The sequence below is a fragment of the Hypanus sabinus genome, chromosome 1 (genome assembly GCF_030144855.1).
Source record: "Hypanus sabinus isolate sHypSab1 chromosome 1, sHypSab1.hap1, whole genome shotgun sequence".
Taxonomy (NCBI): domain Eukaryota; kingdom Metazoa; phylum Chordata; class Chondrichthyes; order Myliobatiformes; family Dasyatidae; genus Hypanus; species Hypanus sabinus.
This window is the reverse complement of record NC_082706.1, coordinates 24048689-24181307: the sequence shown is the minus strand read 5'-3', so window position 1 is coordinate 24181307 and position 132619 is coordinate 24048689. Positions and strand designations below refer to the sequence as shown.

The 132619-nt window shown below is 44.3% G+C and overlaps 2 protein-coding genes and 2 long non-coding RNA genes across 4 annotated transcripts; 3 read left to right on the top strand and 1 right to left on the bottom strand.

The window, feature by feature from the left end:
- Positions 1 to 1332: 1332 nt before the first annotated feature.
- LOC132391964 (neurofilament light polypeptide-like) lies at positions 1333 to 5136 on the top strand. Its single transcript, XM_059965793.1, has 4 exons — positions 1333 to 2449; positions 2878 to 3002; positions 3887 to 4146; positions 4480 to 5136. Exons 1-4 carry the CDS (start codon positions 1361 to 1363, stop codon positions 4731 to 4733), a joined length of 1728 nt encoding a protein of 575 aa, XP_059821776.1. The 5' UTR covers positions 1333 to 1360; the 3' UTR covers positions 4734 to 5136.
- Positions 5137 to 26351: 21215 nt separating this feature from the next.
- On the bottom strand, positions 26352 to 32603 carry LOC132391953 (neurofilament medium polypeptide-like). Its single transcript, XM_059965772.1, has 3 exons — positions 31429 to 32603; positions 30856 to 30980; positions 26352 to 29817 (listed from the first exon to the last, which is right to left on the bottom strand). Exons 1-3 carry the CDS (start codon positions 32479 to 32481, stop codon positions 28482 to 28484), a joined length of 2514 nt encoding a protein of 837 aa, XP_059821755.1. The 5' UTR covers positions 32482 to 32603; the 3' UTR covers positions 26352 to 28481.
- A 98-nt stretch (positions 32604 to 32701) lies between these two features.
- LOC132391961 (uncharacterized) lies at positions 32702 to 82167 on the top strand. The gene is made up of 3 exons (XR_009511395.1): positions 32702 to 32829; positions 78679 to 78803; positions 81757 to 82167. It is a non-coding gene; the product is annotated as an uncharacterized LOC132391961 (long non-coding RNA).
- A 21812-nt stretch (positions 82168 to 103979) lies between these two features.
- Positions 103980 to 113915, top strand: LOC132392088 (uncharacterized). Its single transcript, XR_009511441.1, has 3 exons — positions 103980 to 104204; positions 112251 to 112395; positions 113351 to 113915. It is a non-coding gene; the product is annotated as an uncharacterized LOC132392088 (long non-coding RNA).
- The last annotated feature ends 18704 nt before the right edge of the window (positions 113916 to 132619 follow it).

Sequence of the window (132619 nt, the reverse complement as noted above, 5' to 3'; positions counted from 1 at the left end):
ATTCATATCTGCACGAACAACCTTACTACTTTAAACCAATGCAATTCAGCTTGTGGCGTGCGGTTCTCACAAATGCTTTGGACGAGGGAATAATGTTAATTAGCTTGGCAATAGAGAGCTGCCCGAACTCTGGCGTCTCGGCTGCCACATCAGAGATGTAGCAGTATATGATACCGAGAGCGTTACCGCTTTATGGGTCTCTCTCAGGTACAGGGTATCACGTGTGTAATAACTGGGTCAGAGGTCCCCCACCCACCTCCTCCAGACAACCACCCGTCTGCGCTACTCGGAAAGGGCGTCGGTCCCCAGACTGCCACTCGTTCAATCAGATCTTAGCCCCTCTGTATATCCATCACTGATCGATATTCATACCGAGTAAAAATCACTTTGACAGCTCCAATCGTTTTTTGCCCTTTATCTGAAGAGAGGGATTTCCACAACCCACGCACCATTATATGAAAAAATGATTGCTCCTTAAAATCCTCACTGTAAGATTAACTTCAGTCCCACTTGTTCTAAATTTTACTGACCAAACTTTTTTCGGAAACAGTTAAATTGGATCACCCCTTTTATATACCAAGTCACCCAATGGTTTCGAACTGATCCCCCAGGGAGTTTTAGTGTCAAGAAGGGAGAGGACAAAGGAAGGTGGAACGGGGGCACTGGCAGTTACTGGAAGGGTCCCCAGCGTTCGCAGGGTGTCCCACGAAAAGGCACCGGTCTCCGTAGGGTGTCGCGGTAAAGGCAACCGTATCTAAAGGGTATCCTGGGACTGGCACCAATGTCTTACAGAGTGCTTCGTGCTGATACTTGTCGTGTGTTTTGGGAAAGGCACCAGTATCCAAAGAGTATCCCGGGGCAGGAACCGATAACTATAGAGCTTCTAGGGAAAGGCATGATATGTACAGAATATCCCGGAAGAGAAAATATAAATCTGTTCGGAGGCAGACGAGGTCCTATACAGAGATGAAAGGAGAAGGAGGAATTGGGGATTAAGGACAGGTGCCAAAGTCTGGGGTACGGAATAGGTTGGGGTAGAATTTAAGCTCCTCTGGACTGCAGTAGTCAGATCCTATATATAATAATAGGGAACGTAAATGCGAGCAGAAACACGGGAGCTGCCCCGTCTGTCCAGGAAAGAGATATTGCTGAACGCACATTCTGAGTGGGATTTTGGCTGAGCTAAGGCTGAAGTTGCATTGTGCCGGTCGCCAGCTCTGTTCGCTCTGCGCCGGTTAGCTGTCTGCCAGTGGGGGTGGCCAGAGGAAGGCCGTATCGATTTTGCTGGGGACAGAGGCTGCGTCAGTTCTGTGAGCGCTATAAAAGCAGGGCGCGGAGCAGGTCCAGCACACACGCCACCATGAGCACCGCCAGCTACGAGTCCTATTTCCACGCTCACCGACGGCGCTATGGGGACAGCTCCGTGCCCCGGTCCTACGGAACTGTCCAGCATTTCAGGAGCGGCTACGGCGGGAGCCCCTACGGCGGGAGCCCCTACGGCGGGAGCAGCTACGGCGGGAGCATGAAACCTTCCTACACAACTTACTCAGTGCCGGCTTTTGCCATCAGGAAAGCCCATAGCGCCACTTCGACCTTAATGTCCTCGATGGATAACTTCGATCTTAGCCAGGCGACCGTGGTGAGCAGCGAGTTCAAGGCACTGAGGACCCAGGAGAAAGCTCAGCTCCAGGATCTGAACGACCGTTTCGCCAGCTTCATCGAGAAGGTGCATGAGTTGGAACAGCAAAACAAGGTGCTGGAAGCCGAGCTCTCTCTCCTGCGCCAGAAACAGGGCGGGCCCTCCAGACTGAAAGGCATCTACGAGCAGGAGCTGAGGGACCTGCGCATGGCTCTGGATGATGCCAAGCATGAGAGGCAGGCAGCTCAGAACGAGAGGGACCACTTGGAAGACGCCCTGAAGAACCTGCAAAACCGCTACGAGGAGGAGGTGCTGAACCGGGAGGATGCCGAGGGCAGGCTGATGGAAGCGAGGAAAGGCTCGGACGATGCAGCTTTGGCGAGGGCCGAGGTGGAGAAGAAGATCGACAGCCTGATGGACGAGATCGCCTTCCTGAAAAAGCTCCACGAAGAGGAGATTGCCGAGCTGCAGGCTCAGATTCAGTACGCTCAGGTGACGGTGGAGGTGGACATGGCCAAGCCCGACCTGTCCTCTGCCCTGAGGGAGATCCGGAGCCAGTACGAGAAGGTGGCTGCGAAGAACATGCAATCAGCCGAAGACTGGTACAAGAGCCGCTTCGCCATGCTCAGCGAAAGCGTCTCCAAAGACAACGACGCCACTAAGCAGGCCAAGGACGAGGTTGCGGAATATCGGCGCCTTGTCAAAGCCAAGACCCTGGAAATCGACGGCGTGAGGGGGATGAACGAGGCGCTGGAGAGGCAGCTGCAGGAACTGGACGAGAAGCAGGGCGGGGAGATCAGCGCACTGCAGGTGAGGCCATTGCGGAGGATGGGGGGGCTAGAATGGGAAAAGGGTCAATCGCAAGTGGGGGGAGGGGGAATAACGGAGCAGAGTGAGGGAGGGAGGGGTGGGGGGAAGAAAGCCAGATAGAGATTGAGAGAGAGTTTGATAGAGATTAAGAAAGAGAGACAGACAGACAGATAAACGGGGGGGGGGGGGGGTGGAACGGAAGAAAATAAGGTTCTGGAAAACAGTGGGAGGGAAGGGGAATCATGGAAAAAGGCCAAAGGCCAGGGAGGATCGAGTTAAGAAAGGCACACGGACCCACAGATTTACAATTGAACGGATTAGTTGTTTGATAGCGAGGTTAGCTGTAATTGGGGAATGCAAGTGCCTGTGCATTGGTGTGTGTTGTGCTGGGTGGCTTTCACTTAACAAGCTGCCATCTCTCCGCTCAGGACGCTATCAGCCAGCTAGAAAACGAACTCAGGACCACCAAGAACGAGATGGGACGCTACCTGAAGGAGTACCAGGACCTTCTAAACGTGAAAATGGCCTTGGACATCGAGATCGCAGCCTACAGGTAAACGCGGGCTCTCCGACACAAAGGAGTTCCTAGAGCAGGGAGATTTAAGATTTCAACCTCTCACTACTCTGGGAACCAGGGCAATGAGTCGGGAGCCGGGGAGACACGGCAACCCAATTAGTCTTCAGTTAGCACATCATTCTGCTCCTCGACGCAGTCAGATGTCAGCCGGTCTCTTCCTCGGACTTACAGCACACCGCTGCCCTTGGCGGATACTCCCAGACTGGGCGGGGTTGCCGCCTAGGGGGTCTGCAATGCACCACTTGTGTGGCGGCCATTCTGTGCCGTTTGCGGCCTCTTGCTGTGCGCTCTGAGACTCAAAAGGACCGTAGTCTTCGGTCTGTAGAGGGTTGGACGGCGGAGCAGATGCAAGGATTTCTGCGTACTGGGCTTTCAAGCTAAATTGGTCCATTGGTCCTTTATGGACGGCATTATCCCGAGCACAGAGCTTCGGTCTATCCGGGAACTCCCAATGCAACCCTCCATTATTTGACAACTTGCTGAGCCAGAGTTCAACATTCTCACCACCAAATGGTGGATAAGGCCTCACGGTCTCCACTGCAGGACAAAACAATCACCGCAAGCTTACTATAGCTCCAAAGAAGAGAAAGAAAACGTGCCCTGAAATGCTGCGGTGGGATTGTTGTAACCTGCAGCAGGACACTGACAGGCGGTATCTTTAAAGAAAATAGATGAGTACGGAAAGGGGACATCGTATGGGAGAACAGGGATCAGAATGGGAAATTGGCACATGAAAATAGTTTCCAAGGGCTTGAGGTTCTTACTGATGGGCGTTAATAGTGAAGTGAGCATGGATAATATTCTTATGAAATATTGAAATATTTGGAATAATCTCACCCTAATTTCCGTTCTGTGTCCAGGAAGCTGCTGGAAGGCGAGGAGACACGGATCAACTATGCCAACGTTGGGAGTGTGATCAGCAGCTACACCCACACCCAGAGCGCGCCTATCTTTAGCAGACCCAGCTACTCCCTGCAAAGCAGCTCCTACATGTTGTCCAGCAGACCCACAATCTTCAGTGCTTATTCCAGCAGTCAGGCTGAGGAAGAAATCATACAGCAAGCCCAGGCATTCTCAGAGCAAATGGAACCTCCCGCAGATGAGGCTGAAGAAGCGGAAGGTAAGAGTTAGAAGCAGTGGGCATTCAAAGTCAAGAGGTCCTCCATCTCCTGTAATTAGCTGTCATTGGGACTCAATTGGCAGCACTCTCCCCTTTCCAGGTGAATGGTTCAAGTCCCACTCCCCATTACAATACAGGGGCCCACGTCAGCTCAGTCAGTCCATGCTGAGGGTGGGTTCTCTTTCAGAATTTCAGCTGTGGGGATGCGAACACGTTTCCCCTCTCAGCTGGAGATATTTTTCTTCTGTATTCCAATAAAATTTCTCACCAATTTTTGCTTCTCTGTCCATTGTAAAGTGAAATGTGTGTTAACGGTGATTTCTGATTTTGAAGGTGAAGGTGAGGAAGAGGGAGGAGAAGAGGAAGGAGGAGAAGAAAATGGTGAAGAGGCAGAAGAAAAAGAGGAAGAAGGTGGTGATGAAGAAGAAGACAAGAAGGAGGATGAGGCCGAAGGTGAGAGTGAAGAGAAGGAGGAGAAGGAAGAGGAGGAAGAGGAGAAAGGAGAGAGTGAAGAGCAGGAAGAAAGTAAAGAGAATGGAGATGCAGATGATGAGAAGAGTTCAACAAAGGATGAAGAAAAGAAGTAGGAGCTGAATAAAGAGAAGTTATAGGGTGTTGATTTGCAAAATGGGAACCTACCCCAGCCATTCAATCAAATGAACCAAAGATATAATGCAAAATGATCCAATGAAAGTTTAATGCTTTATGTATTAAGATTGACTCAGCACAAAATGTAAGAAAAATAATGAAATGCGTGTGCAGATTGTAAACATAATGATGTGTAAGCATGGTTAATGAGGAATGCAAGCCATGCAGTGAATACAATTGACATACATGCCAGAAATACTAGAACAATATAGTATTGTCATTATGCAGTAACTATAAAAGCAGGGATAAATGTGCAATTATTTAGAAAAGTTACACAGGACAATATGATATGTTTGCGATAGGTTGAGTCACAATGGATGGTGCAATCAACAATAAATACAACTCTCAACAAATATAGAAAAGTCTAATTTGTTGTACAACCTGAGACACACATTGGCTGTATAGAGTAATATCCTCATGACACACTGAACCAATTTAAGATACTCACTCATCCTGAAGCATTTTATCAGGTAAAGGCTGAACAATCAAAAGAAAAAGGTGTGGCAAGAACACAAACCTAGTGACTGAAGCAGAGACCCTGACAACCTATTGGATATGGTTAATGCATTGCATTTCAAAAGCCTAAGTATGTGCCAAATATTTTGCATTTCAGAGGCCTACAAGTGCAAATATCACCAAGACACCAGGGGAATTTAAATTAGGAAAAAAAGTTACCATGGCTTTGCCATTTTGGAAACACAGACAGTACTCCAGTGTAGCTTTACTGATGACCTTTGGGTAAGGATGCCTGCTGTCAGAAATTAACACCCTGTTCACGGATGGGCAACAAATGCATTCATCCCTATTGAATAGATAAGATCACTGAAAATCTTCCCTAGTTTGATTGAGGCTGAAGTGAACTGTTAGTGGCTTTCCCTGGTAGGTATCTTTCCCTACAGCTTCCCATCCTAAGGACACGGCCAAAACAAATTTTTGTGTGACTCAGGAGCAGGAGTTCAGAGAGAAAAGTCCAATTGGAGCAGTCTTTTTAGGCGGGGTGCCCTGCAACTATCTTGAGCATCTCATTTATACAATGTCTTTAACATACTAGGCTATTTCAGATGAGAGACCTTGACACTGATAATTATGATGAGATTTTAGCTAGTAGATGCACTTTTAAAGGAAGAGAGAGAGAGAGCTGGGGAGACAAACCCAGAGTGCAGGTACTTGACAGTCAAGGTGGCAGCCATCAATGGTAATGGTCAAAATTCCAAGGCCAATATTAGCAAGCCAACTTCTCTACACTGCATTGAATTACAATGGATGCTAATTTTTATCTTGTCTTTGATTCATGGAGATGAAAAAGCAGCAAGAGCAAGGACAAATAGTCAAGCCATCAAGGTGGTCCATTTTTGCTGTGCTGCAACTAAGCCAAATGACCCCAAGTAACCACTGCTTCCTAAAACCCCTGCAACAAGAACCAGAAAAAAGAGTCCTGTGAAGTCATTCATCAACTTCCCTTGTACCTCACATGCTGACTCACAGCAGCCTTGCCAGTTCCATTTTCCTCATTTGCAGCCAATCACTGTCTGGTATTGGATAATAATCCTCAGGGAAGCAGACAAGCAGGTTCTTGGTTAATGAATATGAAACACATCCTGACTGTTGCTAAGCTAAATTATTTGCTCATATACACAGAGACATAGAAAACTAAGCAGATGTAGGCTATTAGATTCTGCAATTTTGTTTCATCACTCTGTACAATGTTTGATAACCATCTACCTGAATACACCATTCATCATCTCTCTCCAACCACTCAATGCCTTTTGTGCCTAGAAATTCATTCATCTCTTTCTTAAATATATTCACTGACCTGGCATTTAGAGCTGACCGTGGTGCTAAATTTCACAGGTTCATCATCTTCTGAATGAAAAAATTTACAAAGATAAAGATAAATATTGGCTTTGTCAGGTGTACATCAAAACACATGGTGAAATAAGTTGTTCTGCGTCATTAACCAACACGGTCTGAGTTTAGTGTTGGGGGCAGCCTGCAAGTGTTGCCATGCTTTTGACACCAACAAAGCATGCCCACAATTCACTCACCCTAACCCTAACTAGATGCAATGGGGAGAATGTATTAACTCCTACAGGCAGTGGTGGGACTCGAACCCTGATCGGTGATCGCTGGTACTGTAGAGTGATTGCCATAACCATTACTGTGTTACCAAGTCTGATCCTAAACATTTTACCCCATATTCTGATACTGTGGCTATTTATTCTATCCAGAGGAAACGTCTTTCCTGCATCCAAAATATCCAGCCCTGTGATAACTTTGTAGGTGTCAATTAGATCTGCACTCATTCTTGTGAACTCTAGTGAAACATGTGACCAAAATTGTCCTTGTTTGTCTGTTTGTTTGTTTGTCTGTCTATCTATCTATCTATCTATCTATCTATCTATCTATCTATCTATCTATCTATCTATCTATCTATCTATCTATCTATCTAATCCACCCATTTATTTATTTATATATATATAGCAGCCTGTCCAACCCAGACATCCATCTGGTCAACCTCTGCTACCCTCCTTCTGGGGCAAGTCTACCCTTTTTCACAAAGACAGTTTGAAAGTGCAGACAGTACTCCTGTTTGGTCTTTTCAAGGCCCTTTAGCAAGACATCTGTGCTCCTGTACACAAATCCTCTTGATATGAAGTGTAACATGGGTGTCAAAGGTTATAGGGACGAGGCAGGAGAATGGGTTTGGGAAGGAAAACAAATCAGCCATGATCAAAAGGCAGAGTAGACTCAATGTGCGAAATTGTTTAATTTTGTTTCTATCTCTTTTGCTCTATGGTCCAATATGCCACTTGCTTTCTTAACCATTGCTGGTGAGAGAGTAGTCTTAGGTCACAAAATGACATTGACAGTCTGGTAAATTGGGGATAGCAGGTAAAAACTAATCCTGCTAAGTGCATGGTGAAGTGCTGTGGGTGGTTTAAAATGTGACTGGGAGAGGAGATACACTAGGGTGCTGTCTGGGATGGAACATGTCAATTATAAGGTGAGACTGATAGGCTGACTTTGTTTCTCTCAATGCAGTAGAGGCAGAAGGGTGATTTGATAGATATACAGAAATTACTGAGGGGTGCAGATAAGGAGATACTTTTCCTATGGTTGAAGTGTCTAAGACTAGATGGTACAGGTTTAAGGTGAGAGATAAAATATTTAGAGGAGATCTGTGAAATAACTTTTTCATGTAGGGTATGTTTGCAGTCTGGAACACATTGCTTGAGAGTTGGTGTAGGGAGGTACGCTTACACAGTTGCAAAATATCTGGATGAAAATATGAATTGCCAAGGCTTTGTAACTTATGGCCATGTACCGGAAAATGTGATTATTGTTATTTGATGGTGAGTATAGATTTAGTGAGATAAAGTGCCTGTTTTTGTGGCTTATGACTCTATGGCTCCTTGACTCTATGACTGATGTGTAAAATCAGCCAAGTCTCTTTGTACAGCAACACTTCTCAATTTAACCATTTAACCATTCTGATTTCCCAAGATTTAAACTTTATCTATTTGCCATGTACATTTACATGTATTAGAAGCTTGCTGTGGTGTGTTGGCCCAATATGCAAAAAATATTGTATCTGCCAGGTTTTCCCTGTGTAAAAAAACAACTTTTAGACCATGCGACAGGTTTTAATTTTACACAGACATCTTTTATGTAGAAGTTTATCAAAGCTTTTCTTGACATCTCTATATATCACAACCATAAGTTTTCCTTTATATACTCTACCAGTTACAACCTCAGACTATACCAGAAGTTTTGGAAAAAGTAATTTCACTTTGTGCAATCCTGTTAATTTCCAAACGCTTTGTTATGTCATCCCTGAATCATTGTCTCTCACATTTTCCTACCTACTTACAGACTATATTCTTTTCCGTTTCTTATTTTTAAAGGTTGGATTACATTTGTAACCATACAATTTATAGAAACTGTTCCAGGTTTCCAGAAATTAATAACGAATGCATCAGCAATTTCTACTGCTATCTTTGGAACTCTGGAAGCGGAATACTAGGATTTGAGGATTTAATAGCTTTAAGTGCTATTAATTTCTTCAGCCTTATTTCCTTTCTAATTCTACATTAATTAAGTCCATCACTTTTATTATATTCTAAGGTTTCTTAAATTTCTAGGAAGTTACTTATATCCCTTTTTGTAATGCCAGAACCAAAGAGTTTGTTCAACTGTCATGCCCCAGTGAAGAAAACTAAACTCATGCTGATCAATTTAAATTTGTTTACACATTTCTATCCATATTTAGTCTCCTTGCACATAATCAATCACCTACTCTGTTTCACTAGGCGATCAAATTTAACTTCCAAGTCAGGAATAGTTTTGTTTTAAATTGAAGCATTTTGGAGCATATTCTGATCAGGTTAGTCATCCCCAACATAAATGGCTGTAATACTGATTCTATTCCCTCATTCTCTTGAGATACTGTGCTTACATTGAACGCTTGAACAGTTTTGAATGAGTAATCAAGGATGTACACATCAGCCAGACTTTTAAACAATCCAATAGTATATTGTAAAGAAAATAATCATTTGAATACAAATCAAATTTTGAGGGAGCACTTTAGGTCTCTGCTCACTGCTCCAACTCAGTGCCTCTTCACAATCAATAAAATAATTCGGGAGCATTCTCATTGAGAGTTTGTTTACTTCTCTTTAGGCCTGTTTACTGTTATCAGATAATTATATTTGTCTCATGTTTCCTTATGACAAAGGAGGAAGTTATTCAGGCTGTGATCCACATTAATTCCCACAGCAAAGTCATTGTTCCGTCCTTCTATTTTTGCAAGCTACTTTCTCTCATCTGCTCATCAACTCTGTCCTCAATAGTATGATTTCCCACATATTTAGCAAGTGGGATAAAGCCTGAGCACCTAGAGGGAATCCATATGGTCAAAAGGGTAACTTGCAAAGTCCACTCAAAGTAGGAATTGATACTGTGTTGTACTGTCATGAGGAATTTTACTTTGGAGTTCACAACATTGACTGGATTCAGCATGAATCCTCATGCGTACGCATCAAGAAACTGTTAATGCTTCAGGTCTGAGATCTTCCATCAGAACTAGCATTAAGGCAACTTAGAGCATCAGTAAAAATGAGAGTGGGAATCAAAGGGAAAACATTCCAATGCTTTGCACAAAAGATGGCTGTAGCTTTGGACCTCAGAAGTGGAGGTGTCTGCTAATGATTAGAAACTTGTCAGAAAAGGAAATAGTTCACGCTTGTACTCAGAGAAACTTATGCAATATTTGAGTATGCAACAAAGGAATATTCACACTACCCATGTTTTGACCAATGAAAGGGAGAGTCTGACTACCACCACAACACATTCAATGGTTCTGACATTGCTGACTCCTCTTGCCACTCAGCAGAACTTATGTTGGCTACATGACAAAGCCCTACTTGTCATAGGGTGTCCTGCAGTAGGTAGCTTTCTTCCTAACATCTCATAAACTCGTGTCTCATCAACAAGGCACATCCAGAGTGTGATAAAATGTGCTTGCTTGGATGTGCACTGTTCAAATAACACAGATGAAGCATGACCTCATCCAAGACAAAGAACTTTGCTTGACTGGAAATATATTCACCTGTCTAAGTATTGAAGACTCAAGATTGTTTAATGTTATTTCCAGTACACAAGTGTAAAAGAGAACAGAGTAATTGTTATACTGCATCTGAATCAGTACAGAAAAAAGCACAATAACAATGAATACTTAAGATAACTTACAGTATATACATAGACGGATTGTCACTTGGCTCAGGAGTTGCTGCACATAAGGTGTACAATAGAAAATGATGAAGTAGTGGTGATTGGGGAGTGGAGGTGTTGGTCAGCCTTACTGCTAAGGGAGAGTAATTGTCTTTGAGTCTGGTAGTCCTGGTGTGGATGCTACATAGCCTCCTCCCTGATGGGATTGGACCAAATTGTCCATGAGCAAGGTATGGGGAATCCTTTTGATGCTATTGGCCCTTTTCCTGCACCTTTATGTATATAAACCATAAGACTATAAGATACGGAGCAGAACTTGGCCATTTGGCCCATTGAGTCTGCTCTGCCATTTCATTATGGCTGATCTACTTTCCCTTTCAGCACCATTCTTTTGGCTTATCCTCATATCCCTTCATGCCCTAACCAATCAAGAATCTATCAAACTCTGCCTTACATATACATAAAGACTTGGCCTCCACAGCTGCCTGTGGCAAAGGATTCCATAGATTTATCACTCACTGGCTAAAGAAATTCCTCCTCATCTTTGATTTAAAAGGACACCCTTCTATTCTGAGGCGGCGTCCTCTGATCTTAGATTTTCAGGAAGTCCCACAGGAGACATCCACATTCACTCTATCAAGGTCTTTCACCATTCAATAGGTTTCAATTAGGTCACCCCTCATTCTTCTGAATTCTAGTAAATACAGGCCCAGAGTCATCAAACATTCTTGATATGATAAGCCGGTCAATCCTGGAATAATTTTCGTGAAACTACTTTGAACCCTCTCCAGTTTCAGAGTGTCCTTTCTAAAGAAAGGGCTCACAATACTCTAAGTGAGAATTGGTTCCAAAACAGAACCCTGTTGAACACCACTAGTCACCAGCAGCTAACCAGAAAAACCTCCCTTTATTTCTACTCTTTGTCTCCTGCCAACCAGCTACTGCTTTATCCATCATAGAATCTTCCCTGTAATACTATAGGCTTGTAACTTGTTAAGCAACCTCATGTGTGGCACCTTGTCAAAGACCTTCTGAAAATCCAAGTACACAACATCAACTGATTCTCCTTTGTATATTCTGCTTGATGTTTCTTCAAAGAATTCCAGCAGATTTATCAGGCAAGATTTTCTCTTGAAAAACCTTGCTGGCTTTGGCCTACTTTCTCATGTGCCTCCAAGTACTCCAAAACCACACCTTTAATAATTGACTGCAACATCTTCCCAACCACTGAGAACAGATTAACTGAACTATAATTTCCTCTCGTCTGCCTCTCCCCCTTCTTGGAGAGACATTTGCAACTCTCCAGTCTTCTGGAACCATTCCAGAATCTAGTGATTCTTGAAAGATCATTACTAATGCCTCCACAACCTCTTCAGCCACCTCTTTCAGAACCCTGGGGTGTACACCATCTGGTGCAGGTGACTTATCTTCCTTAAGATATTTCAGTTTCCCAAGACCCTTCTCCCTAGCAATGGTACCTTCACACACTTCATAATCCCTGACACATGGAACATCACACTGCTAGTGTCTTCCAAAGTGATGCAAAATACTTACTCAGTTCATCCTCTATTTCCTTATTGTCTCCTATTAGTGCCTCTCCAGCATCATTGTCCAGCTGTCCAATATCCACTCTCGCCTCTCTTTTACACTTTATCTATCTGAAGAAACTTTTGGTATCCTCTTTATATGTCCTTCATGGCCACCACTACACTTTAGCAGGGGTGTGGAATCTAAACAATACACTGTAGTTATTCACCAAAACCTCAAGTGTAGTACCTACCAAACCTACGATCTCTGTCATCAAAGGCAAGGACAGAAAGCTCTTGGGAGCATAAACCTGCAGTTACCTCATGTACCACTTTCACTTGGAATTCGTCACTGAGTCTAAATTGTTGCAATACATGCTCCAGAAGGATTGTTGCCATTCAAGAAGTTGGCTCATCTTCACCTTCTCAAGGGTACTTAGTGATGGAAATTAATTTGACCCTCCCAGCAATGTCCTCATCCCGTGAATGGATTTAAACAGAACTGTCAGAACAAGCATCAATATTTGACTGTTGAAGGGTGAAATTGTGTCTGGTGCCCTCTCGATGACACTTGCATGTTGATTTAAAATGAAGAGAGTGTAGGTCATATGTATGACAGTATCCAATATCCCCTTTGCATTGGAACTTAGGCCCAAGATTGACACAGACCCTGTTACAACTTTGAGCTGCATCCTGAAGGCGATGGCCTTCAGTTACACATGGTGCCGAAATTTATGTAGGCACCCCTTGCTGAATGAATGAGGGATTTGAGATCATCTCATTTTATAGAATCAGACCAGAATTTCAAAGAAGACTGGACTTGATTAAAAACATTGCTGAATCACCTGCTTCTCCCTCAGTTAATCAACCAATAGAAATCAGGCTAAAATCACCCCATTTCAAAGTTCAATGTCAATTTATTTTCAAAGTACATATATGTCACTATATACCACCTTGAGATTCTTTTTCTGGCAGGCATTCATAGTAGGATGAAGAAATGCAATAGAATCAATGAAAATGGCACACAAAGATTGACAAACAACCAAAGTGCAAAAGAAGACTAGCTATGCAAATGCAATAAATAAATAAATAAACACACAGACAGCATCAGTTGCAGAGTCCTTGAAAGTGAATGTATAGGTTGTATTCATTGATCAGTTCAGTATTGTGGTGAGTGTAGTTATCCATGCTAGTATACAAGCTTCATCTTTGAAGGGTAATAACTGTTCCTGAACTCGGTGGGACTGAAGGCTCCTGTACTCATTTCCTGATGGCACTTGAATCATAAACTGCCTTCACACCCCTGAAGGCCATTTGCAGTCAAAACATGAACCTCAATTAGGAGCCTTAGGCTTTACTGCAAGGAGGAAGAATATAGAGTAGATGTAAAGCACTTGGAGCATCAAGAACATATCACAGTGCAACTGCACACAGGCACTCCAGCCCAGAGTCACATACTCCACCTCCGCCCAATTAAAAGACAAATATTGACAATGTGAAGTAATCCTCAATGCACTAATAATGCTAGGTATTTTTAACATTGTTGGTCTGTTGTCTTTATTCATTTTTGGCATAATTGCTGGTAATTCTGAATTGCCCTTGAGAAGGCGGTGACCACCCACCCTTCTTAAGCTGCTGCAGGCAGGCCTGGTGCTTTTGGAACAGAAGTTCTGGCATTTAGATACAGGCACAATGAAGACCAAGTGATATGCTTCCAAGTCAATGTGGTGTGCATCTTGGAAAAGAATCTGCCCTGTTGGCTTTTCATTAAGGCCATTGGTGCTATCAGAGAGTTCCTAGGTTTTGGATGGAAAACAGGTGCCACTGTGCACTGATGATAAAGAAAAAAATACTATAAAGTGTCCATAAAATTGGCTGTTTTGTCGGGGATGGTGTTGAGATACAGTACTTGAGTATTGTTGGTGCTGCACTCAACCAGGGAATTAGAGAGATTTCCACCATGTCCCTGACTTGTAGATGAGGTGATGAGGAATGGAGTCACAACACAGAAATTGCACATGAGGGAAGGAATCTCTGAAGATGGTTGGGATAGAGCACTGTCCTGAAGCTCACTGGCAGTGATATCCTATGGATGTTGTCTGAGCCAATTAGTTTTTGCTATATCCAGTCTTCCCAGCCATTACTTGATGCCATGTGAAGTGATTCCTAGTGGCTGAGACCAGCTTCTGTGATCTTGGAAGCCCAGATGAATCATCTCTTTGACAGTTCTGGCTGAACATGGTTGTGAATAATTCAGCAGTTTTGAAAAACGTTCACACACTGAGCCTTGTCATGGCTGAGATGTTCTCGGAGTCTCCTCCTCCTCCCATTAGCAGTTTAATTGGTATCATGTTACCGCACCATCCCCATTCATGACCAGATGTAGTAACACCTGCAGAGATTCAGTCTGACCTGCTCACTGTGACAAGGCTCATCTCGGTTTTTGTGTGATGTTTTTGTTGTTTACCCTACACTCCAGTTTCACTAGGCTGGCATCTCATCATTTATTATCTGATACTATTCCTGGCAGGTGCTTCTGCTCTACCTATTCAACTAGCACTTATCCCCTGGCAAGATAGCAACAGCAAAGTGAAAACCTGCCAGACCTCGAGGTGACATACTCTGTTAATGTGTCTATCTGCTGCTACAGGAGGATTGCAGTGCCTCATGGATACTGTTCTAAATCTACTTCATTTCCCATGATTATAGTGACAGGGCTGTCCACAGCTTTCACAAGGATTGTGTAGTCATCACCCCAACCAATCATTTTTCACAGCACAGAAACAGGCCTTCTAGCCCATCTAGTCCATGTCAAACTATTATTCTGCTAGCCCCATGATCCTGCTCCCAGATTTTAGCCTTCCAAATCCTTTCCATCCTTGTACTTACCCAAATTTCTCTTATATATTGCAATTAAACCCCTACCCACCACTTCTGCTGGCAGCTCATTCCACATTCTCAGCAGCCCCTGAATGAAGATCCCCTTCATGTTTCCCTTAAGCATTTAATCTTTAAACCAATGACTTCTAGTTCTTGCCTCACCCAAAGTCAATGGAAAAAGCTTTTTGCATTTATACTATCTTTACCACTCATGATTTTGTATACCACTGTCAAATCTCCCCTAATTCTCCTATGCTCCAGGAAATGAGGTCCTAACCTATCAAACCTTTCCTTATAACTCTGATTAGTGGTGATGGACGTTGAAGTCTGTCACCCAGAGTACATATTATGTCTTACCGTCAAAGTAAGTAGGATAAGTTTAATTAATTTTCATATTGCAGATTGCTTAACAATATGAGAGACATTTCTACCATGTATATTACATGTAGTCCTCTGCATAACTGATAAGCATTTAATTCTAACGGTGCAATTTTACACCTCGTGCCACCTCCTCTTCCCTGGTGGTTGGCGACCTTGTTATACATTAATCAGCTGTGGGCAACTTTGTGGTGAATCTCCATCTGTAGCGTTTGTACCTCAGCCTTGTTCAACCATCTGCTCCATTCTGGTGGAAGGAACCCCACCATCTGCTCTTGAATCTGTATTCCTTGCATGAAGGTGGCACCAGTCATTAAATCAAATGCACATCATGGAAAAGGGCAACTTGGCTCATCTAGCTGTGTCGGTGTTGAATCTGCACCTTCACCTTAACTTATTTCACCTTGGCAGCTGTGTTCTCATTAGCCACCAAAATTCCTGTAAGTCCATCTCTGCTATCTGCCTCGAATAGTTTCTGTGAAACCATTCTCCCCATTCTCCAGGAAAAACTGTTTCTCCTAAATTCCAGACTGGATTAAGGCCTTCCATTGCCTGGAGTTCACCATGGATGTTGCATCCCAGCTAACTGCATGAAATGCAAGCCAAGTAAGCTGTTGCCCACGTAGCAGGCTTTCCCTTTCTACACAGCTGATGAATCAAAAGGAACGGCAGAGACAGATATATTTTGACACCAGCGACGTTGCAGGAGTTACCAGTCAGTGTTGAATTCAATGTAGGGCTGCCTTAGGGAACTCCAGCTCCAGAATTTTTCAAAGGGTTTACTCCTGAAGCCTTCTCCATAAGTGAGTATAGATGCAAAGTAGCGAGGTTGAAGTCAGAGATTTTCTTCTCCTAGATGAGCAAGGGTGATGAGGCTGATCTGCACAAAGCAGATGGTTTTATGGTGCAAGTAACCTACCTTTTTCCCTTCTGTTAGCAGAAATGGTTCTGCTGGGTTTAGTAGCTAAGTGAATGGCAGGAGCTGGACTTTGTTGCCAGAGGCTATTTGAGCGGCATGCTCAAATGGCTATTTCATACTTCTGATCCCTGTTTTATTCAGAAACGTCTTCTTTTATGTCTATCATATTAAATCTTACATTTAGTACTTCCGTCTGCAGTTGGCTAGAATTATTGAAACCTTGAAATCTCAGTCAATCCATATTCAGTTTTGAAGTCTTAATGGGTAATCCATTTGACTGATTTATGTAATACTCTGAACTCATGCATATCTCTCTCTTGCAGAATCACTTGAAATTGGCATTTTTGTCATCCAACAATGTCAAAATGATTTTTCTCATGATTGTTAGTAGTTGATTAATTCAATGTTTAATTTTGTTGCAAACACTTTTATCCTCTTGGAATTAATTAGTCAGATGGAGAATGGAAGGAAATCCTGATGAGCAAACATTAATTACTAGCTACCAAACTTCTTCAATAGCTATCAGGTTATATTCAATAAACTTAACAGAGATATTCAATTTCACTTTCTCTAGTATTGTATATTGCCAAAGACATTCATAATATAAACTCCTCTACAACGGTGAAACCAAATACAAATCTGTAAATGCTTTGTAGAACAGCTCTGTTCTATCCACGTGGGTGGCCTTGCCTGTCCCTTCATTCTTCTTTTCACTCCCACTCTGACCTCTCTAATCTGTGTTCCAATGAAGCCAAGGAAAGTTTCAGATATAGGACTGAATCTTCTGAGTACATCACATCCTTTGGGATTAAATATCAAACTTAACAATCATAGATTATGCTCATTTTCTATTTGTACAATGTAACTGGCCATATCTGCTGTAGTATGTTTTATCTCTAAGATTAACTTATTTCCCTCTCAAAAGCCAAGGCTTTACAGCATTCTATGTTTTGTTTTAGGCTTCAGTAAAAGCTCTGGCCATCATTTCATAGTTTTTCCATTTACTTTTGGTAGTTTTTGTTCAATAGGTGCATTTAATGTCAGAGAAATATATATAATATACATCCTGAAATTCTTTTTCTTCACAGCCATCCATAAAAACAGAGGAGTGCCCCAAAGAATGAATCACAGTTAAATGTTAGAAACCCAAAGCACGCCCAGCTCTCCTTCCCATACACAAGCAGCAGCAAGGGACGACCCCTCTCCCCCTCCAGCAAAAAAAGCATTGATGCCCCCCACCAAGCACTCAAATGTGCAGCAAAGCATCAATAATGACATCGACTTGCAGTTACCCAAAGTCTACTTGTTCAGCCGGTATTCAACATACCATAGGCTCTAACTGCCATTAACCTATTAGCTAGTCTATAAACCAGAGGATCACTCAATAAACCTAATCTTACCCTATCAGAGACACTCTGTCCTTCCTTGCCCCACAGAATGCATTAACTTTTCCAATGGAATTTAAAAAATGTATATATCAGATGCATTTATCTGAAGGTTTGGCTTTAAGTTCCTATTTCTGTTGAAATGAATGGAAGTGTGCTGCATAAAGTGAGGATATTCTCTGAATTGTTCAGGAAGGAGCTGAAAATGCTGATTTCTTCCAGCATGCAGTACTAAAGTGATTACATTGCAAGAAAGTTAGTTGTGATTTGTTTTTAGTAAACCAACATGGGACTAGGACTATCTTAGGCAGAAAGTTTTCAAGAAATATTCTTTGTTTATCTCTCTGATTACACCATTTGTTTTCATATGTATTAGAGCTGGGAGTACTTGCAGACCATCCACAGGTTATAATTCATCAGCAGACAAGAGTGAGATAGGGGACCTGATTGAATGGAGGAGTGACGACAAACTCATGCTCAAAGTCAGCAAAACTAAAGAGTTCGTTGACTTCATGAAGAAGGAGAGTGCATGTGTCAGTTTTCATGGGGGGGGGGTAGTCAGAGGTGGAGAGAGTCAACAGTTTTAAATTCCTGGGTGTTAACATATATTTGATGACATATATTGAATCCAGCACTTAGATGCAACCATAGGGAAAGCATGGCAGTCTTTTTATTTCCTTAAGGGGTTAAAAAAGTTTATTTTCTCATCAAATATTCTGTTAAACTTCTATAGATGAACTGTTGGGAATATCCTTATTTCTGGTATGGTAACTTGAATACACAGGAATGTAAAATGGTACAGAGCATAGTGGGCACATTCCCACCCACCAATGGCAATATCTACAGGAGGTATTACCGCAGGAAGGCCACACATTCTCCATAACTTCTGCAATCTCCAGTGGAATCCCACCACCAAGCACGTCTTTCCCTCTCCCTACTTTCTGCTTTCTGCAGGGATTGCACCCTACACGACTTCCTTGTACATTCATCCCTCCCCATTGATCTCCCTCCTGGCACTTAGTCTTGCAAGCAGAACAAGTGCTACACCTGCCCGTACACTTCCTCCTTCACTACCATTCTGACAATCCTTTCAGGTGAGGCAACTCTTCACCTGTGAGTCTGTAGGGATCATGTACTGTATCTGGTGCTCCTGATGTGGCTTCCTGTATATTGGTGAGATCCATTGCTGATTGGGCGTCCGCTTCCCCAAGCACTTCCACTCTACCACCAGAAAAAGTGGGCTCTCCCAGTGGCCACCAATTTTAATTCCATCTCCTATTCCAATTCCGACATGTCAATCCATGGCCTCCTAGACTGTTGCGATGTGGCCACACTCAGGTTGGAGGAGCAACTCTTTATATTCTGTTTGGTTAGCCTCCAACCTGATGGCATGAACATCAATTTCTTGAACTTCTGGTAATGCCCTCCCCCACCCCCCTTCACCATTCCCCATTTCCTTTTCCCTCTCTCACCTTATCTTCTTCCCTGCCCATCACCTCCCTCTGGTGCTCCTCTCCCTTTTCTTTCTTCTATGGCCTTCTGTCCTCTCCTATCTGACTCCTCCTTCTCCACCCCTGTATATCTTTCATCAATCAACTTCTTAGCTCTTTACTTCACCCTTCCACACCCTCCCGGTTTCCCCTATCACCTTGTGTTTCTTCCTCCACTCTGCCCGACTTCTAACTCTGACTCCTCATCTTTTTTTCTCCTGTCCTGATGAAGGATCACAGCCCGAAACATTGACTGTACTCTTTTCCATAGATGCTGCCTGGCCTGCTGAGTTCCTCCAACATTTTGTGTGTGTTGTTTAGATTTCCAACATCTGCAGATTTCCTCTTGCTTGTGATCCATCATCAAGAGTTCTCACCATGTGGGCCATGCCATCTTCACGCAGTTACCATCGGGCAGGAAGCACTGAGTCTCACACTACCAAGTTCAAGAACACCTACACCATTCAGCTGGCAAAACTTAAATCACTACCATTTAGCAACAATAACTCGTTTGATCACTTTGGTCCTAATTGTGTTCTTTCTTGTAAAATTATGCGTAATTTATGTTTCTGTTTTGTTTTTTCTGTTGAATGTTGATTTTATAATGCTATCTGCCTGTGACGCAGCTGCAAAAAAAATTCTTAGCAGCTATACTTGTACAAATGACTATGAACTCGACTTTGAATTTGAAATAAACTAGTTTGCTTACAGTTCCCAGTTCTGATGATGGAATGTGACATGAAATGCTAACTCTCCTTCTGTTTCCATAGATACTGATTGGCTTCCTGAACATCTGCAGCATTTTGCGTTTTTAATACTCTAACAAGCTTTACCTTTTTGTTGCTTTACCTCAATGAGTTTAACTCAATAAAACATGAAGCAACCTTAGCACCTGAATTTGCTGGAGATTTAAATATTTTACATGAAAGTAGCTACTTCTGTATCTAGTGTTGCTTTATGTACATACAATCAGTTGATGTTCATACGTTATTTTATGTAGTTATATTTATTGTTATTTATCTTATTGTATTTTTTGGTGCTGCATTGGATCCGGAGCAACAATGGTTTCGTTCTCCTTTACGTTTGTATATTGGAAATGATATTAAACAATGTTGAATCTCCTCTCCTTTGCACATTGACATAACAGGCAACAATGGCTTTCCCTCAACATATTTTCTGCAATATGGCGCACGTGACATTGCAGCACTCCTTCAGTGGTATTTTAAGTGACCATAGCATAGATTTAAACACTCCATTGATTGCTAAGGAAATGATGATAACCCAGAACATAAATTATACAAAGGGGCACATTTTGACATCAATGCAGCTTTCTATGAAAACATCCACTCTGAGACTCTCAGCTCAGGAGAAACACTGCAGATACAGCACTCAGAGAAAGGCAGGAATATCAGATAACCCAATGAGTGTTATGAAATGGAGAAAATCATCTGTGCTTTCACTGTAAGGCAGGGATCCCTGTGCCTTTCATATTGTTGTGAGTGCAATGATCCAATCCATGGATTGATTTTCTCTTTTTGTTTATTGCTTTGGTTGTCAGGGACTGCAAACATCGCCAAAGTCAGTCAATCAATGACCCAGCTGCTGCTGTTTTTGCCCTGAAATTTGCCTCTTTTTGCCGTTATTGCACGTTTTCCAAATAAATGTTTTAAACAATTGCATTTAAACGTTGCTCAGAAGAACTAGAATGATTATCGCATTAATTCTTAATCATTAAAATCCATCATATTTTAATTGAAGTTATAGATATATTGTGATCCCAAAAACGATTGTTTGAGGTGGAGCGGACACGACATGTCAATAAAATTGACTAAAAACAACCCGTAGGCAAAATAAATTAAAAAACGAATTAAAATGTCTACATGCTTGGACACAGTTTACACATGGATTTAGTAATTCTATCTGTAGTGTGTGATCTCTTGAAAATATTTTAATTCGATTAATCAATAAAAGACGGATATCTTCAGGCCTTTCCTTTCTTTTATTAGATCACGCATGAAATCAGACCTTCCCGGAGTTCTTTTGCTTTGTCTTTTCAATGGCTTTCAGCCCTGACTTCTCAGCTTTGCCCGAGAGTCTGCATCCGCCCCCGCTAACCGGAGGTCTTAACTCGCGCGGTTCGCCCCGTACCTCAGCATTAAAAAAATCCCCATCCTGCTGTTTGGACATCTCCAGGCCCCCACCCCTCCGTATCCCCGGGCAATAATTGCTGACCACATCCGCCTCTACTTGCTCAGTGTCGCCATCGACGTGTCTTCTTCGATTTACGGAGCACTAATCTCTGAAACTTTCTCTCTAACCTCCCTACATCACTCGCCTCCTCAAAAATTCTTCAAATGCTTGTTCAATCCAACAAGAATTTGATCGTTTCTTTCTGTATCTTGTTAAGCTTCAAACCAACAGCTGTCTGATTCTACCTTTGTATGGAGCCTTAGAAATTTATTTCCCCGAACTAGAAGTCGCTATATAAATAAAAGGTTGTTATGCTACTGCAACTGAGTTTATATCCTTTTTATTTTAATACTTGTGCTCGCCGTTGCTTAATTTTGTGTTCGACTCTCTCTGCCCTTTACTCTCCTGAATTGCCTTAATCGCTAAAAGTATAGGCGACTACTTCTGAGATCCTGAAAGTGAAAATAATGTCCTTATACACACTCTGAAATAATTAAAGGAAGCAGGAGCGGAGCGAATAAGTTACTGCATTAACTGTATTACTAAAAATGTGATCACGGCACGGCCAGGCTGTTCATGCGCGGCTCCTTTAAATACCACGGATCCCGGGGAAGCCCGTGACGTCACAGACCATGACTGCAACACTTCTGCACCAGTTCTGGAAGGACTATGGCTTTATTCACCGCTGTAGACGCCCATTTCCACCGGCATGGCGAGCTGGGTCCTCTCCCGCATCTAGCATCTAGATACCTCGCTTCTTGGTGCAGGGGTTGGCGGGGAGTACGGTGCGGTTAATTCTTCAGACACCCTAATCTCACTATTGAATTATCGTTCCCTAAATACATTGACATATGAGAAATTCGCGCAATACTTCGTTAAAATTAACATAGCAAAAATTAAGAAGATTGTAAACATCTGATGAACGCTTTTATTTGATATTTGTTTGAATTTCATTTTAAGTTCTAAGAGGGACGGGGATTGTTGGAAAGAAGAGCGAGACGGTGTTTCTCCATGATCAGTTAACATAGTGAGTATTTTAGGACTGTCGATATATGCTGGGTCGCAGAGGGGAGCCAAGTGTTTGCAGGACCAACTGGTTAGTATTTCAAGGAAGAGAGAGAGAGAGAGAGAGAGCGAGAGAGAGAGAGAGAGAGAGAGAGAGAGAGAGAGAGAGAGAGAGAGAGAGAGAGAGAGAGAGAGAGAGGAGAGAGAGAGAGAGAGAGAGAGAGAGAGAGAGAGAGAGAGAGAGAGAGAGAGAGAGAGAGAGAGAGAGAATGAATGAATGAATGTGTTTGTGTGTGTGTGTGAGTGTGTGGGGGGGGGGGGTGTGGGAAAGCAAATGTATGTTGCTTCCGCAGCTGCTCTTTTCCCGGCTTCATATGGCCTGTCAGTTTCACGCCAGTTTCCCTCGACTCTGAGAGCCAATGGGCGATCTTCCAGTACGCGTGGTGCGATCAAAAGATATAGTGCACCAGCCGCTTAGAAAGAAGTAAGAACTTGCTAGCAAATTGAGTTTTGTTTCCACACACACACACACACACACACACGACTAAGTAGAGATACTGTGTCTATTTACTTACAAACTAAGGGGAAGGCGAGGATGTTGTGTAGAAGGGGAGCAAACTTTCAGCAGTGGGCATTGTGGCTGTTTAATTATTAAAACCCCGCAATGCTGTAAAAAAAATGGCTATTAATGTCGTAACCCGGAGCAAACCCCTCTGCAGATGACAGGCGGGGGATGGGAGATGACGATGGTGTTCACTGCAGATAAAAATCGACGACTCCCTGGGAAGCAGATATGTAAAACTGCATTTATTACAAGAGAAAGTCCAAATGCGTCAATTAAACCAACCCAGGCTCTGCAAACTACCAATAAGCGGATATCCATCTGAAGGAAAGATTGCATATCCCTCTAGAAATGGATATGAGTCTCTTTGCGGTTTAAGGGCGGTGGTTGGTGGAGGTAGGGGTCGGGGTGGTTGTAGAAGCAAAGATTATTCTCGTTTTGAGCAATTCATTGCGATTTAGGTTTAACACAGAGTAACGATTCAGTTATGATGTGCATTTTATCAGAAGTTGGGAAGCGGCCGGCCTGAGAGGACAGCCGTTTCAAGGACTTTGCGCAACTCTGACAAAAAACAATGAGTCATCTTTTGACGGATGTTTGAAGGACGCGGGGGCGTTTGGGAGGGGGATTCGGGAGAGCGAAGGAGGTGGTAGGTAACTTTGAGACACAACTTACAGTAACAATAATTCACATTTGAAATAACAACATTTTACCCACTCCTTTAGCACATGTAATGGCCTTGTTAATACTTCTATAGCGCTAGGTCATTGCCTCCATTGCCCACAGTTGAATATCAAATCGCTTTTATGTCTAACTTTATTAGATAAAGATGTGTGTGGTTTCGGTCAGAGAACTTGCCCTGCCTTCTCCGGGCAATCTTCAGGTCTAGGAGTTCCTCAATAAATTAGCTGCATTTACTAGAGTTACTTGAATTTATTCGCACTTCACTTTAAGCTAGACAATGCGCAGACGCCGCAGTCCCCGGATTTGGACGCATTGCACAGTGGATTTGTACGTGGTTGCAACGAGCATTGGGAACAGCAAACCGCTCCACCTCCGCCAGGGGAGCTGTCCACACGGATGCGGTGCTGAAATGTGAGTCGCATTTCCATGCAGTGCAGAGCATGCTGAAACAAATACAGAAAATCCCTGGGAGCATTCAGTCAGACAAAATCTGTGGACACAGGAACAGACTAAACGTCTTTTGTTTAACGCAGTCATAACCCACCATCGGATAAAATGCTATAGTCCTGAAACTTTATCTCCGATCTACCTACATAAATGATGCCTGAACTTCTGACGATCTCTAATTTTTTTTTTGTATTTATCGAAGGCTGGTAGAATGCTGGACATAGAAGGACACGACACGGTCAATTTCCCTCTAATGGAGCAGTCCGCAAAAGTGCGCTGCTGAAATGTGTGCCGTCCAACACAGAAAGTGCTGAAAAATATACTGTGGCCACTGGAAGAGGAAACAGTTTTGTTTAAACTCGTGGAATGTGATGCTGGTAGGGTCCGGGGGTGGGGGGAGAGTGGTATCCTACACCTAAATGAATCGTTTAATATTTAGTCTACAAACTAGCTTCCTGCAGTTGTAGAACGAGCCCCAGGCACCTTCTGCCGAATTTCAGTCACCACCTTTGGCTGCATATGTTAACGAGGATAACAAGCTATTGATAAATAGAAAAAGGTTTCTTGGCAGTAATTGTGACTTAAGAGGTGGCTCTCTAATATTCACTCTATTGTCATCTCATTAAAATATATATTTCTCTTGGGATGCTTATGACTTTCCGACGCAGTTCCCTTTTAATCCCACAGCACTAATGCACTGCGGCTAATGTAACAAAACACCCCGCACTCCAGAAGGGGCAGACTTTTCGAAATATCTAATCCATCTACAAATAGGGCAAGACTTCAGTATTTCCAATTCAGCCCGCTGTCTATCAGAAAAATGCGGCAAGATTTATTTTCATGTATGAGAGGTAAAATATCACAAACGGAGCTTTGAATTCAGAGCTGTTATTGGTGTTATTGGAAGTACATTCCTGCAAATATAATGATTGAATTAGCACATTAAACTTTGGGTTGGATCCAATTAGTTGACGATCCAGTGATAAATATAGTTTTAGGCAGAAATGACATATGTTGCAAACAAGAGAAAATCTGCGGATGCTGGAAATCCAAGCAACACACAGAAACTGCTTGAGGAAATCGGCAGGCCAAGCAGCACCTATGGAAAAGAGTAAACAGTCAACTTTTCCAGCCGAAATCCTTCAACAATACTCTTTTCCGTAGATGCTGCCTGGCCTGCTGAGTTCCTCCCGCTGTTTGTGTGTGCTGCTGTAATATATGTTAGCAATATTCCTTTGTATTTCTCTTTATTACTTGCATTGAAGTGAAAGGAATCCGTGTCCTTGCTAAAACACAAAAGCATATGGGACCAGAGTGGGTTGCAGATGAAGGAACTCGACCAAATATCAATGAACGTCAATTTACATTCTCAACGAGGGGTGAGTTCTTTATTGTGTAAGAAGGAAATAGTGACCTTCAGCTAATCGATGACATCATCCTAGATGCAGTGGTAGAAAGCATAAACTGACAAAGCTGTGGTCTGGGCCTCTGAGACGGGGCAGGGATGGCACGAAAACAAAGTGACATACAATCTGCTGGAGGAACTCAGCAGGTCGAGCAGCATCAGTATGAGGAAAGGAATTGTTCTGATGGGGGGGGGGGGGGAATCGACCCAAAATATCGACTTTCCTCCCAACGTTGCTGCTTGACTCTCTGAGTTCCTCTACCAGATTATAGCACTGGATTTCAGCATCTGTGCTCGCTTGTGTTTGCATGGTAAGAAAAGGGGGTGGCTGTGGGAGCTGACAATATGAGCGATTTGGCTATCTTTCAAACATAATCAGTGCTCACTCTGATATGTAATTTGACTTGGAAAAAATGGGTGATAACCTAGATCTTATTCTTTCCACTGAATGGTTATACTGAGCAGAGTTTGAGTCCCTATTTTAACCTACTAAGCATAAGTTGTGAATTTCAAAGTAGTTGCTAAAATATTCAGCAAGAATCAAAGTGAAAACCTTTGATCGTAATCATGTATTAAAATAGAAATTCTGACCTTTTAATCAGCTGATTTCAAGCATTTTTACTACTATTGAACAACAGTTTGGTTATGAAACACTCTACACTTGTTGCACATTGGATTTCCCTCAATGATGTAAATCAATTTCCTATTCCAGGTTTGAAAAGGTACCAACCCCATCCTACAAACAGATACCTAACCTGCTATTACTTCCTATAATTCAGGAAAGTTATCTATTTCGAGCGTATCTTCACAATTTACCATCCTGGGTTTGCTGATTATTTCCCAGGTCCGGCTGTGGGACGTCTTCCAATAATATCACATCATGCCAATGCCCAGCACCAATCTCCCCACTCCTATCCCACCTCATAGCCTCCTTAGACTCATAAACCAGACATAGATTTTTGTAATATGTATTTTATTCAGCAAATATTGCAGTGGTGTCACATGGGGTGATAAACTGTGGCATATTGGTGAATGATCACTAGACCCTCCCTCCCACCAGTAGAGTCCATTTTAATAGCACTCGTGAGGTAACCATATATTAACCATAATGAGCTGTTTAAGGCTAAGGATTTTTTTTTAAATTTTGGCTCAGTTTATTCTTTGCATAATACAGTGCCTTGAAAAAGTATTCAACCCCCACCATAACTAGTTTCACATCTTAATTTCTCATTTTCTAAAATTTATAAAATATTGAAATAGGTTTTTTAATCTAATCTGCAAAACATTCTGCAACGTCAAATCAAAAGAAAAAATCCAAAATCTGTCAACAATTTACTAAAAATTAAAAAAAATTGTAAGGCTGAAAAAGTATTCATTCCCTTTATAATTACTACACTAACATTTTTCAGGTGCAAAACTGTGTATTACCTTACCAACTCACCCAATTTTTTGATGTAGAAAATTGATGGATCACCTGAACAAATACTCCCCTCTCTCTGTAAGGTCCAACTGGATAGTAGATTTTCAACGGACCAAACCAAAATGAAGCTGAAAGAGCATTCAATGCCAGTCAGGGAAAGGATAATAGAGAAGTACATATCTGGGGAAGGACACAGGGCTATCTCAAAAGTATTGAACATATCTTGGAGCTCATTGCAATCCATTGTAAAACAGTGGAAACAAAGAAACCACAGCCACGTTGCCTAAGTCAAGCCACCCCTCTAAACTCAGTCGTCAGAGAAGACTTGTACTTCTATGAGAGTTTACTGCGGTGCCAACAGTAACTCTGCATGAACTGCTGAAATCAGTGGCTGCAACTGGAGATAAAGTTCATTGCTCCACAGTCTCTAAGGAGTTGTACAAAAAGATATTTATGGAAGAGTGGCAAGGAAGAAGCCTTGGCTAAAAATGCATATCCTTGTCTATCAAGAGATTGCAAAGCAACTCTTAGAAGATACTGTAAAGATGTGGAAAAAGATCCCATGGTTGGATGAGATGAGAGTGGAACTTTTGGCCCCAACAATAGACAGTACACGTAGTGTGCATCTAATACTGCACATTAGCCAGGTAACACCATCCCTACTGCAAAGTATGGCAGAGGTGACATCATACTATGGGGATGCAGGGACTGGAAATCTGGATGGGATTGATGGCAAGGTGGATGCTGCTAAATATAGAGGGATCCTGTATAAAAACTGCTAGTCTCTGCCAGAAACCTTAAACTGGGGAGGAAGCTCATCTTTTAGCAGGACAACAACCAAAAGCACGCTGCTAAAGCAACCAGGGAGTGGCTTCAAATGAAGCAAATTGATGTCCTTGAGTGGCCCAGTCAGTGTCCCGACCTTAACCCGATCAAATATCTCTGGCAAGGCCACAGGATTGCTTTCCATCACTGCTCCCCAACTAACCTGGCACAGTTTGAGCAATTTTGTAAGGAGGAATGGGCGAATCTTGCTTCATCTCGTTGTGCAAACTGAATAGGGACTTATCCAAAATGACCACTGACTGTAATAGCTGCAAGAGATGATTCAACTAAGTACTGAATAAAGGGGAATGAATACTTTTGAACTGCTGACATTTCACACTTTGAATTTTTAGTTTTTCATGCTTTTCAATTTCCCCTATTTTTGTGGAGGGAGGCCCTACAGTAAAAAAAAACATTTGAATCGCAAATTCTCGGTTAAATTGATCATTATCCCTGGTTGTAAAACTCATTTATGTGAACAAAGTGTTGGAGACTGAATACTTTTACAAGGCACTGTACATCTTTAGACTTTCTCAAAAGCGCCCCTCCAACAGATCGAGATAACCTCTCTTGGTCACGTGTGGTGAATCACAATTCAGTGAAGTCTTCTTCCATGCATCTTGCTTCGCAGTTGTGTCGTGATTGTTCTTCCGGTGTTCCTTAGTTTCCCGCACTGTGGAGGCACATTGTTAACTTGCATGCAGTTTCTTCTATTGCACAAAGGAAAAGACGGGAAGTCTGGAGTCTCTCACGGGAAAACCCATTCTGCCTGAAGCCATTTAAGCTATCACACCCATGCATCTTTAGCTGTCGGGCATCCCTCCGCCTCATGAGGCCTCGTTCATTCGCTCTCTTGTTCCTTCTTTAGCACCGAGTGTGAGGTCTTCTCGACCGTCTTGGTGGACACTATCGTCTCCTGGACGACCTCTTCCACCTCCTCAACCGTCTGGGTCACCGTCACAGATTTCGTTATTTCTTTGATGTGTTTCGTAGACCCGTCGCTTTCATCCATGATTTTATGGATAGTCTTTGTTCCTGTCTTCATCTGGAGAATTTCCGTGTCAAAAGCGTCACCCTTAGCAGGGCTTTTGTCAACACCATTGGAAATGATGTGTGTTTCTTCCTCCTTGACATCTGAATCTCCTGCTTTCTCCTCCGGTTCACCATTGACAACGGTGGCCTCATCCTTGACCTTCACTTCCTCTTTCTTCTCTTCCACTTCTACTTTTTCATCTTCCTTCTGTGGCTTCTCCTCCTTCGGCGATAGCTTCTCTTCCTTTGGCGATAATTTGTCTTCCTTCGGCGATAGCTTCTCTTCCTTTGGCGATAATTTCTCTTCCTTCGGCGATAGCTTCTCTTCCTTTGGCGATAGTTTCTCTTCCTTCGGTGAAAGTTTCTCTTCCTTCGGAGATAGTTTTTCTTCCTTCGGGGATAGCTTTTCTTCTGCAGCCTTTTTGGTCTTCTCGATAGCTACCTCGTCTTCTGCTTTTTCCTCCTCTTTCTTTGAGTCATCCCGACTTCCGTTAACAACATCTGCGGTGCTTTCTTTGTCGGACTCACCGCTGGCCTCTCCTTCCTTCTTTTCTTCCTCTTTATCCTCCTCCTTATCTTCCTCCTTAGCCTCATCCTTTGCTGGAAGAGCCTTTGATTCCTCCAGCTTCACACTTTCCACCTTTTCCTCCACAGCCTCACTCTCTTCTGTTTCAGCTTCACCCTCTGCCTCGCCCTCTTCTGCTTCCTCTTCTCCCTTCTCTTCAGCCTTTTCCTTCTTTTCTTCTTCTTCCTCTTCCTCGCCTTCTTCTTTTTCCACCACTTCTGCCTCCTTCTCCTCGCCCTCTCCCTCCGGCTCTGCCTGAACCTCAGCCTTTACCGTGGCAACAACGACCTCTTCTACCACCTCCTCGGCTTCTCCCTCTTTCTCTGGAGTCTTTTGAGCTGCAGCTTCTTCCACTGCCTCGGCCAAGTCAAGGTCCTCCATCTCCATTTTCTCGTCCTCCACTTTCGTCTCTTCGATGATCTCTTCCACGAATTTATGCTGGACTTTCAGTTTCGGAGTTTCTTTCGCCTTCTGCACTTTCATCGGGGGTGTGGGTGTGGACGGGGATCTGTAGGGGATGGATGGGCCAGTAACACTTCCAGAGAACGTGTACCTCGATTCCTCGCCTTCCAGAAGCTTTCTGCAGAGAGAAACGAGAGAGAGAGAGAGAGAGAGAGAGAGAGAGAGAGAGAGAGAGAGAGAGAGAGAGAGAGAGGTTGAATGCGGGTAGATGGGAGTGGGATCACATCCGGGATGACGAGGCATCTTCCCCAGTGAGCATCAAAAACTATCCTATCTCAAGCGCGCCGCCTGTAGTACTAACCTGTTCAGTGTGAAATTCGACGAAAGCCGAAGGATTTAGTACAGACATTTCGGCAGAGCCCTGCATGTTTGCTACGGTGACAGCAATGTTGGCATTTTAAAAAGGTCCGGGTTTGAGACCGGAACGAGTGAAGTAATCCGGGACAAAGATGGGAATGAGGAGACATAGAGATCGCGCAGGAGAAATAGGAAATATATTATTAAGGTAGCATTTGCTGAGTTAAACCTTCGATTTGGCGAATGCTTTTTTGGACCTGTCGTTGGCCTTCCCGATCACTTGTACGATTTGAAATATGTCCGTGTTTAGTTTTTTTTTATATGTTCCACACCTTCCCACGACAATCTCGCCACAACCCAGATCTCAAAAGATCATAAATGTAAAAAGATATATTTTGCCACACTCGTACTGAGGCGGAAGTTCTAAAAGGGAGTCAAATCAGACCGCGCTGGAATTTCATTGGATCATTTTCGATGTAAAGGGGTGGGGTTTGATCCAAATGACGCATCCAGGAGATTTTCACGCGGGTGGGGAAATGGTAGGAGGGGGAAGTTTGAGAATATTACCCTCACATCAGGAAATAAACTGTTGCCCCTCTCTTGCGATGTGCGCAAGGGTGACATTAACTCGGCCCTTTTCTTATTAGCTTCGGCTTTGCTCGGCCGACACACCCGCCCTTTGTGTTGAAAAGACTAACGGCTCTTGCACTGTGAACGAGGGCGCCCTCCGCAACTGCAACTAAAGGAATGATACCTTAAAGATTCAGGTCTTATTCCTTATTAAATTACACGTCTTTTAACCCCTTCCCACCCCGGGACCTCTTTAGCGTCTGCAAACGCCCCTTTGTGACTTCCGTACCTGTAGGCAGCGATCTCAATGTCGAGAGCCATTTTAACATTCAACAGATCCTGATATTCCCTCAAGTGACGCGCCATTTCCCATTTCGTACCTCGGAGCTCGTTCTCTAGTTGCTGGACAGTTTCCTGGATGTGACAGACAACAACACAAGCACACACAAGGGTCAAGTCAATGGTCTGAAAGCGAATGGAGATAGGACCTTCGAGCAGCATTGGCTCGCGGCAAACTGACGGAGGAGTTGTAAAAAGTTCGTCAATATAAAGGGGTATGTTAAACGTGGGAGAGGACAGGAAGACTTTTAACCCTCCGTAAAAGTGGGACCGCGGAGAAGAATGGCTGCCCAGGGTTTGGACATTTAAATATCATCCCCCCCCCCACCCAAACACAGGCAAAAGAGAGTAGTTAATTCAAATACGAATTATCCCGAGAAGAGAAAATAAATGAAGATAATATTCATTGACATACATATCCAATGACTGTTGAAGGACAGTTGCTGCCTGGCTGGATTGGATATCGAACAGGTCACTGGAATTCCGGTTTCTTACAATGTTCCGCACTGGTGCGGTTTCCTACCTGGTAGTTTGACACGTCTGCGTTGTGGCGGTCCTCGATGTCACTGAGTTGTCTCTCCAGGGACTCCTTGGTACTCCTCACCGACTCCAACTCGATGCTCTTGGACTGAAGTTGGCGTCGGTACTCGCCGATCTCTTCCCGGGCCGCTCGGATGGCGTCCTTGTTCATTTCGGCTGCCTCGTTGAGCTTAACGTAGCGGCACTTGAACCATTCCTCGGCCTGCTGCATGTTCTTGGCCGAGTGGCCCTCGAGCTGTGAGCGGATCTCCTTCAGAGCCGAGGTGATGTCGGTCTTGAGGAAGTCCTTCTTCTCCACTGTGACCTGGGAGGCTTGGATCTGGGCGAAGAGATCAGCCACCTCTTCCTCGTGGTTACTGCGGAGGAAAGCCACCTCGTCCTGGAGAGACTGCGCCTTCTTCTCCATCTCCACTTTCATCAGCCCTGCGTCGTCCGTCTCCTTCTTCAGCGCACGGATGGCGGCTTCGGTCTCATCCCTCAGGCGCGCCTCTTCGTCAAAGCGGTCTTTGAGGCGTTGCAAGTCATCGTCCAAGTGCGCGGCGTCTAGTTGGATCTGGGCTTTTTCATGGTTCATCTGCTCGATGAGGGACCTCAGTTCCCTGATCTCCTGGTCGTACACATCGCCCAGCTGCCCGTGGGACACCTGCTTCTGGCGGTGAGCTTGAATCTCGGATTCCAGCTCCTTGTTCTGCTGCTCCAAGTAATGCACCTTTTCGATGTAGCCGGCGAACCGGTCGTTGAGACCTTGAAGCAGTTCCTTCTCATTGCTGCGAATGGCTTTGTAATCTCCGTTCAGGGCGCTGCTCTGGCTGAAGTCAATGCTGTCGGAAGAGCTGTAAGCACGGGGAGCGTGGACGCTGGCGATACGCCGGTAAGAGGAGGCGGAGGAAGACGCCGCCGGGTTCGGGCTCAGCCGCGACCAAGACTGCGATCGGAAGCCGCTTGACGGGGAGGCACTGGCTCGGCTGCTGAAGCTCCTGGTTTCCACTCTCCGATAGGAGGAAGGGTTACCGACCGTCTCCAGGATGTAGCTCATCTTGAGAAGAGGCTGCGAGAGATGTTCACAGTGAGGACTTGGTGTGGTGATGCTTCCCTTTATATACCCGCGGCATAATCGCTAACGAGGCAAGAATGGTCCGCCTTGGCTCGCCATTGATCGGGGGGAGTGTACAGCCGTCTTTACCTCCCCTGATGAACCGTCCACGTGTTTTGGGCGGGTGCCAAATGAAACCGGCAGCTCTCTGCCGTTCGCCCCGCCCGGCTGTAAAATCTCCAATAAGCTCGAATTAATCAGGGTGTAAAATTAATTTTAAAACATCCCCAGTCACCCGGACCGACCTCCCGCAGCTGGAGACGGGGCTGTCGATATTTTATTCTATTTAAGGTAAGCAATATAAATGAAACCCCCAGATCATTAAAAACCTTACAGTGTGCACAGGTTGGACCCTGTAAAAAACCCCTAATGTAGCTAAGAGAGACTAAACGTACCGGACAGTGCAAAGGATTTTATATCATTTATAATATTTGATGTGCTACCGGGGTGATGAAGAAGTTGGGCCTTATTCTGCGCCGTCTGTTCTGATTTAAAAGATACACGAACCGACTCGGACTGTTTGGAGTAAATATTATACACTTATGATATAAAAGGGACTGGAAGTTGAGATGTCCGCAATTGTTTGTTAGACAGTGTTAGACAATTGTTTGTTAGGCTTCCAGCGTTTTATTACTGGGTGACAGGGCATCTTTGCCTGTGGCATATGAAGGGTGGGGTCAAGGGACGAGTTTTATTGAAAAGTCAGGGGACAACAGTCTCCCGACTGGGATTTACTCCCCACTCGTGTTTTATACTTCCCCTCCTCCAAAAGTTGCAAGCATTCGTGGCGAGCCAGGCACAGGCTCTTCATGTCTCCTGGTGAGAGCGCAGAGTCCGGGTGTGAGATGGGAGATGAGCAGGCAGGCTCGGGCTGCGAAGTGTGTGTGTGTGTGTGTGTGTGTGTGTGTGTGTGTGTGTGTGTGTGTGTGTGTGTGTGTGTGTGTGTGTGTGTGTGTGTGTGTGTTTGTGTGTGAGAGTGTGTGTGTGAGTGTGTGTGTGTGTGTGTGTGTTGTGTGTGTGTGTGTGTGTGTGAGTGTGTGTGTGTGTGAGTGTGAGTGTGTGTGTGTGTGTGTGTGAGTGCGTATGTGTGTGAGTGTGAGTGAGTGTGAGTGTGTGTGTGTGTGTGTGTGTGCCTGGAATGGGTATCCATTGTCAGGCGGCGGGAGGCTTCAGACCTCAGTAGCAAGGGTGGGCACTATTGTGATCACATCTCACCCCTGTACTCAACCCCCACACCCCGCCTCCACATCTCTTTCTTTATGGGTTAGTGTGGTAACCGCACTTTTCTCTTTCATCAGATTCAGTGATTCAGACATATTAGGTTCGGACTGAAGGGGAAACAGCCTGATTTAGGGCCATTGCCACCTCTCCCAATGTCACTCTCTGTGTTTCTTCTTCATCCGCCCTTGTCTGCGACATGTACGAGATGGAGATAACTCACCAAAGATTCTGTTGTCCTTTCCTGCCTTGTCTCTCGGGTCGCTTGACTGCATATGGCTGGGTGTGGTGACGGGGAAGATAGCATGTTGCAATGCAGGGGGGAAGGGAGGGCACAACACGCCTCACCGCAAATGCACACAATATACGCACATCCACCTACCCCCCCACACACATACAGCCACCCCACACCCACCCACCCACTCTTCTACACACATCCGCATGCAACCCCCTCACACACAGCGCCTCCGCTTACACCGACCCACTGTTATATGCAAATCCACACATCCCCATATACGCAGCCACCCCACACGCAAACTCCTAACACCCACTGACACTTAACACACATCTGCACCCACTACACACAGCCCTCTCCCCACACCCACTCTCGCAAACACGAACTTTGCCATACGGATAAACTCTCTCGCACACATACACAGTCACACAGTACTCTCTCCCTCTCTCTCTCTCTCTCTCTCTCTCTCTCTCTCTCCCTCTCTCTCTCTCTCTCTCTCTCTCTCTCTCTCTCTCTCTCTCTCTCTCTCTCTCTCTCTCTCTCTCTCTCTCTCTCTCTCTCTCTCTCTCTCTCTCTCTCTCTCTCTCTCTCTCTCTCTCTCTCTCTCTCTCTCTCTCACACAGATTGCAGTCAAACTCCCTTGTCTTTTGCAACCTAGAACAGTGGGACAGAGAGGCAGAAAGCACTCCCCATCGACAAAAGAACTGAATGCAGTGCACCTCCGGCTGCTTACAAGAAAAGTCTGCAGGTCCATGCAGGGCACAGGAGACAGACAGACTCGATGGGAAGAGTCCGCGCAGTGCGCTTGATTCCCAGGATAGGGGGATGGTAACGTGAAGGGGGACCGAGTCCGGCTGAGTTTGAACAGAATGTCGGGTGACTTTTGGAAAGGTGGATGGATTCAGAATCTGTATCTATTGATGCCAGAGGACAGGAACTGGATCTATGGCAGAGGCATCGGGAAGAGTTCCTCCATTCAGAAGGGCACGAATAGTTGTGATTTCTTAACTCAGAGAGTTGGGATGCTTGAGACATTGACCTTAATGAAAGGCAGAGCGGACTGGAAGGGTTATTTGAACAATTCCTGCTTCTTCTTCTTCCCATGATAAGAACTGATAAGCCCTGGCTTGTCCTGTTGTTATTTTTGCTGCTGCAGCATTTCACTTTCCTCGCACTTCAGGCATTTGCATGGTAGCTAGCAGGGATCTGATCATAAAATGCTCATTGGAGGGATCGTTTCTTCAACAGGAGAAAGACTGGCTAAATCGTAAAATCTACAGTGAAAAGAATGTCTTTCCTCCTTTATAGTAAACTCCTATCAAAGGGTGCAGAGATGCTTATCAGAAAAAAAAAAACACAATCCAATCTAGTTTCCAGACTGGGATATAAACAAGCTTTAATCTCACCTTGAAGTCACAAAATGTTGTCCGCCCATTACACCTGGGTCAGATTGAAAGCTTTTCTGACTGTGAGGTTGTATGAATTTTGTTGAAGGTTGAGTTACATGAAAAGAAGGACGGTTCTGATCTGCAGGAATCTCACCCGGTTTCAGCAACCCATCCTCTCAGGGCTACCGTCTGTTCTTTCTTTCCCTCATATTTATCCAGCACCGCTTGAAAGCGTTGCAGAGATGTATATTGCAGGAATGTAATGATATATGTTGCAAAGTTGCAAGAATGTACAGTCAAGAGATGCAGGAATGCAGTAATGAGTGTTATAAGGTTGTAGGATGTACAGTATAGGTATTCAGGGACATATGGTGCAGGGATATATTATGTAGGGATCAGGGATGAATTGTGTCAGGGTGCTGGGGTGGTATAAGGGTGCCGAGATGTGTGTTGCAGGGCTGCAGTGATGAACATTGCAATAATGCAATTATGCATGTTGTACAGTTGCAGGGATGTACGGTACAAGGGTGCAGGAATGCAGCGCTGTATATTACAGGGCTGTATGGCTGCATGGCAGGATGCGGAGAGATGGGTGAGGCAGGGATGCAGGGATTCTGGTGCATACATGTAAAAATATACAGTGAAACTTACTGGAATTTTGAAATTTTGATTGACAATGCTTTGATCCCTCTTTGCCTAAATGAAGAACATTTTACGATTACAGCAGCAACTTACTGCTCTCCCTCCCCCAAAGTCGAACTCCACAATCTCAACAAAAGCTATTATACTTCAACAAAGCATGCAAATAAAGAGGAAGAATAGAAAACAGAAACAACAAATGTAGCTGTAATTGGGGATAGTATAGTCAGGGGAATAGACGCTACTCTCAGTGGCAAGGATTAAGATGCCAAAGATTATGTTGCCTGGCTTCTGGCCATCTCATCTGAGATGCAGAGGAACTTGGAGCGGGAGGGGAAAGATCCAGTTGTCATGGTCAATGTGGGTACCAACGACATAAGGAGGAAGTAAATGGTTCTGCTGAGGGAATTTGAGCACCGCGAGACTAAATTAAAATGCAAAAACAAAAAATGAATAATCTCTGGATTGTTACTTAAGCCGCAAGGAAATTGGCAGAGGATTAATTAGATCAGAGAGTTAGATGTGTGGCTCAAAGATTGGTCATAGCAGTATTGTGAGCAGTTTTTTCGGCCCCATTTCTAATAAAGAAATTGCAAGCATTGCAGAGGGTCCAGAAGAGGTACATGAGAATGATTCTTGGAATGAGGAGCTTTTGATGGCTTTGGGCCTGTTATCACTGGATTTTAGGATAAGGGGAGCTTTCATTGAAACATACTGAATATCAAAAGGTCTGGATAGAGTAGACATGGACAGGATATTTCCAAAAGTGGAAGAGTCTAGGGGTAGAGAGCATAGCCTCAATGCTCTTTTAGAACAGAGATGGGGAGGAATTTCTTTAGCTAGTGATTATGAATCTGTTGAATGCTTTGGCACTGTCAGCTGTGAGAGTCAAGTCAATCAGTATATTTAAGGAGGACATTGATGGGTTTTTGATTAGTAAGGACATCAAAGATTATGAGGAGAAGGCAGGAGAATGGGGTTGAGATGGAGAATAAATCAGTCAGGATCGAATAGTGCAGCAAGCTCAATGGACCAAATGCCCTAATACCGCTCAATTTCTTACTGTCTTGTGAACTGTTCTGACTGATGAACCTTTCCTCTGGCAATCCATTGTGATTGGATTTCTTCGTTGCCTTCAGTGGTGCAAGAGTATTCATTATCTGTGCATGACTTGTGCAGATGAACACAAGCTGTGTTGTGTTCAACTGCAGACTGTTGCAACATTCATGGACTTGGGGACTTGGACTGTATATATATTTTCTTTGTGTGACCATATTTTACTGCTATCTTATATGCGCAATATGTCCCATGTGCTGTGTATGGCTGTTGGTACTGTGTTTTTCACTTTGGCCCTGGAGTAACGCTGTTTCATTTGGCTGCACTCATGGGTATTCATGTATGTGTGAATGACAATTAAACGAATGTAATCCTGAATTTGAATTTGATGTGGCAATGCATTATGCCATTTGCCATCAGAGGAATGCTCTGTTCAGTTCATTCTATCCAGGACTGCCAAGAATGGATAATTCCACTTAATCCCTTTTCCCAGTTCTTAGTTGTCTTGCGTGCTGAGGGGTTTTGCCTGTGCTAGCTTTCAAATCTATCCACTGAAAATAAATCCCTCAATTTCCCTTTAACCTTCTGCTCAATTAATTTAAATCTTCCTGTTTTCATACACAGTCTATTCTGTTCTTCCTCTCTTCACCTTATACATCACATAAGCATATCTCCAGTTTCCTTTATCTCTGAAAAAGAGAAAACAATGGTTTAGCCAATCTCTTCAGAGTTCAGGCTAATGCTTTTGGTATCCACTGGGTGGTGAGCTATATCAAACTTTAACTCTTGTGTGACCATTAGACACCTCCAGTTGTGTGGTTTTTGAAGGGTAGGTCAATTACTACTGGCAGAAAAATATAATAGTCAATTTACTCGTGGACCAGTCAACAGTCAATGGAATTAGTGACATTTTGAGGGGTTAATATTGGCCCAGGTCGACTGGGAGCCCCTCCTATGTTCCTTTAAATGGTGCCAAGAGATCTAAAGCAGCAGGCAGGGTCTCAGCTGAAAGACAGTACATCTGACATTGGATAATTTCCTCAGTAATGCAGTGGAAACATCAACAAGATTGTCCCCTGAGACATTAAACTGTAGCCCCACCTGCCCTCACAGACTGGTGTAAGAGATCCAATGCTTCTGTTTCAAAAGAGGGCAAAGGAGTTCTTCCCGAAAGCAAGTCTCCCAGACAAGATAATTAAAACTGATTATCTGACCATTTTCATATTACTATGCTAGCTCCTGGTGTCCTAGTTACAGAACAAAGCATTTCATCCACTAATTTTCATTGTAACCTATTCTAATTTTATTCTCATCACCTCCTCCCAAGTTCGGCTACCTGCCTACACACTAGGGGCAATTTAGAGTGGGTAGATGGCTAATTAACCGACCTCACCGGGTAACTTTGGGATGTGGGAAGAAAGAAGTGGATCAAATGGAATCCCAGGCGGTACACATACTGCATAAGGGATCAGAATGGCATTGTTCTTCCCTGTCGGGCACCGGGCGACATTGTTTTCTGCCGTTTCCCGATTCTGTTCCCTTTACGAGGCCAAGTTGCGACCGGACGGAAAGCCGGTGCTGATGCCACTGCACCAGCGGCCGGCAGAATGGAAATGGTTTTCCGCTGTCACATGTACCGAGGAGCAGAATGGAAAGCTTGCTTTGCGTATAGTTCGTTCAGGTCAATTCATTACGCAGTGCACCGAGGCGGCCCAAGGTAAAATAAAGCAGGATAAAATGCGAAAGCTACAAAGTGCAGACTGTAAGGCGCAATATCATAATGAGGCCGTGCTAGGGAATCATTCAATAGTCTTATTACAAGGGGCTAGAATCTGTCCCGAACCACGAGCTCAGACCGCTGGCATTGTGTGCCAGCAACTCTCTCAGCTTGTTATTGTGATGCAGCCAATTTGACATATCACGGAAACAGCTACCGAAGTTTAAGTCCATTATTCTGTCTTGTGGTCAGATTCGGAAATCATGAAGCTATGGTTTCTAATCGAGTAGGAGAGATAGCTAGGAGCCTTAGCTGGCAGGTGTGTCCTTGCATACTAATGCCTGGCTGACAAGCAGCAAGGTGAAAAATGGATGAGAATATGACACTGTGAGTAATTTTTCAGCGAGCTACCCGTCCAAGTACTGGATACAACTGCGGAAAGGGAGAATACTGTCATCAAACCATTCTATAGACCCAAATCATTGACATTAGCTTCAACGTATTCTAGCTTGTATTTGCTATTAACTATAATCTTAATTTTAAGTTAACTATAACTGCACTTTTAAATTACAGGTACAGATGTGACAATGGTCTTGGACCTGCGATCATACACAACACATCAGGTTAAATTAATATAATGTGTTTGTTGGTTTAATTTACAACTAAATGACAATCTTTTCAATGGACAGGAAGATATTCACATTAATATGTTATTGTATATGTAGAACAGTGACATTGCACCAACTGTTCTCTATTGCAGTAGCCTGTTTGCTTTGCATGTAACCTGGCAGATTGTGTGGATCTTTTGATAATAAATAAGTCTATAAAATTCTAATATGCTTATACTGCAATAAAATACCTTGCATTTAATATTCTTTTTATGAGCTAAAGATCTTGGCAACAAATAAAGTAGATTTTGAGCTATTGGAATGTGGGGAGGGGCAGCTGACAATTCATGCAAGATCCACTGAGACACAATTTGTGTTAGTGACACTGGGGAAAAGGGGCAAATCTGAGTGCAAATACTGGGAAGTCTGCTCTTCACAACATGTGAAGGGACCTTTCACACACAATTAGAGGGGAAGCAGGAGCTCTGCTTAATAGCAGCACCCAGAATCATAAAGACATACAGCATGGAAACAGGTCCTTTGACCCAACTCATCCATAGAGCATCTAAGCCAGACCCATTTCTCTTATCATTGCAGGAAAGTCTGAGATTAGTTCTACTTTCACTGGCCAATTTATTAGGTACCTCCTTTACCTAATGAAGTGTCCACTGAGTGTATGTTCATGGGCTTCTGCTGCTGTAGCCCATCCACTTCAGGGTTTGATGTACTGTGCATTTGGAGATGCTCTTCTGCATACCACCGTTGAAATACATAGTCATTTGAGGTACTGTCACCTTCCTGTCAGCTTGAACCAAATTGGCCAATCTCTTCTGACCCCTGCAGAACTGCCATTCACTGACTGTTATTTTTTCTTGCACAATTCTCTATAAACTCTACATACTGTGCATGAAAATCCCAGGAGAAGAGCAATTTCTGAGATACTCAAACCACCTCGTCTGGCACCATCAGTTATTACACTGTCAAAGTCACTTAAGTCGTATTTTTTCCCCGTCTGATGTTTGGTCTAAACAACAACTGAACATTTTGACAATGTCTGCATGCTTTTATGCATTGAGTTGCTGCCACCTGATTGGCTGATTAGATACTTGCATTCATTAGCAGGTGTACAGGTGTATCTAAGAGGAGGCCACTGAGTTTTTAACTACCATGGGTAGGTTTTAAACCCATACCATTTTGATCGGCTGAGGTGCATGTCTCTGAGCCAAAGTGGGCATCTTTTCCAAATCTGTGTACAGTTCTCAGTAGTACCACTATTCTCTTGTCATCAAATCCAACTCTTTCACTGGTCCGACATCTGGGTTGTTTATGTCCCTGCTGTCATATTTTATCCCAAGATGAGTTTTGGGACTCTTTTATTTTCTCTAACAAGACCAATTACCATGACTCACCACCCTCCATCATATTGCCCAGCTCCAACCCTAGCTCTCTGCGTTCAGCTGAAGCTCTCATCTTTGCATTTTCTATTTGCAGCTAGTTAATGCTCTTCCGTCTGGATTCTCACCTTTCAAGGTCCATTAGCCTCAGCTCAGACAAAGCTCAGCAGCTGAGATTCTAAGATGCATTAACACTCAGCAAACTTATAGCTGCTTTGGATCCCTGTCCAACAACTCCTTTTCCTGTACTCTAATGCCTGGTCTTACCCCTCCCTCACAATGGGAGCTCCTCTTCACTGTCAACCAATGGAGGACTCTGTGCTCCTTTACATCCAGCTTCTGTGTGTTCCTCATTTCCTTCACCCCATCACTCTCACCACTTCATTTCTCTCAGCCTGTGGTTTTAGAATTCAGTGCCTACATTTTCCATTTTCCTACCCATCTTCCCCCCCCCCTTTAAGAAACTTATTAGGAATTTTGAGCAACTTTTTGATCTTTCCAATCCTAATATAATCTTTATCCCAGTATCAATAATTGTTAATGTCTTTGAGACACTTTAACATATTTGAGTCATAGGATTGTAGAATAGCTGACTGCTGGGGTTATACACTAAGGAAGCAGACCACTGAGTCCATATTGACCTTCAAATATCCATTTCTGTTGATCTTGCTTCATTCGCTCACTTCTCCATCAGCTATCCCCAGATTCTGCCACTCACCTACACATTAGAGGCAATTTAGAGTGGCTAATTACCCTATCAAACTGCATGTCTCTGAGATATGGGAGGAAAGGTAGAGCAATAGACAATGGGTGCAGGAGTAGGCCATTCAACCCTTTGAGCTGGCACTGTCATTCACTGTGATCATGGCTGATCATCCACAATCAGTACCCCGTTCCTGCCTTTTCCCCATATCCCTTGACTCTGCTATCTTTAAGAGCTCTATCTAACTCTTTCTTGAAAGCATCCAGAGAATTGGCCTCCACTGCCTTCTGAGGCAGAGCATTCCACAGATCCACAACTCTCTGGGTGAAAAGTTTTTCCTTAACTCCATTCTAAATGGCCTACCCCTTACTCTTAAACTGTGGCCTCTGGTTCTAGACTCCCCCCAACATCGAGAACATGTTTCCTGCCTCTAGCATGTCCAATTCCTTAATAATCTTATATGCTTCAATCAGATCCCCTCTCATCCTGCAGTGGATGCAGTGTGTATGGATTTCAGTAAGGCATTTGATAAGGCTCCCCTTGCAAGGCTCCTTCAGAAACTAAGGAGGCATGGGATCCAAGGAGACCTTGCTTTGTGGATCCAGAATGGGCTTGCCCACTGAAGGTGAAGGGTAGGTGTAGATGGTTTGTATTCTGCATGGAGGTCGGTAACCAATAGTGTTCTGCAGGGATCTGTTCTGGGATCCCTCCTCTTTGTGATTTTTATAAATTACCTGGATGAAGAAGTAGAAGAGTAGGTTAGTAAGTTTGCTGATGGCACAAGGGTTGTGGGTGTCATGGATAGTCTGGAGGGTTGTCAAAGGTTACAGCAGGACATTGATAGGTTGTAGAACTAGGTTGAGAAGTGGCAGAGTTCAACCCAGATAAGTGTGAAGTTCATGGTGGGTCAAATTTGAAGACAGAATATAGTATTAAAGGTACAACTCTTAGCAGTGTGGAGGGTCAGAGAGATATTGGGGTCCGTATCCATAGGGCAGTCAAAGCTGCTGCACAGGTTGACAGTGTTGTTAAGAAGATATATGGGGCTGAATTCAATAGCCTTGAGCTACATAAGACCTTGTTCAGACCCCAGTGTGTTCATTTCTGGTTATCTCACTACAGGAAGGATGTGGATACTATAGAGAGAGTGCAGAGGAGATTTACAAGGATGTTGCATGGATTGGAGAGCATGCCTTAGGAGAATAGATTGAATGAATTTGGCCTTTTCTCCTTGGAGCGATGGAGGACGAAAGGTGACCAGATGGAAGTGCATAAGACGATGAGAGTCATTACTTGTGTGGATAGCCAGAGGCGTTTTCCCAGGGCTGAGGCTAATACGAGGGGCATAGTTTTAAGGTCCTTGGAAGTAGATTCAGAGGGGATGTCAGGGGTAGGTTTTTCACACAGACAGTGGTGAGTGTGTGGAATGGGCTGCTGGTGACAGTGGTGGAGGCAGATACGATAGAGCCTTTTAAGAGGCTCGTAGGGACATGGAGCTTAGAAAAATAGAGGGCTATGTGGTGGGGTAATTTTAGACAGTTTCTAGAGTAGGTTACATGATGGCAACATTGTGAGCCGAAGGGCCTGTAATGTGCTGTAGAAATCAGAGCACCCAGATGGAAGCCAGCAAGGTTTCAGGGAGAATGTGGAAACTCTGCACAGACAACACTGGAGGGCTGGATTAAACCCATGAGGCTGGAGCTGTGAGGCACAGGTTCTATTGGCTGTGCCACAATGCTGCCTTGGGCATTTTATATGAGCAAGCTGCTGTAATACGATTTGAATATTCCTTTATTAGTCTGATATTAAGCAGGGCAATGCCTAATTTGTGAGCTGTGGTGAAAGATATCATCTGCCTTTGCTTGATCTTGTAACAAGGCTTCTACACCCCAGGTCAAAGATCTATGATGAAATCAGATGAATAGTTTTGCTTTATTCTAGTGTACAGACATAGGAAAGATCAACTTGTTCTAATCTCTGTTATTAAATACTCCCATCAGAGAGAGCAATTGGGAAAATATATTAGGAGTAAAGAGATTTTATTAACTCTTAATGATGCCTGGGAAATGGTGTTTCTTTCTGTTATTTTTCTACTGTGCTTGATGGGGACATAGTACAGCACAGAGACAGGCCTATCAACCATGCTTACTGTAGTTGGCTATATGTTTATCCCATGTGGGCACAATAGGCCTGTGTCCCCCTATACCTTTCCTGTCCAAGTACATATTCAACCACCTTTTAAGCTTTGTGCTAATATATATTTGCCTCCAACACCTCCTCTAGCAGCTCATTCCAGAATTTCATCACTTGCCCCTCAGCTCCCCTTCTTACCTTCTTACTTTATGCATGTGCCTTCTATTCTAGGCTCCCTGTTCCTGGGGAAATGACTTTGACAATTTATTTACATGTGCCCTACATAGTTTTATACACCTATGGAGTCATCTCTCAGCCTTCTACATTGCAGGGAAAATAAACCCAGCCTATCCAATCTCTCCTTTTAACTACAGCCTTTCATCCCAGTAAATTATTCTTCATCCTCTCTATTGCTACCACCACCGCCATCATCATCAATACATGCCGTGTGTTAAGACGTGGGCGATCATGGTCTCATGACCATGTTTGTTCTTGGCAACTTTTACTACAGAAGTGGTTTGCCATTATCACCTCCTGGGCAGTGTCTTTACCAGACGGGTGACCCCAGGCATTTTCAGTACTCTTCAGAGATTGTCTGCCTGGCATCAGTGGTCGCATGATCAGGACTTGTGATATGCACCAGCTGCTCATATGACCATCCACTACCTGCCCCCATGGCTTCATGTGACCCTGATTGGGGTTCGAAGCAGGTGCTCCACCTTGCTCAAAGGTGACCTGCAGGCTAGCGGAGGGAAGGCGTGCCTTACACCTCCCTGGGTAGAGATGTAACTTTACCCCTCCACCCTGCCGGCCATTGCTACCGCATTGTTCATTTAGCTTGATGACTAGACTGCAGTATGATTGATCCATCTATCAAGTGTTCCTGAAGAGCTTGGAGGCATTGGGATGCTTCAAAACAGATTAACAAATGAGTAGGCCACCAAATAATTCACTAGCATTTTTAACTCAGTACCTCTGAGCTCAAGACATATTTCCTAACTTATGAAGCATTCATTGACTGTGCGTATGGAAGGAAAAGACCGTCCATTTAAGTAGCACCTTTCATGACTCTTGGATGCCCTAAAGCAATTTGCTGCTAATTACCTATGAAACGTATTCGCTAATGCAGGAAATGTGGCAGACAATTTACACTGAGTAAGGTCCCACGAGATACTGATTGCCAATATCAATCTGTTGCCATAAGTAGCAGCCAGACCACCAGGGAAACCTCCCTTCATCTTCCCCTCCAGTAGTATTAGGTTCACCGAGGGAGGCAGACAAGGCTTTGGTTTAACACTTCATCAGATAGATTGCATACTAAACAGTGGCACTGCAGTCGCTCGACTTGAGTATGATGTTCTCCCAAGGGTTTGTTCTCCTAATGGAGATCGTCTGCGCATGACTTTGCTTAATGTGGAGCGTCTGATGCATGGGCAGCCATTACATGGTCAAAGGACCAAAGGACAAGAGGGCACAGCCTCAGGATAGAGGGGTGCCCTTTCAAAACAGAGATGTGGAGAAATTTCTTTAGCCAAAGGGTGGTGAATTTATGGAATTTGTTGCCACATGGAGCTGTGGATGTATTTAAGGCAGAACTTGAGCTGTGGATGTATTTAAGGCAGAACTTGATAGGTTCTTGATAGGTTATGGGGAGAAGGCTGGGAACTGGGGTTGAGGAGGAGATTTAAAAAAAAATCAGCCATGATTGAATGGCGGAGCAGAGCCGATGGACCAGATGGTCTGATTCTGCTCCTGTGTATTAGGGTCTTATGGTGAACAGGTTCATTTTATTGTCAAAGTATGCATGTACAACACAACTCTGATAATTGTCTTCTCCAGATAGCCACAAAATACAGAAAGACCAGGGAAGCTGATGAAAGAAAAGACATCAATTACCACTGTGTGCCCCCCCCCCCCCCCGCGGCATGAAAAAGAAAAGAAGCAAAAGTCACAGATCCCAAAAACCTCACCCCTCCCCCACAGCAAAAACAGCAATAGCAACAATCCCCAACCTCATCACTCACAGCAAAGAACAGCGACAGCAGCATCAAACCTGGTCCTTGACAGATTAGGGTCAGGATCCAGTGGCGTGGATTGCTAGACGGTTGGGGACACTTCACTGCTGACCCATCCTTCCCCTTCACTGTCGTGACGTGTCATCATCTTCCGCCAGCTCCATCACTGAGGTCCTGGTTGGATCACTCTTTCTCTGGAACGTCCCCCTTGGCCTTACCACCATGGTTGACCCTACCAGGAGCTGAGCTCCAATAGGCTTTGCTCTCGAGATCGCAGCAACTGACAGACCCCTCCACCTCAGCATAGTGATGATCCTCAGAGAAGGTGCAACATTCTCTCTGTACTGCACTGGAGAGTCATCTTGGTTTATACGATCGGGTGTCAGGTAGGGCATTTGTACCCAGAACCTTCTGCAAGCAGTCGCAGATAAAACCTTGCAGAACACAGAAAAAGATTTAGCACAAAGATCAGGGTTTACAGGGGTGAGTAGACTGGATAGATTGCTCTAATGGGAACAGTATTCTCAATCTGTTACATGAACATTACTGTCAATTAGCTGAGACTATTCAGTACCCATGTGCCTCTGTTAGGAGTAAGGGTGGCACAGCAGCATAGTGGTTGGCACAACTCATTACAATACCAGCGGCCCAGGTTCAATTCCCACCGTTATCTGTGAGGAGTCTATATGTTCTCCCCATGATCAGATGGGTTTCCTCCTGGTGCTCTGGTAGATGGGTTTATTAGTCATTGTAACTTGTCCTGTGATTAGGCGAGGATTAAAATCGGGGGGTTGCTGGCTGGTTCGGCTTGAGGGGCTGGGAGGGCCTACATGGCATGGTATCTCAATAAATAGATCAATCATAAATAACGTACTTTCAAAGAGAACTAATTGGTCTCATTGCTTTCCCACCAAGCCCCTCACACAGATGTGATTGTTAACCTAAACTGTTGCTGGGAGTGAAATATGAAAACAACCTATAGATGATACTTTGCAAATGTTACAACAGGGTGGAGGAGATAGGCCAACTTCTTGGAAAGAACTTCAAGAGGCAGTCTGTTTTTACCCCTTCCCACTGGTCTCATTCCAAACTGCAAAGTTCAAAGTTTGCGGTAAATGTATTACCAAATACCACCCCTGAGATTCATTTTCTTGCAGGCACTCACAGCAGAACAAAGAAGTACAATAGATTCAATGAAAATCTACACACAATGACTGACAAATTCTGCAAATAGAGAAAGAAACAAGTAATAACAATAATAATAATAATAATAATAATAATAATAATAATAGTAAATAAACAATACTGAGAACTTGAGTTGTAGAGTCCTTGAAAGTGAGTCCATAGGTTGTGTTTGAAGATCGGTTCAGTGTTGTGGTCAAGTCAAGTCATTGCTTATTGTCATTTTGACCATAACTGCTGGTAGAGTACATAGTAAAAATCAGACAATGTTTTTCAGGACCATGGTGTTACATGACACAGTACAAAAACTAGACTGAACTATGTAAAAAAACACAGAGAAAGCCACACTAGACTACAGACCTACACAGACTTAGAAATCTCAAATCTCACCTGGTCCCTCAACACCAGCTCCATAGCAAAGAAAGTCCAGCAGTGGCTCTACTTTCTGCGAAGGCTGAGGAAAATCCATTTCCCACCCCCCCCCATCACATTCTACAGGGGTTGTATTGAGGGCATCCATATTGAGTGAAGATGTCCACAAGACCCAATGGCACTGCACCTCTGACAATGCTTCTGTTCTCTGCAAGAGAGGAAGGCTCTGGGTTGGCAAATGGACCGTCAGATCTTCCACTAGCCAACCCCAGTGTCCCACTTTGAAAAGGTTGCATTTTCTCCAAAGAACAGTTGGGGTAAAATTAACATCCTCATTGCCCAATCCCTTGGACCTCAGCCCACTGAAATCTGTGTGCTCAGTGAATTCTGGCACCTCATGGATCCCTCAGTGGGCTCAGCTACCAAAGCCACCAAGGTCTGCAATTCCCTCCTTAATATCTACTCCATCTCTTAGGTACACCCTCTTTGAGTGTTTGATTAAACTGTGGCTTACCCTTCCTTAGCATCTCCTAATAGTGCCAGAACCAGTTCTATATTAGTTCTGCGCTGAATTTTCCTACAGATGCCAGGCCAAGCTTGTACTGTTGAATCATACTCTTCCATCTATTATGGTGCTGGGAACAAGCTCCTGATGGTATCTGATTGGTGGGACCCTGTGATGTATAGAACCTCTTCAACGGTACAGCTAGCTTTGCCCCAGACTTGCCGGCTGTCAAAACTGTCCCAAGTATTGGCAACTGGAATCTCTTCATTATACTGTAGTGAATTTTGATTGGTCACCATATCGATCATTGACTTTTAGTAATGAATAAATTTTATTTCAAATCAGTTAGGGCTTTTATTGATTCATCATTTACAAGCTCTGACCTTGAAGCAAGCTGTTCACAAGCTGTGGTCAGGTAAACTGGGATGGCAAAGAATTCCCAAACTGTAGATTAGAATCAGAATCAGGTTTGTTATCACTGACGTATGTCATGAAGTTTGTTGCTTTACAGCAGCAGTGCAAAAAGAGAACAAGAAGTGAGCTCGTGTTCACTGGTTCATGGACCGCTCAGAAATCTGGTGGTGGAGGTGAAGAATCTGTTCCTAAAATGCTGAGTGTGCGTTGTCAGGCTCCCATACCTCCTCCCTGATGGTAGCAATGAGACGAGGGCATGCCCTGAGTGGTGAGGGTCCTTAATGATGGATGCCGCCTTCTTGAGGCATCGCTTATTGAAGATGTCCTTGATGGTGGGAAGGCTAGTGCCCATGATGGAGCTGGCAGAGTTTACGACCCTTCTTGACCTTTGCCCCTTCCTTTGTACAGACTGCATGGGTTCGGCGAGAGAAACTGGAACCCTTGTTAGAGAGTTTGCTACAGCTAAAAGCTTCTTAAAGTTAAAGACACTGTACAATCAGGGGAAAAAATTAATTGGCACTTGGATACGTTTTAGGCCGTTAAAGAGCCTCTGACAGGGATTTGCAAATCAAATCCTGTTGACTGGGCTAATTGAACTTTTGGATGTAATTACAGCGAAGATTAGTGAAGGGAATGCATTGGATGCCATCAAAATGTGAGTTTTCGACAGTGTGGTTCAGGAATTTGAGCTTCATGACTGTCAGCTTGGATAAAAGCACAACCTGTGGTTAGAAACCAGTGAGTTGGTGTTTCAGAACGGAGGACGGTAGACAATGGTGCCAGGGGTCACATCAGTGGCACATCTGGCAGCGCTGTTGATACAAGATACACCTGACTGTGCCAGTCTCCAGGATTTAGACATTCCAATTCTTTGGAATTTGGACAGCTGATATGGTCCCTTTAAAGATACTGGCCCGCTCCGCTAATTGGCAGCCACGTTTTGGCATCAAGATTTGGATATTTAAGGAATTCCAATCCATCTGGGTTTAGGATTTCTGTCCCGTTTAGATTCTCATCTAGTCTCGTCTAGTTTCTAGCCGCAGACACTCCAGCACTTGAGTTCTTACCATGCTCACCTGCAGCCTCAGAAATCCTGTCTCCTGATCTCGATCCCCACCTCGGATGCTGTCTGTGTGGGGTTTGCACGTTCTCCTGTTGACCGCCGGTTTTCCGCTGGGCACTCTGATTTCCTTCTACTTCAAAGATGTGCAGGGTGGTAGATTAACTGGTGACTGTAAACTGCCTCTAGTGTAGATGAGGGGCAGAATCTGGGGGGCACTCGTTGGTAATGGGCAGAGAGTGAAAAGGGGAGGGTAAGATTAGTGTAAATGAATAGTTGACTATCAAACATGAGGAAATCTGCAGGTGCTGGAAATTCAATCAACACACACAAAATGCTGGTGGAACACAGCAGGTCAGGCAGCATCTATAGGGAGAAGCACTGTCGACGTTTGGGGCCGAGACCCTTCGTCATGACTAACCGAAAGGAAAGATACTAAGAGATTTGAAAGTAGGAGGGGGAGGGGAAAATGTGAAAAGATAGGAGAAGACCGGACGGGGTGGGGTGAAGCTGAGAGCTGGAAAGGTGATTGGTGAAAGGGATACAGAGCTGGAGAAGGGAAAGGATCATGGGACGGGAGGCCTCAGGAGAAAGAAAGGGGGAGGGGAGCATAGAGGGAGATGGAGAACAGGCAGAGTGATGGGCAGAGAGGGAAAAAAAGGGAGAGAAAAAACTAAATATATCAGGGATGGGGTAAGAAGGAGAGGGGCATTAATGGACGTTAGAGAAGTCAATGTTCATGCCATCAGGTTGGAGGCTACCCAGCCGGTATATAAGGTGTTGTTCCTCCAACCTGAGTGTGGCTTCATCTTGATAGTAGAGGAGGCCATGGATAGACATATCAGAATGGGAATGGGATGTGGAATTAAAATGTGTGGCCACTGGGAGATCCTGCTTTCTCTGGTGGACACAGCATAGGTGTTCAGCGAAATGGTCTCCCAGTCTGTGTCGGGTCTCACCAATATATAAAAGGCCACACGCAGTATACCACACCAGCTGACTCACAGGTGAAGTGTCGCCTCACCCGGAAGGACTGTCTGGGGCCCTGAATGGTGGTGAGGGAGGAAGTGTAAGGGTAGGTGTAGCACTTGTTCCGCTTACAAGGATAAGTTCCAGGAGGGAGATCGGTGGGAAGGGATGGGGGGGGGGACGAGTGGACAAGGGAGTCGCGTAGGGAGCGATCCCTGCAGAAAGCAGAAAGGGGGGGGGGGAGATGTGCTTGGTAGTGGGATCCTGTTGGAGGTGGCAGAAGTTATGGAGAATTATACATTGGATCCGGAGGCTGGTGGGGTGGTAGGTGAGGACTAGAGGAACCCAATCCTGAGTGCGGGTGGTGGGCGTATGGCGTGAGGGCAGATGTGCGGGAAATGGGAGAGATGCATTTGAGAGCAAAGTTGATGGTGGAAGAAGGGAAGCCCCTGTGTTTAAAAAAGGAAGACATCTCCTTCATCCTGGAATGAAAAGCCTCATCCTGAGAGCAGATGCGGCGGAGACAGAGGAATTGTGAGAAGGGGATAGACTTTTTGCAAGAGACAGGGTGGAAAGAAGAATAGTCCAGGTAGCTGTGAGAGTCTGTAGGCTTATAGTAGATATCAGTAGATAGGCCATCTCCAGAGATGGAGACAGAAAGATCAAGAAAGGAGAGGGAGGTGTCAGAAAGAGATCAGGTAAATTTGAGGGCAGGGTGAAAGTTGGAGGCAAAGTTAATGAAGTCAACAAGCTCAGCATGCATGCAGGAGGCAGCGCCGATGCAGTGGTCAAAATAGTTGAATATCAGCATGGATTTAATGGGCCAAAAAGGCCTGATTAAGTACTCTGTGTCTCTATAACTATAAGTGCTGGGACCACTGCCTTCAGTGATGTTACTGGGCTTTTGGAGAGCAGGATTAAATTTCAAAATTTGCCAATGATAAGCAACCTGGCAGTGCCAGTGCAGGGGTTGGCAAGTTACCAGTGGAATTTAATGGAGAGAATTGTGAGCTTAGGGAGTATGGGAGAATGTAGGGCAAGAGATAATATTGACGTAACAACATTGATCCAAATGATGCACAGAGTCTGGTGAACATGAGGTTTACATGTGGTGGCACCTATTAGCGTGGGTGGAATGGTAGACTAGTGGTTCGAGCAGTACTTTACAGCATGCCAGCTGTAAGGCTGGGACTCGATTTCCTTCACTGTCTGTAAGGAGCATGCATTTTCTCCCTGTAACCAGGTGGGTTTCCTCCAGGTGCTCCGGTTTCCTCCCACATTCCAAAGACATATGAGTTAGGGTTGGTGACAATTGCGGGCTCCCTCCAGCTCTTCTTTGGACTCTGTCGGTCATTGGTGCGGACTACCCATTTTCATGTTTCCATGTTTCACTGAACGTGGGACAAATAAAGCTAATCTTTACATCCTTATCTTTAAAGTCTGAGGGCATACATTTGAGGAGAGTGGTGGAAAGTTTAATGGAGATGTGTAGGGAAAGAATTGTACACAGGGAGTGGTGGATGCAGACATGGTAGTGGCATTTAAGAAGCTGTTAGACTCATGAATATGCAGGGAGTGGAGGGGTTGTATTCAGGCAGAAAAGATTTTGCTCAACACAGACACTGTGGGCGGAAGGGCTATTACCTGTGTTGCACTGTTCTACGTTCTATGGGTCATAGTCATAGAGTTTTACAAAATGGAAACAGGCACAAATTGTCTCTGCGACCAAGCTGGTCTCATTTGAATGCTTTTTGCCCATATCCCCCGAATGCTCCCTGTTGATGAGCCTATCGAAACATCTTCACACATTATAGTTGCACCAATCTCAATCTCTTCCTCTGGTAGCTCATTCCACTCATTGTGTGTCAAAAATATCCCCTTCAGGCCCCCTTTAAAATGTTCCCTTCTCACTTTAAGCCTCTGTCTCTAATTTTGGACTCCTGTATCTCGGGAAAAAGTACATGAAATAATTGAGAAAGCCCAACGGAAGAGCCTAATTGAAACAGAAAGCATGTTCTGCTTGCTCAAATTAATGTATTTAAATGTAAACCATTCCGTGCTATCATAAACCCTAATTTATAGGCTGTTATAAGAAGCAAGCCAGGAGATGGCAGAAGTTGACAACTTGGCTCGTGAGTAGTGCTGGTGGGCTGCCAATGGTGCACCATCATTTTTAAAGTCAAACAAGTATGGGCTAGTTTAAATTCACTGGTGGAAAAATGATTGAAATCCATTCTAAGGAATGTTTAAACCATTAGGAAAGGCACTGATTAGAATCACATATTTTTCAGAAGGGAGGATTGTGCCTTGGCTAATATAATGGGATATAAGAGGATCGATGAGGGCAACATAAATGATGTAATGTATGCAGATTTTAGCAAAGCTTGCTGCTCTACACAATTCAGTGAAGATGTGACTGCACTGGAGAGGGTGTGGAGCAGACTCAGGAAAATGCTAGCAAAATGTAGAAAGATTAGATGAGTTAAGGATGTTTCCTTGGGGAAACATGAGGCAAAGGGTGGACTTAATTAAGGTCAAAAAATTCTGAAGGCTCTAAATAGGTAAAATTTTTCCCTTAGCAGAGAGATCAGAAACTAGGAGCACGGACTTTAAGAGGGGAGCAGGTGCAAGACAAAGGAAAATGTCTTCACCCATGGGATGGTGGGGTCTTAAACCCACGGTCTGAAAGAATGGTAGAGGCAGAAGCCCTCTTCATATTTTAACGCTGGTTGCTGTGACCAGCAAGGCTGTGGAGGAAGAATTGGAAGGTGGGTCCAAGCTAGGAAACTAAGCAACACGACAGGCTGAGCAGTCATTTTCAGTGTCGTAGGTTAGGGTTAGCGTAGGGTTAAATAGCTGGGTTATTGGGTGGCGCAGTTTGAAGGGCTGGAAGGACCTACCCCATGCTGTGTCTCAATAAGAAACATTCTCCGTGAGTTGATGATTAGACCTCCATGACACCTCTCTTCTCTTCCCCCAATCAGTTTGTACTTTGGCTCCTTTCGAACATCTGGACTTGTATTCCTGCCTGGGCTCCTGCATGGTCTTATCCAGAATTACTCTCCCCATCATAATCTGCAGCACCTTGTTCAGACATTTCGCTGCTTCCCTCCCTTAATCTATCTACATCAGACCTCCCTCCTCCCTAGTCTCATTCACCAAACTTTTTATTACCGACAATTGGAGACACAGGAATATTGAAATAGACACTTTAGCCCATCTAGGCCGTACTGACCATCAGAAACCTTTTCTTACATTAGTCCTACATTAATCCCATTTTGCATTCTCACGTTCCAACCAATTCACTCCAGAATCACACTAGAGGCAACTTACGGTGGCCAATTACTCTCACAATATGCACATGGCAGGAAACAAAGAGCATCCACGATGAAGCCCTTGTATTCACACAGGGAGCATGCAAACTCCACACACAGCACCCTAGGTCAGAACTGAACTTGCCTCTCTGATTCTGCGAGGCAGTGGCCTTTGCCATCTGTGCCACTGTGGCTTATTGTCAAATTATGTTTGGTAAAGTTACTTTGAAAGTTTTGTAAGATGGCAGGATAAAATAAAGCTCAGGGACAAACAGCTCAGGAACAAGTTGTACTTAAATTTGCAAGCAGTAACGCTGTATCAGCTTGCTATCAAATCCCACTCTTGCCATTTTCTACTTCTCACCCTCCCCCTGTTGCCCATTAGTATTTTAATGCACTGTATAAAATTCACAAGTTCCTGCAGGTTGTATGCAATGCAGTGCAGAGAGCTACTGCAATGCAGATTAAATAATACTAGTCGATAAGCATCATTGTGAGTCCTGACACTCCTTGCATCAGGAAACACACCAAGCAGATGCTGGTTAGATCCAGGGAACACTCACCTCTTCTCTGACTCCTCACCTCACACCCATTTTGTGCTATACAAAAGAATATTTAGGAACTTCTTTGATTATTGATGAACCCAGATTATTTGGAATTTTAATTGGATTGTCATCACTTGGCATGAGAAAGCACCCAGCGAACAAGAGAAGAAAAAAAATATTGCAAGGCTTCACTGAAGGGATGGGTAGGGACGGAGAAATGTCGAACCCGTGACCTTGATCTGATGGTGGGCTGGCACAGATATGATGGGCTGAGTGGCTTCCTTCTGTGCTGTAATCATTCTGTGATCCCTTATTGTCTCAGTGACCCTCACTCATTTTGTAGAGGCACCGTAGAAAGCATCGTATCTGATGCTTCTGAGCTTGATGTGGTAGCTACTATGCCTGATATGCCAAGGACCTGCAGAGTTGAGGGCATCAGCGTCTCTCATGGTAATCCTTTCATGGAGCCTCTCTACACTTCTCAGTGCCTCGCTAACGCAGCCAACGTAATCAAATACCCCTTCCATCCCGACTTTCTGCCCTCTTCTACGCTCTCCTGTTGTTCAAAGTAAAGGCACATACCTCAAAGTAAATTTATTATCAGAGTACATACATGTCACCACATACAACCCTGGGATTCTTTTTCTGCTGGTATACAGTAAATCCATAGGGCAATACCCGTAAACTGTAAACATCAGGAAGTGTTAATGAATTGTGCAAATGCAGATATAAATAAAAGCAATAAATCACGAGCATGAAATAGCAATGTAACAGAATCTGTAAATGACTGTAGTTATCTCCTTTCATTCAGGAACCTGATGGTTGAGGGTAGTAATTGTTCTTGAACATAGTGATGTGAATCCTGAGGCACCTGTACCTTCTACCTGATGGCAGCAGTGAGAAAAGAGCCTGGCCTGGGTGGTGGGGATCTTTGATGATGGATGCTGCTTTTCTAAGGCAACGTTTCATGTAGATGTCTCAATGGTTGGGAGGGCTTCGCCTGAGATGTGCTGGGCCGAATCCGCTACGTTGTGTAGGATTTTCTGCTCAAAGGTCCTCGTGTTCCCATAGTAGTAGTAGGCCTCCGTTAGTCTCGAAAGACCATGGATTTGCGCCTTGTAAAGTTTCCAGGTGGCAAGCCTGGGCAAGGTTTTTTTTTAAATGGAAGACGGGCAGTTACCCAAGCTGCAAGTCTCCCCTTTCCACACACTGATGTTGTCCAAGGGAAGGGCATTAGCGTGTTCCCATACCACTAGGCCATAATGCAGCCAGTCAGCACACTTTCTACCACATATCTAGAGAAATTTGCCAAGTTTTTTGACGACATGCCAAACCTCTGCAGATTCCAGAGAAAGTAGAGGTGCTCTCATGTTTTCTTTGCAATAATATTTACATGATGAGTCTAGGACAGGTCCTCTGAGATAGTGACACCCAGGAAATTAAAGTTACTGACCCTCTCCTTCTCTGACCCTTCGATGATTACTGGCTTATGGACCTCTGGTTTCCCTCTCATAAGGTCTGCAATCAGTTTCTTGGTCTTATTGACAATGAGTGAGAGGTTGTTGTTATTACACCAGTCAGCCAAGCTCTCAATCTCCCTCCTGTATGCTGATTCATCACCTCCTTTGATACAGCCCATAACAGTGGTGTCATCGGCAAACCTGTATCTGGTGTTGGAGCTGTACTTAGCCACACAGTCACAGGAGTAAAGCGAGTAGAATAGGGGGCTATGTTCACATCCTTGCCTGCTCTTGTGCTGATGGAGATTGTGGAGATGTTTTTGCCAGTCTGAAGTGACTGGGGTCTACAAGTGAGGAAATCCAAGATCCAATTACACAAGGGGGTATTGAGGCCCAGGTCTTGGAGTTTACTGATTAGTTTTGAGGGGATGATGGTGTTAAATGCTGAGCTGTAACCAATAAAGAGCATTGGACAGAAAATACAAAATTCTGAAAGCACATACCATCAGGCTCAATGATAACTTCTACCCCACTATTACAAGACTACTAAACAGTTCCCTAGTACAATAAGATGGACTCTTGATCTCACAGTCTATCTCATCATGGCCTTGCACCTTTTTGTCTGCCTGTATTGCACTTCCCCTATAACCATAACACTATATTCCGCATTCTGATAATGCTTCTCCCTGGCACTATCTCAATGTACTGATATCATGACCTGATTTGTATGCACGGCATGCCAAACCAAGTACTTTCACTGTACCTCAATAGATGTGATAACAATAAACCTATTAGCTAATCCTGTAAGAAAGACTCACAGAATAATAAAGAGCTACATCACTGAAACAGGCTGTTCGGCCCATCAAATCCATGCTCACCATCAAGCATTCACTTATACTAATCCTTAATTACTCCCATTTTCAATTCACCTCACACTCTCATGACCTCTCACTGGGTTGTACCTCTCACCTACAAACTAGGGGGATTTTCAGTGGACAATTAACTTTCCAACCAGCATTTATTTTCTTATTGACAAACAGTGTGTAACAGGCCCTTCTGGCCCTTTGAACCCCGCTGCCCAGCAATCCCCCGATTTAATCCTAGCCTAATCATGGGACAATTTACAATGACCAATTAACCTACCAACTGGTGGGTCACAGGCAAGATGTACAAATTTCTTACAGACAGTGTCAGGAATTGAACCCCGGATGCCTGTACTGTAAAGCACTGGTGCTAACTCCTACACTACCATGCTACTGCCCCCCCCCCACCCCCATGTCATTGGGGATGTGGGAGGCAACTTATGTAGTCAAAGGGAGAATGTATAAACTCCGCACAGACAAGGTCCAAGGTCAGAATTGAACCCTGGTTACTGGGACTTTAGGCAGCAGCCCCTCAGGCTGTGTTACTGCGCCACACATAAAGAGCAGAGCATAGAGCTGGTATCAAAGGGCTGCAAATAAACCTGAAACTTTGCAGCACAGGAGAAAGCCATAAAAATACTGTGCTTTCCTCTTCCCATTCTCACACCATGACCTTGCTAATGATTCACTGTTAAAGCATAAATTCTTTTGGAAGATATTACTGAATCTATTTCCACTGCCCCTGCAGAAATCACGATGCCAGCTTTGCTGCATTAAACCTGACTTATTTCCCCATTCACCATTTCCTAATTATTTTCAATCTGTGACTTACGATTCCATTCCTTCCTCCAAAACCCTTGAAGGTTTCAAACAATTCTAATCCGCACCTCAATATCCCAACTCCGAACCAAATAGAACATAGAACATAGAATCGTACAGCACATTACAGGCCCTTTGGCCCACAATGTTGTGCCGACCCTCAATCCTTGCCTCTCATGTAACCCCCCACCTTAAATTCCTCCACATACCTGTCTAGTAGTCTCTTAGCTCAATAGCTCAAATAGCTCAAAGGAAAGATAAAATATTTATTTTATGCCAGAGGAAATGTAGATTAAGCTGCAGAAAGTCATGAAATTAGTCATTGCCTCAAAATGGCCCATTATTGAGGACCCCCATCCACTAAGACAATTCCTCTTCTCATTGTTCTCATCAGGAAGGAGAGACAGAAGCCTGATAGAATACACGGAATGATCCAGAAACAACTTCTTCCCATCTGATTTCTGAATGGACATTGAACCCATGAACGCTATGTCACTACTTTTTTTCTCTTCTTGCTTTGCGCTACTTATTCAATTTAACTACTCAATATAAATACATTCACACCGTCACTCACAGTTTTTTCCTCTGTTACTATGTATTGCATTGTACTGCAGCTGCAAAGTTAACAAATTACCCAACATATGCCGGTGATATTAAATCTGATCCTGATTCCGATTCTGATTAAGATAACGCAATATAATTCATTCCTCAGAGAAGATTTCAACAATAAGTGGAAGAGCAACTATCATTACAAGCTAAATAAGATGGCAATTATAAAATTGGTTCAATGGTTCTTTAAGATGAATAATCTACTCTGAGCTCACTTTGTATGGTATGAAGTTTATTGATTCCGCTAGTTTTAAAGCTTTTGTTATATTATCTCCTTATTCCATTCATCCAACTTACTGTTAAACGCCTCTTTGCTATTCACCTCAACCGTCCCCTCAGGATGTTTCCCATTCTCACTGCTCTTTGGTACTTCATGCATCCCATAATACATTTGTTAGTGAAATTCTTACATATTTATGAATTACTATTAAACATTTATTGCCCCCCAGGATTGGTCCTGGCTGCAGTAGGAAGCATCCTCTCTCCATTTATCTTTTCAAACCCCATCACAATTTTCAGAACGTCTATGGAATCACCCTCAGTTTCATTGTCCCAGCGGAAAAGAATCTATTCAATTTCGCTTTTTAGGCTTAAGCTCTCTGCTCTGTTTCATTTGACTAAGTTTTTTTTAACTGCCTCTGTATTCTTTTCATTATAAAAAGACTTCACATTAATGTCACTCAACCAGGATTCAATATAAGTTGTAGGCCTATAGCATTTCAATGACTTGTATGCTTATGCTGTGACTTCTCTCTGTGGCTGTTGGATACTTTTCCAAGGACACCGTGGCTTTCTTAGTCTCCTTATTATCTTGCTTACGTCTACCTTAAAGCTGCAGTACTGTTTGCCCAGCACCTTGTAACGAAAATGCAGAGGCTGGATTCAGGCCAACGGGTCCAATACCACTATTCACAACTTGCTTTTATTACTCTTTGCTGCATTCCCTGAGAACAATGAAACCTCATTTAATTGTTTTTTGGCATAGTAAATGGTTCTTGAGGGTTATTGTGGTTTTGGCAAAGAGGAACTTAATTAAAAAAAAGTGTTTGTGTATACTACATCAACACACTTCTGGCATGTCTTGTAAAAGATTAAAGTCTCCAACACCTGCCGGGATACCACATCCACACCCACACAAACACAGACACACAATTAATGCACACACAGATACACACACGGAAACCAAAACTGACGCACATCTTTCAAGCTAATACTTGCACCGATCTATAAACTCACCACTTCCACTCTCTCCCATTCATATACACCTTTCATAATCTGACCACAACTAGTGAAAAATGGCCCTCCCTGAAAAGCACAGCACTGCAGATGCTGAAAATCTGAAACAGAGCCATTAAGAGAGGCATAAACAGACAGAATCCTTTTTCCAGGGTAGAAATATTGAGTTCCCAGGGACACACATTTAATGTGAGACAGTAAAAGTTTATGGGAGCTGTATTTTTCACAGAATGTGTGGAATAGGCTGTCAGCGATAGTGGGGGAAGCAGATATGAGAGTGGTATTATGGAGGTTTTTAAATAGACATATTAACATGCAGGGAATGGAAGAATACAGATCACACTTAGGCAAAATAGGTTTAGTTTAATTTGGCATTTTGCTTGGCACAAGCATGGTGGGCCAAAAAGCCCGCTCCTGTGCTAAGCTCTATGTACAGAAGACCTCCTTACTATATTTTATATGTTTTATTTTATTTAGAGATGCAGCGTGGTAAGAGGCCATTCCCACCCAGCAAACCCACTCTGCCCAATGATGCTCATGTGACCTACTAACCCGTCCGTCTTTGGAATGTGCGAGGAAACCGGAGCACCCAGAGGAAAGCCAAGCAGCCATGGGGAAACATACAAACTCCTTACTGGCAGAGGCGGGAATTGAACCCAGGTCACATGGGCACTGCAATAGTGTTATGCTACCAAAGCGCCTCGCGTATTCCTGTTTGCACACACCTTCCGGTTTTCCACCTGGGTTATCCACCCCCTCCTTCTCTTCTTGGCCCGGACATCGAAATCCCTACTCACCCTTGGGAATTGCCGATGGATTTCAATCCGTGAGCGCCAGCCCTGCTTGCTTTACATATCCTCTTGGAATATAAATCACGGCACAGACAATTTCAACCAGCACCTTCTTGGCAGAAAGCGTTGGGAACAGCAGGTCAGGCAGCATCTGCAGAAAGTGCAACAGAGTTAACGTTTTAGGTTGATAACTCTTCATTGGAACCTTCCACAGATGTTGCCTTACCTGCTGAGCTTCTCCAGCCTTTTCTGTTTTATTTGTTCTATTACCGGGCAGGAGCATCGTGCACAATACAAAAAAAATGTGCTGGACAATACAGTATAAAGCTCATTGTGCGGAGTGTGGTGAAAGTGTAATATTTCTGTTGTGCTTCTTTCACGAAAAGTATAATTTCAATCATGGTGGCATCCGTCGGTCTTGAGATACCATGGATCTGCGCCTGGAGTTTTCCAGGACGCAGGACTGGGCAGGGAGTATGGGAGTTGCATGGGAGACCGGCAGTTGCCCAAGCTGCAGGCCTTCCCCTCTCCATGCCACTGATGTTGTCCAAGGGAAGGGCACTAGGACTCATGCAGCTTGGCACCGGTGACGTCGCAGAGCAAAGTGTTGTTAAGTGCCTTGCTCAAGGACACAAACACGCTGCCTCAGCTGAGGCTCGAACCAGTGACCTTCAGGTTACTAGTCTGATGCCTTGCCCACTATGCCACGCGCCAACACACAATTTCAATAATGCATATAAATCTCTCCACCTCTAGATATCAGGCCATTGGAAATTATAAGACCAAAAGACTACAAAATACAGGAGCAGAGTTAGTCCATTTGGTCTGAGTCTGTAAATTAAATGTTACCATTCTAAGTTTCTAAATTCAGAATCAGGGTCGAGTTGTGTGAATATAATCATTGATGCCAATATTTATCCCTCATTCTCTTTATAATCTCTTTAACTGATTAATACACTGTCATATGTGGGAGTTAACTTTGCACAGTCTGACTGATAACTTTCTCACATTATTAAAGCTCCCACACTTTGAAAGTGCTTGAGGCTGCAGAGTACTCCAGGATGAGAAATACATTGCAGAAATCCGAGATTTCCTTTGTTCTCGAGCTTTAAGTTAACGGCTCAAGGAAACAGGTAGAGCAGGCTGTATTTCACAGTGGCTTCCCACAGGCCCAGTGAGTGAGGCGCTAGGAAAATGAGTCGCAGTTATAGTCTTGCCAATGATTTTTGTCAGGTTTTCAGCTAGGAAATTCATTTGTACAACTTCACAATAAAACAGTGTTGTGCTGTTGAAAATTGGTGTGATGCAGAGTGCAGCAAAGTTTGTGCTGATTCCTGAGTGTCAGTGACTCGGCTTTTTGTTGGGGTTTTACTTTAACCTGGCATTTTTTCCATTGAACAGTTACAATTGATCTGTAATATTTAAAGGGACAACATTTGAACAGCATTATGTGCCCTGAGATCAATGACCTGCCACTTTAAATAATATGCCTCGGCAGCTTTGTCCATACAGCTTAGAGTCAAGGTCACTCCATTTCCTAGCCTCTGGAACACTGCAAGCCCCTGCAGCTGATCTCTGCCACCTCTCACTGCTTGCTGCTCACTGATGTACGAGGCATGTCATCCAGCTCCAAGCTCACGGAGAAGAGGCTTCACCAACTTTTTCTTTAGCCGACGTGAACAAGCATGAGCTGTCGCAGAATGCTGACCTTCACACACTGCGCATGACTTTGTAGGGATCTCTTTGGCAAGGGCAGGACAAGTATCGCCCTTCGGACATTTACATTTCCCCCCGGGAATATTCCCCCCCCCCCACCCCATCCCCAGCAAATACCTCCCATGTCCCATCATTGATTCAGTTGCAATGCTCCCCAGTAGATGGAAGAGTGTTGCTTACATTGCGGTGTATCACCTTCAGAGATTGGAGCTGCTGGACCACTGCAGACAGCTGCAAGAACTTGACTCATCTTGATCTGGAATGCCATGCTCGTACTGGCAATGTGTACCTTGCCGCAGATGTTTGCAGTGTGCGTGCACGATTTACAAACTGGGTTAGGTCATAAAAACGCAAGACCTTAGGATGCTAAAAGCAGGATTAGGACATTCAGGTCTGTTGTGACACCTGATCATGGCTGGTTTACTCTTCTCAACCCCATTCTCCTGCCTTCTCCTTGTAACCTTTAATACCCTTACTAATCAAAAACCTACCAACTTCTGCTTTAAACATACCCAATGATTTTGCCTCCACATCCGGATTCACCACCCCATGGCCAAAGGAAGTCTTCCTCATCTCTATTCTAAAGGGATGTCCTTGTATTCTGATGCCGTGCCCCCTAGTCCTAGACTCCCCGGCTATTAGAAACATACTTCCCATCTCATTCTACTCAGGCATTTCAATATTCGATGCTTCAATGAAATCACTCCACCTCATTCTTCTAAACTCCAGCAAGTACAGGGCAGAGCCATCAAACATTGCCCGTATGTTAACTCTTTCATTCCAAGGGTCATTCTCATGAATCTCTTCTGTTGCTAGAATTCAGAGCAACAAGTGGAAATCAGTGGGTTGAACAGGATCTGTGGGGGGGGGGGGGCGCGAAGGAAATGCTGTTGTTTCGGGGTTAAACCTGATGCAGTGCTTTGGCCCGCCGATGCTCCTGGACCCATGGAGTTCCTCCGGCAGTCTCTTCACCCTCCTTCAGCAACACACACAAAATGCTGGAGGAACTCTACGAGTCAGGTAGCCTCTGCAGGAAAGAGTAAACAGTTGACGTTTCAGGCCAAGAACCTTCTTCAGGACTCCTGTCTTTTTTTTGTCCAGATTTAGCACCTTTAACAATTCCAGCAGCTAAAGGGAGTTTCCTGAGCTATCCTACGTGAGCCATACCTTGTAAGTAAGAATCCAACAAAGATTGGCAATACTGGTCTTCAACCTGATGCTCTGTTGTCACTCGGTACCATGTAAACCTCTGATCCCTCCAGTTTATCAAGGTGGGTATTGCTGATTTCCAAATGTCACCACTGTGGAATAATGCAGCAGAAAATAACAAATACTGCTTGCAGAATCCACGTGATGGGGGGGGGGGGAAGGTGTGCTGTCCACAAGGGTCACTCCCTACACGACTCCCTTGTCCATTCATCCCTCCCCACTGATCTCCCTTCTGGCACTTATCCTTGCAACTGGAACAAGTGTTAGACCTGCCTTCTCTCCCATTCAGGGCCCCAGACAGCCCTTCCAGCCGAGGCAACACTTCACTTGTGAGTCTGTTGAGGTCACTTCCTGTGTCCGGTGCTCCTGTATATTGCTGAGACCTGACATAGATTGGGAGACCGCCTCGCTGAGCACCTGCACTCTGTCCGTCAGATAAGGCAGGATCTCCCAGTGGCCACTCATTTTAATTCCACTTCCCATTCCCATTCTGACATGTCCTCCTCTACTGGTCTGCAATGAGGCCACAGTCAGGTTGCAGAAACAACATCTTATATTCCATCTTTGTAGCCAACCTGATGGGAAGAACTTTGATTTCTTGAATCTCCAGTAATGTCAACCCCCCACCCCTTCACCATTCCCCATTCCCATTTCCCTATCTCTCCTTATCTCTTTACCTGCCTATCACCTCCCTCGGTTCTCCTCCACCTTTCCTTTCTTCCATGGCTTTCTATCCTCTCCTATCAGATACCCCTTCTCCAGTCCTGTACCCCTTTCACCAATTGACTTCCCAGCTCTTTACTTCACCCCCTCCCCGTTTCACTTATCACCTATACCTTGTACCTTCCTTTTCTCCCCTCCACCTTCTCACTCTGACTTTTCATCTTTTTTCTCCACTCCTGATGAAGGGTCTTGGCTTGAAACGTCAACCGTTTATGCTTTTCCATAAATGTTGCCTGCCCTGTTGAATTCCTCCAGCATTTTGTCTGTGTTGCTTAGATTTCCAGCAACTGCAGATTTTCTCTTGCCAGTGTTTTATCTCCGGATGTATTTATTTATTTGTATATTAATTCCCAGCTCAACTAGTGGGATTCAGACTTGCTTGTCTGATCAATAATCCAAGCCACTAGATAATCATCTGTTAATTTAACCACAGCTGTACTTCTGTCCACTATCCATCTGTCAGAGGGCATAGGATGAATTTTTGATCTTGCTGCCTATTCCTTGGAGTTTATTTTTCTGAGGGTGTGGTGCTGATGAAAGGATACAATTTGTCAATATTGTGCTTTAATCCAAGGCTCTGGCAATTAAGGCAGCCGAGAAGATGATGCAGTGTGTATTCATGATTGTGCAGGCTGTTGCCTCTCCCTGACTTCCAAGGTGCCCCTTAAACAGTCCGGCACAATTAGTTTGAGGTCAGCATTTGCCAAAACAGAAGACATCAAGCAGAATGACTGGTGGAGATTGGTCAGGGATGGCATTTGCAACAGCCTCATAAGCACACATGAGCACAATTTAATGGGGGCAATAGTCGGCTACCAGCCCCTGCAGGCCTGCCCTGCTAATCAACACCATCATGGCTGATGTAGCCTGGCTCTCAAGCCATCACTGGTACCAGCAGCCCAGTGCCCTGAGTTCCATTATCTTTCAGAAAAATGCCTTCCTCTATCTTGTGCATAGAACATAGGACAGTACAGCACAGTGCAGACCCTTTGGCCCATGATGTTATGCTGACCCTTTAAGATTTATTGACCTAGGCTCCAAAACCCACTTAGCCAGATAGTCCAGAGACACACAAAAAGAAATTTCCATGCACTTCCCTTTTAAATGACTGGCCCTTTACCTTGCACACCCCAGGATTCAGGAGTATGTGCTGAAGGATTCACTGAAGCTTGCTGCAGCCAAAGCAAAGGCTTTGCAGGGAAAGACTGCATTCTAAGGTCCCTTTGCCGTTGGAAACTGGGGAACTGGGTCCTGTGTAACAGCTGCACAAACACTTCATGATTGTGTTGTTCAAAGAAGTCATGTGCAAGGTAATAGTGCTTTGTACATGGGATAGGTTTCTTAACTTCATCATACTAGGAAAGTATGGAGTTGACAACACTATGAACTACTGGATGCAAAAAAAAAAGCCATGCACAATTTTGTGTTTTTGATCAGTACTTTCAATGAATAAAGTTTATTTTAAAATAAAAATCACCTCATAAAATTATGGGAAGTAGAGGGGAAATAAAGGTCATGGAATATTTCTTTTGAAAATTGTGATTAGGATTAACCAATTATTCAACACCTCAGTTACAAGTCGGCAGCATTCCCTTGTGGATGACTCCTTGTACTGGAAGACCAACAAGTTCCTTGTCATGAAGCAAGGTTTTGAATTATTTGCTTACCTTACACCATTCACCGAAGAACTTTCCAATGATTTTGATCTCTTTATCTCTTCCTCGACATTTCCGAAGAGTGACCAATAAATTGAACATTGATCTGAAAAGGGTAATTTTGTGCAACACATAATATGCTGGGGGATTTCAGCAGGTCAGGCAGCATCAATGGAGGGGAATAAACAGTCGATGTTTCCGGTCGAGCCCCGAAATGTCTACTGATTATTCCCCTCCATAGATGATGCCTGAACTGCTGGGTTCCTCCAGCATTTTGTTCATTGCTTTCGATTTCCAGTACCTGCACAATCTCTTGTGTTTAGGAGAACTTTGTGAAGTTCTTACCACTTGCCACTCACTTCAAACGAGCGTGGGAAAACCCTTGTTTAATGTTGTACAGAAATCAGCATATTTACTATGTACCTTTCTCAAATTTAGTGCGTCCCAAAGTGCCTTGTGTTCTCTTCAAGTGAGTCATTGTGGTTATGTTGGAAGTGCTGAGGAACATCAACTCACAGAAAACATCCTACACATTTCCACGTAGGAAATTCAGCAGATTGGGCGGCATCTGTAGGATGAGAAACATCCCATGTTTTGGGTTTGAACCATTCTGAATACTTCTCTTCCCAGGGTTGCTCCCTGACCTGCTGAGTCTTTACTGCATTTTCTGCTTTTATTTCAGACTTACATCTTCTAAAGCTTTTTGAGTTCTATATTTCCATATGATGTACAAGGAAAACATTCAGCCCGTTCAGTTTATGCTGTCTGCTGAATCATTTCCATTTCCCCATGGACTTCCCGACATTTCTATCAATTCCCTCCTTCTTCTCCCCCCACTCACCTACACATGAAGGGTGGTTTATTGCAGCCAATTACCCTACCAATTCCCACCTCATTGGGACATGAGGGGAAACTAATGCTGACTGAAGAAAACTCATGTTGTCACAGAGTGGCCATAGACGTCAACCAAGTTTGGGACTGAACCTGGGTAGCTGGGGCAGCGAGTCAGTGATTTGCCTTGCTATTAGAAATTCTGCAGATGCAGGAAATCCGGAGTAACCCATACACAAAATGCTGGCGTAACTCAGCATGTCAAGCAGCATCTATGGAGGGGAATCAATGGGCGACATTTCGACCCAAGACTATTTATCATGTCCTGATGAAGGGTCTGAGCCTGAAATGTCGACTGTTTCTTCTAGTCCACAGATGCTAGCTGACTTGCTGAGTTCCTCTAGCATTTTGCATGCGCTTCTCCTGGTTGCACCAGCCTGGGACAGGTCTTCACCCCAACCCTTACACTTTAGAATGTGAAACTGCTACCTACCCAGTCAAGACTCATTTTGTAAACACAAAGTACACTGCAGATGCTGTGGTCAAAGCAACACGCTGGAGGAATTCAGCAGGTCGGGCAAAATCCGTGGAAATGAGCAGTGAACGTTTCGGGTCGAGACCTTTCGTCAGGACTGAAGAGGGAGGGGGCAGGGGCCCTATAAAGAAGGTGGGTCCCAACCTACTCCCACCTTCTTTATAGGGCCCCTGCCACCTCCCTCTTTGGTCCTGATGGAGGGTCTCAGCCTGAAACGTTGACTGTTCATTTCCACGGAATCTGCCCGACCTGCTGAGTTCCTCCAGCTTGTTGTACGTGTTGCCAAGACTCACTTTGGCTTGCAGCGCCTTGCTCTTTCTGACATACAGTTGCACCATTGTTCAGGTTTAAATGATTTAGCAGTTTTTCTTCTTTTAATCTCTTTATTGATCAAATCTGGGATAAAACTTGCCTTATCATCAATCGTTGCCTTGAGATTCTTGGCTTCTCATTACAAACTCCTGCGTTAATTTTTGCAACGTTTTGTGACCCACACTTCCATAGCTCAATGTGTATTGCATAGCAGTCGAAGGTTTTGATTCCATGGTCAATTGTGCCAGCTCAGGTTTTGACTGAAAACCTGCAGATGATGAGGCAGTTGGATTGTTTCCTCATGATGTATGGCTCAGTAGCATAGTGGTTAATATGAAGTTTTACAGTACAGGCAACCGGGGTTCAATTCCCGTCACTTTCTGTAAGGAGCTTGTACCTTCTCCCCGTGACTGCATGGGGGCCCCTCGGGGGCTCCGGTTTCCCCCACAGCCTGAAGACACACTGGCTAGTAGGTTACACTCACAAAATGCTGGGGGAACTCAGCAGGCCAGGCAGCATCTATGGAAAAGGGTACAGTTGGCGTTTCAGGCCGAGGTGCTTCATTGGGACTGATGGAGGGTCTCAGCCGGAAACGTCAACTGCACTCTTTTCCATGGGTGCTGCCTGGCCTGCTGAGTTCCTCCAGCACTTTGTGAGTGCTCTTTGGAATTCCAGCATCTGCAGTTTTTCTGTTTTTTTCTGGTTAGTAGGCTAATTGGTCATTGTAAATTGTCCGGTGATTAGGCTAGAGTTATATTGGGGGTTGATGGGTGGCACGGCACGAAGGACTGGAAGAGCCTATTCCATGCTGCCACTCAATAAATAAATAAATAAGATGTTGAGAGCTTCTCTTTGCCCTAAAAGAAAGAACCTGCTTATCATTAGGCCATTCAATCCATTCTGTCCGTGCTGGTTCTTTGACTTCAGCCCAACTCACCATCTGACCATTAGACCATAAGACATAGGAGCAGAATTAGCCCATTTGGCCTCTCGCCTGCTCAGCTATTTCATCATGGCTGATCCATTTCCTCCTCAATCCCATTCTCCGAAAAGACACATAAGCCTGAAAATGTTCCTTTTCAAATGAATGTCTGAGAACATATTGTGTCTGCTTCCATCACCTTTGATCGTAACAAGTCACCGCATTGCTCTCCCGGGTGTGCAGTCATTTCAATAGTCTACATTGAACCATCTCTCAAGACATTCTGAAGTTTTTTATTCATTTATATTTTATTTAGAGATGCAGCACAGTTACAGGCCGTTCCAGCCCAGGGACCTGCACCGCCCAACTTCAACCATGTGAGCAATTAATATACTAAGCAACATGTCTTTGGAATGTGGGTAGAAACTGGAGCACCTGCAGGAAATCCATGTGGTCATGGGGAGAGTGTACAAATTCCTTACAAACACTGATGGGCATTGAAGCAACTTTGCAGGCACTGCAAATGCATTGTGCTAACTGTTACACTACCGTGTTGAACTGAGTATTGTAACATTTTGATGTGCTGTTCATGTTTCAGTACAGCAAAGTAGTGCTCATCACTACTCTGTGGATTGCATTGGGCTAAACCGTTGTTGGTAGTTTTACTTCTACGATCTATGCTATCAAGGACATTGGTGGGACTATCAAACACAAGAAAATATGCAGATGCTGGAAATTCAAGACAAGACACACAAAATGCTGGAGGAACTCAGCAGGTCAGGCAGCATCTATGGAAATGAATAAACAGTCGATGTTTTGGGCTCAGACCTTACCCTGATGGACGGTCTTGGCCCGAAATGTTGACTGCATATTCATTTCCATAGATACTGCCTGGCCCACTGAGTTCCTCCAGCAGTTTGTGTGCTTTGCAATGACGGGACTTTATTGCTTTTCCTCCATGGCATCTTTCCTGCAGTTCTGAGTTATGGAGAGAGGTTGAGCAGGTTAGATCTTTTTCCACTGGTGCGTTGGAGAACGAGGGGTGATATTGCAGAGGTGTATAAAATTATGGGGAATACAGATAGGGTGAATAGGCACAATATTTTTCCTTGGGCTGGGGAATAATCCTGAGATTTAAGGTGAGAGGGGAGAGATTTAAAAGGAATTTTTTCCACCCAGAAGTTGTCAGTATATGGAATGAGCTGCTAGAGGAGGTGGTTGAGGCAAGGACATTAACAGGCATTTGGAAAGGCAAGTAACTTCTTCCTTAATGTCAAAGGAGATAGTTATTGACTCCAGCAGAATTCTCACCGCTCACACACCCTCCCCACTTTACATCAGCGGCACAGCAGCGTAAACCAGAAGCAGTTTCAATCTCCTGGGAGTGCACTCAGGCCCCAGAACCCATCCTACATGGTCAGGAAACCTCAACAATGGCTGTACTTCCTGAGGAGGCGCAGAGAGCTGGTCTGTGCACGTCCATACTCACGTCATTCTACAGAAGCACAGAGGAGAGCATCCTAACAAGATGCATCACAGCTTGGTACAGAAACTGCACTGTAGCAGACAGGAAAGTTCCACAACGGGCAGTCAAAACTGCCCAACCCACCGTCAAGGACATACATACAGAAAGGTGTCGGAAAAGAGCCAGTAGTATCATGAAGGATCCCAGCCTCCTTGCTCATGAACTGCTTGTCCTACTCCCATTAGGGAGGAGGCAATGTAGTGTCCATGCCAGGACCACTGAAACAGTTACTCTTCCCCAAGTACAAAGGCTGATCAACATCTCAACCACTAACCTCCCTTCCATAACCCCAACCACCAGTACTTTATCATTTCCTGTCAGAATCATCTTATGTACAGACACTTCTGTGATTAATGCCACTTTATGGACAAACATTCAATCTATGTATATAAGCTATCGTACGTGAGTATACAGTATTTATTGTGTTTTTAATTATTAATGTGTTATTTTTCATTTGTGTTTTTTTGTGCTGCACAATATCTGACAATGATTTCGTTCTCCTTTACACTTGTCTACAGAAATGGCACAGGTGCCGTGATACACCCTAGGATGCGCTGGGAAACGTCATCAAGGACGTAACCTGGGGTCATCGGGTGTTTCGAGCCTTTCAATATCAGGCTCCCTTGCCCAGGCCCTGGCTTGTGTCCCAGCTGCACTGGTCCCAGGGTCACACCTCTGGATCCAGAGCTTGCTCAACAGGCTCTGTGATTGTCCTGTTGGCTCTTCTCTTTGTAGCCCTTGTTATGTCAAGGAGAGAGTGGGTTCTGCAAAGTGATCAGGCAGCAAGAGCTCGGCTCCACACCTCTATAGGCTTTTGCAATGTGCCCTCCATCCTGCTCCACCAGCTCCTGGTATTTGGCTTCTCACACTCAACTGCCTCCTCAATCCGGTTTTTCCAGTTCTACCATGGTGACATGAAAAGATCTTGAATCTTGAACAAGAAAAGTTTACGAGGATTTGGGCCAAACCAGGGCAAATGGGATTAGCTTAGATGGGAAGCTTGGACAGCATAGACCAGTCGGGCTGAAGGGCCAGTTCCCTTGCTATGACTCTGACTCTTGCTCAGAGTGATGCAGCCTTGATTTAGAGATGCCCTTCTCTCCCATAATCTGCTGCATTTCCCTGCCATGTAATGTGACACCAAGTAAGTCCGGAACAAACACCAACTGCAATGGACATTGCTCGGAAACCTGGGAATCACTGCACTGGGAGGTGTCCAATGGGGAAATGAGCAACAGTGTTATTTCACTTCCTCTTCTGTGCCGGTTCAGACTGGGTTAGGATTGGCAATTGTTTAAACGCAGGAACATATCTCAGAGTTCAGATCAATGAATCAGGAGGCTGGAATCATACATGAGTCTATTGGCAGTCATTGGGTAAATTTAAGGTGGAGGTTGATAGGTTCTTGATTAGTCAGAAGTTACGGGGAGAAGGGGAGAATGGGATGGAGAGGGATAATAAATCAGCCATGGTCAAATGATGGTGCAAACTTGATGGGCCAAATGGTATAGTTCTGCTCCTATAACTTCTGGTTTTATGGTCTTATGGCAGTCAACTGCAGGGTGAATTGTTGCAAACACAAGGAAATCTGCAGATGCTGGAAATTCAAACAACACACACAAAATGCTGGTGGAACACAGCAGGCCAGGCAGCATCTATAGGAAGAAGCACTGTCGACATTTCAGGCCAAGACCCTTCGTCAGAAATTGTTGCTTTGGTTTGTAATATCACAAAACAGGCCATTTAGCCCATTGTCCATGTTCTAGCCCTCTGAAAGAGTCCTCTACTCCCTTGCTCATTCCACACAGTTTTCGAACTGTTTCTGTTACCCATAATTTTCAGTTGCTTGTTGGAAGTTCCTGCTGCCTCTGTTTCCCCTAGGTGGATTGAGAAAAATGCATGACTATTTCGCTTTTTCTGCCCTTATGTCTGGCTCTTCTCCTCTTCATCTCAAAGGCTTTGCAGAGTCAGGGGATGAATCACTTGCCACTGAATGCCCAAGCCCTGACCTGCTCTTGCTGACACTGCATTTACACGGCCAGGATAGCAGAGCTTCTAGTGACCTTGGGATGCTGAACCACAGGAGGGTCATAAACTCTCAAGGAAGAGAGAATGTTGGCCACAAGACTAATCTTTTCTGAAATCAGCCACTGCATAACAGAGAGATGAATTTTTCAAGACGAATGTGTGTGTTCCAAAAAAGCTTTTAAAAGGTGTTCAGAGCAACTGTACAAATTAGGCAGTTATTTTACTGTTCAAAGTCAAGAGCCTAGAAAGATGGAGCACAGGGAAGCTAAAAGCATTGCTAGCTGCTTTTGTGATTGATCACGGGCCAAGTTGCCTAGATATGTTGGCTAAATCTTGGCAGAGAATATGCAAGCTTGTGTGCTCTGAAATCTTCCGATGAGGGCGATGTTTCAGACTAATTTCGCAGCCAATAAACTGCAGCCAGACTAGAGCTTTTGAAAGTGACGTCCTTGCCAGCTTGCCTCTGAAATTGACAAAGTGTTGGTGGTGGGGGTGAGGAGGGGGGGGGGGGGACTGCGTGAGATGTAGAGGTAATGGAAACTTCACTTTGAAATATCTTCATAGCCCAACAAAACAAGGATGCGTTAAATCACGAAATATTGATTGGTCCTTTGTCTACAGTGATGAGTGTGAGGCTGGGCTGCATGATGTAGAATGCTGACTGATCATTCTCACCAAATGGACCTGCAAAACCCATTAGTGACACTGAGAGCGGCCACAGCCCCAGCCCCTGCCTCGCTCTGATTCACTGAGGTACCAGCTCGACCTGTTACCTTTGCTTCGACTGGTTACTCCTAATGGCACCTAGTTAATTAAATGTATTTATTTATTTCAAGATGCATCACGGTAACAGGCCCTTCCAGCCCAATGAGCCCAAGCTGCCCAATTACTCCCATGTGACAAATTGACCTAAGCCACACGTCTTTAGGATGTGGGAGGAAACCGGGACACCTGGAGGAAACCCATGCAGTCACAGGGAGAACGTGTAAACTCCTTATTGGCAGCAGTGGGAATTGAACCCGGGTCACAGGCACCGTAGTAGTGTTGTACTAACCGCTATGCTGCTGTGCCTTCAGTTGTAAGAGGTTTCATTCTCACCTCAAAACCTCCCATTCCTTTGAGACTGTGACTGCCATTCCCTACTCTTCAAATTGTTTCTTATCCTGATGGATTCAAGTGTTGACTCAAGGTGGCCCCCCAGATATCGCTCCTGGTATTAAGCCCGAGGCAAATCACAGGATAAATAAATCTGTCTGGTAGAGTTTATGGCTAAGAATTTAGAGACACAGGCTCATTGCCTTTGTCTCCAGCCCCCTGCCAGCAGACCTGGAAGGCATCTGAAGCCCTTAACCTGAATAAAACACCACATTGCAAGAAAGTTCATGCCTGCAATCCCAGTTAAAGAGTAAAGATGAAGATTAAAAGATTAGCTTTATTTGTTACATATATATTGTACATTTAGGACATGGAAACCATAGAAAGGGTGCAGAGGAGATTTACAAGGATGTTGCCTGGATTGGGAACACGCCTTATGAGAATAGGCTGAGCGAACTCAGCGTTTACTCCTTGGAGTGACGGAAGATGAGATGCGACCTGATAGAGGTATATAACATGATGAGAGGCATTGATCATGTGGATAGTCAGAGGCTTTTCCCCAGGGCTGAAATGGCTAGCATGAGAGGTGCTTGGAGGTAGGTACAGAGGAGATGTCAGGGGTAAGTTTTTTATGTAGAGAGTGGTGAGTGCGTGGAATGGGCTGCCGGTGGTGGCAGTGGAGGCGGATACGATAGAGTCTTGTAAGAGACTTTTGAATGGCTTACATGGACCTTAGAAAAATAGAGAGCTATTGGTAAAGCCTAGGTAGTTCTAAGGAGGGACATTTTTGGTACAGCTTTGTGGGCCGAAGGGCCAGTATTGTGCTGTAGGTTTTCTATGTTTCTATATAATGCCAACTCAATGTGGAGAGAGAGATTCTTGCTTTCTTAGGTGGACACAAGGCTCTCCCCCGGACATCATCACAGGCTGACAACTTTAGTATGACATTGAGGACAACTTTAGTGTGACATTGAGAGAGAGCCATAATGTTGAAGGTCCTGTCTCTCAGCCAAGATGCCTTCTATCTGCTAAGATGTCTGTAGAACATCATACGTGACCATTTTGAAGAAGAGTGGTGGAGTTTTCTCCAGTGTTTGTGCCCGTATCCCTTAGCCAACATCTTTAAAGCCGCACTTGGCACAGTTATGAGAACCACTGCATGAGAGCACCAGACACCCAGGTTCAATCCCTGACTCTGCTTCTCCCTGTGCTCCATGTTCCTCTTGCATCCCAAAGACATACAAGTCAGTAGGTTTACTGGCCCCTGTAAATTGGGTGAGGGTGAGTGGAGGTGATCATAATGTGAAGAGGATAGAAAGGGAGACTAATCTTGCACCCTTGATTGATGGTAAGTGCAGACTCAAGGGCTTATTTCAACATTATATTGCTCTACGTGGACTATCCTTCATGAGGATTGCTTCTTGTGCAACAAACAGTCTACTGGAGGACACAAGAGATTCTGCGGATGCAGGAAATCTTGAACAACACACAAAATGTCAGGTGGGGCTCAGCAAGCAGGCAGTTTCTATGGAGAGGAGTAAACAGTCAACATTTTTGGGCCCAGACCCTTCATCAGGTCTGAAAAGAAGGTGGGGGGGGGGAAGGAGTCCAAGCGGGCAGGTGATAGGTGGGACCGGTTCAGGGGGGAGGTGGGATGATGTGAGAACCATGGTGGTGATTGGTGGTAAAGAGCTGAAGAGGAGGGTATCTGACAGGAGAAAGCAGTGGATCATGGGAGGAAGGGAAGGAGGTACGGAACCAGAGGGAGAGGATGAGCAGGTCATGAGGGTCGGGGAATGGAAGGGAGAGCATGAGAGCACAACCAGAATGAGGGAAAAACACTAAAAGTGAGTTGGGGAGGGGGAGAAAATGCAGATTGTTGCTCCAGACTCCACATCCACAATCTCTTGTGTCTATATTATTTACCTCCTTGTGCTCACTGTCTATTGAGACTAATTTCTGTCCAGTGTGACTGACATTTCACAGGTGAACACCTGAAAACCTCTTCAAGGTTTGAGAACTAAGTAAAGCCCTTCATTCTCTGGCTGCCAAGATACAGGATGCCCTTCTGTTCCTATGATGTCCTTGACATCCTGAATGAATACAAGTAAAATCTCACAGGCAGCAACCTTGTCACTTCTGTAGCATTTTATTTTACGAGGCTCAGTGACTAGCTCGATGCTCAAACCAGCACAGCTGGAAAGCTTGCAAGGAGCCGGCCGGATTCAAACTCGGACTACTCACCTTGAAGTCCGGTGTGGATACCGCTACGCCAACGGCTGGCGAATGCTGATGCTAACAAAGGTTTAATCCAACCAGAGAGACAAAGGTAACTGGCTCAAGTCTCCCAGCCTGGACTCTCATACTCTCCGGTGAACTCTCTGGCAAGAGGAGTCTCTCTTGCACTCCTCTCTTAAGCAAACTCTGAAGTATTGGTCTCTGGATAGCCATGCACCTTGGAAAATTTAAAGACAGGAACAAGAATATATTTTCCAGCTTCTTGAATCTGTTTGTGTACCCAATGATAGATTAAATGATCTATAGGCTCCTGGTATTTATAGCCGACGATGAGGCCATTTGGCTCAGGCATGGGTTTTCCAATCTAATCCATCTAAACTTGCATTATTTTCACTTTGGGGAAAATCTAGGTAACCCTTAAATGTAACACAACAGTCACCCACCACCTGCAGAACTGCCTCCCACAACCTTACCACCCACTGGGTGCAGACGTCTCCCCTGCGTTCGTCAGCAAAAGTTGGGAGCTGTGTCAAGCAGAAGGAGCAAGTGTCCTATCAAATGAACATGAGGGTCAGACAGAAGTCAGCACCACCCACTTTGGTAACTACTAAAGGCAAGAGCCTTAAACCACTGAGAAGCAGCAACACCCACTTACATAAACTTCAGCAAAGATCTTCGATTGTCAAGAGCTGTAGCATTGCTGATATTGAAAGAAAAAGGAATGAGCATTATACATGTCGCTTGCAGTAAATAGAAATGGTGTAGCTTCGAATTTCAATATGTATATTGATTAGAATGATAGGTTGTTAGGAATTTTATTTTGACTGCTCCCTACTCAATCTCCATTTGCAGTACAAAAATCTGGTATTACACTTGACACAGGGTATATGACTGTGCAGTTGCTAGGGCAACTGCCTTGCACCTCCCAATGATCAGGGTTCAGCTGTGACTTTTTGTTCTGCCTAAATGGAGTCTGCATGTCTTCCACTCATCGTGTGCTTTGTTCCAGTTCCCTCCCTCATCCAAAACAAGTAGGTTAATTGTCCGCTATAAATCGCTCCTGGTGTGTAAGTGAACGGTAGAATCTGGGGGGAGATGATGGGAATGGAGGGGAAGTAGGTTACAGAGAAAATTAATGAGAACTTTCTGTCAGTCAGTGCAAACCTGATAGGCTTATGTGTTGTAAGAATATATTGTAACTGAGATTCCACAAGAATATGTCAAGTTTGTCATATGCCCACATATTTCTATGTACAAACACTTGCAGAAGCATCAGAAGCACATAGCCATAGTATCAGGTAAGAAAAAAAACCACATAAATTAAACGTGATTTATACACAACTTTTACGAGAAGGAACACGATTTGAAATCAGATTGTAAGTCCGTTTTAGTACAATGCAATCAAGGTAGTCACAGTTGCTATCCTGGGGTTGTGCTGGATGCTTCAAGAATTGAAAATTGTTGAAGAGAAGCAGCTGTTCTTGAACCTGCTAGTGCGGGATTTCAGGCCTCTGTACCTCATGCCCAGTGGTAGCTGCGAGAAGATAGCATGGTTCAGATGGTGGGGATCATTGTTGATGGATCTACCTTCTTGAGGCAACATCTCCTGTAGATATTGCCAGTAGTGGGAAGGAAAGTGCCTGTCATGAATTGGGTTGAGTCCATTACACTCTGCAGCATGTTTTGAGTAGTACCATCCACAGAGACTATTGTAGATATTTAAAGAGGAGCTGGGTTAAGTTTTGAGGGTTTGGGGGAAGCAGCATCGAAGGAGAGATGAGGCCTGAGGCAGATCAGCCATTGAATAGCGGGGTAGGCTTCAGGGACCAAATGGTCCTGTTTCCTCACATTCTGATATTTCCATCTTTTTTTTTCCCCAGTTCTGGTGAAGAGTCCTCATCATTCTTTCTCTCTTCACAGATACTGCCTGATCCCCTGAGTGTTTCCAACATTTTCTGCTCTGTTTCAAATTGCTAAGTTGGTTCTGGATTCTCTCAGCCAAAGGAAGTACGATATAAATCAGATTTATGCATGGGCTGAGAAATGGCAGATGGAGTTTAACCCAGATAAAGATGAGGCGTTGCACTTTGGTAGTGCAAAGACAAGGAGACATTACACTGTTAAGGTCAAGGTCCTTAGTGTTGCTGAGCAGAGAGATCTTGGGATCCATGTTCATACATCCTTGAAAGCGGCAACATAGGTCAATAAAGTGATTAAGAAGGCTTATGGAATGCTTGCTTTTATTAGTCAAGGCAATGAGTTCAAAAGTCAGGAGGTTATGTGCAAATTTATGAAACCCTACTTAGGCTACATTTGGAGTATTGTGTACATTTCTGGTCACTGCACTATAGGAAGGATGATGAGGCTTTGGAGAGGGTGGAGAAGAGGTTTACCAGGACACTGCCTGGATTAGAAGGCATGTGCTACCATGAGAGGCGGGAGAGACTTGTGTTGTTTTCTCTGGGCCATCGCAGCTGAGCGGAAATCCCATAGAGGTTTACAAGTTTATAGAGCGGACAGAGAGTATCTGTTTCCCAGGGCTGAAGTGCCTGGTACCAGCGGGCATTAATTGAAGGTGACGGGGGGGGGGGGGTGGTAGTTTCAAGGGGGATTTGAAGGGGAAGTTTGGAGAGTGGTGGATGGCTGGTATGGTGGTAGAGGCAAATACATTAGAGGCTGTTGGATGGGCACATGGATGTGAGGAAGATGGAGGGATATGGGCATGGTGCAGGTAGGAGGAATTTGGCTGTTTTCTATGTTCTATGTTCTATGGTTTATATTCTAAGAAATCTCTCTTGCTTCATCCCATTGAATCCTTTACTAGGTGTTGGTTAGCTCACCATTCAGTATTCCATAGAAAGAACCTGAATCACTGCCAGTTGTCGTTAAACTATATCCCATAAAGCCTTAGGTCTATGAGACCCTAAGGCCACAAGGCATTGGAGGAAAATGATACAGTAATTTGTGAAAGGGAATTTGTGTTCGGACGGCTGCTTTTTATGATGTATGTTGATGATTTGGGCTATGGGATTAATAGATTTGTGGCTAAATTTGCCAATGATACAAAGACAGGTGGAGGGGAGGGTGTTGAGGAAACAGAGAGCCTGTAGAAAGACTTAGATAGTTTAGGGGAATGGGCAAAGAAGTGGCAAATGAAATACAATATTGGTAAGTGTATGGTCATGCACTTTGGTGGAAGAAACAAACAGGCAGACTATTATTTAGATGGGGAGAGAATTCAAAATGCAGAGATGCAAAGTAACTTGGGAGACCTTGTGCAGGATACCCTGAAGGTTAACCTCCAGGTTGAGTCGTTGGTGAAGAAAGCGAATGCAATGTTGGCATTCATTTCTAGAGGTATGGAATATAAGAGCAGGGATGTGATGTTAAGGTTCTATAAGGCAGTCGTGAGCCCACATTTAGATTATTGTGTGCAGTTTTGGGCTCCTTATTTTAGAAAGGATATACTGACATTGGAAAGGGTTCAGAGAAGATTCATGAAAATGATTCCAACAATGAAAGGGCTACCGTATGAGGAATGTCTGGCAGCTCTTGGACTGTATTCCCTGGAGTTCAGGAGAATGAGGGAAGATCTCACCGAAACATTCCAAATGTTAAAAGGCTTAGATATGGAAAAGTTATTTCCCATGGTACAGGAGTCTACAACAAGAGGGCATGACTTCAAGATAGAAGGATGTCCATTTAGAACAGAGATGTGGAGAAATTACTTTAGTCAGAGGGTGTAAATCTGTGCAATTTGTTGCCACGAGCAGCTGTGGAGGCCATTTCAATGGGTGCATTTAAGGCACAGGTAGAAAGGTTCTTGATTAGCCAGCACATCAAAGGGTATGGGGAGAAAGCAGGGGAGTGGGGATGACTAGAAGAATTGGATCAGCCCATGATTGAATGGCAGAGCAGACTCGATGGGCTGAATGGCCTACTTCTGCTCAAATATATCTGATGGTCTTATAGAATTGATAGTGTCTGGAGGGAAAGGATATGGAACCAAAGAGTGAGACCTAGAAGAGGATCTCTGGCTTTGAACCACTCCTTTGTTTGCTGGTTCTCAATCTAATGTGGAACTCCACTCCTCTTTGTTGATTCAGGTGGCAGTGCCTGGGCTTGCCTCACACGTTCATCAGGGGGTCAGTGACGCAGCCCAGCTACAGTGCAGAGGGCAGAGACGTGGAGCTGGCTGGGACTGACAGGAAAGCCATCCAGCAGCTGTACGGTAAGCAATCTCGTTCTTTAATGGGAATCATGCATTGAATGTTTGCTTCCAAGTTAGACCATAAGACCATCACATAAAGGAGCAGAATTAAGCCATTAGGCCAACTGTTCTGCCTTTCAATTAAGGCTGATTTATTATCCCTCTCAACCTGATTTTTCTGCCTTCTCTCTGTAACCTTTGACACCTTTACTAATCAGGAAACTATCAATCTCTGCTTTAAGTATACTTAATGAACTGGTGTCCACAGCCGTGTGTGGCAATGAATTCCACAGATTCACTACCCTCTGGGTAAAGAAATTGCTTCCTAACTCTGTTCAAAAGGAACATTGCATTCTGAGACTGTTTCCTCCTCCACTATTGGGAACATCTTTTCCACGTCCACTCTATCTTGGCCTTTCAATATTCAGTACGTTTCAATAAGATCTCCCTCAATCCTTTTAAACTCCCGAGAGAACAGGCCCAGGGCTACTTTCATTCCTGGATAATTCTCGAGAACCTCCGTTGGACTGTCCCCAATGCCAGCACATCCTTTCTTAGATAGAGTGCTCAAATTTCTCACAATACTTCATGTGGTCTGACAAATGCCTTATAAAGCCTCAGACACTCAAAGAAAATGACTTCAGTAGCATGCAGCTACAACCCAAAGAATGATACACAATAAGCATTGTGTCTGTTACGCGCTCTTCCCTGTTTCAATGGATGCAAGGAAGTCTGCTTGCAGAGAGGGAGAAGTGCTTTGTGCTCAGTCAGGGTCTTTACTCCTTACGTGGGGATGGGCATAGTGACCTTGATGAGCATCTGATATTGATTTCAGATGGGTGAGAAACAAATGGAACAGCTGTGGGATTATTTGCTCCATTCCCCCACAGCACATTTAGAGCCTTAGAGCACTATAAAGTTCAAAGTTCAAAACACATAAATAGAACCCCAAGATTAAGTTTCTTGCAGGCATTCACAAATGAAAGACAATGGAATCAATGAAAAGACTGCATCCAGCAGGATGGAGAAAAAAATGTGCAAAAGAGAACAAGTTATGCATACATAAAGAAACAAAAAAAAACAATAAATACAGTGAACATGAGGTGAAGAGTCCTTAAAAGTGAGTTCATAGCACAGAGAAGGCCCTTCAGCTCATCTAGTTTATGCCAATCTATTATTCTTCCTAGTCCAATTGACTTGCACCTGGACTATGGCCCTCTATAACCCTCCCATCTATGTACTTATCCAAATGTCTCTTAAATTTTGAAATTGAACCTGTACCTAACAATTCCATTGGGAATTCAGTCTACTCTTTCACCACCCTCTGAGTTTCCCCTTAAGTATTCCTCTTTCACACTTAACCTATAACCTTAGTTCCAGTATCACTAACCCCAGTGGTGAAAAGGTTGCTTGCATTTACCTTATCTATACCCCTCATAATATTGTACATCTCTGTCAAATCTCCTCTGCTCCAGGGAATACAGTCCAAACTTATTCAGCCTTTCCCAATAATTCAGTCCTTAAGTCCTAGCAACATTGTTGGAAAATTTCTCTGTACTCTTTTAATCTTATTGATATCTTTCCTGTAGGTTGGTGAACAGAACTGTACACTGTATTCCAAATTAGGTCTCATGGATGTCTGATACAACTTGGTCATAATGTTCCATCTCATGTACATTGATTTATGAAGGCCAGTGTGCCACGAGCTCTCTTTATGACCCTATCTATCTGTTGCACCACTTTGAAGAAATTATGGATCTGTATTCCCAGTCCCCCCCTGGTCTACCACATTCCCCAGTGCCCTCCCATTTAAGATTCAAGATTATTTAATTTCATATCTGGTATACAAGTGTAAAGGAGAATAAAATAATTGTTAATGCAGATTGAATGCAGCACAAGTAAAAATGCAATAATAAATTACACAATAAATACTGTATACATACATAACAACACACACAAAATACTGGAGAAACTCAGCAGCATCTATGGACAAGAGTACAGTCGATGTTTTGGGCAAAGACACTTTATCAGGACTGGGGAAAAAAAAGGATGCGCAGTCAGAGTAAGAAAGTAGGCGGAGGGGAGGAAGAAAGACCAGGTGATAGGTGAAACTGGGAGGGGGAGGGCTGAAGTAAAGAGCTGGGAGGTTGATTGGTGAGAGATACGGGGCTGGAGAAGGGGGAATCTGACAGGAGAGGACAGAAGGCCGTGGAAGAAAGGAAAGGGGGGGCAGCACCAGAGGGAGGTGAAACTGATTCTTTAAGCTACAGACCCACTTACAAGGACTTTGCAACTCTTCTTCTTCTTCTAAGTATTACTATTATTATTATCATCTTATTCAATTTCTTTTGCACGTTGGTGTTTTTCCATAAGACCTTAAGAGATAGGAGCAGAACTAAGCCACTCGCCTCATCAAATCTGCTTTGCCATTCCATCGTGGCTGATTTGTCCATCTTTGTTTATGTACGGTTTCTGTTATATTTCTTTATTTTCTGTAAATGCCTGCAAGAAAATCAATGTCAGGGTAGTATATGGTAACATACAGTATATATGTCAATAAATTTGACTTTGACATGACTTTACAGATGTTAATTCACATGGATAATCTGTGAGCCTTTGCTTCCCTTTCTGGATCTCTCTGACTCCATTTCAGGAGAGATAAACGTTTGTTTTCATGGAAGCTCAGTGGTTGGCTTTGACTGTGCTCTGGCTCTGATCAAGCGTTCATGTAATCCTGCCACTCAGGTCTGTGAAATCAGAAATCTGAAATACATTTTAAGTGGAGGTAGAATAAGATATTGAGAAATTGTTTACCGTGATGGTCAGCTGCTACTTAACCAGGGCATCATTGTGAGCAATCCCACAGTGTGTTACTCTGCTGCTTAACATGATTAAGGACAAAGTTGAACAGCTGTCAGTCATGTGGTGAAGTGCTTTTGGCGATAACCTTATAAACGGTTGCATTCATTTGCAGGAGTTGAGAAAAGAAGACTGCAGCTGCTGGAAATCTGAACTAAAGAAGAAAAGTGGACTCACCCAGCATCCAGGCAGAGCGAATATTTCAGGTCAAAGAGTCTTTCCCACCTTCCTGCTGATGAAGGGGCTTGAACTTGAAATGTCCTTTGTCTCTTTGAGCATTTCCAGCATTTTGGATTTCCATCTCACTTATCTCCAGCTCTGTGGGTGACATGAAACAAATGTGAGATTATGAACACAAGGGATTCTGAGCAACACACACAAAATGCTGGAGAAACTCAGCAAGTCAGGCAGCATCTACGGAGAGGGATAAACAGTTGACATTTCTGACCAAGACCGGAAAGAAAGGGGGCAGAAGCCAGAAGAAAAAGCTGAGAGGAAAGAGTAAAAGCTTGCAGGTGATAGGTGAAGCCAGGTGAGGGAGGGTAGGGAAGTGGGGACTAGGTAATAAGCTGGCAGGTGATAGGTTCAAGAGGTAAAGAGATGAAGAAGAAGATATCTGATAGGATAGTAGACCATGGGAGAGAGAGAAGGAGGAGGGAAACCAAAGGGAGGTGATGGGCAGGCGAAAGGAAGGGGTGAGAGGGGAACCAGAATGAGAAATAGAAAAAAGTGTCAAGAGGGATATTGAGTATGTCACTTCAACATCTCGATACTTTGTGGCCTCCGGTGTACTTTCACTGATGGCTTAAATGTTCCAGTTGCAAAGATCAGGAACTATACATCGGATGGATTCAGCCAATGTGAATCAAATTAAATGCAGAATAATAACAAAACAAATAAAACAAGTATTGGAATTGTGATCTTCTTGTGTCTGTTAACTGATATAATAGACCTACTAAACACGAGTCAAGTACGTAACATCTCAGTACAATTCTCCCTGCAGAAATAGTTGATGGGACATGGTAGAATGTGTTAACTCTATTTTATGCCACTAATACTTGAGAAAAATTTGACCTTTTAATGGGAGACATGAGATACTACAGATGCTGGAATCTGAGGCAATAAACTATCTGCTGGAGGAGCTCTGCAGCATTGAAACGAGAAGAGGGACAATCCTGATGCAGGGTGTCAACTTGAAATGTTGACAGCTCCTTTCTGCCCACCCTTTGCTGATGGAGCCACTAGGTTCCTCAAGGAGATTGTCTGTTGCTTTTAACAGGAGACCACTTACTTATTCCAAAACAGAAGGAGGTCCTTTTGGTCCATTTAATCCATGTGGTTTCCAGCGTAGTAAGCTCATCAATCTCATTCCCTCTTACCTCCACAGAACCGGCAACTTATTCTCTCTCTTCTATCAAGTTCAAGAATTAGTTTAATTTTAATTGTCATTTAGCCATACACATGAATTTGAAGGGCCCTCTGTTGGTTGGGTTCGAACATGGATGTTGTGTTAAAAGACAAGAGACAGTAGGTGCAGGAGTAGGCCATTCGGCCCTTCTAGCCAGCACCGCCATTCATTGTGATCATGGCTGATCATACACAATCAGTACCCCGTTCCTGCCCTCTCCCCATATCTCTTGACCCCGCTATCTATAAGAGCTTTATCTAACTCTCTCTTGAATGCATCCAGAGATGGCTACAATGCGTTATAGCCATCTATGTAATACACAAGCCAGGACAGTACAATATGGCGAGCAAGCTGTTGCCCATGTAGCAGGTTCCCCTCTCCCTCCAGCTGATGAATCCAAATGAACTGCAGAGGCCAATATAGTTTAGCACCAGCAGTACTGTAGGAGTTGCCAGTGAACTCAAGGTGGGCCTGCCTCAGGGACTTTTTCCTCAGGGTTTACTCCTGAAGTCGTCCCCATAAGTGGAGGTGTCAGATAAGGGTTTGTCTTCTCCTGGACGAGCTGTCAACCGTAGCTGATGAGCCCCAGCGGTTTGAAGCAATTGGTTTTAAGGTGCTGGCAACTCGCCTTTGCTGCTTCTCCTCTCAGTAGAAATGTTTCCTTAAGGCTGTTATAGCTGGGGTGGTGGTGGGGACAAGCTCCCACTACCTATTAAGTGCTCCCGATGGTGTGTGTCTCAAATAGCCTCTGATAACCAAGTCCAGCTCCTGGCCTTCATGTGTGGCTTGACTACTAAGCCTGGTGGAACAGACGAACACAACCAAATGAGAGAGTGTCCCTCTAGGCCAAGGTGCAAGACGCAGTAACACGAGTCACACACAGTACTCAGCACATACATCACAGACAGTTTACGAGATGTCCATCAGTTTTGCTTCGCTCCTTTTGTCATTCGCTTACACTAAGGAGTGATTTACTGCTGACACACTGGCTCTCCTTTGGGATGTAGGAAGAAACCAAAACGTCAGGAGGAACCCACATGGCCACGTGCTGCAAGCAGCACCTGACGTCAGATTGGAACCTATTTATCCAGAGCTATGAGGCAGCGGCACTGACTGGCTGTACCGCCGTGGCTCCCAGAAACATCTGCCTTCAGAAACCCAAAGGTTTCACAGAGTTGTACAGGATAGAAACAGGCTCGTCCGTGCTGACCGAGATGTCTACCGGACCTTGTCACAGCTCCCTGTATTAAGCCCATATCCCACTAAACCTTTCCTATGATATGCCTATCTAAATATCCTTTAAACACTACTGTTATACCCACCTCCAAAGCTTCCTCTGGCAGCTCATCCCATGTACTCACCACCCTCAGGGTCCTCTGTTGTAACTATTTCCCCGCTCACTATGAACCTCTGCCTTTTAGTTTTAGACTCCCCTACCCAGGGGAAAAAAGACTCTGACCATTCACCTACCTGTGCCCCTCATGATTTCATGAACCTCGGTACAGTCGTCCCTTGGCCTCCTACACTCCAGGGGAAAATAAGCCCATATTCAGAGATGCCAAGGGCAGAGGTTGGTCAACCATCTTGGCTGCCATGCCAAATCTTCTTTCCGGACTCGAAACTTCAGTCTGAGCTTACCATTGGAGACTGATGGAGGTCATGAAGCCACGTGTAGTTCCAGCCTAACGGGTGATTGTGAGGATTGTGTCCAGCTGCAGCTTCTAACAAACCGCGTTAACGAATTGAGATGGAACTGGATGAACTTGAGAACATTTGGGAGGCTGAAGGGGTGATAGATATATAGAAAGGTGCAGGACACAGGAAACTGGGCGATCGCCAGGAAAGGGAAAGGGGTCAAGGAGCCAGTGCACAGTACCCCTGTGGCCATCCCCCTCAACAACAGGATACTATTGGCGGGGGTGGGGGGGGGAATGACCTAACAGAGGAAAATCACAGTGGTCTGGTCTCTGGCTCAGTGTCTGCCTCTGTGAATCAGAAGGGAAAGAGGAAGAAGAGGCACACTGTGGTGACAGGAGATTCATTAATTACAGGAAAGGACAGGAGATTCTGTGGGTGAGATCGAGATTCCCGGATGGTATGATGCCTCCTGGGTGCCAGGGTCCAAGATGTCTTGGATTGAGTCCTTGGCATTCTTTAGTGGGAGGGTGAAGCACCAGAAGTCATGGTCCATGTGGGTACCAGTGGCGTGGGTAGGATGAGTGATGAGGTTCTGCATTGGGAGATCAGGGAGTTAGGTGCTAAGGTAAAGGGCAGGACCTCCAGGGTTGTGATCTCAGGGTTGCTGCTCGTATCACGTGTTTGTGAGGCAAAAACTAGGAAGATTAGACAGTTTAGCAGGTGGCTAAGGAGATGGTGTAGGAGGGAGGGTTGAAGATTTTTAGATCATTGGTCTCTCTTCCAGGGAAGGTGGGACCTGTACAGAAGGAACGGTTTGCAGCTGAGCTGGAGGGGGATTAATATCTTAGCAGTAGTGTTTGCCAATGCTGCATAGTGGGGTTTAAACTAGAGCTGCAGGGAAATGGGAACCAGATTGCCAGAACAGTTAGCAGAAGGTTGTGGAGTCAGATGTTGGTAAGACCTTAGACAAAGTTAGGAATCAAAAAGTTGAGCTTGGTGTGACAAATTCAAAAAGAGTGAATACAGGACTGAAAGTATTGTACCTGAATGCACACTGCATATGGAATAAGGTAGATGAACGTGCAACACAGTTGCAGATTGACAGGTATGATGTTGTAGGCACCACTGCATTATGGTTGAAAGATTATAGCTGGGAGCTTAATATCCAAGATCACACATTGTATTGAAAGGATAGGCAGGAAGGCAGAAGGGGCAGCATTGGCCTGTTGGTAAAAGAGAAAATCAAATTATTAGAAAGAAGTGACATTGGGTCGCAAGGTGTTGAATCATTGTGGATAGAGCCAAGGAACTACAAGGGTAAAAAGACCCTGATGAGAGTTGTATACAGACCCCCAAACAGTAGTAAGGATGTGCCTGAAAATTACAATGGGAGATAGAAAATGCATGCCAGAGGGGGAATGTTGCAATATTCATGAGGGACTTCAAGATGCAGGTAGATTGGGAAAATCAGGTTGTTTCAGGATTACAGGAGGGGGAGTTTCTAGAGTGTTTATGGGATGGCTTTTTAGAGCAGCTCATGGTTGAGGCCACTAGAGGATCAGCTATTCTGGACTGGGTGTTGTGCAATGAACCAGAACTGATTAGAGGTAAATGATCACTTGGGGACATTAACCCTGAAAAATGATTGAATTCACCCTGAAATTTGAGAAGGAGAAGCTAAAGTCAGATGCAGCAGTTTTACAGAGGAGTAAAGGGAATTCCAGTGGCATGGGAGAGGCGATGGCCTGAACTGATTGCAAAAGAACACTGGCAGAGATGATAGCAGAGAAGCAATGGCTGGAATTTCTGGAAGCGATTTGGCAGGCACAGGATATATCATCCCAGAAAGGAAGATGTATTCCAATGGAAAGATAACACAGCAGTGGCTAACATAAAAGCCCAAGAGAGGACATAGAATCAAGCAAAAATTAGGGGGAATTTAGAGGATTGGGCCACTTTTTAAATCCAACAGAAGGCAACTAAAAAAGTTATTTAGAAGGTAAAGATAGAATACGAAAGTAAGCTAGCCTGTAATATTATGGAGGATACCAGAAGTTTCTTCAGGTATATGAAGTGTAATATAAATGGCAAGCATGGATATTGGGCCATTGAAAAATGATGCTGGAGAGGTAGTAATGGGAGACAAAGAAAAGGCATGCAAACTGATTCAGTATCTTGCAACAGTCTTCACTGTGGAAGACATGAGCAGTATGGTGGAAATCCTAGGTATCAGGGATTATGAAGTGTGTGAAGTTACCATAAATACAGACCAAGTTCTTGGGAACTGAAACATCTGAAGGTAGAAAGGTCACCTGGACTCAGTCATTGTGGAGTTCTGAAAGAGGTGGCTGAAGAAATTGTGGAGACATTAGTCATGACCTTTCAAGAATCATTAGATTCTGAAATGGTTCTGGAATACTAGAAAATTGCAAATGTCACTCCACTCTTCATGAAGGGAGAGAGGCTGAGGAAAGGAAACTATAAGCCAGTTAGTCTGATTTCAGTGGTTGGGGAGATGTTGAAGTCAATAATTAAGGATGGGGTCTCAGGGTACTGGAGGCACTTGATAAAATAGGCCATGGTCAGCATGGTTTCCTCAAGGGAAAATCTTGCCTGACTGATTTCAGCAAGGCATTTGACAAGGTACACCGTGCAAGACTTATTGAGAAAGTAAGGAGGCATGGGATCCAAGGGAACATTGCTTTGTGGATCCAGAATTGGCTTGCTCACAGAAGCAAAGAGTGGTTGTAGAAGGGTCATATTCTGCATGGAGGTCTGTACCTCTGCATTCTCTGTGTAAAAAACCTGCTCTGCACATTTCGTTAAACTTCATTCGACACCCCCCCATCTCCAGTGCATGTTCTCTTGTATATGATATTCCTACCTTCTGTGGCGTGCCCACAGAACGCAAAGAGTGGTTGCTGATGGATCATATTCTGCATGGAGGTCGGTAACCGGTGGGGTGCCTCAGGGATCTGTTCTGGGACCCTTACTCTTTGTGATTTTTATAAATGACCTACCTGGATGAAGAAGTAGAGGGATGGATTAGTAAATTTGCTGATGACACAATGGTTGGGGATGTTGTGGATAGTGTGGAGGGCTGTCAGAGGTTACAGCTGGACACTGATAGGATGCAAAACAGGGCTGAGAAGTGGCAGATGGAGTTCAACTCAGATAAATGTGAGGTGGTTCATTTTGGTAGGTCAAATATGATGACAGAATACTGTATTAATGGTAGGACTTTTGGTAGTGTGGAGGATCAGAGGGATCTTTGGGTTCGAGTCCATAGAACAATCAAAGCTGCTATGCAGGTTGACTCTGTGGTTAAGAAAGCATACAGTGCATTGGCCTTCATCAATTGTGGGATTGAGTTTAGGAGCCAAGAGGTAATGTTGTAACTATATAGGACCCTGGTCAGACCCCACTTGGAGTACTGTGCTCAGTTCTGGTCGCCTCACTATAGGAAGGATGTAGAAATCAGAGAAAGAGTGCAAAGGAGATTTACAAGGATGTTGCCTGGATTGGGGAGCGTGCCTTATGAGAATAGGTTGAGTGAACTCAGTCCTTTTCCTTGGAGCGACAGAGGATGAGAGGTGACTTGATAGAGGTGTATTAGACGATGAGAGGCATTGTGTGGATAGTCAGAGGCTTTTTCCCAGGGCTGAAATGGCTAGCACGAGAGGGCACAGCTTTAAGGTGCTTGGAAGCAGGTACAGAGGAGATGTCAGGGGTAAGTTTTTTTATGCAGTGAGTGGTGAGTGCGTGGAATGGGCTGCCAGTGATGGTGGTGGAGGTGGATACGATAGGGTCTTTTAAGAAACTCCTGGACAGGTATATGGAGCTCAGAAAAATAGAGGGATATGGGTAACCCTAGGTAATTTCTAAGGTAAGCACATGTTTTGTACAGCTTTGTGGGCCAAAGGGTCTGAATTGTGCTGTAGATTTTCCATGTTTCTCTCTGTTTCTAAATCTGTAGGAGTTCTTTGAAGAAATAACAAGCAGGATAGACAAAGGAGAATATTGTGTACTCGGATTTTCAGAAGGCCTTTGACAAGGTGCCACAGAAGAGACTGTTTAACAAGTTGTGAGCCCGTGGCATTACAGGAAGGATTGAAGCAAGGATAAAGCAGTGGCTGATTGGCAGGAGGCAAAGAGTGGGAATAAAGGGAGCCTTGTCTGGCTGGCTGCTGGTGACTAGCGATGTTCCTCAGGGGTCTGTGCCGGGAGCGATTTTTTTTATGTTCTACGTTAATGATTTGGGTCAAGGAATTGATGGCTTTATTGCAGAGTTTGCAGACAATATGAAGATAGGTGGAGAGGCAAGTAGTTTTGAGGAAGTAGGGAGGCTACAGATGACCTTGACAGACTAGGAGAAATGGCAGATAGAATACAGTATTGGGAAGTGTATACTATGCACTTTGGTAGAAGAAAAGAAAGGGTTGACTATTTTCTAAATGGAGAGAAAATACGAAAATCAGAAGCAGATCGGAATTTGGGAGTCTTTGCGCAGGATTCCCTAAGGTTAATTTGCAGGTTGAGTCTGTGGTGAGGAAGGCAAATGCAATGTTAGCACCTATTTCAAGAGGACCAGAACAATAAAGGGAAAGATGTAATTTTGAGCCTTTATAAAGCATTGGTGAGGCCTCACTTGGAGAACGGTGACCAATTTTGGGCCCTTTAGAAAGGATTTGCTGAAACTGGAGAGGGTTCAAAAGAGGTTCATGAAAATGATTCCAGGATTAAATGGTTTGTTATACAAAGCATTTGACGGCTCTGGGCCTGAATTCACTAGAATTCAGAAGAATGATGGATGACCTCATTGCAACTTATCAAATAGTGAAAGGCCTTGTTCGAATGCAAGTGGAGAGAATGCCTCCTATCAAGGGACAGTCCAAGACCAGAGGACACAGCCTCAGAATAGAGGGACGTCCTTTTAGAACAGAGGCGAGGAAGAATTTCTTTAGCCAGAGAGTTGCAAATCTGTGGAATTCTTTGCCACTGGCTGCTGTGGAGGCCAGGTCTTTATGTAAGGCAGAGGTTGATAGACTCTTGATTGGTCAGGGCATGAAGGGATGTGGGAGAATGTAGGAAACTGGGACCAAGAGGAAAATTGAATCAGCCATGATGCAATGCCAGAGCAGACTTGGCTTAATGGCCTAATTCTGCTCCTATATCTTGTGGTCTTCTAGCACAGATCCCATGGGTATTGTTATATTGCTTGGCCTTTGCTCAATAAAAACAAGCAAGATGTCTCTGTTTACTTGGATAAAGTGGAAGCACTCTGTGAATGCGTTTGAGTGATAAAGTGACAAGTGCTTACTACTCCATTCCAATAGTGCGTGTGCACTAATGGTACCAAGGGTGTGAGTGGGAATGAAGTGGCATGGAGAGAAGGGGGTTCTCTTTGTTTATCAAGGGGTTAAGGGTTCAAAGTTCCTTCGTGTCATGATCAGGCTGCTTTTCCTGTCAGGATTTCCCAGGGTTATAATATTATCTTCCACATGTATTTGTCCAATAGTTCAGTCAGGTGATTGATGTCAGAAACCTCAATCAAGGAGAATAGAATCTTTTGGTTCTACGTTTGCTATCTATCCCTCTTCCTCCCCTCCCCCCCCCCACTGCTGTTTCACTTGCTCCTTCTCCAAGGTGATCAGAATACAAATTGATGTTTGCTGAAGGACACAGGTGGGGGTGGAGGGGGGGGGGGGGGTTTGAAAGCAGCAAATCACACAACATCACTCGCTCCACAGAGGGCCTTACATGAATACAGATGGCTCTCGGATAAGGGAAATGTGATGAGTCAGCATATAGCAAATGGAGACACAATCCAGTGAAGCTGTCAAAGACGCTGATGCAGTGAGGCAGTATCGACTGAACAGGCAGAGAAGGCAGAGTGTGTGTGTGTGTGTGTGTGTGTGTGTGTGTTTGTGTGTTTGTGTGTGTTTGTGTGTGTGTGTGTGTTTGTGTGTGTTTGTGTGTGTGTGTTTGTGTGTGTGTTTGTGTGTGTTTGTGTGTCTGTTTGTGTGTGTGTGTGTTTGTGTGTGTGTGTGTTTGTGTGTGTGTTTGTGTGTGTGTGTGTTTGTGTGTGTGTGTGTGTTTTGTGTGTGTGTGTGTTTGTGTGTGTGTTTGTGTGTGTTTGTGTGTGTGTTTGTGTGTGTGTGTGTTTGTGTGTGTGTTTGTGTGTGTGTGTGTTTGTGTGTGTGTTTGTGTGTGTGTGTGTTTGTGTGTGTGTGTGTGTGTGTTTGTGTGTTTGTGTGTGTGTGTGTTTGTGTGTGTGTGTGTGTTTGTGTGTGTGTGTGTGTTTGTGTGTGTGTGTGCTTGTGCGTGTGTGTGTGAGAGTATATGTGACTCTGTGTGTGTGTGAAAGAGTGTAATGTGTGTATATGTAAATTGAATTGAATTGACTTTATTTCTTACATCTTTCATATTCATAAGGAATAAAAATCTTTACGTTATGTCTCCAGCTAAATGTGCAATGCGCAATTTATAGTAACTTGTAGTAAATATTATGTACAACAGGACAGTCAATATAACATAGAAATAGAAATGTATCAGCATGAATTAGTGAGACTGATGGCCTGGCAGAAGAAGCTGTCCTGGAGCCTGTTGGTTCTGGCTTTTATGCTGTGGTGCTGTTTTCTGGATGGTAGCAGCTGGAACAGTTTGTGGTTGGGGTGTCTCGGGTCCCCAATGATCCTTCGGGCCTTTTTACATACCTGCCTTTGTAGATGTCCTGAATAGTGGGAAGTGGGAAGTTCACATCTACAGATGTGCTGGGCTGTCTGCACCACTCTCCGCAGAGTCCTGCGATTGAGGGAGGTACAGTTCCCATACCAGGCAATGTGTGTGGTGTATGTGCATGCGGGGGGGGGGGGGGGGGTTGCGTATCAATTGTGCCCCTGTAGAAAGTTATTAGGATTTGTAGGCACATTTCAAACTTCTTCAACCATCTGAGGTGAAAGAGACACTGTTGTGCCTTTTTCACCACACAGCTGGTCTGTACAGACCACGTGAGGTCCTCGGTGATGTGGATGCCAAGGAACTTAAAGCTGTTCACCCTCTCAGCCCCAGATCCATTAATGTCAATAGGGGTGAGCCTGTCTCCATTCCTCCTGTAGTCCACAACCCGCTCCTTAGTCTTTGTGACATTGAGGGAGAGGTTGTTTTCTTGACACCACTGTGGTGTGTGTGTGTGTGTGTGTGTGTGTGTGTGTGTGTGTGTGGAGGGGGGGGGGGATGTGGTTGCGTAACTGGGCCTATGCATGAGTATGGTGTGTCTGTTTAAAGATATGTGCCTGTACTGGCAGGCGCATATGTATTGATGTGCATGCATATGTGTGCATGTGGTAGTTCTGTTAGTGTGCTTTCATGTATACGTGTGCGCACTTATGTGTGTGTATATGTGTGCACAGGTGTGTGTGTGTGTGTGTGTGTGTGTGGATAAATAGTCTCGATCATTGCTTTTTGATCATGCCACACCTTTCCGACACCACCTTTTCCCACTCTTTGTTGTGTGTGAAATGCTCAGCCTTTGTTTGGGAAGGATAACATTCAGCCTGTCCGGATGAAAAGATGAGAAAGGCACCTTCAGGATGTTGCAAAGCACATTACAGCCAATGAGGCAGTTTTAGCATGCAGTCACCATTGACATATACACTCAGTGGCCACTTTATCAGGTACAGGAGTAGAGCTGTCTTCTGTGCTGTAGCCCATTCACTCCAATGTTCGACGTGGTGTGATTTCAGAGATGCTCTTTTGCCCACCATTGTGGTAACATGTGGTTATTTGAGTTACTGTCACCTTCTTGTCAGCTTGAACCAGTCTGGCCCTTCTCCGCTGACCTCTCCCATTAACAGGGTGTTTTGTCTACAGAGCTGCCACTTACTGGGAGTTTTTCGATACTCACACCATTCTCGGTAGACTCGAGAGACTGTCAAGCATGAAAATCCCTAGAGATCAGCAGATTCTGAGATACTCAAACCACCCTGACTGGCACCAATAATCATTTTCCCCATTATGATGTTTGGCCTGAACAGCAGATGAACCTCTTTACCCTGCCTGCATGCCTTTATGCATTAAGTTGCTGCCACATGGTTAGCTGATCAGATATTTGCATTAACGAGATGTAGAGGTAACTAATGAAGTGGCCACTGTGTGTAGGTAATCAGGGCCCAGCGGAAGCCACACCAAGTAGCATTATGAGAAAGAGCAGATCAGCTGATCCAGCTGGTTAAGGGATGAAAACTGACTAAGAACCTGGGAAGAAGGCTCCTGCTCCTCATTGAAATAGTGCCAAGAGAACGTATTGTCGAAGGCAACATGAAATACGGTTTAATGAATCATCACAAGTGGTACTGTTCTCCAACAGCACTGCAGAGCAGAGTCACTCTGTGCTTTTGATCTCCGAGTGCAAATCTTGGGAGCAAGATTTCAACTTCCGCTCTTTAGAGCAGACTGTCAGCATAGCAAGTGCCAGATCTTCATTAGAAGCCTTTTGAAAGACCCTCAGATAGGCAGGCATGTCATAAGGTCATAGACTAATGCAGCACACAGACACAGTCCCTCCTGTTCAACTTGTCCAAGCTGAATAAGGTACCCATCCAAGCCCATCCTTTTCGCCTGTGTTTGGATGCTTCAAATGCTGGGCTGGATAGATTATTAAGGTTGGGTGTTGGGACCCGGAGGGGAGGGTGGAGTCGGTTCCGCTTGCTGCTCTGCGACGTTTGCCCCACTCTCCGCGGCACTGAGGCTGTGGGCCTACTCCAGCCGCTCTGGGCTTCGTGCCTGCGAGCTCTGATTTGCTCCGCCATGTGACAAACTGAGGCTGAGGCTCTGGGCCTACTTCCTGTTTATGGACTCACTTTAGTTCTAAATGCTGTTGCTTGCTTTTATTGTTTGCATGATTTGTGCTTTTTTTTCTCTCTCTCTGTGCATTGGGTGTTTGTTGGTCTTTTTTTTTAATGGGCCCTTTCGGGTTTCTTGTTCTGTGGCTGCCTGTAAGGAGACAAGACTCATGGCTGTATAATTTATACTTTGATAATAAGTGTGCTTTCCACCCTTATCACTCTAAATCTTTCCTGTCCAAGTACCTTTTTTTAAAAAAATATTGTTGTTGTACCGGCCTCTCTTCTGGGAGCTGGTTTCCTATACCCACCAAACTCTGCGTGAAGCAGTTGCCCCTCATATCCCTTTTAAGTCTGTCCTCTCTCCTCAAGCCTTCACCCTCTAATTTTTGATTCCCTTTCCCTGGAAGGGGCAGCGTGCACTTGTTCCCTCTATGGCCTTCATGATTTTATACTCCTCTGTCCGGTCACTCCCTCAGACTTCTATGCTGTCTTGAATGCAGCCATTCCGACGTGAAAACTCACGCCTCGCCCTGAACTCTCTCTGGCTTACTCCCACTTCAAGCCTCACATTGAAATGCAGACAATGAGTGGAGATGGGTGTGCGTCAGCTGTGATCCTGGCTGGGCTCCTGAGGCTCCTGATGTGTTGGTAGCACAGCCGAGTCAGGACAAGAGCCCAATGTTACGAACTCCAAGAGAGAACCGCTGGCCTCAAAGCCGGGCACGCACTCTGCAATATTATTAACAGCTTTGCAGTACATGAAATCAGTGATTGGAAACGGATTCGGAGAAGAACAAGAGAAACATCCTTCCCAGCCGTGCCGATTTACGACAGGCGTCGACAGACGACCTACTTTTCAAGTTTCCGAGAGTACTTGTTCGGGTTACCGAAGGAGCAAGTGGAGCTATCAGTGCAGCGAAAGCAAAAGATTTAACAGGTTTGACAGCGCCCCCCTCACCACCCGGGCCCGCTCTCATCTTGCTGCCATCATCAGGAAGGAGGTACAGAAGCCTCAGGTCCCACAATAACCAGGTTCAGGAACAGCTATTACCCTGAACCATCCCGGCAGAGAGAACTTCACCCTGAACTCTGAAAGGCACACCACGGTGGTGTAGCAGTTAGCGCAACACTATTATCGCTCAGGGCACTGGAGTTTGGAGTTCAATTCTGGCATCCTCTGTAAGGAGTTTTTTATGTTCTCACAACCACTGGGGCACTCTCCGGTTCCAGTTTCTTCCCACAGTCCAATGATGTACTGGTTAGTAGGTTAATTGGTCTGTTGTAAATTGTATAAATAGGTGGCTTGCTGGCTCGTTGGGCCAGAAGGACCTGTCCCACAATGCACCTGAAAATAAATCAATCAAATAAACTGATTCTATGACCTGTGGATTCACTTTCAAGGACAGCTCACGGATGCTCTTTGTACTATTTTTATTTGCAGTTTGTCTTCTTTTGCACGTTGGTTGTTAGTCTTTGTTTATGAATGGTTTTCAATAAAATTCTACCGTATTTCTCTTCCCTGTAAATGCCTGCAAAAATGCGTCTCAAGGTATTATCGGGTAACATCTGTGTACCTGGATAATAAGTTTACTTAAAGTTAGAGCTTTGAAGGATGGTGAGGTGCGGTGGGAAGGGAAGGATGATGTCAACATGCACAGAAAGAGCCCAGGCAAGGCTCCAAATCTCTGAAAGAATTTTCCCTGTTAGACCATCTGTTCAATGGTGGCAAGTTGGTGTAGATTCGAGTGACTTGGTGTTCAATCCTGCCCCGTGTATGGAGATTGCAAGCTCTCCCTGTGACTGTGTGGGATTCCCTCTGAGTCCTTGAGGTTTTTCGCCCACAACCCAGACACTTGCTGGTTGGCAGGGCAGTTGGATGCTGTAGAGGAAACTACGTGCTTACTGCCTGTTATGTTGTTGGTGTTTGGGGCAGCAATGAAGGTCCTCCATCTCTGGAGGTGTTCAGGGCTTCCTTCATCATGTCAGTAGCTTCCTCTTGGTTTATTGTCAGTCATGCAAGTCCCGGGTGGAGACTCAGGAATACTATCACACTCAGACGTAGAAGAAACCTTCAGTGCTGTTTCCGTAACAGTTTTGTTTTACCAATTAGGGTTGTCAGCCCAGAGTTGAACCCCCAAACCTGGAGGACCAGTGGACTGCTCCTTACAGGCAGTGTCGGGAATTGAACACCATAATGTTAACTGCTATGCTATCCTAAAATTGATCCTGTAGTAGGTGTGTGGTAGGAGAAGCAAAGAAGAGACAATGGACATTGAAAGAGAGAGAGAGAGAGAGAGAGAGAGAGAGAGAGAGGGATTAGGTGTTGCAATAATTAGAGCGGATCTTCTCTGAGAGCTAGTATACAATCAATGGGCTGAACAGCCTTCTACGTCATAAGGAAATATGAATAAATTGTCTTCCCTTGGCCTTTCACAACATCACTGTAATTTTCTCCTCTTCCTTGGATCTGTTCATATTGCATTTCCAAGCGGTAAACTGTAGACCCTGCTAACACACCACTTTATAGATCGTTCCCTTGCTAGAGCTGTGGTTTTGATTTCCGATTTGTGTACTTCAGTCTATCGTCTGCCAGCTGGAGGGAACAGTTACCCTCCCCAGTTGGTCTCTGTCGGCAGTCTATCGACAGGAAATGGATCAATGCTTTTCAGGATCCTGATCCATTCCGGAATTCGTAAAAATAAAAATCAGATTTTGTGTTATGTATCTTTGAGATCTTCATTCGCAAGCTGTTGTTTGCTGACGATGCAGCAGCGACTTCTCGGTCAGAAGCCCATCTGCAGCTCGCCTGCAAGGAGCTTGGGCCGACCATCAGCTTGAAGGAGACGGTATGATGGTCCAGGACACCAGTGATGGTCATCCTCTGGAGGTGGCTGCCCCCTTCACCTCTCTTGGGTCAGCCATTGTCTTTTGATGCTGAGCTAAGCAACAGGCTACAGCTGTCATGGCTAAGCTGAACAAGAGGGTGTGGAGCAACAGGCATCAGATCGTAAATAACAGGCTGTCTATGTACCTGCCCTGGGTTCTTGGCACTCTGCTCTACAGCAGCGAAGCCTGGACAATCTATGCTAGCCATGAGAAGAACCTGTACAGCTTTCGCCGGTGCTGCCTCAGACTGGCCCTGCACACAACTTGGCAGGGCAGAGCCACTAATACAGAGGTCTTGCAATGTGCAGGCATCCCCTGCATGCTTGCCCTCCTCAGCCGGAGGTGGCTCAGATGGTTAGGACACGTCAAACGAATGGGCGCTGGTCAGATCCCGAAAGACCTGCTGTATGGGCAGCTGGCGGAGGGTGCAAGTGAAGCTGGTCGCCCACAGCTTCGCTTCGAGGACGTCCGGAAAAAGGATCTGAAGCTGGCCAGTATCGATGTGAACTACTGGGAAGACACAGCTGCTTGGAGTCCGGCATTTTGAAAAGGCTTGCAAAGAGCAGAAAGTACCCACATTAAAGAGCTGGATGGCAAGAGATCTCGATGGAAGGAGAGAGGCTCTCCATTCAGATTCCCGTCTTCCTTCACCTGCAGTCCGTGTAGAAAAGTCTGTCACTCCAGAATGGGACTCCTCAGCCACTCTAGGAAGTGCACCGTCAGGACTTGACATGTGCTTCCCACCATCTTTCAAGTCAGAAGGATGACAACCAATGTGAGGTGGGTCTTGGGTAGCTCTGATTAGAAAAGCAGCATTGGGATACAGGAGTTACAACACGAGGGGTAGGGGAACGGACTGAGAGGATTTCTTTGTTAAGAGCTGGCACAAAGCTAATGGGCCAAAAGGTCTGGTTCTTCGATGTCATAAGTAAGCGAGCCTACTTTGGTGGGAAGGAAGTCATGACATGATTGTGACACCACTCTGATGATCACCAACAGCAGAGGCAAGAGAGTTATCACGGGTATCTTCGTCATGCAAAAGGCAGTGCGTATTTGGAATGAGCTGTTAGATACAGTGGTTGAGGCCAGCACACTGGCAACATTTAAAAGCCATCTAGATAAGTAACGGATATGATGCGTTGAGACGGCCATTGGTCAAACATAGGCAGGTGGACGAGCTTACTGGACAGCAAGGTTAGCATGAATGAGTTGGGCTGAAGGGTCTGATCCAATGCTGCATGATTCGATGAGTCTACGTCACTATGGCCATGTGACAGTCTTGCATGATAAATGCTGTTCTTGCTCCAGACAAACTTCTTCCCACCCAATTCCATCTCTTTCATTTTACTGCATTATCCATTCTTCCCTTCTTAAATGGATAAAGGGACAAGTGGCTTGGTAGTGCAGAGGTTAGTTTACAGCGCTAGCGATTGGCGATCCAGGTTTAGTTCCCAGCGCTGAAGGTAAACAGTTTGTACGTTCTCCCGCTGACCACGTAGACCATGTTCCTCGCACATTCCAGAGACATATGATTAGAGTTAGGGTTCATAAGCTGAGGACATGCTATGAGGGCGACACTTGCAGACTGCTCCAAGCACAGTCCTTGAACTATGTTGGTCCTTTTCACAAAATGGTGCTCTTCACAGCATGTTTTAGTGTTTTGATATAATCTAATCTTTAACTGCTACTCCGAAATCTGCTTTGGCCTTTTCCTGTGCGGCTGATTTCCATATTCCAATTACTGTTTAGGTAAAAATATTTCTCCAGAACTCTATATTGAATTTGATAGTCATACATATACAAAAATTAAATTGCGCATTATTAAACGTGTGAAAGCCTGTTCACACTTTGCAATTTAATGAGCTTCATTAACAGCTGCTCAGCAGCATTGTCTACAGAAGGTAGGGCCAGGTTTCTGATTAAAACCTTGTGCTCTTAATAGACATTGTAAATCTGCGTTAGGGAGATGTAGATTTTAAAGCACTCGGTTTCTAAGAAGGGTGGGGAGTATATCCCTTTTTCCTGTGCCCCTCATTTTCATTTGCCCCTCAAGCCAAATAACTGTAACACATTACCTATGCTACAGTACCACTGGTGGGAGCTCCTTGTGCACAAAAGATTCCTGTTTCCAACTCTTCTTCCATATCTATATTTCAAATGTTTTTCAGTGGCTGGAAATCTTGGAGATGGTGGTGATTATTTTTTATTATTGAGATACAGTGTGGAGCAGGCCCTTCCAGCCCTTTGAGCCATACTGCCCAGTGATCCACAAATTTAATGCTAGCCTAATCACGGGACAACGTTCAATCATCAATTAACCTCCTAACTGGCACGTCTTTGGACTGTGGAGGAAGCTGGAGCACCCTGAGGAAACACACGTGGTCACGGGGAGAACATACAAGCTCCTTACAGGCAGTGGCGGGAATTGAACCCAGGTCACCTGTACCGTAAAACATTGTGCTAACCACTACCCTACTGTGCCGCTCCTCCCCCCCGAGAAATGAAAGGCAAAATATAAATCTAGGAAATCCTTCTTCCTGTACTGTGTATTTCAACCGTTTTACAATATTGTGGTGATGTTTCTGTACTTTCATGTTAAGTCTATAGTTATACTGTGGAGACCATTCTGACAGGCTGCATCACTGTCTGGTATGAAGGGGCTACTGCACAGGACTGAAAGAAGCTGCAGAAGGTTGTAAATCTGGTCAGCTCCATCTACAAAATACCCAGGACATCTTCAGGGAGCGGTGTCTCAAAAAGGCAGCGTCCATTATTAAGGACCTCCAGCACCCAGGGCATGCCCTTTTCTCACTGTTACCATCAGATAGGAGGTACAGGAGCCTGAAGGCACACACTCAGCAATTCAGGAACAGCTTCTTTCCCTCTGCCATCAGATTCCTGAATGAACTTTGCTTTGGACACTACCTCACTTTTTAAATATACAGTATTTCTGTGTTTGCACATTTTAAAATAATCTATTCAATATGTGTAATTTACTTGTTTATTATTATGTTTTATTTTATTTATTATTACTATTTTTTCTATCTCTGCTAGATTATGTATTGCATTGAACTGCTGCAGCTAAGTCCACAAATTTCACGTCAAAACCGGTGATAATAAACCTGATTCTGATTCTGATTCTGAATTTACTTTGAACTCTCAACTTTGAACATTGAAATGCTCTCTATTTCATCAATGGGATATTAGAAGTCCCAATTAATCCAACAAGATCCCTTTCAACATTTTCCCCAGAATGTTAAAGTAATAATCAATACAAAGCTCATCCCCATCAATGAAATGCTCAGTTATCGGTTTTAGTGCCTTGTCAGCAATAGACCATGACTAAAGCAAAGATGCAATTTGGCTTTATGGGGCATTGGCCAGACTGTGTAATGTTATGGACTATGGAATATTGTGAAGAGTTATGGACCCATTATCTAAGAAAGGATATGCTGGCATTGGAGAGGGTCCTGAGGAGGTTGGCAAGAATAATTTATTTTACTGATTGAGATACAGTGCAGAGTAGGCCCTTCAGTCCTCTGAAATGCACTGATCAGCTACCCTTGGATTTCACCCTAGCCTAATCACGAGACAGCTTACAATGACCACTTAACCTACCAAACGGTATGTCGTTGGACTGTGGGCGGAAACCAGAAATGTCCAGAGGAAACCTACGCGATGGGTGGGAAGATGTATAAACTCCTTACAGGCGCTGGCAGGAACTGAACCCGAGTCGCTGGAACTGTAAAGCAATGTGCTAACCATTGTGATACTGTGCTGCCAACATGACCCGGGAATTAAAGTGTTGAGTATGAGGAGTGTTTGATGGCTCTGGGCCTGTACTCACCGGAGTTTAGAAGAACGAGGGGGGGATCTATTTAACATAGATAGAATGAATGAGGAGAGGATGTTTCCTATAGTGGGGGAGTCTAGGACCAGGAGGCACACCCTTAGGATAGAAGGACATCCCTTTGGAACAAACATGAGGAGGAATTTCATTATCCAGATGGTGGTGAATCTGTGGAATTTATTGCCGCAGGTGGCTGTGGATGCCGTGTTAGTGGGTTTATTTGAAGTGGAGGTTGAAAGGTTCTTGATTAGTCAGGGTGGCAAAGGTTACAGGGAGAAGGCAGGAGAATGGGATTGAGAGGGATAAGAAATTGGCTATGAGGGTATGGTGGAGCCTAATTCTGCTTCTGTGTCTCATGGTCTTATGGTGATCGTGTAGACATTATGGTATTACATGTGAAACGGAACATGGAACAGCACAGCACATGAACAGGGCGCTCCATGTCTGTTCCCAATGTGATGCTGATTTAAACTGTATCCTTCTGCCTGCACAAGGTCTGAACCTCTGCATTCTCTATGTAAAAAACCTGCTCTGCACATTTCGTTAAACTTCACTCGACACTCCTCATTTCCAGTGCATGTCCTCTTGTATTTGATATTACTGCCTTCTGTGGCTTGCCCACAGAACGCAAAGAGTGGTTGCTGATGGATCATATTCTGCATGGAGGTCGGTCACCAGTGGTGTGCCTCAGGGATCTGTTCTGGGACCCTTACTCTTTGAGATTTTTATAAATGAAGAAATAGAGGGATGGATTAGTAAATTAGTGATTTTTATAAATGAAGAAATAGAGGGATGGATTAGTAAATTTGCTGATGACACAATGGTTAGGGATGTTGTGGATAGTGTGGAGGGTTGTCAGAGGTTACAGCTGGACACTGATAGGATGCAAAACAGGGCTGAGAAGTGGCAGATGGAGTTCAACTCAGATAAGTGTGAGGTGGTTCATTTTGGTAGGTCAAATATGATGACAGAATATGGTATTAATGGTAAGATTTTTGGCAGTGTGGAGGATCAGAGGGATCTTGGGGTCCGAGTCCATAAGACACTCAAAGCTGCTACGCAGGTTGGTTAAGAAAGCATACGGTGCATTGGCCTTCATCAACCATGGAATTGAATTTAGGACTTGAGAGGTAATGTTGCAGGTATATAGGACCCTGGTCAAACCCCACTTGGAGTACTGTGCTCAGTTCTGGTTGCCTCACTATAGGAAGGACGTGGAAACCATAGAAAGGATGCAGAGGAGATTTACAAGGATGTTGCCTGGATTGGGGAGCATGCCTTATGAGAATAGGTTGAGTGAACTCGGCCTTTTCTCCTTGGAGAGGTGTACAAGATGATGAGAGGCATTGATCATGTGGATAGTCAGAGGCTTTTCCCCAGGGCTGAAAAGGCTAGCATGAGGGGCACAGTTTTAAGGTGCTTGGAAGTAGGTACAGAGGAGATGTCAGGGATAATTTTTTTACGTAGAAAGTGGTGAATGCGTGGAATGGGCTGCCGGTGGCGGCGGTGGGGTGGGAACGACAGGGTCTTTTAAAACTCTCCTGGGTGGCTATATGGAGCTCAGAATAATAGAAGGCTTTGGTAAAGCCTAAGTAGTTCTAATGTAGGGACATGTTCGGCACAGCTTTGTGGGCCAAAGAGCCTTTATTGTACTGTATGTTTTCTATGTTTCTATGCCATATTCTGTCATTTCCTCCTTATCCTCTTGTGTGCCCACTTTCAGGGAGCCGTGGATCTGGGTCCCACGATCTGTTCGTACATCAGTCTGAATCTGTGATGAGTGTTTAGTTAAACATTTGATCCCTCAGCAGTTTCTTCCCAGACTGATATTGGATCGGTGACCTTTTAGTCCTGTTTGTGACCTGTCCTATTGTATGCATCCGATTTATGGAATATGAACATACAAAATGTTGTATTTCCATAGCACCTTCAAAGTGGTACAATTGTATATTGACAATATTGTATTAACCAATGATCTTGAGATGGGATTGGGCATAGGTCTGTGTTCATGGCCAACAGTCTATAGTATTTTTATTAATGTACAGAGTGTCACTGCCACTGGCAAACAAGCATTCATTGCTCACCCTCTTTGTCTCTGAGAAGGTGCTAGAGAGCAACCTTCTTGAACCGTAGTCATCCTTCTGGAGATGCTGGGAAGTAGTTTGGGTTTTTGACTCTGTGACGACAAAGAAGCAGTAATATATCTTTTCTTGATTTTAGTGAGGCTGTTGTGAGGTATGGAGTGCAGCAGTCTGAACAAAAGCCAAATGAGCTATCAATGAACAAGGTATCACTGCCCTAACTGAGCTGGGGCTTTTCTCTTTGGAGGCAAGGAAGATGACAGATGACTTGACAGAAGTGTACAAGATGATAAGAGACATACACAGAGTAGACCACCAGTGCTTTTTTTTTCCAGAGTGGAACGGCTGATATGAAAGGGCATAGTTTTAAGGTGATTGGAAGGGTGTATAGGGGGATATCAGAGGTAGGTATTTAACACAGAGACCGGTGGTGTGTTGAATGAATTCTGGAACAATGATACAGCAGATACTTTAGGGATATTTATGGGTCTCTTAGAAAGGTACGTACATGGATGAAAGAAAAATGGAAGGCTATGTGGGAAGGAGGGGTTCGACTGATCTTAGAGTAGGTTGAAAGGCCAGTACACCATTGTTCTAAGTTCTATGTTCTGTGTTCTATGTTCTATAATTCTATGCTCTATGTTCTATGTTAATGTTACCTGATTATGATGGAGATTATATCCTATACAGTCCTTCAGTCATCATGTCCTTATTATATCCTTCAGTCCATCATGTCCATGGTGACATTTTCCTCTTTCTGCACCAATCCCACATCAGGACAGTATCCTTCTCTGCCTTTTGCTTGTCCCCATCTAAATGCCTTCTAAGCACAGGAATTTTATCTGATCCATCACCTCTTCGGCAGCTTGTTTCAGATACCAACCACCCTCTGTGTAGAACTGTTGTTACTCAGGTCCCCAGTGCAACTCCCACCTCTCTTTTTAAAACAATGCCCTCTTGTTTTTGATATCCTTGCCATTGGAAAAATGTTTTGATTATCTACCCTGTGGTTGTCATAATCTCCTCTAAATCAGGTCATCCCTCAGCCTTCTGTGCTCCAGTGAAACCATGCCCAATCTATCCAATCTCTCCCCATAACTGAAGTCTTTCAATCCGGGCAACATGTTGGTGAATCTGCCCCCGCACTCTCTTCTTCCCTAATGACTGAAAGTGCGGAAAGCAGAATGAATTTATTCAGAAGACTGAGCCCAATGAGTAGAACCAGTCCTGAGCTGCCGCCTGACACAACAGCATCTTCGCCGAAAAAAAGCAGAGAAATTTCTCTAGAAAAATCACGGTGAATATCCGAACTCAGCTCTTTGATCCATGGGGAATAACTGTGCATATGGATTATGTTCAGAAACTCGACCTCAGTTGCTGACAGCAGCACTACTTTGAGGGCAGATTTACTGGAAGAAACGCTCTCGCGCTCAGCAAGTGGGGATGATCAGAAACTCACTGCCTGAGAGCAGTTAGAGCTGGTTCAGTCATGGCCTTTAGAGAAGGAATTGGATAAGTAATAAAGGGAAAATAATTTGCACTGCCCTGGGGAAATAGCCAGTAAATGGGACTTGCTGGATTTTTGTTAGAAGCAGCACAATTTTTTTTTCTGTGCGTTACAGAGCAATAATCTGCTCACTGTTGCTCAGAAGGGGTGCCTCCACCATTTGGTGGTAGATCTCAACAGAGCCTTGGTTCACATATGGACCAAGGAGCTGAACACCAGAGGTGAGGGGGAGACTGACGGGCCCTGACCAAATGTGGCATCAGGAAGCTGTGGGGAAACCGAAGGCAGTTGGGTCCAAAAGGGCGATGCTGTCCATTCGCTGGAGTCTTTTCCTGATTCTCAGTGAGGTAAGAAGGTCTGAGCAGGGAATTCTGGGGGTAGCTGGTGGATAGCTGAAGGTAGTTCTCCCTAAGATGGAGAAAGGAGAGAGTGGAGGACACATGTGAGCAGAGTGAAGGCGACCAGGGTATCAAGACATTGAATTAGAATCAGAATCAGGATTGTTGTCACTGACATACATTGTGAAATTTGTTGTTTTGTGGCAGTGTAAGATATGAAAAATTACTATGTTACAATAAATATATCATCATCATCATGCGCCATGTGGTATGACATGGGCGATCATGGTCTTACCCATGACCATGATTGTTCTCGGCAAATTTTTCTACAGAAGTGGTTGTCATTGCCTTCTTCTGGGCAGTGTCTTTGCGAGATGGGCAGCCCCAGCCATTAACAGTATTCTTCAGAAACTGTCTGCCTGGCATCAGTGGTCACATAACCAGGACTTGTGATATGCACCAGTTGCTCCCTTACTTTCATGTGACCTCATCGGAGAGCTAAGCAGGTGCTACACCTTGCCCAAGGGGGAACTGCAGGCTAATGGAGGGAAGGAGCACTTCACACTTTCTTTGAGATCTTCCCCCCCCTCCCAAACTGTCACCACCCCCCAAAAAATAGTGTAAAAGAGAAAGTGCGGTAATATGCATGGGATTGGGGACCATTCAGAAATCTGAAGGGATGAAGCTGTTCCTAAAACATTAAGTGTGGGTCTTTAGGCAACTGTACCTCCTCCCTGATAGCAGTAAAGAGAAGGTATGTCCCAGGCAGTGAAATTCATACAAATTGAGAACATAATTACATAAGAACATAAGAAATAGGAGCAGGTGTAGGCCATCTGGTCCATTGAACCTGCCCCACTGGTCAATAAGATCATTGCTGATCTAACCATGGACTCATCTCCACTACCTGCCTTTTCTCCATAACCATTAATTCCCTTACAATGCAAAAATCTATCCAACCTTGTCTTAAGTATATTTATTGAGGTAGCTTCCACTGCTTCATTGGGCAGAGAATTTCACAGGTTCACCACTCTCTGGGAAAAGCAGTTCCTCCTCACCTCCATCCTAAATCTACTCCCCCGACTCTTGAGGCTCTGTCCACTAATTCTAGTTTCACTTACCAGTGGAATCAACTTTCCTGCCTCTATTTTATCTGTCCCTTTCGTAATTTTATTTGTTTCTGTAAGATCTCCTTTCATTCTTCTGAATTCCAACGAGTACAGTCCCAGGTGATTCAATCTCTCCTAGTAGTCTAACCCTCTCAACTCCAGAATCAACCTGGTGAACCTCCTCTGCACCACCTCCAAAGCCAGTATATCCTTCCTCAAGTAAGGAGACCAGAACTGCGTGCAGTTCTTTAGGTGGAGCCTCACCAGTACCCTGTACAGTTGCAACATAACCTTGAAGATCTTAAATTCAATCCCTCTAGTAATGAAGGCCAACATTCCATTTGTCTTCTTGATAGCCTGCTGCAACTGCAAACCAACCTTTTGTGATTCATTGAGGGACAAGAATAGGCCACAGATGATGGACACCAGGAATCGGATGCTTAATTGCAACATCCATGCATTACCCTTTTCTAAAGCTCTTGATTCCTCCACACACTCAAGATTTGAGCTCTCATATTGCGAGGTCCTTCAGTTCCTCCTGCACTGAACAATGTCCATTATATTGTCCCACTTCCAACTCCTACTTTTCCAAAGATCTTTAACATTGTTAACACTGAGTGATGATATGAGATCCTGGTGGTGCAAGAAGAAGGTATAACCATCTTGACCAAGAAATTAGGTACTCAACAAGGAAAGCACTGTGTTGTCAATGAAGGAAGGATTGGATAGTGAGGCCATATCCGACAGAGTTATTGTTATTTGGTAAATATTTTACTACTGTCAACCACTGAGATACAGTGAAGATTGGTGTTGAGATATCTGGAACAAGTGACTGGTTATTTCAGAGGAATATTACAATGGGGTAAATGCTCTACTTGTATCCTAGAACATAGAACATAGGACTTAGAACAGTACAGGCCCTTTGGACCACAATGTTGTGCCAATATTTTAATCTTCTCCAAGGTCAATCTAACTCTTCCTCCCTATGGAGCCCTCCATTTTTCTATCATCCTATCTAAGAGTATCTCAAATGTCTTTTTTGCGCCTGTCCTATTCGATATAATGAAGCAATTGTCAAGTGAAGCCTTCATGTTTGATATCAAGGGTTACAGAGCAAACATGGATTGGCAGAGTTGAGGTGCTGCTCAGGGTAGATTTTACTGAGGGGAGAATGAACTTAATGGGCTTGTAAATCCCTCCATCTTTTCGCTACTTTAAGGAACCCTTCAGAAAGTCCAAACAGACCTGTTCAGACCATTCACCTCTCTTCAAATACAGGACGGCATAGCGAAGGTGAGAATGGGACAGTTTAAAGGAAATACGTGGGGTATGCTTTCTACACAGATGATGGTGGATGCTTGGATCGCACTGCCAGAGGAGGTGGTGGAAACAAATATGATACCAATGTTGAAGAGGCAGTTAGGCAGACACATGAACAAACAGGAAATGAAGGGACATAGACCATGGTGCAGGAGGTATACCTTATAGTTGAAATTAGCATCACTGTTGTCACAGATATTGTGGGCTGAAGGGTCTGTTCCTATTTTATGTAATTGATGTAAGAGAGGTTAGTGATCTGAGCAGATGTGTTTGAAGTTTCTGATGGACTCTGTAAAGTAGATCGCAGTCAGATATTGGAGATTACTCAGGGTTGCTCTACCCTTCAGTTGAGCCTGGCCTAAGCTACAACCTCAGCTTTGTGTGGCCACTGCTCTGCCCAAAACCACAACAAATGGCAGTAAGTTGTGAACGTGACCTAGACCATCAGGAAAACCAGAACACCAACCCGCCTGATTCTTCACCATCCCACTGTCTTGGAAAAACCTCTAACATAAACAAATCCCTCACCCTCTCTGGACAATTTCTCTTCTTTCCCCCTCCCCCCCCCACTCCCATCAGATAGAAGAAACAAAAACTTGAAAACTTGTACCACCAGGTTCAAGGACGGTTTCTACCCCACTTTATGGATCCTTCATGCAATAAAGATGAAGCCTTGATCATTGCAGCTTCCTTGTCATGGCCCTTGGACCTTAGTTAGCAATTATACTATACTTTCTCTGAAACTGTAACACTATATTCTGCAGTCTGTAATTGCCCTTCGCTCTGTACTTACTCAAAATTGTCTGTCTGGATGATATGCAAAACAATATCCTTCACTGCATTTTGGCTCATGTGGCAATATAAACCAATTATCAATGAACAATGGACTCTGCTCCAAAACCTGTGACACAAAGTTCAAAGTTCAAAGTACATTTATTATCAAAGTACCTATATACCACCCTGAGATTAATTTTCTTGCAGGCATTCATGGTAGATCAAATTAATGAACAACAATGCACAAACACAGATGAACAAAAAAAATTGCAAAAGGAGACAAACTTTGCAAATACAAAAATAAATAAATAATACTAAGATTATGAGTTGTAGAGTCCTTGAAAGTGAGTCCACAGATTGTGTTCAGTGATCAGTTCAGCGCCAAGGTGAGTGAAGGTGCCCGTGGTGGTTCAGGAGCCTGATAGTTGAAGGGCAATAAGTGTTCCTGAACCTGGTGGTGTGGACCCTAAGGCACCTGCACCTCCTTCCTGATGGTAGCAATGAGAAGAAAGCATGGCTACTTGATGATGGATGCTGCATTCTTGTAATAGCCCTCCTTATAGATCTGCTCAATAGTGGGGAGGGCTCTCCATGTGATGGGCTGGGCTGTATCCATTGCTTCTTGTGGGATTTTCCATTCTTGGTCATTGATGTTTCCATATCAGGCCATGATGCAATGATCACAACAGCTTCAGTGGCCTCCCTCTATCTACAGAGAATCTCAGATTCAGTGTGGGTTCCAATCTCCCATAGGTCGAGAGGATTGAGGATTTATGAAAGGACTACACCTAGGAAGGATGGGGCTTTACTTCTGAAGTCACATTTATGTAAACACATCAAAATCTCAGCAGGGGTAAAGAATATCTTGGGGCACATGAGGCACTTTATTCTTTACAGATGTAAGACATACTGCCAAATGGACTGTCTGCACCTGGCCACCTCCCAATTATTAAGTCGTAGCAGTGGGGCAGTAATGGCTGGATTATTTGGTCAATATGAGCCGAAGTTATTGCAGTCCTGTCCAGCCATTTATCTTTCCAGGGCGTCTAATTTAATTGGACATATTCCAAAAATGCTTTCAGTGCATTTGACATACAGTCAGGCTGCTGAGTCCAACCAGGCTCTGAAATGCCCTTGTGAGGTTTGCAACAGATCAATGTAAAATAATGATTTGAAGACAATTTCTTTATTAATCTGAGCTTTTTTAGGAACTGCTTCCCTTAATGTTTCTTTCTGATGTCTCTCTTTGCTAGTAATTTTTTGGAATTTTTAACTTTCATTTATTGTACTCCTGGTTTTTCAAACAATACTTATGGCTTTGGAAGCTACCAGATAGCATTTATTTCATTTCTGTCAGCGTCCTTCAGAAGGTCTGACTCTTTCTGGTCGCACACTGTTCCCAGGAATTTGACCCAGCAACAGTGAAGGAATTTATGCTTGAGTCTTCATAGCATGTGATCTAGGATTGAATCAGGAATTTAAAATTACAAACAGGTCATGCTTTGGGATATTCAGCAGAGCCAGGTTTCAGCTATGTAGAAAGAAGCAGAATTAATGACACTTCAACCAGAAAAGCACTGCCCCACTTTTGAAGAAGGGTCACTGACATAAAATCTCATTCTATCTCTACAGATGCTGCCAGGTCTGCCGAGTATTTTCTGACTTCGGATTTCCTATATCTGTAGTCTTTCCATTGATTCATTGATTGATTGAATGATTGTGTTTCAGCACTGAGTAGGACCATACGGCCCTTCAAGCCTTGCTGCCTAGCAATCCTCCGATTTAATCCTAGCCTAATCACAGGACAATTTACAATGACCAATTAACCTGCCATCCAGTACATCCTTGGACTGTGGGAGGAAACTGGGGAATCTAGAGGAAACCCATGCGGTCACAGGGCAAATGTACAAAATCCTTACAGGCAGCAGTGGGATTTGAACCCTGGTCACCTGTACTGTAAAGCATTCTGCTAACCACTATGCTACCATTGCGCCCTAATGATTTTTATTAGAATTCCCATCCTTGTTTTCAAATTCCTCACAGGTCCTTCCTCTCCAGAACCTCTTAACATCTCCCAGCCCCTTACACTTCCAGGGTCTGCACTCCCCCATTCCATGCTCAGCCACAGGCTGAATGAGTCATCCCTGACCATGCCCTCAACTATTTCAGCCTTTATTTCCTCTCTTTGAACAATCCTCAGCAATTTTAATCTCCTGTTATAACGTCTCATTGACGCTCCTGCCTTACATTCATTAAAGCCAGTACATAAATGAAATTAGTGCTGCTGCAGCTGAACCCTTTTTATGTTTCAAAGCAAATTCAACTCTGTTATGGGCCAAATTAAACTTTAGAAAAGATTATCTCAAAGATATTGCAGAGCTAATGAAAATATTGTCTGTAATCAGTCTCACACGGAGCTCTTTTCTACAGAAGCTTCAAGGGGATTCCAAAATCTTCTGAGGCAACCCGAATTCTTCCGGTGGCCACCCATGTCCTGTTGCTGCAGTGACGCTTTTGCTAAGCGGGTTTTCTGCAGTGCGTACAGATATGTGTCAGGTGATTACTGCTGTCTTTGACAGCTTACTGGTTATTAGCGGCACAGCTAACAGAACTACTGCCTCATAGATCCAGTGACCTGGGTTCAGTCCTGACCCCCAGAGCTGTCTGCATGAAGTTTCTCCATGGCCATGTAGTTTTGTCCTGCTTTCCTCTTGCATCCTAAGGGATACGCAGTTTAGTAGATTACTTACCACTCTAAATTGACCCAAGTGGCTGGGAATCCAGGAATAGGTTTCAGAAGAACTCAGCTTTGATATTGGTTTATTATTGCCACATGTACTGAGAAGCTTTTATACTACATCAAGTTAGTATAGAGAAAAACATAATGTAGCTCTAGAAAAGATGCAGTGCAGGTTGACAAATAAAAGTGCAAGATCACTAGACCGTGAGATCAAAAGTTCATCTTCAGCACATGAGAGATCCGTTCAAGAGTCTGATAACAGCAGCGTAGAAGCTTTCTTCTCATCACAATCATCAGGGAGGAGGTACAGGACCCTGAAGACCCACAGCCAACAGCTTCTTCCCTCCGCTGTTAGATTTTTGAAGGGCCCATGAATGCATGAATACCACTCACTATTTCTGTTTTGCCCCGCATTGTTTGTAACTTACGGTATTTTTAAAATGTTTTGCAGAGTACTGCTGCCAACGAGCCAGCAAGTTTGACGACAAAGGCAACAGGAAGTGTAGAGGGGGCCAGTGGAGGGGAGGCTGGTCTGTGCGATTGGGGAGCGAGCTTGGTCCAAGAGCAGTCGTCGTCTCAATGGGTCAAATGTCCCAAGCTGGAAAGGGGCAGTGAATGTTTATTCAAGTGACCAAGCGGATATGTGAACCCTTCCTAGAAGTGTGGGATGTGTGTCGCTATTTGCAGGAGATCCTGGGAGCAGTGGCATTGTTTGTAAAAGGTCACCAAGATAGTGGGGCTATTTGCAGGAGAACCCTGTGGAAGAATCACTCTTTATAAAGGATTCTGAGTGCACTCAAAAACTTGCAAGGGGGATTCCAAGATTAGATCTCAATTTATAAACAATCCCTGGGAGCACTTGTCTATTTTTTTGTTCTACTGTGAATGCCTGCATGAAAATGAATTGCAGGGTAGTATTTGGTGACATACACATCATTTGATAAAAAATTTACTTTTAACTTTGATTTACTCTGATTTGGAGGAGTGTTGCTACTGGCAAGATGTGTATCTATGTTCAGGGGCAAGGTGTGCATGCACTTACAGTGGATCCCTTGAAAGCATTTTATTTGCAGGGGTCATGGAGGGAGATGACTAATCTCTCTAAATAGGTTATAGTAACGCTGGCATCGGAAAAAACAGAAGCATGGAAAATAGTTGAGAGGTGTTGCGATTCTAATAATAACTATTAATTGATCCAGAATGCTGGAAAGACCAGCATTTATTGTTCATTGATCAATGCCCTTGAATTGAATGACTTCAGCTCAACTGCTGAACTTAATTGCCTTTGAATTTCCCAGCTTTGGCTCAGCGGGTTTGAACTCAGTAATTCTATCTCTGGATTAGTAACACAGCCAACACAGTCATGGAGCTACAAGCAGGAGGCATGTTTGCCAATGCTGGTATGGAAAGGACGGGGCATGAGGATGGGGTGGACAAGAGTCGATTGGTGATTGAGGTCAGAGCATTGGGAGGAAACTGGGAGGGGTCGATTGGTTAGCCCAGTTGGGTAGCTCAGTGCAACCAGGACCCAGGACCCTTGTAGTCCTCCTCGCCATGCACTACATAGGCAGCTGAAAATTATTAGATTGCCTTTATTTGTCATATATTCATCACAATATCGAGAAAAATCAATCATTTGTGTCAAATAAAATCATAAAGATTGAGCTGATTTTTGCCACACTTCTGGCACCAACATAGCATGCCCACAACTCACTGAACCTCCCCCATATATCTTTGGAATGAGGGAAGAGGCCGGAGCACTTGGAGGAAACCTACGCGGTCACGTACAAACTCCTTATAGACAGCGGTGGGAATTAACTCATAACACTACCTAGCACCATACCATGCTAGTGAATGGGTTCATTGACCTTACCCTTTACCCAGTGTATATATGCTTCAATGTAGTGAATGGTCCAAACATTTAGGCATTTCACACAGATGCCCGGTTCTTCCTCTTTCTCATTTAATAGAGAACTGGTTAATAGGACTCCAAGTAATAATTTTGGTCAGAACCAGTGGGAGAACTGCAGGGGAAGTTTTTAAGATGGCTAAGAATTGAAAGACTTACATTCAGATTTTTTTAAATCACGTGTTCTGGTCCGTTTATTACAGGAAGAATGTGGAAGCCATAGAAAGGGTGCAGAGGAGATTTACAAGGATGTTGTCTGGATTGGGGAGCATGCCTTATGAGAATAGGTTGAGTGAACTCGGCCTTTTCTCCTCGGAGCGACGGAGGATGAGAGGTGACCTGATAGAGGTGTGTAAGATGATGAGAGGTATTGATCGTGTAGATAGCCCGAGGCTTTTTACCAGGGATGAAATGGCTAACACAAGAGTAACACATGATATATGGCAGTGATATTAAACCAGATTTTGATATTAATCAATAACCAATAGGCAGTGTTTCACATTTGTCCTTCTTCTCAGGGTCCAAGACCAGCTCATAATTGGACTCCTGATGGTCATTATTTCTTTGACTACTTTTGGCCATGGCCATGGTGGACAATGTAACCTGAACGTGATACAATGCTTTGAAGGGCGGAAACATTTACCGATAGCTGTTCAGGCTTCCAAGACCCATTATGTTCACTAGCTAATAAACCTACACAATTCCTCATCAGCCTCGAAGGCAAAGTCATGTTTAAACTGACAGACTTTTTGCCAAAGCTCAGCTGGATCACTGCCCCGCAAATTGACAAGGCTTAATTCCTTACAACTTGAACATATGTCCTACATTATTAACAAAGGACAACAGGAGGCAAGGCTAACTTTGTAGGATTACCGTCCTTGCAAACGACATCTTTGAAAGCTTTAAGATTACACATCAATGATGCTGTGCACTGTTGATTGATTAAATGGCACTTAATAGGAATTCTGGTTCAGAGCAGTGTAAAGAGACCCTCAATTCCCAGAATTCTCGATAGGGAGCCAACTCACCAGAGTTAACTATGTACGTGGTGTCATTTGACAGGTCACTGTCAAATCTTTGAATGGTAACTTCTGTAATTGGATCCTCGACTTCCCAACCAGAAGACCACAGTCTGTGCGGATTGGAGAAAACATATCCTCTTCACTGACGATCAACACTGGTGTACCTCAGGGGTGTGTGCTTAGCCCATTGCTCTACTCTCTGTATACACATGTGGATAGGCATAGCTCAAATATCATCTATAAATTTACTAATGATGCAACCATCGTTGGTGGAATCTCAGGTGGTGATGAGAGGGCGTACAGGGGCAAGATATGCCAACCAGTGGAATGATGCTGCAGCAACAACCTGGCACTAAACGTCAGTGAGATGAAAGAGCTGATTGCGGACTTCAGGAAGGGTAAGACGAAGGAACACATACCAATCTTCATAGAGGGATCAGTAGTGGAGAGAGTGAGCAGCTCCTGGGTGTCAAGATCTCTGAGGGTCTAACCTGGTCCCAACACATTGATGTAAGCATAAGGAAGGTAAGACAGCGGCTATACTTTATTAGGAGTTTGAAACAATTTGGTATGTTAACAAATACACTCAAAAACTTATAACATTGTACTATGGAGACCATTCTGACAGGCTGCATTACTGTCTGGTATGGAGGGGCTACTGCACAGGATCAAAAGAAGCTGCAGAAGGTTATAAATCTATTCAGCTCCATCTTAGACACTAGCCTACAAAGTACCCAGGATATCTTCAGGGAGCGGTGTCTCAGAAAGGCAGCGTCCATTATTAAAGACTTCCAGCACCCAGGACATGCCCTTTTCTCACTGTTACCATCAGGTAGGAGGTACAGAAGCCTGAAGGCACACACTCAGCAATTCAGAAACAGCTTCTTCCCTTCTGCCAACTGATTCCTGAATGGACTTTGAAGCTTTGGATAATACCTCACTTTTTTAATATACAGTATTTCTGTTTTTGCATGTTTTAAAAAAAATCTATTCAATACACATAATTGATTTACTTGTTTATTTATCATTATGTTTTATGTTGTTTATTATTATCATTTTTTCTCTCTCTGCTAGATTATGTATTGCATTGAACTGCTGCTGCTAAGTTAACAAATTTCACGTCACATGCCAGTGATAATAAACCTGATTCTGATTCTGATTAAACTCACATCTTCTCAAGAGGACCCTTGAGACTTGTGCAATGGGTGACATGCATTTCCACCACTGAGGGAGAAGGCCGCTTTGCCCCGTGAAAGGTGTGTTTGTTGTGTCGAGGGAGAAATGTGAGAAGCACCAGTGAGAGGAAGCTGTATCGAGGAATGAACCCTGCTGTTCTTGACTGATCTGATGTTAACTGGATGTAAGATTTACAACAGAAGATCTTTCATTCTCAATTCCTTCAGTTCAAAAAATATTGGGAATACTCTGTATTGGTTATAGAGACAGAAACCATGTAAAAGTGTCACCTAAATTTGGAGCAGAATTAGACAGTTTGGCCTCTTAAGCCCAGCTCATCATTTAGTAAGATCACAGCTTATTTGATTCTACCCGACATGATAGCATAACGGTTAGTGCATCACTTTACAATGCAGCGACCACCGATCGGGTTTCAACTCCTGCCATTTCTCGTAAGAAGTTAGTATCTTCTCTCTGTCACTGTGCGATTTCCTCCAGGTCCTCCAATTTCCTCCCACGTTCCAAAAAGGATATGGTTAGGGTTAAGGTTAGTGAGTTACGAGCATGCTATGTTGGTGCCAGAAACACGGTGACACTTCTTTTTTATTCCAGTCCTGGTGAATAGTCTAGGCCCAAAATGTTTCCATAGATACTGCCTCGCCTGCTGAGTTCCTCCAGCATTTTGTGTGGGTTCACTGCATGTTTTGATGTACATGTGATAAAATACATCTAATTTCTCTCAATCTTTGCATTTCTGCCTACCCTCTGTGACCTTTTACCCACTCACTTCCTGGGGGTACGTACCTACAGTTGCCTTCAAGTTATTCACCTTTCAAGAAAGGGACTTCCAAACGTTCATGGCCCTCTCAGACTTGTGTTAAATGGGTGACTTCTTATTTTTAAATGGGGGTTCTGGATTCACCTACAGCAGAAAGCTTCTTCTTCAAATCCATTCTCTCAAGATCCTTCAGGATCTTTTTGCAATCCATTTCAAACAAATGAGGGTCAAAGTTAGAAGCCAGGCATGTTTTTAGTAGTGGAAAGGAGGGAGAGGTGGAGAGAATAAATGTCTGTGATGTGGCAGAGACCATGAGAGGCTGAATAACTGAAATGACAGTGGTGGCAGCTGAAAGAGGATGGAAAAGGCTTTCTTAATTGTAGGGACTCTGCTTGGAAATAGAACATAGAACGTACAACAGTACATCACAGTATGGCCGTTTGGCCACAATATTGTGTCAACCATTTAACCTACTCTACAGTCAATCTAACCCTTCCTTCGAAAATAGCCCCAAACCCTCCATTTTTCGTTCACCCTTGTGTCTTTCTAAAGGTCTCTGAAATGTACCTTGTGTATTATGCCTTTACGCTCAGCCCTAGCAGTGCACTTACACACTCTGTGTAAAAACCTATCTTCCCTGAACTTTCTTCCACTTGTCTTCTCGTATTAGCCATTGGCATCCTGGGAGAAAGGAGCTGGCTGTTTACTCTGTCTATGTCTCTCATAATCTTATACACCTCCATCAGGTCATCTCTCAACCCCCTTCACTCCAATGAGTAAAGCCCTGTTCACTTAGCTTTTCCGCATAAGACATGCTCTCTAATCCAAACAGCAACCTGGTAAATCTCCTCTGCACCTTCTCCAAAGCTTCCAAGTCCTTCCTATACTGACGTGACCAGAAATGAATATAATACTCCAAGTGTGGTCTAACCAGAGTTTTACAGAGCTGCAACATTACCTTGGGGCTCTTGAACTCAACCCCTGACTAATGAATGCCAAAATACCATCGTCTTCTTAACCACCTTATCAACTTATGTGGCAACTTTGATTTTGGACCCCAAGAACCCTCTGTTTCTCCACACTGCTAAGATTCCTGCCATTAATCTCAACCTTCCTCACTTCACACTTTTCCGAATTGAACTCCATCTGCCACTTTTTAGCCCACCTCCTCATCATGTCATGTCCCGCTGTAACTGATGAAAAGTACATAGGAGATTGAAGAGGAGACATAAAGTAGTGCTACAACAGGACGATATATATTATGGCATTGTCACAACACAGGAGATTGTTTAGCCTCCGGAGGTTATCATCAGGGCTGATGCTAACACTGCCTTGAGCCCAAAACACTGAAGATCTTCTGTAAACCCCAGATTTAAACAATGAATCATTTCACTCTGAATTGATCACCAGTTTGAGGAAAGGTTTTAAATTTCCATTACCCTTTGTCCTAACTTCACTCTTGAAAGGCCTGCCTCTAAATTTTGAATGCTGTCACTATTCCTGGATGGCCTGAGCCATGGAGAAACTTATTCCCTGCAGCTCCCCATTTATATGTCGCTTTTGGAGAGAAAATGGACAAAGAGGTAGAATATGGGAACATTGAGCTGCCTAAGTATAGGTTCCTCTCAAAGTAGGGGGGCCAGTGACTGGGGACAAATTAATATTTCAGAGAGATTATAATTATTACTTTATTGTCGCCAAATAATTGATACTAGAGCGTACAATCATCACAGCAATATTTGATTCTGCGCTTCGCGCTCCCTGGAGTACAAATCAATAGTAAATATAATAAAAATTTAAATGATAAATCATTAATAAAAAATAGAAAAGAGAAAGTAAGGTAGTGCAAAAAAACCGAGAGACAAGTCCGGATATTTGGAAGGTACAGCCCAGCTCCGGGTCAGGATCCATTCAGCAGTCTTATCACAGTTGGAAAGAAGCTGTTCCCAAATCTGGCCGTATGAGTCTTCAAGCTCCTAAACCTTCTCCTGGAGGGAAGAGGGACAAAAAGTGTGTTGGCTGGGTGGGTCGTGTCCTTGATGATCCTGGCAGCATTGCTCCGACAGCGTGCGGTGTAAGGTGAGTCCAAGGATGGAAGATTGGTTTGTGTGATGTGCTGGGCTGTGTTCACGATCTTCTGCAGCTTCTTCCAGTCTTGGACAGGACAACTTTCATACCAGGTTGTGATGCACCCTAGAAGAATGCTTTCTATGGTGCATCTATAAAAATTAGTGAGGGTTTTAGGGGACAGGCCAAATTTCTTCAGCTTTCTCAGGAAGTAAAGGTGAGCCTTCTTGGCAGTAGACTCTGCTTGGTTAGACCAAGTCAGGTCATTTGTGATATTCACCCCGAGGAACTTGAAGCTTTTGACCTGTTCCACCTGTGCACCACCGATGTAGATGGGGTCGTGTGGTCCGCTACTCCTTCTGAAGTCAACAACCAATTCCTTTGTCTTGCTGATGTTGAGGGATAGGTTATTGTCTTTGCACCATGCCACCAGGTTCTTAATTTCCTCTCTGTACTCAAACTCATCATTACCCGAGATACGGCCTACAATTATGGTGTCATCAGCAAACTTATATATTGAGTTTGATGGAAACTTGGCTACACAATCATGGGTGTACAGTGAGTACGGCAGGGGGCTGAGTACACAGGCTTGTGGAGAGATGTTCAGTCTGCAAAGTTTGGCCACAGGAGGAATGTTAGACTTCCTCAAAAACCTTAGGACACAAGAAATTCTGCAGTTGTATACATGCGCAACCCAGCAAGTCAGGCAGCGTCTATGGAGGGAAATAAACAGTCGGCATTGTGGGCTGGAACTTTCCTCTGCATTGGAATGGAAGGGGACAGAAGCCTGAATACGAAGGTGGAAATGGAGGAGTACAGTTTGGCAGGTGATAGATGAGACTGGGTAGGGGCAATCCTTACAATGAGATTTCAGATTCATTTATTTATCACACATACATTAAAACATGCAGTGAAATGGGTCACTTGCATTAACAAACACAATATAAATTCTAGTGGGGGAACCCCAAAAGTGTTGCAACATATTGAGAAGGAACTGCCAATCCTAAAACACACATAGATGGAAGCCATTTATAGATGTGGCAATAAAATTTGCATCGAAATAAACTTATAGTTCTGCTTGGGCTAGTGTCGACTCCTAACAAATAATTTGAAAGAGCTCTCCCTTTGTTTTATATCACAAGCTGAGGGATTTCTCTCGTCTAGTTCAAATCTTCCTTGAGTGCATCACATTTGCCATTGGAGTAAGGGGAATTAGGAATGGGAAATAAACACCAGCATTACTGGCAGTGTCCAGAACCCTGAATAGGTAGAGGCCAGACATCGTCTGGGTTGACACAAAACAGCATTGGTCTATAAATCAGGCTACACCAGTAGAACTGCCAATTAGCAAACAATACAGATGTGGGGATCTGAACATCCCTCCCTGAACATCTGGATATACCCACCAGACTAAGGGACAGTCTACGTCCTGCTTTTATTATTCTCTTGAACAGAGCAATTACGTGGAAAATATGAATTCTTGTTCTCTCGATCTATCTTCACAGAGTAAAGATGAATTTGTGTTCCCCCAATCTACCTTCATATGGTAGAAATGAAGATTTGATCTTCCAATCTACCCAGAAATTTCAGTAGCTGCTTGACTATATTCTGATTTTCTTTTTGCTATCTCATTGTATTTACTTTAGCCTGATCTGCTTGAATAGCACAGAAACAACTACTTTCCACAGTACCTTCATACATCTGACAATAACAATAAACCAGGAACCCAAGAAAACACCTTAGGGCTTTGGAAGAAATAGATGAGATGCCATCAAGAGTATAAACATGAAACCATAAAGAAAATGGCTTAATAAAGCAATGAATTGCTAGATATAGAAACAAGCACTGTTCCCTCTACGTTGCTCGAATGTGAGGCCACATAGTAACTGAAATGCTTTCGCCCGCATAGCCTTTGTTGCCGTGCAGGTGGAATTTTCTTTCATAGAGTGTTAATATAATTTTGATATGTCCTGCAATTAATTATGTGTTAATGAATATAAGCCATAAATTTTCTAAGTAATAAACATACCAGAAGTCATAGGAACAGAATTTGGCCATTCAGCCCATCAAGTCTGTTCTGCCATTTGATCATGGCTGATCCATTTCCCTCTCAACCCTATTCTTCTGCCTTCTCCCCATACCTATTCAAGATCCTATCAACTTCCATACTAAATACTCCCAATGACGTGGCAATGAATTCCACACCTCTTGTTAAAGAAATTCCTCTTCATCTCCATTCTAAGTAGATGTCCCTCTTTTCTGAGATTGTGTCCTTTGGTTCTACACACCCCTCTATAGGAAACATCTTCTCCAATTCTACTCTGTCTAGGTCTTTCAACATTTGATAGGTTTCAATGAGATCCCCCCTCATTCTTCTGAATTCTACAAACTATATTATGAAAATTTTAGAGCTTCACCATTCAATATTGTCAGTGTTTCAAGTTACAACACTGTTACAATTGTAACAATAAACACAGAATGGAAATTGGTAGCTCATTGTTAATAACGCACCAGCTGCTAAATGCCGAAGAAGCCTCGTCAAAACATTTTATTTTTGCCTGTCAGTTGTTTTGACTGACTGACATCGTTTACACGTGTTGTGAGTTGTGGTTTGTGTTTCTTTGTTGGCCATATTGTAAACAAAAGAACAATGTAAAGTGCCGTGCAGATCTCAGGCCATGTAAAAATTTCCTGCTCAGAGCAATGGTTGGTCCATGCAGCTGTAAAAAATAAAGTTAGAGGGAACATTAGTTGATTAGTTAATTAATTAGTTAATAACATATGTTATTGTGTCAATTATCAATGTAAATCTGGTGTTGCTAGATCAAATTGTAATACCATAAAAAGGAAGGTATTATACCTGCCTCTGCCACTCTTCCGCCATCACTACTCAGGGCCCTAAACAGTCCCTCCAGGTAAGGCAGCACTTCACATGTGAAACATTTGGGGACCACTTATTGCATATAATTCTCTTGCTGTAGCCTCCTCCGCATTGGTGAGACCCAAAGGAGATTTGGGTATTACTTCACTGAGCACTTTCACTCCAGCTGCTGTAAGAGCCTGGACCTCCCAGTGGCCAATCACACTGACATGTGTGTCCACAGCCTCCTCTACTGCCACCTTGAGGCCAGGTGCAGGTTGGAGGAGCAACACTTCATATTCCATCTTGATAGTCTCCAACCTAGTGCCATCAACATCAATTCCTCTAACTTCTGGAAGCTCGCCTCTGTCCCCACCCTCTTCATTTTCCCCTATCGCTCTTGCCTCTCTACCCCTTCTCTTACCCTTCCCCTGCCCTCACGATCTGCTCATCACCTTCATCTTCCTCCCTTTGGTTTCCAACCTCGTTCTCTTTGTTCCATGGTCTCTTACCAGAATCCTTATCTTCAGTGGTTTGCCTCTTCCACCCGTCACCTCTTAGCTTCATAGATCATTCCCACCTGCTCCCTACTCACCTGAATTGACTTATCACCCACCAGGTCCTGCTCCTCCCCTTCCCTCCACTCTCACTCTCTTTTTCCGGCTTCCTTTCCAGTCCTGATGAAGGGTCTCATCCCATTGACAGTTGATTTGCTTGTGTAGATGCTACCTGAGTTCCTACAGCCTTTTATGTGCATTGCATTACCAGTGGTCTGTGAAGCCAAACACTACATTCCTGGATAAACTCTTCATCTGAGGCAGGTCCTTTCCAATGTTGGCAACAGCCGAGCTTGTTCTCTGAAAGATTTTGAGTCCTGCCCTGCAGTGAAGTTGCCTGACCACGGAGGGAGCCCAAGAATTGCACACCCTCATCCTCCTGCCCTTATTCCCACTCCTGTGTTCACCTCACCTGCCTGGGACATTTGCATTCACCCAGAATTCAGTTTTTAAGTGACTTGATGGCCTCTTATCTGCTCATAATCATCAGAATCAGTGTCATCCCCAGTCCTCACCACATTCTATAGGGGTTGTATTGAGAGCATCCTGAGCAGCTGCATCACTGCCTGGTTCGGAAATTGCACCAGCTTGGATTGCAAGACCCTACAGTGGATAGTGAGGTCAGCTGAGAAGATCATCGGGGTCTCTCTTCCCGCCATTATGCACATTTACACTGCACTCTGCATCCACAAAGCAAACAGCATTATGAAGGAGCCCACACACCCCTCATACAAACTCTTCTCCCTCCTGCCATCTGGGAAAAGGCACCGAAGCATTTGGGCTCTCACAACCAGACTATGTAACAGTTTCTTCCCCTAAGCCATCAGAATCCTCAATACCCAGAGTCTGGACTGACATCAACTTACTGTCCTCTATTGTGTCTATTGTCTTGTTTATTATTTATTGTAATGCCTGCACTGTTTTGTACACTTTATGCAGTCCTGGGTAGGTCTGTAGTCTAGTGTAGTTCTTGCGCTGTTTTACATAGTTCAGTGTAGTTGTTTTGTACTGTTTCATGTAGCACCAAGGTCCTGGAAAACGTTGTCTCGTTTTTACTGTGTACTGTACCAGCAGTTATGGTCGAAATGACAATAAAAAGTGACTTGACTTGACTTGAGGTTATTGTCATCATCATTATATGCTGTGTCGTAGGATGGAGACGATCATGGTCTATGCCCATGATTGTTTTTGGAAAAATTTTCTGCAGAAGTGGTTTGCCATTCTGTGCAAAGTCTTTACAAGATGGCTGATCCCAGCCATTATCAATGCTCTTCAAAGATTGCCTGCCTGGTGTCAGTGGTCACGTTACCATGACTTGTGATATGCACCGGCTGCTCATACGACTATCCACCACCTGTTCCCATGGCTTCACGTGACCCTGATTGCGGGCCAAGCAAGTTCTACATCTTGCCTAAGGGTGACCTGCAGGCTAGTGGACTGAAGGTGCGCCTTACACCTCCTATGGTAGAGCCTTATCTCCATCTGGCCACCTGAACCGAAATTTGTTTTTATCTAAGTCAATGATAATAGACCTGATTCTGGTCAAGATGACTACGACAAGATAATCTCTTCCATTTGCACTTCTTCACTTTACAGCGCCAGCGATCACCATTCGAGGTTCAGTTCCTTGCTGTTTTGATGGACATGTGACAAGTAAAGCTAATCTTAAAAAAAGGAAGCTAATCCAATCTGCAACAGCGGCTTCAAATCATGTTTGGATTTCCCGCAAAGAATGTAAAAGATGCCTTAAAAGTGCATGTCTTTCTCCAGTGGGTGGGGTTGTGCTGAAAATGGTGGGTACAACCTCAAAAAAGAGACCAACGGCTTGGAGTGATTTCAGGGAGTGTTCTTACTGGGCTCTGCATCACTGGCACCCCTCACCTTTCGCACAAAAATGGTGTTGGTGTTGATTCTGGGGAAGAAGGGATGTCTGATGATAGTTTCATAGTGAGGAGGTCGTTTTTGGAGAAGGGTTACCTGCTGACTGTAAGGAGCTTGTGTGCTCTCTTTGTGACTGAATGGGTTTCCTCTGGGTGCTCCAGTTTCCTCCTGTGGTCCAAAGACACACTGGTTGATAGGTTAATTGATCATTGTAAGTTGTTCTGTGATTGGGCTGGGGTTAAATAGGTTGTTGGTCTGCACACCTTGTTGGTCCTGAACGTCCTGTTCTGTGCTGTGCTTGTAAACAAATAAATAGTTAAATCGAATGGACTGATTCTATGACCTGGCTCCATGGGTTTCCTCTGGTGCTCTGGTTCCCTCCCACAGTCCAAACATGTACCAGCTGGTAGGCTATTTGTGCCGTGATTAGGCTAGAGTTAAACTGGGGTTTGCTAGGCGGCTTGGCTCGAAGCGCTGGAGGGGCTTATTCTGCACTGTAACTCAATAAATAAATAAAAAGAATGGAGAGCAATGAACGGGGGGTAAAATTCAGATGGATCTGACACTAGCTGAATGATAGAACAGAGTCAAAAGGCAGAATAGACTCCTACTGTTCTGATGTTTATATTTATTTGAAAAGGAAAGCGATCGGCTGGAGGAATGGTGGCTTCCAGATGATAAAGGCAGATAGATTTTGAAGAAGGCTTGGACAATTAGGTGTTCTTCAAATGATGTCACCCCAGTAATAATGCTTTTGAGCTTTCTCCATCATTTGTGGAATGCAATTTAGAGACAGTCCCTTCCTCATGACCCAGCCATGGGAGGACTGATGCTTCTTTTCTGACAGGGAGGAGGCAGGTGGGGATGGGGGAGGTGCACTTAACACATTGTGGTTGGAGGACCAGTGCAGGGTCTTGCAATATATAAACAATGCAATTAAGTCTGCTCTGCCTAGTAAATCGCAATTAATTCCTGAAACGGACAGAACAGGAGCCCACTGCACTGGATGTTCAATGTAAATATAGTTAAAGATTCCTTTTGCCATTTCTACCTAGATACGGCCATGTCTCTGACCACTCCAGCTAATCATTGTTGTAAATCCCCAGATGTATGGAGGATTAAATTCCCCCTCTCAAAGTACATGAGTAATAGACTTTAAATTAGCAACATATTGCACCATTGTGAAGCCTAAGTAGCAGCGGGCAGAAATTGTACTTTGTGGAATGATATATGGTTCTAATCAATCTTTGCCTGTGAGAGAGATTGCAGTGGGCAATCTCCTTAAGACGCCTGCACAGTCTCCTCCGTGTGATAAACATTTCTTTTCAGATTGTCCCTGGACTTCATGACTCAGAAGGAGTTTATTGAGTTGCGCTTAAAAGAGGGAATTTTTCCTGACTGGAGGCTGGGTCCGCATTAAAAACCAGAGCACACTGAAATGCAGAAGCGACAACTGGTTGCAAACCAGCCTTCTCCCGGTTTCTAGGAGGAACTGTCATAGAGCTTGGCATTCAGGATGTTTGAGTGAAATACAACGCCACGTTCAACTAACTCCCTTCTACCTGTACATAGTCCATATCCTTCCACTCTCTGCCTATCCAAAAGCCTCTTAAAAGCCATTGTCGTATCTGCTTCCACCAGCCCTCCCCCTGGCAGCCCATCCCAAGCACCCACCACTCTGTAAAAATAAACTTCAAAGCTCAAAGTAAATTTATTATCAAGTACTTACAGTCTATCTGCCCCGTATGCTGCCCCTGAGATTCATGTTCTTCCAGGCCTTCACAGCAGAACAAAGAAATAGAATAGGATCATTGAGAAACTACACACAAAGACTAACAAACAACCAATATGCAAAATAAGACAATCTGAGCAAATGCATAAAAAATTATAAATAAATAACTTGCCTCGCACATCTGCTTTAAATCCATCTCTCATTTTTCATTTTCAATCTTTCTCTATTGATTTAAAAGGGTAAGGATAAATTCGAGTCAGAGGAGAAGTTATCTCATATACATATTTCAATAATAGTACAAAGAAAGGAATATACACTGTCAAAATCATATATAGTATTGCTGTGTGCATACATCATCAGTGATGTTCCTGGAATCATCGGGTGTTTCGGGTCTTTCAACATCATACACCCTTCTCCAGGTGACCCAGCTGGGGCTGATCAGACCCCAGCTTGTACCCAGATGGCTGGCTGCATGTGATTCCATGGCTCCCCTCTCTCAAGCCACTGCCGTCTTGAGGCCCTCTCTGCCACATCGGTGGTACTGCAGATGGCTCTCCTCTTCCCCTCTCCCTCGATGCCCAAATTGCTGAAGCTAATATAAAGAAAAAAAAGTACCACATCTCCTTTTAACAATTCATAGAAAAGAAAGACTCAAACATTTCTGTTATTGAGAGAAAAAAACCCACTAAACTAACCTAAAACAAAAAAAAAGGGGGACTGGGCAGTCCATTTTGTGGATACAATTAAAAAAAAAGGAAAAATCCTTCTGGTCAAATCTATATCTCCTCTCACCTGAAATTCACATCATCTAACATTTGACCTGGGGATTCTATTAGACAATAGACAGTAGGTGCAGGAGTAGGCCATTTGGCCCTTTTAGCCAGCACCACCATTCACTGTGATCATGGCTGATCATACACAATCAGTACCCCGTTCCTGCCCTCTCCCCATGTCCCTTGACCCCGCTATCTAACTCTCTCTTGAATGCATCCAGAGACTTGGCCTCCACTGCCTTCTGGGGCAGAGCATTCCACATATCCACCACTCTCTGGGTGAAAAAGTTTTTCTGCATCTCTGTTCTAAATGGCCTACCCCTTATTCTTAAACTATCGAGTAACCCTTGCTCGCATGTCACTTGACCATTTTGCCTCTGATCACCCGTAGCCATTTGCAGTGATGGTTACAAAGTTGAACCCCGGCAGCTGGGTTCACTTGCCCAAACAAGTGCCCTCAGAAGGTGGAGACGGGTGGGGCAAACGTGGCAACAGCTTCCTGAAAGTGCCAACACCACATCACTAGCCGGTAGGCAACTGTAGCGGTGACACAGGTTCCTTCACGATGCTCAGGAAGGAGGATTTGGCAAAGTCAAGGCCATTTTTACAATGAAAAGGATGTTGTTTGTACTCTCAACACTGAATGGAAGAATGAGTGGGTACTGCCTCAGATCTTGGATCCCATTAGCCCATTATGACTGAATGGGCTTCCTTTGGGTGCTCCAGTTTCCTCCCACATTCCCAAACACATGGTTGGTGGGTTAATTGGTGACCATTAACTCCTCTGGGATGCAGTTGAGGGAGGAGGGATGTTAATGGGAATGTGGGGAAATGACAGAATGGCTTTGATGTTGGATTACTGTAAAAGGATGGTTGATGGTTGACAGCGTCTCAAAGTTCAAAGAATGTATTATCAATGTTTGTGTATGTATATCACCATATACTGCCCTGAGATTCACTTTCTTCTGGGCATTCACAGTAGATACAAAGAAACACAATAGAACCTGCCATGGTGGGTCCTGGCAACATCGAAACCCAAGTGCAGAGGAAAGACAGATTCTGATGTAGAGACTGTGATGGAAGTTCATTCATATTTATTCCAGAAGAACATCAGTGTCTTGGCTGAGCGACTCAGAGAGAAATGAAATTCTCAAAACGCAGACCCTGAGATTAGCGCAAATTGGGCATCTGCTTAAATATTGCAAGTAACACGGAATCCCAGAGCCTATCAAATTGAACTTATAAGTTAAGCAGAAAGTGCCGGGAGATCGCATTACATAGAGCGAGTCGCTCAGAAGAAAGCACAAGGAACCCTAGTCAGTTAATAACTTTTATTAAACAACAATTAGCCCATTCAGGTTAGCTGAGAAACTTCAGAGCTCAGTGTTCTCCGGCACTCAGAACTCATTGCAAGAATCAGCAAGAACAAACAACCAATGTGCAAAAGAAGGCAAACTGCAAATAATAAAAAAAAACAAATAATAATATTACTACTAATAATAAATAAGTGGTAAATAATATTGAGAATATGACCATACAATCCTTGAAACTGAATCAATAGGTTGTGGAATCAGTTCACTGTTGAGGAGAGTGAAGTTATCCATGCTGGTTCAGGAGCCTGATGTTTGAAGGGTAGTAACCTTTCTGAAGCTGGTCGTATGGGACCTAAGGCTTCTCTACCTCCTGCCTGATGGCAGCAGTGAGAAGAGAGCATGACCTGGAAGCTTTTGTGTCCTCAATGACTGAAAATGCCTTCTTGTGACAGCGCACCTTGCAGAAGTGCTCAGTGGTGAGGGGGGCTTCACCTGTGATGGACTGGGCCGTATTCACTACGTTTGGTGGGCTTTTGTGCTCATGGTTGGCTGAAGGGGCGTTTTCTGTGCCGTGTCGTTCTGTGACTCAGTTGACAACAGCATTGGTACACACTGGAGCAATCCACACAAAATGCTGGAGGAACTCAGCAAGTCAGGCAGCATCTATGGTGGGGAGTAAACAGTCGATGTTTGGAGAGAAGACCTTTCATCAGAATTGGAAAGGAAGGGAGGCAGAAGCCAGAATAAGAAGGTGGGGACAGAGGATGGACAACAAGCAGGAGCTTCTAGCCCATTATCTGGTCATTATTATGTTGTTGTGGGGAGCCGTCCATTTGGCAATTGGCTGCTGGTGATACTTTGTTATAAAAATGATGGTGCTTCAGGAAGTGATCAGGCGGTTTAGTAGTCCTATGGGACATCCCAGGGATAAGGAATTGGGGTAGGACTTCCCAGAGATATCCCAGGGTAGGGAAACTCATGTGGGACATCCTGGGATAAGGACACTAGTGTGCAGTATCACAGGGATAGGGAATTGGAGTGGGACTTCCAGGGATAGGGAAGTTGGTGTGGGACATTCTAGGATAAGGAGACGTGTGGGACATCCCAGAGATAGGGAATTGGAGTGGGACTTCCAGGGATAGGGAAGCTGGTGTGGGACATCTTCGGATAAGGAGACTTGTGTGGGACATCCCAGAGATAGGGAATTGGAGTGGGACTTCCAGGGATAGGGAAGTTGGTGTGGGACATCTTTGGATAAGGAGACTTATGTGAGATATCCCAGCGATAGGGAATTGGAGTGGGACTTCCAGGGATAGGGAAGTTGGTGTGGGACATCTTCGGATAAGGAGACTTGTGTGGGACATCCCAGCGATAGGGAATTGGAGTGGGACTTCTCAAGGCTAGGGAAGCTGGTGTGGGACATCCTGGATTGGGGAAATTTAATTGTTCCCTACACTCAAAGGCACACTATGCTGACTTTACACTGACCTGCTCTGCCTTAAGGCTCAGAGTGTAATGTTTTAATTTGATTATTAAGTCTGTCCATCATCTATTTGCAACACTTGAAGAATACCAGCCTGCGGGAGCTACAGCCTCCTGCTGATTGGACAGCAAGTGTGACTGGCCTGCCGGCAACTCTCTAAATATTCTGTTGCACAGTCAATGTGGAGAGAAATGGTTTAACACTTTAGATTCAGATCTTTCCCTGCTGAACACTCTCAGTTTATCCTTCACTTGATGTGTCTGGGAGTCGTGCTAGGCTAAACTGTGGTCAATTGCCACTAAAAGCCACAAAACAATCGGCATGCCTGGCTGCAGATCCCTTTGGAGATGTGCAGATGTAACTGAAGCTTAATAAGCACGTTGTGGTGGTGACGCACTGCAGTCTTGAGAGAGGCCTCAGTCAGCTCAAGATTGCAGGGAGCACACGGCAAAGAAAAGGCGGTCAATCAGGGTGAGGGAGCAATAGGTAAGAAGATAGAGGTAGTGTGGAGAGGGATGGGAAACAGGGCAGAGGGAGAGAGAGGGAAAGGAGAAAAGGGAAAGGGAGAAAGGGGCAAAGATGGGGAGAAGGTTAAAAGGGAGGGAGAAAAAGAGGAAGATGTGTAACAGAGAAGGGGAGTGAGAAAGATGGAAAGAGCGCAACAGAAAGGGAGGGTATGTATCCGAGAGAGAGAGGGCAGAGAGAGGAGAAAGTGTGGGGGTGGGAATGAAAAATGTGAGGAAGGGAAAGAAAGGGAGAGGAGGGGGAATGTGCAGCTGGGGATGGGATGTTGACAACGACAGATTAATCCAGTGACTGAGGTATGAGAACATGAGGTGACACAGATAAATTGCAAGAGCAAGGAGGAGATAAGAAAAGAGAGGGCCTGATGGAAGAGGTGAGAGATTAGAGAATGGGAAAAACAGGCAGCAGAGATTAAAACGTGTAATATATTGGTGTAAAAAGAAAGAGAGAGAGAGAGAGAGAGAGAGAGAGAGAGAGAGAGAGAGAATGGAAAGGGAAAGAGAGAAATGCCAAGGAGAGAAAAACAAAGGCAGAAAGGGAGAAAGAAGGGAGAAAACGTGAATGCAGAAGGTGAGAGAGGAAGAGAAAGACAGTGGGAGAGAGTGAGAGAGTGTGGGAAAGAGAGAGCGAGAGAGAGTAAAAGAGTAATAGAGATAGTGAGAGAGAGACAGTGAGAGAGGGAGAGAGAGAATGAGAGAGAGAGAGTGAGTGATAGAGATAAAATGAGAGAGAGACAGTGAGAGAGGGAGAGAGAGAATGAGAGAGAGAGAGTGATAGAGATAAAATGAGAAAGAGTGTGTGAGAGAGAAACAGAGAGAGCGAGTGAGAAAAGGTAAGAGATAGAGAGACAGAGAGACAGAGCTGGTAAGCAATGGAACAGAGTAAATGAGACAGAGGGAAAATACCAAGCAGAGGTAAGGGAGACAGGTAACAGTATTTCTTCTTATGCAGTCTGAGGGAAGAGCCAATGAGCAGTGCTCCTGGAGCCTCCGTCAGACACCGCAGTGTAAGGGGGAGGGAGGAGTTCCCAGACACACTGCAGCAGTCAAATCCCCAAACTCGCTCCTCTCTCCCTCTGCTCTACCCTCCTCCACTGGAGCCCTTGTTTTCTCCCTCACCCACAAAGCATAGATCACAACCCACCCCTCCCCAGTCGGCCCACACACACATCCATCGCTAATGGTCTGCTTACAACAAGGGACCCCTGGCTTGGTACTGACCGAAAACCTCATGGCAGAGAGCAGAGAAGGGAAGGGGTGAGTGTGGGGTGGGGCTGATAGAGAGAGGGTAGAGGACAGAGAAAGGAGGGTGTAGCAAGTGAGGGAGAGGAAGGGAAGTTTAAGGGGAAGGGAATAGAGAAAGCAGAGATGGTTGGATAGTGGAGGAGGAGAGCGTGGGTGAGAGATGAGGAGGAGAGAGAGGAAGGGGAGGGTCAGCGAGAGGTGAGGGAGGGAGAGCGGGTGAGAGGTGAGGGGATGGAAAGAATGTGGGGAAGGAGAAGGTGGGGAAGAGGAGAGTGGAGAGCAGAGGGGGAGAGGAAAGAGAGCTTGAGGAGGGAAGAGTGGAGGAGAGGAGAGAAAGTGGAGAGACGAGGAAGAGAGGAGTGTTTGGGGAGGGGAGAGAGGAGGAAGAGCATGGTGAGAGTAGGAGGGAGAGTGGGTGGAAGAGAAAGAATGGTGGTTGGACAGAGATTGGAGAAACAAGGGAGAATGGAGGGAGAGCTTGTGGAAGAGAGAGTGCTGTGGTAGGAGAGAATGTGGTAGAGGAGAGAGAGAGCGGGGAGAGGAGAGAAAGTGAAGAGATGAGGGGAAGAGAAAGAGTTGTGGAGGAGACAATGAGGGAAGGGAAAGAGTGCACGGCAGAGGGAAGAAGGAAGGACAGAGGGGGTGGGTGGAAAGAAGCAGCTGTTTGGCGCTGAAATATGAATTCAAAACCAGACAAGCAGACAAGTCGGTTGCAGTGATCATTCAGTATGAAAAGAACTGAGACTCTACAGTAAACCATTTTGTAGGGGACTTCATTTCACCAAAAGCAGACCCAGAATAGGGAGTAGCACAAAGCTAAGGTATGATGGTGCTTTCAGTAGTGTCGAGGACAGATTTCAAACTCGAATAAATTATCTTTTATGTTCATCGTGCACCATTAGATTGCAAGGTGCCATGTAGACAAGACAAGAATAGAACAGGCTTGCACAATGGCAGAGCTCCATAGGTCCAGAGACTCAAGATCCATCCCGAGCTCAGGTGCTGATTGTGTGGAGTTTGCATGCTCCCCCTGTGACCACGTAGGTTTACTCTATGAGCTTCAGGTTCTTCCTTCTCTCATGCATTCTTCCCTTCCTCCACTCTCATTACTCCCCAAACTTTCCCTCTTCTCTCCCTCTGCTCTTTCCTTTCCCTCTGTTCTCCCCTCTCTCTCTGCCCTCCACTCTCTATCCCCGATGGAAAAGTGGGAAGAATTTCTCAGATGGGAAATTATTGCACAATTGCTTTGTTCTGTGAGCCAGCACAGACTTGATGGGCTGCGGTAGCCTACTATGTCACGAGGAAATATGCAGCAATCTAATTATTAGATCATATCATTTATAAAACACCTAAGATATATTCGATGGCTCTTCAGCATGCTTTGCTCTCATAAAGGATGCTGAAATTCCTTGACTTTCTGGTCTGATCCCCACTGTATTATCAAAAAAATCTATCAGCCCCAGTCTTGATTGAACCCGATGACCAACAACCACAGATCCCAATGGCAGAAAAGCCCAGTGACCCACAACCCCTTGTGAAAAGAACTGTCTCATCCCGGTTCTAAAATGGATTTAAGTAATGGTTCCTACTGCGGGTCATTGATTAGTGCCTGAATTTTGCTGATTTGTGCTGCTTGCTCGCTGGTGTGGAATTTAATTATCTGAAGCTGAGAAACTCTTTATCCTGTAGCTTGTTGTGTGGTTCTTGACCCTCCAGCTTGCTGTGTCCGCCTTCCCAGTGCTGAACTTCCCCGTCCATCCCAGAAGCTCTAACCTTCCATTCTCAGCATCGAGCATCAGCCACTCCTACTCAATCTCCAAAAACGCTTTTTCAGTTACTGGGCACCATGGAAACTTGGCCTCTTGGTTGCAGAAAGCTTTTTAGCCTCTATCCAGCTTCCTTGGTGGTTTTCAGCCTTTTTGACATCCCCACTGTACTGACATGCGAGAGGATGGCAGGAAAGTGCCCTGAGGAATGAAAAGATTCACACTAGGCCTGGACACAGAATGCAGAGAACCAGAAGGCAGAGCGAGGCCATTCAAGCTCACAAAAATGCTTTGTGTTGCAGTGAGAGGATTTGATCAGTCATCTGGAATAAAACTCTGGTTTTCAACACACACAAAACACATGTGCACATTCTTAAACCAAAAGCAGTTCAACAATATCTCACTAAACTGAACCAGTACCAAAGACTATAAGACCATAAGACACAGGACATTTGGCCCTTTAAGTCTGTTCCACCATTCGATCATGGCTGATTTATTTTCCCTCTCAACCCCATTCTCTTTCCTTCTTCCCCATAACCTTCGACACCCTTATTAATCAAGATCCTATCAAACTCCACTCTAAGCATATGAAATGACTTGGCCTCCACTGCCATCTTTGGCAATAAATTTCCCATGAATTCTGTTTGATGCCTACATCTGAAAGCAGAACTTGATTATTACAGCCACTTGAGATCACCGCATGCTAAGTGAATTAAACTTAACTGAGTGAAGTGTTACAGTACTCCAGCCTCAAGGTCAAGAAGCGAAAACAAGGGCTTTCTTTGCTTTAGATAGTTCAGTTCCACACTAGTGAGCAAACAATGTCTTCCATCTGAACAATTCTGCAATTATTATTCTCTAAGTCAACAAAACTCTGGCACTAATCAATAACTCACAACGGGAACCGCTACTTAAATCCATTTTATGCATGGCCCATCAATAAAGTCCTTTTCAATCATATCTAACACAAAAATTAGTTCTCGAAGGTGTTGCCAGAACTCTTACATGAATGGAGGGGGAAAATATCAAGTCCGACCATGATTTAAAGGGACTTAGAGAGCTTGTCCCTGGACTATAGGCTCGTGTCCAAAGGTGCTTGTCCACCATTCTGTACATTAACAAAAAAAATTAAATTATGCAAAATGCTGGAGGAATCAGCAGATTAGGCAGCATCTATGGAGGGGAATAAACAGTCGAAGTTTCGGGCCAAGACTTCTTCGGGACTGGAAAGGAAGGGGGAAGGAGACAATGTAAGAGGTAGGGACAGGTGAAGAGATGCCCACATTGTTGAAGAGTCGGAAAGAAGCAGAGACTGCAGAGGGGAGGAATGAGAGCTTCTTGTGTTTATTATTCAACCAAAAATTTTATGTAATCATGATGAACGCTAGTGGCTCA

Coding starts and splice junctions, on each gene's coding strand:
- LOC132391964 (XM_059965793.1), top strand. CDS start 1,361: ATGAGCACCGCCAGCTACGAGTCCTATTTCCACGCTCACCGACGGCGC. Junction 3,003..3,886: donor ATCGAGATCGCAGCCTACAG/GTAAACGCGGGC, acceptor TTCTGTGTCCAG/GAAGCTGCTGGAAGGCGAGG. Junction 4,147..4,479: donor TGAGGCTGAAGAAGCGGAAG/GTAAGAGTTAGA, acceptor CTGATTTTGAAG/GTGAAGGTGAGGAAGAGGGA.
- LOC132391953 (XM_059965772.1), bottom strand. CDS start 32,481: ATGAGCTACATCCTGGAGACGGTCGGTAACCCTTCCTCCTATCGGAGA. Junction 30,981..31,428: donor CAGACGTGTCAAACTACCAG/GTAGGAAACCGC, acceptor TGTCACATCCAG/GAAACTGTCCAGCAACTAGA. Junction 29,818..30,855: donor ATTGAGATCGCTGCCTACAG/GTACGGAAGTCA, acceptor TTCTCTCTGCAG/AAAGCTTCTGGAAGGCGAGG.